This window comes from Crinia signifera, chromosome 9 (assembly GCF_055691185.1).
Source record: "Crinia signifera chromosome 9, ASM5569118v1, whole genome shotgun sequence".
Taxonomy (NCBI): domain Eukaryota; kingdom Metazoa; phylum Chordata; class Amphibia; order Anura; family Myobatrachidae; genus Crinia; species Crinia signifera.
This window is the reverse complement of record NC_139225.1, coordinates 93,553,414-93,697,592: the sequence shown is the minus strand read 5'-3', so window position 1 is coordinate 93,697,592 and position 144,179 is coordinate 93,553,414. Positions and strand designations below refer to the sequence as shown.

The window sequence follows — 144,179 nt, the reverse complement described above, 5'->3', positions numbered from 1 at the left end:
AAAGTTTTGAAGGACAACATTTTTTCAAATAAATATTATTCTAACCTTGCCAATGTCGTGACTATAGGTTCTATTCATTTTGCAACTCTTTCGATTTAAATAAGTCTGTTTTCATGTAAAAGGCTAAATTGTCTGGTTGACCCCGAAATTTTGAGTGGTAGTGTGTGTGTTTTAGTATTACAGTTTTTAAAATTTCACAATATGGAGCAGGCATTAAACTGGAATAAATACTGATGAAAAACTAATGTTATTTAAACAAGTGTTTGCAAGGTATAGGGATTTTGTAATTTGGTATGAATAAGGATTCTTGGAATGAATTGAGAGCCTCTGATACAGATGTGCAAAATATAACAAAAAAAAGGCCATATATTCGATCAAACTTTTTTAAAAATGGAAGGTTTTTTTTCCCCTTGCTTGGATAAATGCTTCTGAACCGCAAACCCTTACTACTCTCAACAGGTCATGTCTTGTGGATCTCTTCAGCCATACACAGGTGTGTGTGTCTATTTTGCAGGGTCAGTAGTAATCTCGTCTGCTTTCACAGACAAATTCTCAAAACATGGCCTGTTGAGGGTACTTGAAGACTGGATTTGAGAACAACTGTCCTAGATAATAACTAAACCTGATCCTTTAGAGGGAGTGAATGCACAGCTGTTTTTATTTTATTTTAGTGATGAACATGAGTAGGAGTTTGGATCATTGTCCTGAGAAAATAACACTGAAGATGGAACCCAGATACAATCACTTGATTCAAAAATTCCACAATAAAGTGGATGCATAATGCATTAACGTAATCACTTGGCATGCTTGGTGCATTGCGGTCTGGTAATAAATGGCTTAGCGAGAACAGTTTCCATACAAAGTTATTTATGTCCTCTAGCTATAGGCAGACTTGCCATACTATCCCTGTGTAATCCAGGATGCTCATGGATTACACAGGTTCTGTGTACGATTAACAGCAGGTGATATGCAGGCTTGAAGTCTGCCAGCCACAGAGCCTGTGTAGTTCATGCATGTCCCAGTTTGCGGGGATAGAATGCATAAAGCCTAGTTACAGGGCGCTATAATTTTTGGAACTTCTGTAATAGAGAATAATTATGATACGAGTTCTTTGACCACAAAAATGACAAAACAGTCCACAAAAGGAGCCATGAACACATCAGGGGTTCCCAATCGTTTTAGAATTGTGGCACCCTGGAGTATCAGAATTTTTCCACGGCACCCCTAGGCCCAAAAAATATATATAAAATTAAGTGGATTGTGCTAATATGTGATCCTTAGGTTCAGTTATGTGGTAAAGGGCTCTAATTGTACACATTTTATGATTGACAGCCACCAGCACGGGTTTTGTCCATAAATAATTGACCAACCCGAAGCACCCCTGCAAGTGTCCCAAGGCACCCCAGGGAGCCACGGCACAGTTTGGTAACCACTGCATTACATACAAGCTGTGTTCATGGATCTTTTTTTAAATCTATGTACGGGATTGTTTAAATTGAAATGTGTGCGTGTGCGCGCCCGCGCGTGTATGTGCCAACTGGACTTTTCTTGTGATGGTACTTTTTTCTTTTTAAAGTAACATAATTTGGCACAATACATATTAGCTATATGTACTGTATACAGGTAACATAGGAATGGTAAGTACAGAAAAGTCTGGCAATATGTTTGGGTTCTCTGTCCATTAGATCATAATGTTTTTATTCCTGAACTTTGGTTTATTTCCTATACAGAACTGTTTGCCCTGCAGGGGGTGCTATGGCAGTACCAAACGCTTTAATAATTCCTCAACAAACATAGAACACTGGTTTTCAACCTCAAGCTTTCCAAACAGGTCATGCTGTGAGGCCTTCTGTCTATGGGAGCAGATGGGATAAATTGCCACCTTGCTAAATAGTTACAATCCATGTAGGAATAAATAAATCCACAAATTTGACCTGTTTGTGTTTCTTCAGGACTGGATTTGAGAACCTCTGAAACAGAATAATTATGATATAAATTGTTTGACCACAAAAATGTACAAAAGCTTTTTTTTTTTAGAACTACACAACATGAATATATGAAGGCATACACACGCTGTGATTTCAGCCTCATTTTGAAGTGATCTGACTAGATTGCTTAGAAATGGAGCATGTATTGCTCTATGTGTATGGCCCTGGTGACTGATGCATGGTCCCCATTGCCCATGTGTACAGGTGTGTAATGTAAATTATGAATTATATAATAAAACAAAAGTCACACAGTGGGGGAACTAAACCGAGTCCCCTCACTACGGTGTCAAAGAGCCACTGATTGTATTACCACTAGAGGGGTTAGGATGTTTTCCCACTGGGGCCTATTTTTGATGGTGGAAAGTAACTGTACAATGGGGGCCTATGGACATGGGGCTTGTAAACATTTTTTTAAATAAATGTTATTTATTTAGAAGACTTAATTATTTAAATAAAATAAAAATCAATTTGACTTTTTTTTTTTTTTTTTACACAAACTTTTTTGGTTAGTTAAGGGGTTACAATGACTTGTAAGATAAGCATTGCATATTTGATTGTATATACAAATTTAGGATAAGATTTGTAATATGTAACGCTCTGGAAATATTAATTTATAACAGGGTTGCCGACTTTCTAAAAATCCTCTCCGGGAGAAGCCCGGAGAGGAATCTTGCATTACGCGTTTTGGGGGCGGGGCTTAACTGTGACGTCATTAAGCCCCGCCCCCATTATAACAAATAGTCGAAATAACAGTTATCCATGGAGGGGCGGGGCTAAAACGTCACAATTGTGCCGTTTTAGCTCCGCCGCCTCCCCTGAGACCCGCGGATTGCGGCATATAAATGCCGCGATCGGGGGGCTCAGTGGGGGTCCCCCTGATTCCGGGAGGGTTGCCCACCCTTCCGGGGGCCGGGAGGAAGGACCCGATTTTCGGGAGACTCCCGCAAATTCCGGGAGGGTCGGCAACCCTGATTTATAATAGATTTCTACTTAATTTCTTTGCAATAGACTCATGGGCAGTACAATGACACAGTGGTCAGCAGAGCCACCATAATCTCCTTAAATTCATCTGGGTTTCGAGCTTTCAACTTTGCTGCTCCAACTCTGTGGAACTCTCTTCCTTGCACAGTGCGAGAAGCCCCCACTGTAGAATCCTTTAAAAAGAGACTAAAGACGTACTCAAGCATTTCACTGACATCCACTGTTAAGCTTGTTTTGTATTTCGAGCTGTAAAGACAATGGTGAAGCACTTTGAGTCCTATTGGGAGAAAAGCGCTATATAAATATCATTATTATTATTATTATTATTATTATTATTATTATTATTATTATTATGGGAAGGGGGGTTGGTGTACATACCTTCCAATATGACCCTCTCATGTTTGGACACGATGCTCTGCTCCTGGACCTCTCTCTTAGGGCTGCATTTATCAAGCCATATTTGTGGCTAAATCCCCAAAAGCACACGTTTTCGGGGGTTAGCCACAAATATTAAGGATGACTGAAATGTACCAAAGGAGCCCTGTCCCTGCGAGCAAGGGGGTGATACATCCCAGCTCTAAAGGTGCCCATACATGTTGCGATTGTAGTGTGCTATGTGTTTTGTACTTTACAATGGTGCTGTGCGATTTTGCCACTTGTATGCGGTGCGATGCAATGCGATTTAAACTTTTTATATATATATATATATATATATATATAGACGGGGGTGACGGACCGGCACTCCTCCCTTAGAGGTATATGCTGTCGTGCCTTCCAATACAAGTAGGTACGTTTAGTGGAAGAAATGGCGGCACTGGCAGTCTTGTTTGAAGAAAATCACAGCATTTATTTTACATCACAGCAATCAATGGTGCATGGGTGTCCGACGTTTCGGGGTGGTATCCCCGTTTTCAAGGTGCAGAAAAACGACAGCATTGTACGTGTTAAGACTCTTACCTTTATGGGGTAGGAGATCAAAAGGCGGGAGCCCGTTCTCTGCGGGGGCGTCCGGCGTATGACCGGAAGTGGTCAGTGCTCACCTTCCGGCTCTTCCGCCGGGAACGCTTGACGCAGGTAACCAAGGCAACCTGCATAAACAAACAAGGAATGTGCAAGAGTGAGGCAAAGATAAAGAACGTTTGGGTGTAGACAATATTTGAATACAAAAAACATTTAAAATACTTTAAAATGTATCTTTCTGTGGCTCTATGTGGCCGTTACTAATAGCTTTGCTGCCGTTGGTATTATTTAGTAGACTTTACGTATATATCCTTGCATTTCGAACTGAAGTCGACAGCCGTGTCAACATTGCGCTCAATGGTGTTGCTGCCTGCGAGATCCGCCGTACAATGCAGCGAATGTCACAGGCAGTGGCCTAGCGATATCTATAGCAAATATAAGTAATTCTAGGTAGGAGATGTGCGCTATAGGGGTATGTCAAATTGAAAGTGGGCCAGTCATTGTGTTCTTGATGTCTTCAAATGATGTTCTTCAGTCAGAAGACATTCCATGGCATCCTTTCATTCATTCCATGCGGGAAGATGGTTTTCAATTTGAAGATCCATCGGGCTTCAGAGGGGACAGGGACACTCGGTTGCTACAATCTGAAGCCCGATGGATCTTCAAATTGAAAACCATCTTCCCGCATGGAATGAATGAAAGGATGCCATGGAATGTCTTCTGACTGAAGAACATCATTTGAAGACATCAAGAACACAATGACTGGCCCACTTTCAATTTGACATACCCCTATAGCGCACATCTCCTACCTAGAATTACTTATATTTGCTATAGATATCGCTAGGCCACTGCCTGTGACATTCGCTGCATTGTACGGCGGATCTCGCAGGCAGCAACACCATTGAGCGCAATGTTGACACGGCTGTCGACTTCAGTTCGAAATGCAATGATATATACGTACAGTCTACTAAATAATACCAACGGCAGCAAAGCTATTAGTAACGGCCACATAGAGCCACAGAAAGATACATTTTAAAGTATTTTAAATGTTTTTTGGGTACTTGTGAGTTATCCGGGCGTCCGATTTTTTGATTGTATGCCTTAAGTTAAGGCATACAATCAGATGCGATGCGATGCGATATCGCATCGCATCGCATCGCATGCGACCATCGGATGCGATGACCCGATTTTTCCATAGGAATCAATGTTAAAATGATTCCTATGGAAAAAGGGGTCCTTTTCATACCCCTACTATCCAAGTGGGCATGGAGTTGGATATAAACCTGTAGCGAGCCACCGAGCCCGAAGCGTGGCGAGCGAAGCGAGCCCCGCGAGGGGACGGTATTCCGTGTCCCCTCGCGGGGCTCGCTACGCTCGCCACGCTTCGGGCTCGGTGGCTCGCTACGCTCGCCACAGGTTTATATCCAACTCCATGCCCACTTGGATAGTAGGGGTATGAAAAGGACCCTTTTTCCCATTGAATTCCATGTTAAAATGGACTCAGTCCATTTTAACATTGATTCCTATGGAAAAATCGGGTCATCGCATCGCATCGCATCCGATGGTCGCATGCGATGCGATGCGATGTCCCGATCCGACCCGATTTCAAAATCGGACGCCCGGATAACTCACAAGTACCGTTTTTTGTATTCAAATATTGTCTACACCCAAACGTTCTTTATCTTTGCCTCACTCTTGCACATTCCTTGTTTGTTTATGCAGGTTGCCTTGGTTACCTGCGTCAAGCGTTCCCGGCGGAAGAGCCGGAAGGTGAGCACTGACCACTTCCGGTCATACGCCGGACGCCGCCGCAGAGAACGGGCTCCCGCCTTCTGATCTCCTACCCCATAAAGGTAAGAGTCTTAACACGTACAATGCTGTCGTTTTTCTGCACCTTGAAAACGGGGATACCACCCCGAAACGTCGGACACCCATGCACCATTGATTGCTGTGATGTAAAATAAATGCTGTGATTTTCTTCAAACAAGACTGCCAGTGCCGCCATTTCTTCCACTAAACGTATATATATATATATATATATTTATATAAACACTTGTTTACACATGCAGCAAACAGATATCCACTGCAGATGGAAGGACCAGCACATCCAGCATATAATGCAAAAAAACGAAGGTGTTTTAATAGTAATAAATCATGATACTCATCATAACATGGGTAGACAGCAGCCTTATAGAGTCCACATCAAACACGTGGCAGCAGCACAGTAAAAGTCCACTCCATGACAGGTGTCCTGACGGACCGTTTCGGCGTGCAAACGCCTTTCTCAAAGGGTAACCAAACAATGACAAATAAAATGATCTTAAAAAGCAGTGGAATGTACCACACTCACCAAACGCCGGGGCAGCACCATCTCACATTCCCGCCGCGCTCCCGCTATGCCCACGCCGCATCTCCCTGCCGCGCTTCCGTCCAGCTGCCAGGGACCAAAGTTCCGGAAGTGGAACTAAAAGCGTTGGCCGGATCCCCGGAGTACTGCACATGCGGGAGCACCCGCCGGAAGTGAGTAGCACTGCGTCACCGGTTGCTATGGTGACGTAGCGTCCCATAGACATAAGGAGTCCAGAATAAATATATACAAATAGGTAAGATACACATGCGTTAACTGGACATTTATAACACCAATGTCTCCAGTAACAATAGCAAAAATAAATAGAAAGAAGAAAAAAAACGAAATAAAGGAGATTTATGTAAACCGAGCAATGTGGTAAGGGGATAGCGATATATATTACTTATATTAATGCCGCACATTAACCAAACTGGTGTGCAGTTACATCAAACTAATTAGGTTTCCCACACATTGTCCAGGATCATAAAAATCCCTAGGCTGGATAACCTAAAAAAATGGGCAACAGAAGAATATATACACCAAAAGGAAAACAAGAAAGGCACAAAAAGATCAAAAAATTATCAAACAACAAGAAATATCAAAAAGTGTCGAGAAATAGGTCATTGGTCAAACCAGACCATAAAGGTCCGGTCAGGTGCACCCATAAAGCAGCTTAAATAAAAATAGACATATTTATTTCCTCATTCAGCCCTTGAGGGGCCAGGGATTGGAGGTTGTAAATCCATTGGCTCTCGCGTTGAAGTAGACGCTTGTGTCGATCTCCCCCTCTTCTGTTTTCCTTTTGGTGTATATATTCTTCTGTTGCCCATTTTTTTAGGTTATCCAGCCTAGGGATTTTTATGATCCTGGACAATGTGGGGGAAACCTAATTAGTTTGATGTAACTGCACACCAGTTTGGTTAATGTGCGGCATTAATATAAGTAATATATATCGCTATCCCCTTACCACATTGCTCGGTTTACATAAATCTCCTTTATTTCGTTTTTTTTCTTCTTTCTATTTATTTTTGCTATTGTTACTGGAGACATTGGTGTTATAAATGTCCAGTTAACGCATGTGTATCTTACCTATTTGTATATATTTATTCTGGACTCCTTATGTCTATGGGACGCTACGTCACCATAGCAACCGGTGACGCAGTGCTACTCACTTCCGGCGGGTGCTCCCGCATGTGCAGTACTCCGGGGATCCGGCCAACGCTTTTAGTTCCACTTACGGAACTTTGGTTCCTGGCAGCTGGACGGAAGCGCGGCAGGGAGATGCGGCGTGGGCATAGCGGGAGCGCGGCGGGAATGTGAGATGGTGCTGCCCCGGCGTTTGGTGAGTGTGGTACATTCCACTGCTTTTTAAGATCATGTTATTTGTCATTGTTTGGTTACCCTTTGAGAAAGGCGTTTGCACGCCGAAACGGTCCGTCAGGACACCTGTCATGGAGTGGACTTTTACTGTGCTGCTGCCACGTGTTTGATGTGGACTCTATAAGGCTGCTGTCTACCCATGTTATGATGAGTATCATGATTTATTACTATTAAAACACCTTCGGTTTTTTGCATTATATGCTGGATGTGCTGGTCCTTCCATCTGCAGTAGATATATGTTTGCTGCATGTGTAAACAAGTGTTTATATTATCACGACCTGGCACTCACCTTTGTTAAAGGTGCGGTGTGCGTTCCCTACACGCAACTTGTATATATATATATATATATATATATATATATATATATGAGTGTCCTCCAACTGGAGGTGTGGGGCACTCTCCAGGACAGCGTCACTTTAAGCTGAAGTTGTCCAATCAAAAAGACATCTTATCCATAGGATAAGATGTCTTTTTGATTGGACAACTTCAGCTTAAAGTGACGCTGTCCTGGAGAGTGCCCCACACCTCCAGTTGGAGGACACTCTATATTCTGGGTATCACTACCCTTTGTCGGGCACCCCACTGCTGTGCTTTTTGTGATAAGTGAGAGTGCGGTCTCTCCATCGAATATATATATATATATATATATATATATATATATATATATATATATATATAGTATAGAGTCACCTAATGTTTTAGGGATATTGCATCGCAATGTACTACAGAAGTGATGCGATGCGATCTACTACAAAAAGTACTTGCTGCACATACTTTTTGTACTATACAATATTGAACCGCAATACTATACAATACATCACATCACAGCCACAAAATAAACACGGTGCGATTACAACTGCATGCAATACGTTTTGAACTGAAACGTTCAAAATGCATGCAATAATCGCAATGTGTATGGGCACCTTCAGATCGCATTTCACAATGCAATAATTGATAAATGGGCCTTCTATTGTATGATTGACATCAGTTGTTTCAATAAGTTAATTGTTTCAACACAAGTGATGGTAATCATACCTTAAGAGAGAGGCCCAGGAGCAGAGCATTGTGTCCCTTCTGGAGACAGTCATGTTGGGAGATATGGTGCAGATGGACCCATCCACAAAATACTTCTTGTTCACAATCTGCATTAGAGACCTTTTGCAGCTAGGATCCTCTGTGCAGTTCATTCCAGATTTCAACAGCAGATGGAGACTCTGCTTCATCACCCTGCACTTCCCTTCTCCTTCTCCTTCCTGCCATAGTTTATAGCCATGGCATGCTGTGTAACTGCCAGATGAGAAACCCGCAACATTTCATTTAAAAGTCTCCATGGCAGCATGTGTCTTCGGACTACCCTGAGGCAGGATGACAGCACAAGGAAAGATTGTGCTATCCTAGGGCATGCATGGATGGTGCAATGGTTCACATTACTGCCTCACAGCACTGAGGTCATGGGTAGTAAAGGGGGGCAACCTTCCCACAATGCCCTCCATCTCTCGCAACCCCCCCCCCTTCCCTGATGAGGGGGTCTGCAGGTCAAATTACGAGATCAAAGCATTTTAGCCCCCTAGGCTAAAATTACATCACCACTCTAAACACACCCCTTTTTTCCCTCCCGGCGATGGCCCGCCACCCTACTTCACTGAGCTGGCTGCTCTCTCCCCTTGGGTTGGTGTTGTTGGGTTGCCTTGGGGTGGCACACCTTAACATTTATTTAGCACTATTTATTTTTCACTAATATTATACTTTTTAGCACTTTTAGTTTTATAACACTGTTTAACCCCTTGCTTTTGCTTCCTTCTTATTAACACACGGTTCGATTCCGTTTTCAATTTGATTTCTATTAGATATGGACTATTCGTCCACATACAGAGGAAAGAGCAGATCGGTGCTTGGCTGTGCAGAGTGACCTCTAACATCACACTGTGCATCATAGCAACCTGTTTCTCTGGCAGCGCCTGGGCCGAGCACTACCGATGCTCACCGCTCGACAGAAAGGTCTCAAATGAGCATGCAGATTTATTCCAATCTTGGTGTTCAAATCCTGTCCAAAAAAATCCCTGGATCCCACCAATCTAGTGGATTGGCATCCCTACGTGTGAGATCACTAATCCTGCAGCATTCCAGTTTGTAAGTAAAATTGTCTGAACCCTCCAGCCTGCAGCTTAACCCTAATGTCTACATTCTGACAATGACAACATGTTGCCTGTTGACATTTTACCAATGTCAGCATCATAACCGTAAAGATTATGTTACCGACATGACATTATAACTACATGCCATATGGGCGCGCTCCAGTTACCCGCCGTTGCTCCCGTTTTCATCCCTGTCAGCTGGTCGGATGCAGTGTGTGCCTAGCTTTATAAAGAACTGCCAGTGCCTACCTGTCATTGCCAAATGATTCTTTAATGATGCCCAGTAATTATTCATTATGGCCAATGATATATTCCAATATATGTTAATATCTTCTGCAATAAATATGTATTTTAACTTTTTTATTATTTAAAAGTCTGAGCGTTATGTATACACATTTTTTTAAGAGTCATTCTCTCTCCGAGCTCAATAGTTCAAGACTGCGACACTTTTCTATCCTTTCTATAACTTTTCACCAGGTTCTGCTTTAAGTATTTTACAGAATCGACAAATACACACATTTTTTAATAGTATAGAATATAATGTACCCTAGTGGCCAAATGTAATAGTGTCTGAGTTTGATGGCTGTGCAGGATGCCTGCTGAACTCAGAGGATTATTTAAAGGTGCAATCACTTACAAGCAGGGCTATTTTTCAGCAGGCTCCAGCTGGAACGGAGGCCCTTATTCTAGTTCACTCTTTCTGACAAAATATTTCTTAGATGGACAAAACCATGTGCTCTGCAGGTGAGGCAGGTGTAAAACCCCACCCAAATCTAATTATGTCTGCACAAGTAACACCTGCCCCACCTGCAGTGCACATGTTTTTGTCCATCTAGAGGTGCGTACACACGGGGCCGATTTTGTCCAAAATCGCGGGAAATATGGTCGCTGAGCGACCATATTGCCCGCAATGGGAGTGTGCACCGGCAATAAATCGCCGGGTGCGCGCCCCTGTGGTGATCGCTGGTCGCAGGAACATGCTCCTGCAACCAGCTGATTACCACTGCCGGGCTCCCCCGGGCAGTTTCTTTTTCATCAACGACCATCTCTGGTCGCTGATGAACAGGAGAAACTGAGCAATATATTGCTCAGCCATATATTGCTCAGCGATATATGGCTGAGCAATATATCTCCCCCGTGTGTACACAGCATTAGAAATATTTTGTCAGAAAGAGTGAACTAGAAAAAGGGCCTCAGTTCCTGCTGGAGCCTGCTGAAAAATAGCCCTGCTTACAAGGCAGTACGGCCGCCATCCTGCACAAACTCAGAGGCTATTACACTTGCCCACTGGTGTTTTTTTATGTAAAACTGTTTATTAAATCACCTCAGAAAAAGTGTAATTACAGGGGAAACATGTTTCACAATACTCCTGTGCATCATTAATAACATCTCGTCTTCTGAACATGCAGGTCAATGTTGGCTATATTACCAGCAACTCGCTAAACAGCGGGTCCCAATGACATCCCTGAATTATATCATATACCTATATCGTTCAGTGTGTACACTTCATATCGTATGACCAGCCACACCACCTATATAGTTAACTACATTGGTGGTGGTGCCCCTCGTTGTTTAGTGTGTATGGGGCTTTCAGCTGGGTACAGATTAGACAAACTCCCCAGAGCTCCAGGACGAACAGAAAAATTTCACAAAAGATATATTCGAAGATATTCTGTGGTCACATCCAAGTAGGGTGGCAAATCCCGGAATTGGCTGGAGCCCAGCATTTGGCCTCAAAATTGCTAAAATTATGGGATTAGACTGCAAATTATAACAGATATTGGCAGGGGCTGGCTGGCAACTTTCAGCCTAGGGGGCAACACAAGCAGGTGGCCCACCACCACCATCTCCATCTTTTCCCCACCTTTCCCTTCTCCCCTCTAGTATGCAGCAAGGATTAAACAATCATTCCCCCACACATACATACACGAGAAATGGGGACAGTGCGTTGCAAAAATTTACACTGTAATGCCCATTACACATAATGCCCAATAAACATAATGCCACACACCGTAATGCCCATTACACATAATGCCAACACCGTAATGCCCATTACACATAAAGCCACACACAATAATGTCCCTTACACATAATGCCACACACTGTAATGCCCATTACACATTATAATGCCTATTACATATTATACCACATAACTGCTGCTTACCTACATGCTCACTGTCAGAGGGGTGCCGGACATTCATTTACCTGACGTCGGGATCCCGACGGTTAAAACACAGACAGACTGGTTCCCGACGGCCACTGGCTATTCTCCATCGTGGGGGCCCGCAGTGTGGCGAGCGCAGCGAGCCCGCCAGGGGCTTTGTTGCGCTTGCCATGCTGTCTGAGTCCGGCCAGTCAGGATCCTGACGTTGGGCTAATAACTGTCGGGATACCAACTGTCTGAACCCTATACCACACCCCTGTCAGAGGTATATTGCTCATTGCCAGGGGTTACCTGCTTATTGCCAAGAGTTTCATTCATGTTGCCGTGGGGGATTTACATGTTAAATGCCAGGGGAGACGTTACATGCTCATTGCTAGGGGAAATGACATACTTGTTGCTATGGAGTGCTACATGCTCATTGCTGGAGGAAGGGGCATGTAGCACTCCATAGGGGGAGTGCTTGATGCCAGGGGGAGTGACAGCTGCTAATTCGCAGGCCGGACGATCGATAGACTATACATGCATATGGCCCGTAGTACGCATGGGTGAGGCCATGCTGCGATAAAAGCCTTTTTTGTTTGCATGAGACTTCTGCAAGGTGATTGACAGGAAGCCGGGGCTTGTGGGTGGTAACTGACTGTTTTCTGGGAGTGTCTGGGAAAACGGAAGCATGCCCAGGTGTTTAAAGGGAAGTCATGTGACGTCAGCTCCGGCCCCAAACAGCCTGTTACTATCACAGCTGCTGAGTAAGTCCTGGGCTACGCAGAGACTGCACACACTGGAAAAATCATTCCATGGTGAGCATCTTGCAAATGGAATTGCAGCTAATCAGAAGGCTGTGATATTTTCGCAGGCCGTGCTAAGCAATTCGGTGGTTTGCACAGGGCGGGATTTCACTCTGGTGGGGTGATATATACCCTATCGCAGGGCTCTGCAAATTAGCAGACTTGCGATCGGGTCCGAATCAGGCCCATTGTTTCTGTATAAAAGCACTTTCTCAAGCTTTGGATATTTTGTATGGTCACAGAACTCCTCACTACTACCTACTATATCTATAATTTACAGAAGTGATCATATTAACCCATGTATCTACAGCAATGATAGTAAATTAATATAGGCTTTTTTGGCCTCTGTTATACTGTATTTTCTTGCTTTAATAATGTGCCAGGGCAACAGGGACTCAGATAACAGCAGCGGAATAGTTCATGAATAAATTGGTCTAGATCAGTGCTAGGGAACCAGTGTTGTGAAACTAAAGTTCCAGCATATGCTAGTTCCACAACAGCAGAGAACCGCAGCTTTCCTAACACTGGCTTAGAGTCTCCATAATAACGGAAATCCTAATTGTTAGTTCCATATTTAGTCAAGTTTTGATCGGAAACTGAAAGGAAAGTTTGGCTTCCAAAAAAAGTTAAATGGGAAGGAAGATAGATTTTGGAACAGGATCAATTTAATGCAAAATGTAGGAACGTCTGGTCCCCTGCCAGGTTCCTCCTCTGTTTAAAATTCAGGGGAATTCCTGAAAGCAGTTGTGGATAGTTCCCTGTTTTCTTCTGTCTTGCAGCCAGGGGAATGAGAGTACTGGAGAGAATATAAGTTCTATGTCTGCTGGATAGAGCTGCCAGGAAAACTGACCAATTTCATTCTGAAAAAGATGTATTAATCCCCTGTACATGAATCTGTTTCTCCCTGGTCTATATGCATAATAAACTATATAGAATGATAACATATTACTCAGGAAATTGTAGCAGTAATTATTTTTTTAATCTCTTTATTTAGAACAGTAAGAAAACCGCGTTCTGTGATTTAATAGACCTTTATAATATCAGGTGTGGATTATTAGATAGACAGTAACTAGGTCAACAGTCATTAGGCCGACCACTATTGGTCGACAGTAAAAAGGACGACACAGGGAAAAAATGTACATGCACTAGGTCTATATGGACAAGTGGTTGACACAAGCAACAGGTCGACCGGGAAATGGTTGACATGACTTTTTCACGTTTTTGTTGTCTATGTTAAAATCTGTCGACGTGGACCCCAATTAGTGTAACCATGTGGCATGGTATCTCGCTCCACTTTGCTTGGCACATTTTTCAATTCCCAAATGTAGTCCACGTGGATTGTAAAGTATGAACAAGTTATCTGAGTGAAAAAAAATGGTGAAAAACTCATGTCAACCTTTCCAGGCATCGACCAATAGTAGGTTGACCTTTTGCTTGAGTCATCCTTTTGTCAATGTCGACCTATTGACCATGTCAACATTTTGCCTGTTGACCAACAGACTGTCAACTTACTGTCGATCTAGCTGACGTAACCAACAATATTATAATCCATGTAGAATAGGTAAGTAAATGTACAACGTAAGTCAGAATATTAGAAAAACAGAAACAATTGTGAATGTGACTGCAAGAAGCTAATGTGTATTTTCCTCAATTGCAGAGGTTCCTAAATGCGGTCCACGAGGCATCACAGCAGTCCAGTTTTTAACAATATCCATGCTTTGGCACAGGTGACATAATTAGCACCTGAGTCCGTTTTATTTTTTTCCAAAATATGTTTTATTGATCCTCACAAGTCGTTATGAGTATATACAATAGGTTAGTACAAAGGCACCAAGAGAGGAACAATTCACCATTTTCAAATTTTCTATAACATACATGAACAATGGAGAGAACATGAAATGGTAACTCTAGTGGTGATATAGTATCGGACATAATACTGGTGCAGGAATGATAATGGCATGTATGAAGCCAATGGTATCGCCAGTCGCCAGAGAAGGGGTTACCCAAAACAGTCAACGATATCAAATATAATCATAAAAAGAAAAAAAAGAAAAACAAGAACAAACAAAACAAACAAACAAAAGGACAACCTCAACAATCCGATCCCAACTCCAAGCCGATGACCCATCCACGGACCGATCCAGCCTTCCAGCAAAGAAAAGGAGAGAGGGAAAGGGATACACAAAGGAGGAAGAGAGCATGTAGGAAAGTAGCATAGGCCGAAAAGTTAGATAATTATAGGAGTTTTATTCTGAAGAAGTTAAAGATTGTACCATGAAGTGGACTGGAAGCAAGTCTGGATGGCCTCTTTGGTCCTGGGGGGCAGAGTCTGAATATATTTGTTCCATACTTGGAACAGGACTGAGGTCATGGATTCTTTATGAAGAGATGCCTCCAGCCAGTCCATGGTAAATAAGAAGAGTAATCGAGAGGTTGCCATCTCTAAGGAGGGAGCAACATCATGTATCCATTGCTGCAACTCAGCCTTCCTACCCACGGCTGATAAGAGTACAAGAAAATTTTTTATCATGTTTGGGGACGGTTGTTTGATCTGCTACATATCCAACTAAAGCCCAGGATTCACTACATTGAAAGGACAGTTTCAATGAGGAGGCAGCAAAATTATGTAGAGTGTTCCAGAATATTTGTATATGAGGGCAGGACCATAGGCAATGATATAGGTCCGCCCCGGGTGAGTGGCATTTTGGACAGTCAGAAGTATCAGCAGTGCCTATCAGATGGCGACGTTTAGGAGAGAGATAAGCCCTATGCAAGATCTTGTAGGACATTTCTTGATAAGAGCTAGCAGGGATGAGTTTCAAATTTAAGAGGAATGTGGATAAGATGACGTCAGGGTCAAGGGTCGTGGTCTGTGAGGCCCATTTTTGAAGACCCGAAAGGTCTGATTCAGGATCCAATTCAGGGCGGTGGGGTGGGGGAAATTGGTATGTGGTCCCTGAGTTGACAATGTCTATGATTATAGTCACTAGGTTGACCACTAATGGTTGACAGTGACTAGGTCGACACCTGGAAATGTCAACATACCATAGGTCAGAATTGACAGAAGGTTGGCACAGGCTTAAGGTCAACATGGGCATGTTTGACACCCACAAGTCGACACACGTTTTTTTTTGTTGTAGACCGACTTTACTATCCAAGTGGGCATAGAGTGAGAATATAATAGTGGGCTGAGCACAGAGAGGCAATGTGTGGACACGGTACACTTATACGGTACTCATGTCGACATATGTTGACATAGACACAAAAACACAAAACCTAATGTCGACGTTGTGGGTGTAGACCCTGCCCATGTCGACCTTAAGCTTGTCTCGGCCGTCTGTCAATGTTGCCCCATGGTATGTCAACCATTTTCAGGTGTCGACCTAGTCACTGTCGACCTTTCTGTCTCTTTTACCGTGATCAGGGATATTATAGACGTATTATACAGTAGAAGAGCGTAAAAGAACAGGGGAAAGGAAGATGGAGGGTGAATTGAAGAATGTGGAGAACAACTGAGTTGGGGGGGGGGCAATGATCCGTTGGAGTTTATCAAATTGTTCAGTACCTGACAATTATACCTTGTAAAGCAGGTATCCTCTGTAGCATGGAATTTATCAACTTATCAATGTGAAGGCCTGTTATATTGTCTATACATTTCTGGAGATAAACCAAGTGTGATTCACAATATCCATAATTGTAGGGGCATCAAGCCACTTCCAACCGCATGCTATATGATATTTTCTTAGAACAAAAAAATGTAAAAAAGGTAAAGTTGTTCGTCCTATGGGGCAGATAATAATAAATGGTTAGACTGCGACAAAGCTAGAAGCAAGCATAGGGGTGCGCACTTTGAGTGTTAAGGGTGCACAGGTACCCCCTAATGCTGTGCCCACCCTTATAAACACCTCCCTACCACTAGCAATACCAGCAATACCTTTTACTAAAGACTTTTTAGATTTGTATTCCATTAAAAGAAGCGCCCATCAATTATGTATTTTGCATTGTTAATTGTACTAGACCATTGTTATATCACTACATAAAGAGAGAGGAGGGTTTTGTGCTCCGCGCTATGTTATATAGACACTTGATTTTCAAATATTGGGGTACAATAGGTGCAGGGCTGTCTTAACAGCAGCGTGGGCCCCTGGGCAAAGCAATGCACTGGGGCCCTTACCCATTCTTCCCTCTTAGGGTTGGGGGGTGCTATCAGCAGCAGCTTTGATGTCCCACGGGTGGCAGGGGGTGCTCTATCTTCCACTCAACATGTAGGACCTGGAGCAATAACTTCTGCCAATTACTCCTTTACTGCACAGGTGGTGGGAGGGTGAACACTAATGTGTGGAAGGGGGCACTGAGCTGAATGAAGGGTCCCTTGTAAATGACTTCCAGGGAGGTAGGGGGTGTTTTATACACAGGGGAGGGTTGGATAATGGAGTGGGCTTAATATTCGTCATTTTCCGGTGAAAGGGCAGCTTGTTTGACTGCAGATATCGCCATTATCTGGAAATAGATTTATTAGCCTTCAATAGTATAAAAACCTAGAGTCCCTACTTTCAGGGGGTGCTGGGGACTTGGGGATCAGAGATCAGGAGCCAGAGCAATCCGTTGACAAAAAATATAAAACTGTACACCAGACGTTTGGAGCTGGAGCAGGGAACGGCTGCTGGAAGGCTGATATCTCTAATTCTGGATATGATAGAGACAAGCCGCTAGTGTTGCCAGAAAAGGGAGAGTCCCAGCTTTTGGAATATACTCTCAGAAAAACTCTAAGTCAGAGATAACCTGAGAAATATGACTGGGAAGTGCAATTAACAGGTCGGATGTGGACTGCTGCTTTGAAGTTGGATATCTCCAGTTCCCCAGGGCTGATTTTCAAAATTCTGGTATCCCTGGAAAAAGGGGATCCTCAGCTATCAGGATAGGGCCCGTATACACCTGGGGCCCCTGAGTAAGTGCCCATTAAGCCCATATGAAAAGACGGCCCTGAATAGGTGTGTGAAATACAATGAGAATTTAATAGGACAAATCAAACATTATACATAAAATATGCTAATGCAATGAAGATTATTGTTGAAAAATACAAATATAAAAATATATATATATATATAAAAAAACAGGGTAATAACTGGAGGGATATTCCATATGGTACTGTATTGAGAGTCTGCTTATTTGTCCAGAACTGTTCCTATGTTGCTTCTTGGAGGGGACCCCATTGCTTTTAATTGTAATCCAACAGCGTTGAGCAATACTAAGTGGGTGAGTATCTCCCCTTGCGGGGTCCCGATGGTGTGGGGAAATTCACCTGTGGGATAGCAGTCCCTAGCTGGTCTGTGAACTCCACTCCAATATGTTGCAGGTCACCTCTAAACAGTGCTGGAGAGGTGGAGGGGAATAATGGATGGAATGAGCAATCTGGTGCGGCTGGTCCAGTTTCTGGTGCCAATGCAGGGTCCTGTATGGCAAAGGGGCTGCATCAGGACCCCGCATTGGTACCAGAAACCGGACCAGCCTCATAAGATTGCTCATTCCATCCATTATTCCCCTCCACCTCTCCAGCACTGTTTAGAGGTGGCCTGCAACATATTGGAGTGGAGTTCACAGACCAGCTAGGGAGTGCTATCCCACAAGTGAACTTCCCCACACCATCGGGACCCCGGAAGGGGAGATACTCACCCACTCAGTATTGCTCAATGCTGTTGGATTACAATTAAAAGCAATGGATCCCCTCCAAGAGGCAACATAGGAACAGTTCTGGACAAATAAGCAGACTCTCAATACGGTACCATATGGACTATCCCTCCAGTTACTCCCCTCCAGGCAATTATCCAGTTTTTTTAAATATTATTATTTTTTCAACAATAATCTTCATTGCACCAACATCTTTTATGTATAATGTTTTACTTGTTTTATTAAATTCTCATTGTATTATTTCACGCACCTATAGTACCTTAATAGTTTAACTTATCAAATCAAGTGTCTATATAACAAAACCCTCCTTTCTCTTTATATACCTTACGGGTGTAACAACCCTACTATGTGCACCGCAGCTTGACGGAGCATCTCAATTACCTGCGCCCCTTCTTTGATAACTCATTATCAGAATCTTGTCCTATCATATCACTACATACTTGTGTCATCCATGCATGTTTTTTTACTTTATTTGCATATACTGTTACACAGAGTAATTAGAAGATTAAAACTAAAATAGGCAGGAGATTATGGTGTGGCTGAGAGACGTTATATATTTTATTTATTTATTTTATTTATTAACAGTTTCTTATATAGCGCAGCATATTCCGTTGCGCTTTACATAGGGGACAGTGATACAACAAAAATGGGTATTTACAGACAGTCAAAATGTAGGAGGGCCCTGCTCGCAAGCTTAATATATTGTAGCCAGTGCCAATAGATGATGGTAGACACGCCTGATTGGCAGTGTTAGACACACCCAATGGGCGGTGCTAGAAATGCCTTTGACGGTGCACCCCCTAATAAAATGTGCTGTGCACGCCCATAGAAGGAAGACAAGGGAGGAGATCTGCATGCGGGGCGGGGGGGGGGGGTCAACCTTCAGAAATGTCCACCAGATGTGGCAAAAAGTACCAGGAAATCCACATTGTCTCCAGCACACATTGGGGGTGACAGGGACCTCCTATGTGGCTGATCCAGGACTAGATACCATCTACTATATACCGTATAAGATTTTTAGTTGATGATAAACTATCTGGAGACTTTTTCTCTAATAATTGCCCAGGTATCTGGCTCCATAGGGGAGCCTAGAACAGATTTAATTTGTGTGGTAACAATGGAGGGGAGATTCTGGTGTTAGAATAGTATCATACATGTAAAATATCACGCCGTTGTCAGCTGGATGATAAATAGAGCAGCATTTCAGGGAAGAAGGTTGACGATGGAGGATTGTGGGGAAGGATGTGCGGATAAAGTGCCGAATTTACATGTATTGGTAAAAGTTCTTGTGAGGAATGTGTTATTTCTTGCTAAAATCTGAGAATCAGTCTCCAATATGATGCTGTCTGTCTGTGTAATGCCTGTCTGTCACTAGCAAATCTGCCATAGACTTCTGTCCTGAAGGAAAGGAATGGTGATTCCAAATCGGCTGGGTACTTCGGTAGATGGAGGGATCTATTAACAGTGTCCCAAATGGATAGTGGCAGATCTATGGAGCCAGTGAAAAGAGGGAAAGCAGGTCTGCACAAATGATGTAATTTTATTATTATTATTATTATTATTATTACCATCAATAATTTGCATTCTTTTTTAAGTAGCTCTCTTTCATGTGCTTACAGAAAAAATCTGCACCAGAGCAGACTTTTATAAATGATTAGATCTATACTCTGCCTACTCTGTGGAATGTGTGGCATGGCTGGACCCAACAATACCCCTGGTCAGAGGCTCAGAGTAAAAAGGTGTATAAGAGAACACCTAGATTTCAGGGAGAGCAGCCTAAGCTCCCAGGAAAGGGCTGACCAGCCTCCAAAGTTGGTAAGCACATGCATACCTCCCAACACTTGAGGATGTCAAGACCTCTGCATGTGCCGCAGGCCCGCAACCAAAATCTGGGGGCGTGGCCTGACAATCAGGGGGTGTGACATCAAGGCCGTGCGGCCATGCGCCCATTTTTGCTGCTATGGGGGCATGGCCAGCAGCTCTGCGAGCTGCTAGCCATACCCCTAGCCCCTATGTCTCAAGGAATAGACATTATGTGCATGAGCAGAGCAGTGGGTAGCCGTGGGGACTCCCAACTGCCCCCCCAGGCCCCTCCCTCACCGCGGGACACTACCGGACCCGGGTGGGAAGTGGGATGGTCCCCCAAAAACATGAACGGTCCTGTGAAAATTGCGACAGTTGCTGGTATGCACGTGCACAATTTGAGGACACAAATGAGACTTGCCCACCTTGTATTTTTATGTCTTGCCAATGCATCTCCTTGAGGGTTGATATAAATTGGATGCAAGAACAGAATGCGCAAGACCCAGCACATTCAAGTGTCATATTTGCTACACACATGCAACACATGCAACACAGGCCCAGTGTCCATGATACTGCAATGTTCTATTTTATTTTTGTAAAAAGTAACTTGGGAGAGAATTAACCAAACAGAAAAAGTGGGGAGGAATAATAAAATACATATTTAACTTTTGTTTAGATTTCATTTTATACAGTGTGTCGACGCTGCTTTTTCACTACGCACATTGCATGAATCATGTAAGATAAAGCTATGCATTGGTTGGAATTAGGGGTGAGCGTGTTTGGTTTTACACGGATCTCAAAACGGATTCATACTGGCTATCCAAAACATGTGACAGCCGATAACCAATCGGAAAAATCAGAAATTGCGATAATTTGTGAGCCTAAGTGCCAGCATTGACCTGGTAATATATTATAGACATGGATGGATGTTAGGACAATGAAAGAGCTGATTCCAGTAATGTATCTATCTGTCATCACTCCTAGATGGCCTGTATTGGCAGAAGTATGCATGCACATTTCCCAACGCCCTTGTCCTAAGTGCAGGGTAAAGAATGTGGACAGGATGCAAGTGGGATGGACACGCAGTATAGGAAGCCAGAGGAAACTGGTACTTTATCAAGTCACAACTAGGTATTTATGGTTATACAGAACAAAAACTATCTCATCGAGTGAAATAATTGCAGCATTATTACAGTCTACAGATAAAACCCTATTCCTTGTTTGCATTCATGACACTTTTTGTTATAGGATCAGCTTAACATATATAATTTAGATAACAACTTCAATTCTCTAGAAAACATTATAAAATGCTATTGTGTATTCTAGAAAAAAATAAATAGATGAAAGTGTTGCATAAACCGCTCACACACATACATAAGAAGGGACATATGATACACATCGGTAACCTCATTGGATCTCTGAGCAACCCTAAGCTGTCTCAGACTGAAAGACTCTACTACATACTTGCCTACTTTTGAAAACTAGTTTCAGGGAGATTATAGTTGGTAGTAGAATTTTGCACAGCGCCTTATTGAGGGGGCGTGTCATGCTCCACCCAAAGGGCGTGTCTAGTTCCAAATATGGAGAGATTGTGAAAATAGATTGTGAATGTGGCGCCTAGAAGCGTGGGTGTGCACTGCTACATCTGAGAGGAATCTTTTAAAATGACTTATATCCAAATGTAGATGAGCCCCAAAGCAGTTAGTAAGAGCTACTATACATGGTAAAGTGCTGGGAAATGGTGCTGATAATTCAATGGGGTATGGATTGTATAGTTGACCTAAAGATGGTCGACAGTCATTAGGTCGACACCACTAGGTCGACATACTGCAAGGTCAACATGGGTCTAGGTTGACATGGGACAAGGTTGACAGGTCATTAGGTCGACACAAGCATTAGGTCAACAGTCATTTTTTTTTTTTACCCAAATGTCAACACAGTTGACATGGACACAGGTTTAAGTGCACCGCGTCCCCTCGCATGGCTCACTGCACTTGCCATGCTTCGGACATGGTGCCTTGCTGCACTTTTATTCTTCCACCACACCCTTGTGGATGGTAGGGCATGAAATACCGCCTGTCGGCACATGTCGGCTACAAAAGCAGTGAAAAACCCCATGTCGACCTAGGCCATGTTGACCTAATGACTTGACGGCCTTGTCCCATGTCGACCTTGCAGTATGTCAACCTAGTAGTGGTGACCTAATGACTGTTGACCATCTTTAGGTGGACCAACCGACCATTTCCCCAAAAATGTAACAGCGTAATGTGGGTTAGGTAAAATGAGGGAGATTGCTGCTATTTCAGGGAGTCTCCTGCAGAATGCAGGAGGGTAGGCAGCTATGAGTAATTGGCCTTGCCATGTCCAGGAAATGACAAACGCTGGCCTCCTCCAATCACTCCCTCCCTGCTAAGGATCAGGCAGAGGTGGTTTGTAGTGGAACAAAGACAACTTAAACAACCTTAAAATACATATAGAAAAATAAAATGTATCATTTATATTGTCACATGCAAAAATAGCAGCAGCCTCTATACTACTTACACACTGGGCAAGGGCGTAACTACCATAGGTGCAAGGGGTGCAGCTGCTATGGTGCCCAGAGCTGAAGGGGGCCCATCTTTACTGTCCAAGTAATATGTTTTAAATACATTTATCACCATCAGTTGCTAAATAGGGGGCCCTTACAAACTTTTGCAATGGGGCCAAAGAATATCTAGGTACGCCTCTGACACTGGGACAATGCTCAGGAGGACTCTCTATCTGAAGACCAAAATGCTCTCATCAGAAACAAAGGTTAAACAGGTCCCAGACAGCCAGGTGGGAAAAGGCTGTGATCCCTTGGGGGCCCATTTACAATTCAATATTTGTGGCTAAATCCCCGAAAACACCCGGCGCCCCCCCGGCTCAGCACATCGCAGGGACAGTGCATCAGCATTATACAGTTTTTATACACAGTATTGGGCAATCATACTTGCCAACATTCCATATCATAAATTCAGATCCACCCAATCACATCCCAAATAACCTACAGCAGATCCCCAGACTGAGAAGCCACACCCCTTTCTATCTGTGACAATTATTATGTGAGCTTTTGTTTAATACTTTTCTTTCATAGTGGCCAATTTGTCAATGATCGCATTAGCAATGCGTTTTGGGTGCGATACTAGCTCTAAGGATCATATTACAGAATGAAATCACATTAGGTCAGTGGTTCCCAAACTGTGCGCCGTGGCTCCCTGGGGTGCCTCGGGACACATGCAGCGGTGCCCTTGGTTGGTGGTCCAGGACCAACTCAAATTATTAATGGTTAATTATTTATGCGCAAAACCAGTGCTGGTGGCTGTCAATCATAAAATGTGTACAAACAGAAGCAAATCCTGCCCTTTACCACATAACTGACGCTAAGAATCGCATATAAACCCAATCTAATTATGTTAATTTGGTCTAGGGGTGCCGTGAAAAAAATCTGATACTCTAGGGTGCCGTGATTAAAAAAAGATTGGGAACCCCTGCATTAGGTGAATGTATCGACTGCCACAGGTAGGTGCTGTCCGGTTCTTAAAGTGGTTCTGGAGAGGTGCCTGTGGTAGGGTTTTTGGTACTCCCCCTGCAAACTATAATGCTTCTGTGTTAGCAGTGGGGTAACTATAGCCCTGCAGCCCCAGCTGTTGCAGTATTACTAGTATTTGTCTGTGTCCCCAGGACATATCAGCAGCGCTGCCCCTCCCTCCCCCTAGCCCTCCCAAGTAATGTTAAACACCCCCTTACCCCTCCGCATGCCGCCACATTCAGGGTCCCGCAGCGCAGATCTTCTCCTTATCTGCTATTAGGGGGCAGCCATATTGTGATGGTCATTTTTCATTAGAACTGCAGGAGGAGACGGAGCCAGGGAAAGATCTGCGCTGCGGGACCCTGAATGCAGCGGCGGTGGCATGCAGAGGGGTAAGGGGGGTGTTTAACTTTACTTGGGAGAGTGGGTAGGAGGGCTAGGGGGAGGGGGGTCGGCGCTGCCAATATCGGCAGGGGGGCACAAATAATCTAGTTACACCACTGTGTGTTAGAATTACTGTGCAGGGCCCATGTGGACATTGAACTAGTTTCATCTCACCATTAGAGGTGGTGGAACTCCGTTCCACCCCGTTCCCCCCCACTTTAACTTCTGGTGCTGGGGAGGCTCTCTTTGCATTTGTACCCGTGGAGACCAACAGCTGGTAGGACGGAAAAAAGGTTTGGGACACATAGTGGACAGGGAGACGGGGCCCCAACCTTGTTCCACGAATTTACATCTTTGTGCCCAGCCCTGACCGGTCCTATACAGTCAAGTGGCTCCATCGTGGTTCTCCTGCTTTTAACGTTTTTTTAAATAAAGGATACTTGTTTTACATAAAACGTATCCATATTGCATCATTTTTCATACAACTCCAAGCTGAAGCAGAGGCGAGAGAATTTAAGGAGAAAGGAGAAAGACCCTTTATTCTATGCAATCAAAAATTCTTCTAAGTGTGAGTAACCTGGCGAGGGGGCTCACCCCGTCACATAAATAATTGAACAGAGTTTCGTTCCTGTTTACATGGTGATATGCAAGTTTAACATCTTTACCTTGTGAGTGTTCTGTAGAGGGGGTTGTGCCCGCAGAAAATCCTTTATAAGTCTAGAATAGTGTGCAAATTTGGATTATTTGTGTACCTTCCTGGTGTTGAAATGGTATCACACGAGGAGATCTGCCCTCTTTCTCTCCCTTTCTTGTTGTTTCATATACCAATGTGGAGTGGAGGAAATCGGCAAGATCCAGAGAAAAATTAAACAGGGGAGTACCAATTTTACATTTATCAAGCGCCCAAATTTTGAGGTCTTTCTTTGTATATGTTGTCAATTCGAGGGAATATAGGTGGTTCCCTTTCCTCAAAAAGAATATAGGCTGCTGAACGCGCTGATTCATTCCACCCCATCTATTTGACTATTAAACTGATATGACTTAGGTCGACACCTGAAATAGGTCTATTCTCCCTCCATGCCCTAGTGGATGGTAGGGCATCAAATACCACCTGTAGGCACATGTCGGCTCATAAAAAAAGAAGTGAAAAACCCATGTCGACCTTTTGACTGTCTACCTAATGCTTATGTCAACCTTAGGCATGTTGACCTATTTCAGATGTCGACCTAAGCCATGTTGACCTTCAGTGGTCAGCCCAATGCATCTCGAACCTTTTGTGTGTTGACCCAACAACAGTATACCTCCTGGGCTAATGCCATTCTGAGATGGTGGTAGTCCATTATAGCTATCTGTGCCCCTGTCCCTGCGTCTGCATAGTAACACATTCACTAGAAAGGATCGCCTATTGCAATGAGTTCCTGGGCGGTAAATGCCGCCCAGATCACAATGCTCATGCGATCCAATAATAAATGGGTCTCTTAATAAGAACTTTTGTGGATGAGGCTTGGCTCAATTTTTTTTTATATTTGACCTGTGCCTGGGATAAAAGAAACAAAACAGTGCGTACCCTGTAGTGCAGTGTTTTTCAACCACTGTGCCGTGGCACACTAGTGTGCCTTGAGCTGTTCCCAAGTGTGCCCCCAGATCTAGAGATGCCCAAACCAGTTTACAGCCACCACCAGTTCAACTGTTATTTACTGGTCTCTTCTTTTCATTTAAAGAGCCAATGTGTTTTATTTTTGTTACCTGTGTGATTTATTTTATATGGGGGACAATAGGTTTGTTTTTTTCCTGTGGGGGCCAATGCATTTTGCCCTGTGGGGATCTCATGGCGTGCCTTGGCAATTTTAAAATCGTATTTAGTGTGCCACCAGGTAAAAAGGTTGAAAATCACTGCTGTAGTGGCATGTTTATTGTTGGATATTTTTAGACGGCCACCATTTTGTACAGAACATTACAGAAAGTATTGTATTCCTCATCAGAGTCTGCCTTCATGAAATTCTCAGCGTAAATGTCCTAATACGTAAACAGGCTAGGCTACATTTTTGTGTGGAAGCAACTTATAAACCAGTATGTTTTTGTACTGTAGGCGGAAGCTGGAGCACCGTGAATAAACATACATGAACACAACAACATACAGTTTGGGACAAAACTGGGTCCATGGTTCCCATACTGTACCACAGGAGGGCTAACCAATGTGCCATTCTGGGCAGGATGCAGCACTTTGTAAGAGCGACATATCCAACGGCCTAAAAATCAGCATTATACAGTTTCTACTCAGTATTGGCCAATCATACTTGCCAGCATTCCAGATTAGAAAATCAGATCCTCCAAATGAGATTGCCAAATAACCTACACCACGTCTGCAGGCCGAGAACCCACACCCCTTCCCAGCTGTGACCATGTGAAACTTTCATGAAAATGTATTACAGTGAGTTTTTCTGTTATCTTTTTCTTTCAATGGGTCACATTTTTCAATGATCACATTTGCAATGGGATCCAAGAGTGCAATATTAGCGCCCGGGATCATATTACAGAATGCGATCACATCGGGTGAATGCATTACCTGGCAAAGGTAGTGTCAGGACGATCTGAAAGGAGCCTGTCCCTGAGATGTGCTAATGCGCTGCCTGGGCTTCAGTGCATGCGAGGTCACCCTGACCGCCATGCACAGCAGCCATCTCCCTCGGAACTCTGCATGTCCTTTAAACCCCACAGCACCGTGAACCTCCCTGCACGCATGCAAATGGCTGTTTAGCATAAACATCCGTTCGCAGCTTGTGTGCGGGGAGGAAATCATTCGATGGTGGTGTCTTACAACGGCCTGCTCCCTGTATGGGAAGAGGGTGCACAGCTGCCATCTGCTGCCTGCCCCCACGTCATCGCCGAATCACCCCTCACCACTGCCCTACGCCCGCACTGTCCCGTGTGAACGGATTGGCAACTATGCAAGTCGTCACCTCCATTTGCACACAGAGCCTGCACATGCACATTCGCATGTGCAGACTGAAAACATTGCTCCCCTGTGTGAAGCATGGGGGAGCGAATAATTCAGAATGACCCCCAATATCCCTGATAGGTTCTCCCCATCAATGGCAAAACTATTCTACATCAGACATAAACCATCAATGGCCATCCCTAGGATGTATGCTGCGGTCCCTCTGTGATATGTTTGGGGGATATAAATTATTTGCTGTTACCACAGGGAGTAAGCCACAACATTTTTATGATAAATGGTCCCCCTAGTCTGGCCAGGGGTGAAAAATGCCATGTGCACCCAACCATCATGTAACAAACCTATCCAGCGGGTACAAATACAAGAGGCTTCATACTGCAATCCCTGTCAGGCCATGTAATCCTTACATATAGATCTGTGCGCTGCCCATAAGAGACAGGTACATTCATCATGTCAGGAGAGAAATGCTGTATAAGCACATGCACAGCTTTTACTACGCACTTCAATTCAGCCTGTACTAAAATACACACATATTACACGTGACGCAGTGTAAACACTATTACATGCAATGTACTGTACATGTGGCATGCAGAGAACGAACGATGGATTGAGCGAACCACCCATCTAAAATCCAACATATTCCCAAAGTTGGGCTATGACATATCAGTATATGTATACAAGACTACCCTGAGCTGTGCATACTGCTTTCAGTCACAGATGTTCCATACATTTTGTAACGTGCATGTTACTCCAGCGTACTAGTAGCGGTACCCCCGCAGGACAGCGCTGCGCACACCCGCTCGCATCCAGCGCAGCACAGCACGGGTTACTAAATCTTGGCCCGAATAAACCTTTGGGAGCACAATAGACTCCTGTGTATGTGTGTGTGATCGGCAGTCCTGACACCCAATGGGATGACGGGTGGTTTATATATTGTCTAATCCCAGCGTGTGGGCGGGGCCTGAGCGGCTGCTGAGCGTTTTCCTGACCGCTGAGTCCCAGCGCAGAGCAGAGCGAGCTGGGACTGTGCCGGGGGACGGACGCTCTGCACCGGGACTGGAGCTGGGACTAAAGGAGCCCACATGGTCAGTACCAGCAATGAGTCTCCTGTTACTGCGGCTGGCAGGGCTTGTGCCGGTGTCCTGCTCTGCCTCCATCTGTCGCTTATACTGTACATAGACTTTCTGTACTTCTGCATGTGCTCCGGCCGCTCTGCTGCTGCCTGTCACTGCCTCTCCTCCTCTCTCTCGCTATGTGATCGGCCCATTGTAGACTTTTCCTCTGTCTGCTATAACTATAGTATAAGCTAGAACAATGTTACCCGAGTATTCTGTCCTTACACAGCAGTAACATGTGTTTTGTGTGTGTGTGTGTGTGTGTGTGTGTGTGTGTGTGTGTGTGTATGTATGTATGTATGTATGTATGTATATATATATATATATATATGTATATGCGTATATATATGTGTCCGGGCTACCTGGATGCATACATACTGTAGATATGTGTGTGTGTGCGTACATTATGTATGAATGTATGTATGTATGTATGTATGTATGCATGCATGCATGCATGTGCAGCATAGGTGTGAAGATGCTGGGCAGAATATAGCCCTGTTGGTAGAGGTCACCCTCCAGGTAGATCTGCCACCGACCAAATGAATATTCAGCCATCAAATCTGTGCTCCTGACGGGATACTATACTGATTCCTATTAGATACGTGATTGATAATTCATATATTAAGTACTGTGTGTCCATGGCTGATTATCCAACATTCTCCATATAATGTTGTTCTAACTTTTGACACAAAGTATGAGAAATCAATTGACATTGAAACCCCCATAGCAGCTTCATTACTATATACAGTATACACTGAGTATGAGAGGTGTTATGAACTACTTTGTCCCATCTGTCTATGTTGTCCTGAAGGTGCAGCATTGTTACATACCTGGGTGCACAGCAGAGGTGCTTAGTATGTCAGCCAGTTTATACACTTGCATGGCAAGGATGCTGGTTATTGTGAAGTACCTGTGAAATCATCCACCTGTTCTGCTAATGTCCCATAGGGTCCTGCTTGTCTGTGCCTCCCCCTGTCACTCATACCTTCCTGTCCTGGCCAGTCTTTCCAGGGAAGGGAGGAGTTGAGTTTGGCAGGGAGGGTTCCTACGTGGCTGGAGACCTGGGCTGGGAGCATGAGATTCCTGTCTCCAGGAAACCGCAGTACCACATTCTCCCCCCTCCCTGCCTTGTAAGTGTCCTGGGAGTAACACACTGATAATCCAGCTGCAATCACTAGGCAACCACATAGATGCAAGTATGGCTGCACAAAACCCTGGGTTAAAAGATCAAGTCATTATATTATCAATGTTTTGTTTTAAGCAAAACTTGTATATTTTTCCCATTTGAAGAAGTATTGTTTGGGCGCGTAGACATAATTATGTGCCGTTAAGTTTGATCAGGATCAGGATGGTATTGTCCATATTGGCACATTTTCTCACACAAACTTCTTTCAAAGCTTTTTTAGAGCAGCTGGTTCAAGAACGCAAATCTTATATTTCTTGTCTAGAGTCTTCAGAAATGTTGCTTGGATAGCTTTTTTTATTTCTAAAGTTTCAGGGTGAGTAGTAGTCGTTTGAGGCATAACTTATGCAAACATTACAGGGTTATGGCATTGTAGCACTTTACATTTTATATGCTGTCCATGCAATGGCCAGGTCTGCCTTGTAAGTCAGTGGGAGGGATCAAGATGCACTCAGCCTGTGAGAAGCGACTATTGAACGTCTCATTATCATACGCCTCCTGACACGTGCATATGTGCCATTGTTGTGGTTGTGCTATACTTGCCCAACACTTGCAAGCCTCCATCCATCCATCCCCCATACTTCCTCTCTAAAAACAAGGATTTGTAAGCACAAAATGCAACCTAATCTATATAAATTCAACTTTACATGAGTCTCTTGAGGGCCGTTTCAATTGTTTTTGTGAACCTGATCTTCTGTCTATAGTGAGGAGTGATTAGGGGTAGCAATTCAAACATATTCATGCGTTGATTTATTTATTAATTAATTAACCGTTTCTTATGTAGCTCAGCAGATTCCATTGCGCTTTACATTTGTAAACAGAGATAAAACAAACTGGGTAACAGCAGACAGATTTGGAGGTAATGGGCAAGTTGATTGCACCCAAATAGTTGGGAAATGTCACCCTTGCATTAACTGGAATTACTCCCGCCTTCCCCATAGTGGGATCCATGTAGAATAACCATTCCTTGGGGATCAAGTTGCAGGCGACATACTACTAGAAATGGTAACATTTGCAATGTACATGGATGCGATTTTAAACATGTCTGTCAATAGCCTGATTTTGCTTGGGAAAGAAGAAAACAATGCTTTTTATTGTGCCTACACCTGCAATTCTACAAGGGTTTAAGATGTTAAATGTTACCCATAGATAGGAACAGCATGGTTGTTGTGCTGCTGTTGCAGTTGTCTAACAGAGCTGCAGTTTCATCCTCTGAATGGTCCATTTGTGACAGAGATACCAAGGAATGTGAGGTTACCAGGTCAGGGGATTAAAGCCTATCAAATGTGAAAGAATCTTTGGATTAAAGGGAATATTTGACCCTTCCTGCCAGAGCTTTGTGGGATTTTTCTCACCCTCTTTTGCAACTCCAGAGCTGTGGCGGACTTATCACGGTACTTGTACATTAATGAGATGGAGATTCTATGGAAACACATAAATAAACTGTTTAACTCATTATAATTATCAGCAAAGCCCTAAAAATTGCTGTTTATGCTAGTGGTGACTGTGCCGTTATTTATTTATTTATTTGTACATTTTTTATTAGTTTATATGCTATATCCTCTTTGGTTTTTCTATTTTATTTATATATATATATATATATATATATATATATATATATATATAGTAACTTTCTCTGCTGTTCTCATGTGGTATTTGCACAGCTCTTCACCTTTTAAAATGTGTTGTGTTTCAAATTGCTCAAGAAGTGATCCTTTAAAATGATAGGGTCACTGCCAAGCTATGTTCTTATTTTCCATTGCAATAATAAAATGAATGAATTGTCAATGAGACTGTTCCCAGGGGTGAAGCCAAGTGCTGCACTTAGCATTTTTGCTGCAGATACAATGTGAATTTCTATGGAGGGAAACCTATTGTAGGAATTAATAATGTTTTTTAGGACTTTTTTTTACTGCGGTTTTTGTGCAGTCAGGGTATCAAGATGGCTGGCAGACAATGTCTAGGTCAGGCATGTCCAAACTATGGCCCTCCAGCTGTTGTGAAACTACAAGTCCCATCATGCATTGCCACAGTTCTGCTATTATGGAATGCTAAAACTATGGCAAGGCATGCTGGGATGTGTAGTTACACAACAGCTGGAGAACCGCAGTTTGGACATGCCTGGTCTAGGTCAACAAGCACAAGGTCAACTTCTCATGTCAACCTACCGATTGCTGTCGACCTAATCACTGTCATTGTAGACAAATGAAAAACCTTAGGCCACGTACCTATAACAAGCTCTTTTTAATGCAGTGTGTGTGTGAAATCAATTTAAATGCATTTTTGCAAGGTATTTGAAGTTTCTAAGTTTATACAGTATGTGTACATTATTTTATCACTGAAAATGGTTTAACATTATCGGTAGGTTTGGTAGCACTACAATATTGGTTTCCAATGGCAATACATGATTACTTATTAACCCTTTGCTTTTAAGTTTGGCATACACATATACTTGTAATGGGGCCTACGCAATTTCAGGGGTCTTAGAAAATACCTCTACATTATTCCATGCGATGCGCAGCCCTGCGCGCTATTGCCCCAGCAAATTAATATCCAACATGCTGGATAATTCTATTATCACAGGTGTCAGGACCAGTGTTCTAGCCCTGACAGATTGCTCAGCACACAGCACTTAAGCTGTATACACACGGGGTGATTTTGAGCACATATCGCTGGCAATATGGTCGCTGAGCGACCATATCGCCAGTGATTTATATATGCTGTGGGTGATAAATCGCCGTGTGCACGCTACCGTGTTCAGCCCCTAATGGGGCCAGCTTTTTGACCAGCTGTTTCCCCCGGCAGAGTCTCCTGTTCATCTGAGACCATCTCTGGTCGCTGATGAAAATGAGACACTGAGCAATATATTGCACCGTTTGTACACAGCTTTACACATCGCTGTGTGCTGAGCGATTTAGCATCGTTCAGAACGCTTCAGCATCTCCCGTGAGCAGGCCCCTGTAGTTTTGAAACCTGCAGCTTATCTAGATTTTAATCACGCTGCTCTGTATTTTGTGTTTTGATGGCTAATGTCTCATTATTGCAGCAGTTTAAGATACTTTAGAGGTTGGAGTCCAGGAGAGGTCGGTGTGTAAGTGATTACAGTTTATGCACACACAGATTCCTTCACGCTGACGGATTTCCTGCTAACTAGGATTTTTTTTGCTGATCCTTCCTTGTCTGTCCCTGGCCACTGAGTGCAGAGTTTCCGTTTCAGTGGCCCCACTCCAGAGAGCTGGGAGGCATCCTGGTTTCAGACATTTTAACCCTTTCGTTTTTGCATGACCTAAAAAAACGAGGCATACTGTTATAGCATCTCTCAAAAACAAAGTTATGCATAGGATCGACACTCCAGATTTATACAGTTATAGTCATAGTAATTTCTCTTGTTTATTGAATAATTCTGTGCAATGAGAGTGTATTGTGTACATATGCGTTTGTCTTATGCATTCCAGTTACAAAAATATTCTTGATGAAATAAAAATCCTGGGATTGGCGTGATATTTCTATTCTACTTTTTCATTATTAACCCCTTGAGTGGTGGGTTTTTCTGGGGCAGGACAGGTTTTCCTGCCCCAGAAATACCCACCACAGCCCCCCCCCCCCCCCCCCCTCACCGCCAACCAGTGCGGTCACCCCTGATTTCCATGGTCTGTGTAAAAACCCTGAGTCTAGTTCACAGCACTACAGGTGATGGTTGATAGCTTGACACTACAGTGTCGATTACAAAATGACAACATGTAAAGGTAGACGGTACAAAAGGTTGACACATGTTGATGGTTGCTAATAATTTAGGTTATATATGGTTTCACATACAAAATGTCACCCGACAAAATTGTTTGGGCCTTTTACATATCAACCTATTGGTTGACAACCATATGGTGTTGACCTATTAACTGTTGACCTTTTGACAGTCTATCTGTTAGTCAAGTGATGACTAACCTTGACACTCCAGCTGTTGTTGAACTACACATCCCAGCATGCCCTACATCAGTTTTAGCATGGCCAAATAGTAAAACTGTAGCATGGCATGCTGGGATGTGTAGTTCAACAACAGCTGGAGCGTCAAGGTTAGTCCCTTCCCCTACTCCATTACTTCTGTTATCCATATATTTATTTATTATTTATATATAGCGTACATTGGGGAGTGCCTGCATTCTAGATCACCAATTAGTTCTGTACCATACACAGTGTGTGTCACAGAATCTTCCAATCTTATTTCTGTAATAACTTATTGTGGAGGGTGCGGTATTCCTTATAATACACAATGGCTTCCTAATGAAAGTCCAGGCATTAGAACTCACTAGCTACATGGATATTATTTTCCTGGGAGATTTGCTAGTGTATTGGATCCATCAAATGCTACATTGAGGACTCACCAGGGGACCATGAAGTAGGTACACATACTGGCGATATGTCCCAGGAAAGATGTTCACATGTACATCTTGTGAATGGCCCTTTTGGCAAGTTGCTTAGTACTGCAATACATAACAATCTCTCCCTCAGTAGTTTACAAAGACCCTAATGGGGCATAAACACAGGGAGATTTGAGCAAAAGATATGTTATGAGCAATTTAGTGTGGGAGATGTCCCACAGTCTAGATCTCCCATACACACTGAAAGATTTGTGCTGAGTGATTTCGTGTAGTAGATTTGTGTAAAGCAAAACAAAACAAAAAGGTAAATAATGGATTTCTATTACAGGAGGGTAGATCACTTCTTACAACATGGGCAATTTGTAGTCTGTTGCTAAGCGATCTGACTAGATTTATACTGCCTCCCTGAATGAGCTAGACCGGGGATAGCGATAGGTGGGGCAATCGCTATGTGCCATACACACTGAGTGATATGTGCCTAATTTCTAAGCGATTTAGCCAAATTGCTTAGAAATTAAGCAGAAATCTCCCTGTGTGTTAGGCACATAAAGAATTAAAGAATACATGTGTAGGTTATTGTGGCTGGGAGTACTGATCTGAGTTTGTTTGTTTGATAGAATAGTCCTACCCCCACACTGTTCTCTTCCTGTTAGTATCTTTCTTCATTGTTTACATGTAAAAGTGTATGGATGGACCATCTGGAAATTACAGGAAAAATAAAAACACATGGTATGTCTATATTAGGTCATCTGACAATGTATCAGAAGTTGTGCATGATAATATTTATTACAGAGCAAACGCTGTCTCAAAGTACAGAGCCCCTTCAGTAAATGCACATTTATTTATAGAGTTATCAATGCCCATTATTTTCCATGTAACAGGGTTACATAAGGGGTGCACACACACGGGCTGCCGCTGGGCGATTTTTACTAAGTGATTTTTACTAAGTGATTTTTACTAAGTGATTTTTACTAAGTGATTTTTACTAAGTGATTTTTACTAAGCTTAGTCAAAATCGCCCAGTCAAAATATTCTCGCCTGCAGTGTCTATTTGGCCGGGCTATAGCGATGCTGCAGGACCGCGCATCACTATTGCCCGCTGTGCACACAGTGTTTTTGATGATGTAGTCAAAACAGCTTAGACAGTCACCCTGAAACATGCGGTATAATTTAACAGCAGATAAGAACCACTTGGCCCATCTAGTCTACCCCTGTTTTAAGCAATGACAAACTGAACCCTTAAGCTGTGTACACATGGGGGCGATATGTTGCTCAGTGTCTCCTTTTCATCAGCGACCAGAGATGGTCGCTGATGAAAGGGAACCTCTGCCGGGGGAGCCGCAGAGGTAATTAGCTGGTCGCAGGAGCTTGCTACCAGCGATTAGAACAGTGCTGAAAACGAGAGTGCGCACCTGGCGATTTATCGCCGGGGCACACTCCGATCACTGGCAATATGGTCGCCAGCGACCATATTGCCAGCGATTTCAGCCCATATCGCTGCCGTGTGTACTTGGCTTAAGTTCTTTGTAAGGATATTCATATGCCTTTTTCAAGCATGTTTAAATGGCTCTACTGATATAAGGTGCATACACACTGTGATATTACACATTATATTGCTCATTTTGACTCTTCTGAGTGATATTATTTGTAATATCATCTAGTGTGTATGCTGCAAACAGTCCCGCGGTTCATTAAAGACCCCCCCTCCCCGGTTGTCTGTACATGCAGCTCAATCTGACTATACAGGTTGAGTATCCCTGATCCAAAATGCTCTGGACTAGAATAATTTTGGATAATGGATTATTCTATAATTCAGAATATTTCTATTAGGTTTTTTCAGGTATCTTGCATTTGTTGTAAATACACATCAAACATATTAAAAATACACACAAATATTTATTATTTGTGCATGAAACAAGGTTTTAAAACATGAAAAAAGTTTGTGTACAATCTCAGACACTGAATTTGGATGCCAAGCAATCATGTCCCTGCACATATTAGTGCCAGTTACATATCATGTTCCCAGTAATGCCAGTTACAGATGTCCCCAGTAGGTTGACTGTTACAGATGACCCCCCACCCCCCCCCCCCCCTAAAAAAAAAATGTTGGGATATTTTGGATAAGCGATACCCAACCTGTAACATCAACGACTGCATGTACGGAGCAGTGATCCGATGACATCACTGAATGATGTCGTTCAGTATGTAACCACTTTATTGTTCACCCGGGAGTTCAAGGGAAATCCGTAGACCATATTGCATAGTGGTTATGCATTTTAGTCGTCACAGCTGGGAGGCTTTTCCACCTATCCACTACCCTTTCTGTGAATTATACCCCTTTCACACCAGCCTGAATTCCCGGGTTGGCCCCGGGAACAATCCGCGACTAGCGCTGGTGTGTAAGGTTCCCAGGCCAATGCCCTGGGACCAGCCCTGGAGACAGGCCGTTGTGAAAGGTACTTACCCGGCATCCCGGCTTGCTTCCATCTGGACAGCGGGGTCCAGGCGGCGGGGTCCAGGGATCCGGGCAGCGAGGTCCGGGCGGTGGGGTCCAGGGGTTCAGACTTTTGGGGATCCGGCAGAGGCGGGTGTGCGCTTGTAGTGCTTTTTGTCAGGCAGCGGGCGGGAAGCGCTGCTGGATTTGAAAAGACTGGTCAGACACTCTCAGCCAATCAGCTTTCTGCAAGTCTTTTCAAAATGCTTTCAAATTCTCCTGCCCGGCAAATAGCGCTATAAGCGCTCAGATGCTGTAATCCCGCAGTCTGGACCCCGGACCCCACCACCCGCTGCCCCCACACACCAGAAAGGGGCCAACCCAGGAATGTCCCTGCATCATCCAGGGACAATATTCATAGGAATGTCCCTACATTTTTCTGGTGTGAAAGGGGTATCATCAAATTTCCCCTGAACCCCCCCTTTAAGTCTCAGCATATATTGGTTGTACAACTAAAGGTCAATACACACTGGTTGACTATGCCCAGCGTGTATGGACAGCGATAATGACAATCACCGCTGCGGGGAAATCCGCTCCGTGCATACACACTGAGCGGCTTTCCCCCTGCCCGGTGCCGACGGATGGGGGTTGGAGGGGGGGGGGGCGGCTTTGCATAGTGCAGAGCTTTGCAATGCCGTCCTCAAAGCCGCTCATCTGCTGGTATTACCAGCAGATGAGCGGCTTTCCCGGCGATGTTGCGGGAGCGCGCAGTAGCGCTCACCGCCGGGCCATACACACTGGGTGGCTTTGAGCTGAAAGCCGCTAAAACAGGCTGTTTTGAGCATCTTTCAGCTCAAAGTCGCCCAGTGTGTATGGGCCTATACTCTGCTTTAGAATTGAACAGCTTTCACTTCTCCATATTACCCTTATCAAAGCGTCCTTAACTTTTTGCTTGGTTTGTTCCTATGGCAGCTAATTGGCTGGTTGCATAGAGGCAGCTGTATTGTTAAGATATGCTGATCTAGTGACAAATCGACTGTATCCATGTGAGTTATGTCACTTGTTTTCAGACTAGACGTTCTACTCTGTATGTTTCTCCTTCAGAATCTTGCTATGAAATAGGTTTGGCGAATAGCCACAATAAAATGGTAAATGGTGATGGTAAAAGAGGACATGGTATTGACACCTCTTAATGGACTTTTGTGTCAATAAATGACAAACGGTTTTCCAACCGTTAAGAGGAAACTGAACAATCCACTTCTTCTTTATTGACATTAATGCACTCTGCGCTTATCAGCCAGCCAATAAAAGGGAGGAGTCCGGCATTGTAAGTGAAAACTCTTGCTGAATACAATGACATCAGACCTAAGAGAAACAGACAAAAGAAATGCAACCTCTCCCAATTCCTAGCTTACTAGGGCAAAGTACAAATTGCTTTATAGATTCCATGGAGAGACAAACTGGTCCAATTATATCCTCTTAATTGGCCTGTACAGATCCTTAATTCTCATCTTGAGAACAGAATCATCCTGGAAATTGCGAATCACAGTGCTAAGATTTCTTGAGGTTTATAGGAACTTGCAGAGTGCTTGACTGGGGGACTGGATGTGCCTGAATTCCATAGTCTCACATGATTCTCATCAGTAAGGAGGCAGCCTCACGCAGCCAGTTACATCAGCATCAACCAGGGCCTCTCCCCGTGCGTCCTGGTGGGGGATGGAGTCAAAGGAATTTCTTTTCATATGTGTGTTTGACTATTATGTATGTTCATCACACATGCAGACATATAGATGTAAAATATATATGCATAACTAAGGTGAAACTTAATAGTCACAAAATGGATGCGTACAATTTTTACTGTCTATAAATACAATAAATAAAATTGTGCATAAAAATATATATGCCAAGTGTTTGCGGCACAAGGCGGTCGGGTTTATTATACTATTGTCCAGGTTATGGGTTGAAGGTTGCATGCAGGTTCGGGGGAATTGCACTCATACAGTATTAATGCAGATTGTTATACTAGGCATACACCAGAAGGATCATGATCATTAGACGATCATACGACGAGCACACGATCTGCATACGATCCAATCACGATCTGTACCCAGTTGAAGGAATCTTTTTCAAATCCTGACTGCAGCAGGTAGGATTCTGCAAAACGACCAAACGATAAGCGGGGACGCGCATCGGATCGGAATCGGATCTAAAACATAGCAAAACATGCCCAATTCACATACAATCGGTCAAGATTGTATCGAAATTGGGGGAAATGAGGCCAAATCATTCTGGAGTGTACCCAGCATTACTCTTCTGCAGAATGTCATGTATTTTTCTGCACCACGTCTGTGACTTGTGCAAGTAGCCCTCATCATCATCTGCATGCAGTCAAAAGGTCGACATGGGGTTTTTCAATTTTATTTTGTCCCGAATTTCAACACAGTCGACATGGACACTGAAACGTAGCACCGCGTCCCCTCGCATGGCTCGCTGCACTCGTCATACTTCGGGTACGGTGTCACTCTACGCTCGGCACACTATTTTTTATTCTTCCACCATGCCCTAGTGGATGGTAGGACATGAAATACTGCCTGTTGGCACATGTTGGTTCCAAAACAGAGCGAAAAAACCCCCCACGTCAATCTTTTGACTGTCGACCATCCCCGTGTCAACCTAATGCATGTGTCGACCTTCAGTCATGTCCACCTAATTCTTGTAGACCTAGTGACTATATCCCACTAGAACTCGCTAGTTGTGTACAAGAATACAAAGAAATCCGCAGCAATGTGTGAAAATCTCATGATGGATAAGAACCAAATGAAATCTTTCTATGCTTAAATCATTTCTGTCTATCTCAAGGTGTGTGAGAGGTCATTGGCCAGTGACTGCTGAATGGCAGTTTTACTGCTTGTGTGGCCTGAATGGCTACAGATCTGGAGATAGGGCTGTCTATATAAATGTGTGGCCACCTCTGCTCAGGTCCAAATTGAGAAAAGAACATATGTAACAAAGCAGAGAATCACACCTTCATAGGTTTTGGTAAGGCAGAATGTAGCTACTTTCTGTCCTCCACGCCTGCCTTACTTCATCACTACCTAAGTAAATCAATATGATCCCAAAATGATGATGCCCTTGGGCCAAAATTGTTGACTGGAATGTCCAGGCTTCATAGCAGTTCCTAAACTTCTTATGGCTTAAGTTACATTTGACTTGTTCTTAGACGAACCTCAATTTTTTGGTCATACAGAATTGATCCCTCCATGTGCCTTCGGCAGCAGGTGGGTTAACGGACGTCTTCCCGGAGTACAAAGGTAACCATGCCTTTTTGTCTTTGAGCTGAATAGCCTTACCTCTAGGAGGTTTCCTGTGGCCTTGGTAAATCCGAAGTATCAGTTGTCCTTTGATCAGTGTCCCCTTGTTAAGTGTATGCAGAGCATTGAAATGACTCAGATTACCGCCCAATTCTGGCCTTTGTTCTGCAGTCTGCGGTTTTATATTATTCTGTGTCTCGCTGGAATCTGCCAGCAAACAGATTTCCCTCCACAGTAATAATAAAGCTAAAAGGCCAGATCACTGTTTCTTACTAGGCTGTTGTATATGCATACATAACTTCTGGGTGGACTCATTCCAGCGTAACTGCTGGTGTTTGGAGTATGTTACTGTGTGCAATTCCTGCACCATTTAATGCATTCCTTCTGCTACTGCCAGGTCAGCTGGTAAGAGTCATCAGGCGGAACTACATTTCCATGCAACATCTGCATTGTAGTAGAAGCAATGCTATCAATTGATCAAGCGTCTGAGGACCGTAGAGTATTCAGTCTGGTGCCAGGTTAAAAATGATATCTAGAATTGGCAACACACACATAACAGTAGGTTTACCATACTATTCCTTCTAAACCGGGACACAGGTTCTGAGGTGACATGAAGGCTTGACGTTAGTTCCTGTTTAAAGGGACAGTATGCTAAATCTATGTAAAAGATCCATGTCTGAGGACTAAAGGTTTTTGGACGCATAGTTAAGAGTTGCCCAACATGACTTTCTCTGGATTCACAGGAGACTATTATCGGAGGCAGATGTAGGGTCGCCATAGTTTGGGTCTCTATTATATATATATATATATATAACATCGTAGGAACATAATGAAGGGTCATATGAAACACAGTGTGTCAAGGCATTACAAACTGAAACATCAGTGTAATCCCGCCTGCCTTACGATAATAGGTCTGGAACAAATTTCTAACACCTCAAGGGGGGGAGATAGATTTAATTTGTTATGTAGAAGAGAAGTTTTTTGGACTTTGAAATTTAATTCCCTTCACCCCGACGGTCTAAATGAGACCATTGAACTAAATGCGGTTCTTTGATTCATGAACTGTCATGATTTCCTTCATATGTCCTTTGCCCCTCTTTCTCTGTATTTTTAAAATTCATTAAAATTCATCTTTATCCTTTCTTACATTCTTATATACTTATGACTATCCATGTATTTGTGATGATAATATATTTCTGAAATGTTTTTCTGAGGATACGCATGTCTATTGCGGAGTGTGCCTCTTACAGGGCAACATAATGGGAGAATCTTATAATCAGTTCCCCTAAAATATATTAAATGTTTAGATGAATGTAACTAAGTAAAGAATTTTCTACACTACTACAAAGGATGAATATGATATTATAATAGTAATAATGCTATAACTATCTCTCTATAGTTGTTGACAAATGTATGATGTGATATATCCAAGAAAAATTCCGTTATATATATATATTTGTACATTTATTGTTTATTCATATTATTATATTTTTAAGTATATTGTTGGAAAACATTACAAACAACCAGAGATGCCAAATGGTTTAAATTCCCCATCCCGAATGTTGCTAGGCAACATTAGAGACGCTATCGGCGTCCTGGCCAAAACAGTATTCAAGCTCCTTCCCTCCCCTTTGGTGATGCGGAATCCATCTACCAATACTGTGAGGCCAGACACATCGATACGTCCTCTTTGTGACTGGACACGCACCTGAGCTGTGTACTATACAGCGGTGCGTGGTGACATCACACGGGCGCTATCTCCCTACCCGACGCGCCTCCGGGTCACGTGATGATGCCACGTGACCGGATAGCGTTGCCGGGCAACAGGTGAGACGCTGGCTCCGGACTACGTGGGGATGCAGCCGTTCTGTTCGCTGATACCGGCAATCGGTGACGGACGGCTAACTCCCCCGTAGCTCCGTAGCAAGCACGAGTAAAATCTTATACCCAATTCTTTATCTCTGACCAAATGTTTAGAAGTCACAACACGTATTTAATCAGCGAGAGTCATGTGACTCCCTCTAACCAATTACAATAGAGGAAGACTGAAATGTAGTTGTTTTCTCTTTAAATATACGCAATTTGATTATTTTGGTTATCTTGTATTTTATGAATTTTCATGGTAAATATAGGACTGCCTCCTTTTTAATAATATAAGATATTTTTGTGAAATATAAAGAATGCTTTTTGTTATACAAATATAGTATGATCACAAACAAAGGGCGGAACTCACACAGGTGAGAGGACTAATTAACTCCCCAGAGTGGTATAAAAACTGCTACTGTTGAGACAGTTAGCACTTGCTCCTGAGGAAGCCGGACACACAAATATACCGGAGAAACGCGTTGAGCTTACACTGAGCAGACGGGGGTATTATCCATCCAGTGGACCTACTCATCTTTCCCTACAAATTGGCACTTTCTTCACCTAATCCTTCTAACGCTGAGGCTGTGGGATTTAGCCTGGTCCCTGAATTCGGATATCACGGTGAGCCATATATAAGGGGGATTGTACTAGTGGCCACACACAGTACTGGAAAATCCTGGTCCAGCACAAATCCTTGGATTACAAAAATTCTTATTCAAAAAACAAGGAGAATCAAGGATGGTAATATAATTACAATATTATACCCCAACAGCTGCTAATTGACTTTTAAATTCATCTTTTTAGACATTTTTCTATATACCACCTATTGGTGATAAGACTGAGCCTACTCACCACCAGTCCTTTTAGTGCATTAATGTGAATTAAATTGTATTTGCATGTATTGATTATGTATTGTTTATATATATGTTTTATAGTAAAAATTTAATATTAATTTTATACCGTCCATTATTGTTTTTCTTGTTTCCAAACAACCAGCGCCAGTACAAACCAATATCTTCCTTCTTACATATATTTGGGGCTGACTACCCCAGTACCGGCTGCTGTTAATTGCGCACCATACACCACTCCTCTTTTTCATAGTTTGGGTCTCACCAGCTGTGTGCGATGCCATGCAGCTGCCGTGACCCGCAAACACTCCGGGCACTGTTTTCCAGACTGCGTCCTCCCAATGTCGCGTTGTCGTCCTCCCAATGATCTGCTGCTGCCCTCCGCCTGCCCTTGGAGTGCGGTCACATTTTCCAGAATGTGACTGTAGTTAAAGGGGTTGCGCATACGCTCATGTGCACAATAGCAGAAATGGCTGAATAATTTTTTCTATTCTGCGAGCCGTCCTGAATCAGGCCTCCGGAGCTGTATTTAGTAAGAGCTTGCTAGAAAAGACTGACCAAACCCCCTGCGGTAAGTATACCGCTCTCTGGGAGATGAGAAAGAGCTGAATGAGTACACAAAGGATTACCTAATTTTCTCTGCATCTTAAGGTGCCCATACACTAGTAAGATTTATCTTCAGATCTGGCTGGTTGGAACAAAAACATGGTTATGGATGAGTGACAGTTTGTAGTTCTCCAGCATTTCCAAGCAAATGGTCAACTGTCATCCATAACCATGTTTTTATTCCAACCAGACAGATCTGCATGTAAATCTGCATGTTTTTGGCCACCTGGGTTGAACCTGATTGTGCTTCAGTGACTCAGCCCATTGGCATGGATAGCCGGAGCTGGCTCAGCTCCATACACCTGCTTCTCACCACACCCTGCATTGCCGAAAGAATGCAGGCAACTCTGGAATATGTTGTGTTGATTCACGAAAATGTACTTAATCAATTCACCTAATGAATATTTGACCGGCAACCTGTCAATCCCGTGGGAATCAGAGGCTTGGCTAACACGCTTCATGACTTTCTCTTGAATGTTGGATCATTCCATGACCTTGCTGCCTCCACTCTTCAGTGTAACAGGTGCTGCTTGACAAGTAGTGTGCCACACGCCACTGGAATCCAGTGTAACTTTACTGAGTCGGCATCTGTGCTGCTTCTCTGCTGTCACCTCACTCTATTCTATAGCAGGGATGGACTAACACTGGTATGTATCCGGTGAGGATGTTTTGCATTGCGGATGCTTAGTACATCCCGCCTCCAGGCTTTGCCAGAGTATTGGGTCTCATGCTGTTTCATTTGGTTTAATCCTCAAAGCTGTTGTATTGTGGCCTATACACTATGGGGGTTATTCTGATTCACCTGTAAAGGCACAATCACTCTCTAATGGACAAAACCATGTGCACTGTAGGTGGGGCTGATGTAACATGCAGAGAGAGTTAGATTTGGGTGTTTTATTGTTTCTGTGCAGGATAAATACTGGCTGCTTTGTTTTTACACTGCAATATAGATCTCAGTTTGAAGTACAAACCCCACCCAAAGCTAACTCTCTCTGCACATGTTACGTCAGCCCCACCTGCAGTGCATATGGTTTTGTCCATTAGAGAGTGATTGTGCCTTTCTGAGTGAATCAGAATAACCCCATATGTGGCCCAGCACTGAAAGGAGAACCAGTTGCTAATGAAATTGTGTATTGTGAATGCCCAGAGTGCAGAATTCAGCTTTTTTAATATGGCGCTGAGTGGTTACTACATTTTAGAATGTCATTGCTTGAGAGTAATAGCACAGAATCTGTATTACCATAAGCATCCAATACGTCAATGTCTCTTTCTGATATAGGGGTCCATATATCATTTAATATGTGTGGCGAAATCCCTGATAACACATGTTTTGGGGTATTTAGCCACAAATATATAATTATCCCCCGAATGTATCAGGAGGGACCGCAGCAGGAATCTCCGATCCCTCCTGCTCCGCCGGCATCTGCGTCAACCATAGGTTTCTATGGGGCATGCAATGCTGCCCGATTTATCAATATCAGCATCGCATCGGGTCCCTGGGCTACCAGCATTCTGAGATGGCAGTAACCCATTGTAACCTGGCAGTGCAGTAAGTGGGGGTTCACCGCTAACCGTGCATGTGAAGATGCCCCCCGGCTCCTGGCATAGCACATCAGCTTTTGGAGCCCTCTCCTTGTGTGTCCATCCCAATAGAATCACGTATTACAGGAGGGTTGGGGGGAGTAAGTAAAGGTACGAAGAGAACCTCGCTGAAAAGAACCAGCGAGGTGGAGACAGGAAGTGTGCCCATTAAAACGGCAGGGCTCGCCACAAAATGCAGTGGACTCCCTGCATTTGCGGCGAACCTCACCATTTAAGGGGATCCTTGTTTTGACAGTGAGTATGACCTTTCCTCGCGAAAATAAGCCATCCTCGACGTACAAACCCCATTCGCCGCTGCATTGAATACACCCATTTGTATGTGTATGTGTGTGTGTGTTGGGTTTTACAATACTTAGCAGATGTTGGGGTTCCACACATCGGGATGCCGCTGTTGGTCTTCAGACCTCTGGCATCTCAAAAGCCCAATCGGTAAACTTGGCACTATCTTTCTATTATAATATTACATTTGATGTCCTGAAAACTCAGTCTCCGATGCACAAAATTCCGAAATATGGAATGTTCCAAAATACAGAATTTTTTTTTCCGCACAACTGAGATAGTGACACTTTTTGCTTTTTCTGATGGTTCAGTGTACGCAAAATTTGTTTAATGCAAAAATTCTAAAATAACCTGCAGGCTATGGCTGTTATTCAAATAGCTCCCAACAAAAATCAACACTGTCTGTGTGTGCGTGTACATGTGGTAGGGAATATCGATGGTAAGCTCTACTGTTGTCATTGTTAAATATTCTCTGTAAAGCGCTGCGGAATATGTGTGCGCTATATAAATAACTGGTAATAAATAGCTGCAGTAATATACCATACCATTGAGTCACCATTAGAGAGGGGTCGGGAGGTTCATGTGAGAAAGGGTGAGTAAAAAAAAAAAAATCGGCAATAATTTTCTGAAGCCTTAGCGCTATCACAGGTAATTAAGTAGCCCTCCTATGTATAGTTGTATATTATTCAGTGTTTAGAAAGAATCCATGGCCAAGATATCAGTATGAAAATCACATTTTACGCAATACGGAAAATTCTGAAACCTTTGTACGTTGTGAGTAATATTGCGAGATTATATTTTTAAATATCACCGTTGTTTAGTGCATAGCTCCCCATAGTTACAGCAATGCTGTGAGAAGTTTTTATCCTTTGACTGAAGAATGCTGTCTATAAGTGTCTAATTTATCATGGTCACCTTACAAAATGCGTAAAGGTCATTGTGATTTTATACAACACACAGTCTTGTGAAATGGAGAGGTGAGAGGTTAAACCTGATATGGTTTTTTGCTATTTTCTTGTGTAATCTGAGTAAAAGGATTTAAAAGTGTTGCTTTGAAATGATCCAGTTTGTGTCCTCTGATTGTAATTTAGCGTCAGGACACGCAACTCTGTTTGATAAAGTGATAACAGACTGGGAGTTTTTGTGGTGTCCGGAGGGTGAACTTCAAAGGAAATATGTGTCCAATACATTAATATTTACAAATCAAAGTAATCCATTGCTATCTTACTAACAAAATGAAAAACCTGTAAAATTTAATTTTCTAAGCCTGAGTACACACATATGTAGGTGACAGGTGATAAAGAAAGTGTTATGTATGAAAGCAGAATGTGATTAATGGCAAGCACAAAGCCTGAATATAATCTTTTAAACCAGATAACATCATGTGGAACTCTGGGACTACTTACACAGATATCTACATACAAAAGACTTGTATTATATTGTGTGTATGTGCGTGCAATGGTGCCCTAGATGGCATACTGCGTGAGACAGGGCACGGGAGAGTTATGTCAGGTTGCTATACAGTGTGGTTTATTTTAACCTGCCAAACTAAATCTATGAGAGGTGGGTGAGTATTCAGAGCTGATAGCGACTAATTTGCCGAGCCCTGCGATTGGCTAGCCACTGCCTCGCCAGAGTGGAGTCTCGCCCTGCGCTAGGCCTGCAAAATTATTGCAGACGGTGAATAGGTGCAAATCCATGAGCAGCTCTCTCACCATCAAATGATTTTTCCTTTGTGCAGTCAGTGCGTAGCCCAGGACTTATGGTGGCCATACACATGTGCGAGCGGATGTCCCATCGCATCCTATAGCATCTTATGGTGACTGAGCCAATGAGAGGCCCGCCCTGTCTTTTGAAAAAAAAAAATTCAAATTCTGCTGACTACAACCGCACGCCCGCCCAATCCGCTACACAGACTCCACCCTCCGATCGAATGTGCTCATGCAATTCGGTACATATTATGTGCAGCATATATCTATTGACAACATCCGACCGGCGGGCCTGCGCATCGTGTCGGTTGACGCATGCGATCCATGCAATTTGTCGCAACGACTTATCAAAATCGCATGCTATATCTCATAAGTGTATTCGCACTATAACTCGTCCAGTGCGATTGAGAGACAGGCTGATTGACGCCATAGCTGACTTCACAGACCACCCCTTAAAACGCCTGGGAACGCCTATGTTTTCCCTGACACGCTTAGTAACACTTCTGGTTACCACCACCAGACGCCTGCATCCTGTCTATCAGCTTGCAATTAAAGACGCTGGATGGCCTTGCTCTTGCACGCTGAGATCCACAGACATGCGCAGTTGATTGATAATCAGAGGGCCCTCACATTCACAGCCTAGCAATCAGGTCTGAATAACACCCTAAATCTGTCAGTATTTATTAGGGCAAATCATTTGTGGTCCTAATTATCTGCACGTGTAATTTAGTTTTCTTGTGATTTTAAAGCTGAATTATTATTATTATTATTTTTAACGTCCATGTTTTTTCCACCTCATTATTGCCATATTTTTGGGTATTTTCGCATGTTTTTGGGTACATAGCTATGGTAGAAAGTGTTAGGGCGTATATTCTAAAATGTCTGCTAAGAAATTACATTAAATGGAAAATTGGATCTGTAATCCCTTTAAGCTTTGATTGAGCTTAGGTTTTGTTACTGAACAAGATTGCCGCAATAGCTTAGATAGGCGATTTCCACCTGTTAATTATGTGCTGTAACTCTTACCTGCTTGTCACTTCCTCTCACTCCTGGTTAGCAATCTACAAAGAATGCAGACTGGGTGTTTGCTATTGTATAAAACGTGTGGCCCGCCCTGTAAACTTGCATCTTTATGGTAATACAGATCTTTAGTGGCGTTTATTTCATTATTTATATCTTGTTTCCATCAATCATACAATGTGCAATTCTTTTATCTGTTTATCATTTCTTTGGTTGCACGTTTTGTGAAAGGCCCAATGTTTAATAATTACAGGAGTCATGGGGTGAGATTTAATAGGATGAGAGATTCAGAAAGTGAGAGATTTGGTGAGAAATCTCCAGTTTTTTTAAAGCGGCAATCATTTATACTGCAAAACCAGTTTGATTTTGCAGTGTAAATGATTGCCGCTTTAAAAAAAACCTGGAGATTTCTCACCAAATCTCTCACTTTCTGAATCTCTCATCCTATTAAATCTCACCCATGGAGTATTTAGCCAGCATAGAGTACTATGATCACTTTAAGGAGGTTATTCTGGTCCACAAGCAAAGCTGCAAATTTCGCAGCGTTGTGTGTGGATTAAACAGTCGCCTGCCCACGAGTTCCCCGCACGGCTGCGAATGCATGTTTTGCATAAACATCCTTTCGCAGCCTTGGGTGTGGGGGCCAAATAATTTGATGGTAGCCGACCATTCAATCATTTGGAAGGTACATGCAAAACTAATACACACTCTGGTATCTTAGCTTTGCCTGTTGTCTGTACAGGAAGAGGGCAGGCAGCTGCGTCACTGCCTAATTTCAGTGGGAACGCCCAGCGCTTTCAGGAGAACACCCATGAAACACTGGGCGGTCCCATGGGCGCAGCCCATCATGGTGGTCCCACGCCACCCGCCCACACTGATAGGTGCTAATAAAATGGAGAACTAGCAGTTTGCTGTGTCCCCTCGCACCTAGCGTATGTACATGTGCAGAAATGCGCATAAGGAAAACATTGCAAGCAAAGCAATCAAAATAAGATATTTTAAAACCATGACATGCAGCATTTTCTGTATGTGCACCGGATCTACTGTATAAGGTCCTTATCCAGTTCTCCTAATATATTGTTGAAGCATCATCCTGAATACAGCCTGTTGGGAGAAATAAGTAGAGTAAATAATTAATTTCTAATGAAGATCTTTAAATTTGATTTTTTTTTTTCTCGCAAGAATTACATTTGTTTTTTTCCAATTTCCCCTAACCCAGTGGTTCCCAAACTGTGTGTCCAGGACCAACTCAAATTATTAATGGTTAATTATTTATGAGCAAAACCAGTGCTGGTGGCTGCCAATCATAGAATGTGTACAAACAGAAGCAAATCCTGCCCTTTACCACATAACTGCCACTAAGAATCGCATATAAACCCAATCAAATTAATTTTTTTTTGGACCTAGGGGTGCCGTGAAAAAAATTCTGATTCTCTAGGGTGCCGTGAATCAAAAAAGATTGGGAACCCCTGCCCTAACCGCTTGTTCTGTTGTAGATTTAATGACTCCTTGATGATTTTTTGTTTTAACATCACGTTTTATATATTTCATTTAATTTCCTTTTTTTTCTTTTTTTTTTTTATTCATCCCTGTGAAATTGTATATTTTGTTCTTTGAACTTCTATATGCCAATTTGTATATTTATATATATATATATATATATATATATATATATATATATATATATATATATATATATATATATATATATATATAACTGTATTTATTTACTATATTTTTAGACTAAAGAAGCGAGAAGTTTAAAAAGCATTCCTTATTGGACCACAGACACCCTCATGAGCAGAAACGCTTTGCAACACTGGTGGACAGGGACCGAGACAAATCAGAAATAGGTAATATTATTATATTTTTTGTAAAAGAAGGTAATAGCTCAAGACTAAAATATTGGTGAAATATCCCATTGTTAAACATGTTTTACGATATTTCACATAAATGTATCATTCGTTTTCCCTGCAACCGTTCCCATTATTTTCAGATGAAATAAAACATAACTTCCTTGAACAAAATCCAATTTACTTTGGCTACAAAATCTGTCCCAAATGAATGTTGCTGTTTTTGCAAAGATCTAACATTGGTTTATTGCTAATTGTTGCTTTTGATTTGCAGGTCACTCGAATTCCAATTTCGAGGCGCTGCCGTTGGAGATGAGGACTTCAGAAGAGCAAGCAGCCACCACAGTGTTGCAGAGACTGCTGCAGGAGCAGCTACGTTACGGTAATCCTAATGACAACCGTAACTTGCTGGCCTTGCATCAACAAGCCACAGGGAACGTTCCATCTTATGGTGGCGGGCAAGTGTCTCAGAACGACGGACTGAGCTCTCAGGACTCCCAGTTGGTTCCACATGCTGCCCGCCAAGAGCCTCAAGGGCAGGAGATCCAAGTGGAGAATATGATGGAGAAGCAGATACCACTGAGAGCTCAGAACAGTGAAGACCTGCCTACCTATGAGGAGGCCAAAGTTCAGTCACAGTACTTTCGTGGGCAGCCTCATGCCAGTGTTGGTGCAGCTTTCTACGTAACTGGAGTCACTAATCAGAAAATGAGGACTGAAGGTCGTCCCACAGTTCAGAGGGTTAGCCAAGGGAAAGTTCATCAGGATGATGGTCTGAAGGACCTAAAACAGGGCCATGTCCGGTCCCTTAGTGAGAGACTAATGCAGCTCTCCCTAGCTACAAGTGGTGTAAAGGCCCATGCCCCTGTCACCAGTGCCCCGCTTTCCCCACAACCAGGAGACTTCTATAAAACCTCTGGTGGATCCAATGAACTATACAAAAATCCTTCACAGAGTGGAGGACAAAAAATAATGGAACATAGGGGACCTCCGCCTGACTACCCGTTCAAACATATTTCCACTCTCCCTTTACAAGGGAAACCAAAGGACATGGGGCACCATTATGGGGATCACCGAGGCAGCCAGCAGAACCGTTCAGATGGGCCTATGGTCCGCTACCAGCCTCCTCCAGAATATGGATCATCCAGGTAGGCTGTTTTTTTAAAAATGTACTTATTTTAAAATTGCTAAGCAATAAGTTGGCTGCATTCATGTATAAATTGAGTAGTAAACACAGGAACGAAGGCAGCCACGAGCTCCTATAACGAAGGCCCTCTGCCATATTTATATGAAAATCTGGCTTGATTCTTTTGTGTGGGATGTACCAAGTGTATGAGGGTGTGTGATATTTAGTATGCCTCTATTTGTACATCTGTAAAACCTGAATTTTATAGCTGGAAAACTGCTCACAAGCCACTTTTTTTTTTAAACCAGTAGATTACAGATCACTTTGTGGAATTTTAGGTCTGGTAGCCATAGAAACAAAGCAGTGGGGTATATTCAATGCTTTTTGTGAGCTATGACAGCGAGCAGTGCTGACTGCTTGCTGTCACAGCTCGCATGGTCAGTATTCAACTGACCACCCCACTGCACACGCCGTTTCCACCTCACTGGGTTTTTACAGCGATGTGGAAATGGCATGTACGGCGGCCAAAACAGTGAGGCTCGCTGCTAAATGCAGCGGGCTCCCTGCATTAGCAACAAACCTCGCTGTTTGGGGGAATCCTCACAGTCCACTGACAGCAATGGTTCCCCCTGGAACAGTGAATATGGTGAGCGGCCGGCACGGGGGTTAAACGGCGAGGGTCGCTTGTTTTTGGTGATCCCCGCCATTTAACCTCCTCACCGGCCGCATCCAATACTGCCCAGTGACTGCTTGGAAAACATACAGGAAAATGCTAATATTTTAGATAGGATCCTAATTGCTAGATTGGTAGAATTGTATGTGTTTTGTGTAATGTTGATTTATATAAAGGAGCTTGATTTTTAAGTAGCTGTAAAAACTTTCAGAAATCAACTTTTGATTTGTACAACTTTATTTACAGCATGCAGTTAAATCCACTGATAATGTTTAACAAAAACAAAAAAAAATACTCTTTGATAGATCAAAATGAGACAGCCTGTACTGATTAAGCTATTTTTACATTCTAGCAATACAATCTAAAACACCACTGTGCCAGGGTATGCAGCCAACACCGTTTTGGCACTGTAGCAACTGAAACAATGCACTAAAAACGAAATCTAATTAAATATACAATGCTCTAGTCTGAACTTTTTATATATGCATATCTATTAATGGTAATGATCTCCTATTCTCTCATGGGAAAACCATAAACTTTTTTATTTATCTTGCTTTGCAGAGTACTTTGTGTACAAGAACAGTTACAGTACAATTTGTTTTAATGAGCTGTTTTCTTGGGAACAACCAACTCTGTTTAGATGCTGACCCTTTTAAACCTGGGGTTAAGGCCCCCACATACTAGAACGATTTTTTGTCCGATTTACGACCGATCGTCCGATATATAATCGGCTGGTTATTGCCGATTATCAATAAAAATCGTCCGATATATCGGACGATCGGTCGTAAATCGGACACTCGGACAAAAAATCCTTATAGTGTGTGGGGGCCTTAAAAAATCGTTCTAGTGTGTGGGGGCCTTAAAAAATCGTTCTAGTGTGTGGGGGCCATAACACTTAGAGGCAGTGGGGTGTATTCACTGTTGGTCGTTAGGTCCATTCTGTCTAAAACAGCATATTTTACGCCTGAAAAAAAAGGCTAGATGAATTGTAGTATTCACTATCATTTTTTCTAGACAGTCTAAAGCATTTCACCTGTCAACTCTTTTCGTTTGCCTCGCCTGTCTAAATGAGTCATTTGGACTTTTTTTTTCACTTTGTCTAAACTCAGCCATGTTAATCTGATTTAGCCTATTCAGTGTCTGATTGTCTAAATGGATTCTACAGTTTTCAGGCAGGCTTTAGACAAAGTGAACTAGACAATTTCTTCTGTCGGGACTGCTCTACAAAACATAAAATATTGTTTTATTTATGTAGTTTTTTTAAATGAATCAATGTAATTTATTGTCATTTTGCTTATAAATGCATGTTGTATGTCTATTATTGCCTATATGAATATATTTAGATTTTTTTCATTATTTTTTTTTTTTTTTTACTCTACCCATGTAGCATTGTGTTTTACCAGCATTCAGTGTTGTACCCATGTGATACTTATACGTATTCCTATTTTTGGGATTTACGATCCTGAAAATCGTATTCATGGCACATTCTTATACGTATAAATGAATGTATACGCCATTGAAAGAGTATGAATAGGAATCACCATTCAAAAGTGGTGATTCCTAATACGACCGGTAATTAGCGGGATATGGCTGCTAATTGCCATCCAAATATGTCTGGAAAATACACTTCATTTTCCAGGCGTATTTGGCTTTAGCCTGCATGGATCAGTCAGATCCGTGCAGGCTGCAGTGTAAAAAAAGAGAAAAATAAATAATTTTAAAAAACGGCGTGGGGTCCCCCCACGGGCATAACCAGCCGGTCCTGGTTTTAAAAAAAATCAGGGACCAAATTAAATAGGGTTCCCCATATTTTTTAAAACCAGCACCAGGCCCAAGGGCAGGTCCTGGTTCCCAAAATACGGGGGACAAAACGAATAGGGGTCCCCCGTATTTTCAGAACCAGCACCAGGCCCAACCAGCCAGCAGGGTAATGCCACAGCCGGGGGACACTTATTATATAAGGTCCCGCGGCCGAAGCATTAAATTACTGACCAGTCAGCCTGGGCAGGGGTCCTGGAGAAGTGGGGACCCCCCTAATGAAGGGGTCCTCCCCCTCCAGAACTTACTTACCCAAGCTGAAGCCTGGTGCTGTCCCCGGTGCCCCTGGGCTTTGGACACTGGGCTGATGTGGGTGTAAAAATAGAAAGAACCATTGGGTTCTGCTGTGGAACTACTGTATGAGTCCTAGCAAGCCTGGTACGCATACTGGGACTTGAAGAACCACAAGTCCCAGCATGTGGTCCATTAATGGGCTTGCTGGGATTCTTAGTTCCACAGCAGAACCAATAGCTAAATAAAAACACAAAGACACCTGAAAAATAAAACTTTAATGCACACAGAGCCCATTCACGCAGATACTTACCTAACTTGATAGTAGTTCGGTCCCCTCGTCCAGTAGAAATCCAGTATGGGTACCTGTGGAGGGAATCCATACTCACCTGGGTCCTCTGGCGTAGATTAAATCCTCTTAGTTCCAAAGTAGGCATCCAGGGCACTTTGCTAAATAAATAAAAAACCGCAGTACCCGATACCAGCACGGACTGAGGAGAGCCGGAGGATGTCTGTATACATCCTGCGGCTCCTCCCCCCGAATTGCGCTATTGTCCACCTATCGGCCAATCAGGAGTCGCAAGGCTGCTAGGCAGCCAATAGCGCTATTTGGCAGCAGGAGGGTGAAGGAGGGCAGCAGGAGGGTGCCAGAGGATGAAGGAGGGCAGCAGGGGAGTGCCAGAGGGTGAAGGAGGGCAGCAGGAGGGTGCCAGAGGGTCAAAGAGGGCAGCAGGGGGGTGAAGGAGAGCAGCAGGAGGGTGAAGGAGGGCAGCAGGAGGGTGAAAGAGGGTGCAGGTGTACAGCAGGAGGGTGTCACAAGGTGAAGGAGGGCAGCAGGTGGGTGCCGGAGGACAGCAGGGGGGTGATGGAGGGTGCAGGTGGACAGCAGGATGGTGCAGGTGTGCAGCTGGATGGCGCCGGAGAGTGCAGGTGGGCAGCGGGAGGGTAGCAGTGGTATGCAGGAGGGCAGCAGGGGGATGCAGGTAGGTGTAGGAGGGCACTAGGAGGGTGATGGAGGGCAGCAGGGGGTGCAGGTGGGCAGCAGGGGGATGCAGGAGAGCGCCAGGAGGGTGATTGAGGGCAGCAGGGGGATGCAAGTAGGTGCACAAGGGTGATGGAGGGCAGCAGGGGGATGCAGGTGGGTGAAGGTGGGCAGCAGAGGGTTGCAGGAGGGCAGCAGGTGGGTAAAGGTGGACACCAGGAGGGTGATGGAGGGCAGCAGGGTGATGCAGGTGGGTAAAGGTGGGCAGCAGAGGGGTGCAGGTGGGTAAAGGTGGGCACCATGAGGGTGATGGAGGGCAGCAGGAGGATGCAGGTGGTTGAAGGTGGGCAGCAGGGGTATGCTTGTGGGTAGCACAGAGGTGCAGGAGGGTAAAGGTGGGCAGCAGCGGGGTGAAGGTGGGCACAGGTGGCCAGCAGGGGGATGCAGGTAGGCAGTAGGAGGTCAGCGGGTGGGCAGCAGGGGGACATCTGGTGGTCAGCAGCAGGGGGGTCAGGCAGAGATATCCAGCCAGCACAGCGGTGTTTATTTTTTCTTTAAAAAATACTGTTGCGCTGCGCTGGAAGTGCCCCTTCTCCCCACCCCCCCTATCAGCGTCTGTGAGCCGGCTCCGGGGATCGGGTGCTGAACACCCGGAGAGAGGCTGCCCGTAATGTTAGTGACAGGAGTGTGCACTTCCGATGCTGGGCACTTGATCGGTGGCGCCGGAGCACAAACTCCTGTCACTGACATTACAGGGCTGCCTCTCTCCGGGTGTTCGGCACTCTGTCTGTCCCCGGCGCCGGAGGCAGCCCAGTGATGCGTGTTTGGGCAGCAGACGGGGGAGCACTCCATGGCGGCTCCCGGGGGGGGGGGGGACACGGACCTGGCGGCGGTACAGGGGTGCACTCCATTCTGGATTGCGGGGTATTGATGGCAGGCGGCCGGGATGGATTCGCTCCATGGCTGCTGGGGGCAGCAGGCTGCCAGCGGACGGGGGAGCAATCCATAGCGGCTCCCAGGGTGAGTATCGCTGGCGGCAGGCGGGGAGGAGGCAGCCCTGGGCAGCAGACGGGGGAGCACTCCATGGCAGCTCCCAGGGGGGATACGGCTGCAGGCGGGCGATGCAGGAGGTACAGAACTTGTGGATGAGAAGCCACAGGGTGCACCCCGGAGACCGCAAGTAGGAGAGAGGGAGGGATGGAAGGGGGACACTGGGCCAGCCAGTTTGATGGGAGAGCGGGGGGCATGGGTGTCCAGCAAACTCCCCTGCAGGCGAATTGTACATGCCCCCTCCTTTCTGCCTCATTGGTGTTTTAACGCCAGGAGGCGTTCCGCCCTGTATTCACCCTGAATACAGTAATTGGTGAAAGGGTGAAACAGAATCCGCCTGTCTAGCTGATGTAAAAGCTAGAACAGGCGGAACTGGGCTTGCTAACGACGGACCCTGAATATGCCCCAGTGTAATTTATGTTCCACCAGAAAGGGACAGTTGCAGATTACAATACATAAGAGAATTAATGTTGACTAGAGGAACGAGCTTGCCTGTGGAATGGAGATGTAGCATTAAAGCTGTTTCCTTTTGGGCCTTGGCTGTTTATGATGTGATAACAGTTGACAGGTTTCTAGTAAAAGAAAGTTATCTGCATAATGACAGCCATAGGACGTTCTAATTATGCACATACTAAATAATCCATTTATGTTGCATCATTATTGAAGAGTAGAATGTGTCTCATTTGCATTGGGATGTTGGTACCAATGTATAAAGATAACTTTAACATGAACTATCTGATGCACTCCACTTCTGAGCTGTAAATATAAGCAGGTGTGCAAGCAGATGTAGATTACTGTTCTAGACACTTCTTCTTTTCCATTTTCTTCAATAAAGCACTTTGGGCCTTAAGCTGCCCATACCGTGCTGTGCGTTCCTTGCTTTGAGGTGCGCGCTCCTGCGGCACCTCATTGCACAGTACAGTGCTTGCACATACTTTTTGTACTTAGTTCTCATCGCATTGCATGCACAACGCATGCACATGCAATGCAATGTGATGTGATCTGTGCTATTTAAGCCCACAACGCCCGCCCGTATCGGGCCGTGTATGGGCAGCTTTATTCTAGTTCACTCTTTCTGACAAAATCCTTCTTAGATGGACAAAACCATGTGCACTGCAGGTGGGGCAGATGTTACTTGTGCAGAGAGATTTAGATTTGGGTGGGGTTTTACTTCAAAGTGAAATCTATATTGCAGTGTAAAAATAAAGCAGCCAGTATTTACCCTGCACAGAAACAAAATAACTCACCCAAATCTAACTCTCTCTGCACAAGTTACATCTACCCCACCTGCAGTGCACATGGTTTTGTCTATCTAATAAGGATTTTGTCAGAAAGAGTGAACTAGAATAAGGCCCTTTGTCTGAGGGATATGCTTACCTGTTGGATATTTCCGTGGCGGATGGAGAACATTCCAGAGAGTAACTTCTGCATTCTGATGGCATAAGTCTTTCATCTGAGCAAACAAACTATAAAGTTTTTGTTTAACTGATATTCACACAAATGACTCATTTTTTACAAGATAAGCAAGCCACACTATCTGCATTGTAAAATTCCCCTTTTTCAGAATTGCTTTGCTTATACTATCGCATAGTTCACATGAATTGTATTTATATAATGACATACACAAATGGGGTAATTATCATGTATGGTTTATAATGACGCCAAATTCTCCCCCTGTCTAGCAAGATGACAGTGGTTGGAAATATAGTTTCAGAGGCACAATTCTCTGTATATACAGTGTAGATCTAAGCTTGGATCTTTTATTTAATTTATTTATTTTACCAGTGAAATAATGGTTATGTAGATAGCGCCAATATAAAACTGGTCTGATGCCTTTAATTTAGGACTTATGGGGGCATTCAATTTTATTTGTTCTTTAGGGCCAAAATGCCTCATGGACAAAAATGCCTTCAATAGCAGCCAAAACAGATGCAATTGAATAATCAGGCCTCAAATAGTTTTGCTTTTTTTGGCTATCCGAAAAACTAAACTAATACCCCTTTTACACCAAAATCCCTGTTCGGACCCTGGTCTTTAAACACGGGAGTTTCCATGGTTGGACCCAGCTTCGTACCCCATTTACCCAGCACTTAAACCTGGGTTGGACCTGGGTCTGCACCATTTACACTGAACATGGGTCTGCACCACTTATACTGAACCTGGGTCAGCCCTGCTTTTCCCTATGGATGACATTAAAAATGTCCATTTTAGGACTAATAAACTGCCAGGCAACCTTCCCTCAATGATTTAAATAAAAATGAAAAGACATGACAAGTTAGCATTGGAAAATGTTGGTTTATTTTGTAAAATATTTTTATATTCAGTGCTCAAGCAAGCATAGTTTACCACCACAAAAGTGTCTTGAAATTAAAAAGGCAAAGTTCATAGCTTTTTATATAGGGTGGAACACAGCAATTTACCTCCTTCTAAAGCCGTGTACACACGGTGCGATTTGCCCAGGCAATTTTGACTAGACAGTCAAATTTGCCTAGAAGGTTAGCCAAAATCACCATGTGTGCACATTGCTTGTAATAGGTATGCATGAACCCACGGCGACGCTATCGCCAAGCCAAATAGACAGTGCATGCAAATAGATTTTTTCGACTAAGCCAAGTCACTTTGTTAAAATCGCAGAGCCTGTGTGTGTATACCCCTTTTAGAGTATACCGGTGTCTTGTGTACACATCCAGATTGCATATGATGATCATTTTCTCAGTCACGTTTGTCATTTGAACACAGTTTCTTTTATAGCTATAGCCAATGAAATCGTTTTGTATAAGAACCTGCTCTCTTACTTTACTGTGTGTCTAGTGTTGTAAGAGGGAGGTAATGAAATTAGCCAGGGAAACCAGTCCTGTACACTCATGATGTCTGATAAATTACAGCCCTGAATGAAGAGTGTGATGGATGTGACCTACATTCCTATTAATGACATACGCAAATGAAGATCCACCTTCTTTATGTGGGCAGAAGCAGTAATACTGTGACTGGTCCCAGTGGCTCAGTAAATACATATCATCAAAGGGCTTGCTGCTATCAGGAGTTCCCATGGTGCTCCTGATTCTGTGGGAGACAAATACACGTGTTGCGAGAAGCGTTTGGAGACTACAGTAGTTGCAGTAACAGCAGATGTGCCTCTGTCAGACTTGTTGCCTGCACTCGCACTCTGGTCTGCTCCAGTGTCAGAAAATGGGGGTGCTTGGGATCGCAGTGCCTGAAAACTCAGTTCATACCTCCTAGAAGATGCCAAGAAGGGAGGGGTTGCTGCAAATATTGAAGCTGGATAACTTGTGAGATCTCCGGTGTACTGTGTGCCTGCTTTTCATGTATGTGCAGAGTGTTGTCACTCTTTATTCTTTACATACCTTTTGATTATACTGTAGTTAGGTTTTTATTATCTTTAAAATAATGTACCCAAAGTAAAAATTCTTGTTAAAGCCTCTATTTAATGTGGGTATGCGATGATACATATGTATAACAATTTTTGCAACTATGCAGTCTTTTCTACTACTATGAGTGGGGTGTTTTTTATTATTCTAATTGAAATATAGTTTTGTAATATTAGATTGCAGTTCTATACAACATCGTGCTCTGTAGTATATTCCGCAAGGACATGGATGAGTAATGTTGCGTGAATCTCAGTGTATTGTATTTTTTCTTCTTCATTGATATCAGTTATATGCTATTTTTATTATTGTATACGGGTATCCTATAGTTAGTGGCGGCAGCCATTTTATGATCTTGATGTGTCCATGGCTTATTGATGTCAATGGTTCCTAGGGAGGTGACAGGATGCCTATGAATATCAGGTATATGTATACTTTGGAAAAACCATTGTGTACTGTAGGTGATTTAGCATTGGGACACAAATGCTTAGCTTACCTGGCATTACAACATGGTTTGTCTCGTGGCAAAGTTGTGTTTGTTTGTTTTTTGCTACTCTATCTGCCTCATTGTATGCTGCTGTGTGTTTATGTTTCTGATAGGGATAACATATTTCATTTACATTTTTATATATTGAGCTATTTGCAGTAACAAAGAAAGACCCTCATCAGGACAAGGGACATGCTGGATTCTAATAGAAGTGGGGATTAGAATGTAGTCCTGTAATCACTTTCCAATCTCCATCATGTGCTTTGGAAGCATGCTCTCGCCCCAACATTTCCCATTGCTACAATGGAACAGGCATATAGATAGTGAAGTGCTTACTGGGCAGTCCTTGACTGGTGGATGAGATACTGTGGTCAGGTGTTATACCTTAAGTTCAGACAGGGAAGACCGAGAGACTGATTGGACCAACTTACTAGTGTTACTTGACGTATGGATGCTTTATGTAGGTGGAGGATGGGGACACAGGAATTATTTTAGTTTATCCTAGTGATTGGTGGAAAAATTGTAAAAATCATTTAATCAATTTTTGTCCTCAACAGGCAAAATCAAGATGTACAGCATCAACACCATCATCAAGATGTACAGCATCAACACCATCATCAAGATGTACAGCATCAACACCATCAACGATCACTGCACTATCACAGTCCCACCTCCTCTCTCACTTCCCTTGGCTCTATGAGCCTACTACAGTCCCCACCACCTTTAGCTATGTCGCCATCGCAACAGCAGCTTCCATCTCCAAGCCATGGGGAATTCTTTCCTGGAACACCCCGGCCTCAGCAAATGTCCAGCCAGTTTCATCATGGAGACTTTTATCGCTTGTCTCAGTCTTACTTTGGACAGCAGCATCAGCAACAGCAACAACAGCATCAGCAGCAACAACCACAGATGGACCCTGGTTTGTCCAGACCTCCCCCATTGCCCTCACCATATTCCCAGATGCAGGGAGACCCATTTGCTATTGTTTCCCGTGCCCAACAAATGGTCGCTGTTCTGTCAGAGGAGAATAGGTCTCTGCGCCAGGAGCTGGAAGGATGCTATGACAAAGTGGCAAGGTTTCAGAAAGTAAGTATTACAAAGTGTCGAAGGAAGAATCATTTTAAGACCATATTATTATACAGCGTCTTATGAAAGACTGCAGAACAATTACAAGAACTAAAACAATTCAACACCGTATATAACACAGGTGTCCGCTTGCCAAGTAGTAGAACAAAGGCAAACTCTAACTGATTTTTTTTTAAATTCGAAAAATATATAACATTTTGAGCAAATAGAAAAGAAAATGTACAGCTATCAGTTTATATAAAATCATAGGCAACAAAACCGTAACACCTTACTGAATATGTTAGCAGTGCACCTACATTTTTCTGTGTGGAACTACAAGTATCAGTATGGTAGTATCTGTTATTATGGGCCTTATTCAGACCTTTTCTCTAGGCTGCGTGTATTCACAGCCTAATGAGCAGGTAAACTCAGCCCGCTGAGTGCCCCACTCCCCCCTGGCCGCACAAATTCCCGTAATTAGCATTAAATTGGATGTACGCTTACACATCCACTCGCATACAGCTTTACAGAAGAAAAATCATTTGTTTGATGGTTGCTCACCATCGAATGATTCAATGCTCAGTGACCATATTGCCAGGGATAAATGCCCGTGTGTACGCACCTTAAGGCAGTGTGTAGAAACCCATCCCCACAAACCTCTGCTGGTCTGCTTCAAGTGGAATATGAAATAACTAGGTAGAGATGGAGCATTCAGACTGAGGTGTTTTTGTGCTGTGTTTGCTAAATTACAGGTCTAAAATAAAAAACCATAAACTATACACTGAACTGTATTTGTGCAGTGTATTTATACATTTTCTTAATGTATATTCTCATCCTTTTTATACAATAGTAGCTCTGATATCTCCTTATTTGGGTAGGGAAGAAACAGGTGCAGTATGTCATTATAAAGGGAGTGTGTAGTTGGCCATTCGCCTCATGATATTCATTTGGCACATTCCAGATGGAGATGGAAATCCAGAGAGTCTCTGAAGCATATGAAAACCTTGTAAAATCTTCATCCAAGAGGGAAACTTTGGAGAAAGCCATGAGAACAAAACTGGAGGGGGAGATCCGGAGGATTCATGATTTTAACAGGGACCTTAGAGGTACATAATTATGGTTAATGTATGTCTAAAGATAAAAATAAATATTAAGTCATTGATATCATGACACAGGTGTATATAGGTGTGTTTGTGTGTATGTGTGTGTATATATATATATATATATATATATATATATATATATATATATGCGCGCAAATGGAAAGGTCAATAGGTCGCCTTTGACAATAGCACTAGGTTTATTTTTGACAAAATGTCGACAAAAGCAAAAGGTTGGCTTGGAAAAAGTCAACATGAGTTTTCCCGATTTGTGTCTGCATGTTTATACCCATCGGTATGGATGCCCCCAGTTGGTGTAGCGCATACCCTCACTGCACCTCTCACACTTTACAGTTGCCAAAATTGTAGATCAGGTGGATGGTAAAGCATGAAAAAGTCCCAAAAACGGTACTTGTGAGTTATCCGGGCGCCCGATTTTAGATCGGGTACCATCGGATCGGATTGCGTCGCATCGCGTGTTAACCAAATGGCATGCGATGCGACGCGACGAGATCAGCACCCGATTTTAGCAGTGTACCCGATTTAAACATTGGAATCAATGTAAAATGGTCCCTGATACCTGTGAAGCCCGCGAAGGGCCGCTCTTACCTGTGAAGGTATCCGCATCCCCTCGCGGGGCTCGCTGCGCTCGCCACGCTTCGGGCTCGGTGGCTCGCTGCGCTCGCCACACTATTCTATTCTCAACTCCACGCCGACGTGGATAGTAGGGCATGAAAAGGTCGGAGGACGCATACCGCCGCCCCTTGCGGGCTCGCTGCGCTCGCCACGCTTTGGGTTGGCGTCAATAGTGGAGTGGCGTTAACAATGGGGATGGGATTTAAGTTTTGTCACTTTTTGGGGGCTTTGGGCATTTTTTCATTGAAATGTGTTAAAATCGCGTCGCGTCGCATCGCGTGCCATTGTATACCATACAATAGCATCCAATGCGACGCGATTACGATGCGATTTTGGATACAAGGACATTTCAAGGGAAATCGCGTCGCATCGTACTCTTATTGTACTGACATTCAATTTCAACATCGGGCGCCCGGATAACTCACAAGTACCCCAAAAACTAATAAGGAAAGAAAATGTGAAATACTCATGGCGACTTTTTACCGACTTAACCATTGCCGTGTCCACCTAGACACTGTGTAGATCTATTATTTGTATAGTATGTATATATCACACATACTGTATAAAGGTGATCAACCTGTTTATAGACTGTATGATGCTCATTGATTCTTCCTTTGGCAGTGTCTGACTAGTGAAGCAAATTCCTCCAGAATCTGGAAATCTTTTTTTTTTTTCATATTCAGAAAGAAGCATTAGAACTTTAGAACAATTGTTAAATTAGCAGTGATAGAGAGAGCGCTCTCCATTGGTGCGTTGTCTACTTCATCACAAACTGTCACATGTAGAATTAGTTATGCGAGCTGCAGGGTCGCTGTGCTCTCGTGATATGTCACACATCATTGTGTTACATACATTGACTGATTACTGCAGCAGGAGCAGGGTAACCTCACATCTCCCGAGTCCCAAGACTGATAGATAATTGTTTGATACTTTTTGCTGAAACATGCATCAATGCTGTTAAACGCACATCAAGTGTTAGACCATTTTCTACACTATGGGGTATATTCAATGCCTGATGGCGAGCAGTGCCGACAGCTTGCAGGCATAGCTTGTGGGTCAGTATTCAACTGACCCCCCTTCACTCGCCATTTCCACCTCGTCTGCTCCCTGAGGTGAGGTGGAAACGGCGAGTGCAGCTGTCAAAACTCCCTGCATTTGCCAAGAACGTCGCTGTTCCGTGGAATCCTCTCCACCCTCTGACGGCGAGGATTTCTCAGAACACAGAATAATGCAAACGGCTGGACTCGCTAAAAAAGCCATACTAGCGATAAAACCCCCCTCGCCGACACTTGCCGAGCCCATTGAATATACCCCTATGTAGACAAAAGTGATTGGACACCACCATGCAAACTAAATGGTGTGCTCCTCCAGAAGATACCTGTTTGTGAAGGTATAACACGAGAAGAGAAACACTAATTAGATCATTTGCTAATGAAGTGGCTTTGATGATAGGTGCTAATAGTGTTTGAAAGGGTGCCGGACGGGTTCCTGACAGTCGGGATCCCGACAATCATTTACCTGACGTCGGAATCCCGACTGTCAAAACGCTGACAGCCGGGTGCCCGACGGCCACCCGCTATTTTCCCTCGTGGGGGTCCACGACCCCCATAGAGGGAGAATAGAATAGGTGGCTCGCGTAGCGAGCCACGGTGCCCGCAGCGTGGCAAGCGCAGCGAGCCCGCAAGGGGCTTTTTTGCACTCGCCATGCTGTCTGACTCTAGCCAGTCGGGATCCCGACGTCGGGATAATCACTGTCGGGATCCCGACTGTCGGAGTCCCATACCACACCCGTTTGAAAAGGGGATCATGCCAGATTGGAGATAAGAAGCATTGCAGATGTTTGGAAGGTCCCTATATCCACTGTGTCTTTTGTCATTAATGTGTGGAAGAAGAATGGTCATTGCAGGAATGCACATCGCCCTGGAAGACCCCAAAACTGCAACACAGGAGCTGTGATTCATTTGTAACTGCACTGAAACATCATTTCCCCAATGAAACTCTTTATGCAGGACACTTCAACAGATCCGAACAGCTCCTGACTCTTCAATAGCTCCTGACTTCTATATTAACCCGTTGAGTGCCAACATCTGTGAGATGTGCAAAATATCCGCTAAATATGCCCGCGTCACTCACATTTGTCATATGAATTAAAATAAAGAAATGTGTTTATAAAAGATGATATATCCTATATAAGGTAAACATTTACAGGTCACGGTGATGAATAAAAATTGACTTGGCAACTCTCACACCTATTTTGCCAATTTCACTTGGCACTCAAAGGGTTAAATTGCTCATTGAAGCCTCGTGACGCACTGTTCTGCAATCTGACAGACCATGTGAATAAATTTGCTTCCTTTGCAACAATGGAACAATTGGTGAAATTGATGATTTCCATAGATTTCACTGTCCCTCAGAAAATGAAGTTACAACTTACAGCGTCCAGTTGCAGCAATAGTTTATGTGAAGCCTGACCAACCTGTGTCTCTGCCAGTCCTAGGATGCCCTGCCACAATTGTGCTAATAGGGAATGCTATAACTGTAGCAGGGCATCAAAACAGCTGGAGAGCCACAGCTTGGGCAGGACTGGTGCAGGTCATTCAGAGTGGTTACTATTTAGATTTCAGGTAAGAGTTCTTCACTTCTGTCTGATATCATGGTAGTTTATTGAGCAATTGTGAAAGGTTATGTATTCTAGCTTAAACAGAGCTAGTGTTCATAGCCCCAAACACTTCCATTAATTTAAAGGTGTGCCAAAATCTACTCCATCCATGTCCCACACATTCTATGGACCCAATATGCAGGACTTTCCATATCATATTTAATCACCCACTTGTCCTTCAACGGTCATAGTTAACTTTACATGTTGTATGCAGTGTAATGTGGATCACAGTAGCAAAGCTTGTCACCTCATCAGCTCTCAGGTGTCACCCATGCTGATTATTGCATGATTTGCTTCCGGAAGTGCTATGGAAAGGCTGTGTTCACATGACATTATAATTCAGGTATTTTGAGGCAGCATTTTGCTCTTCAAGTTGTTTGGGCGTTTCTTGAATTGGAGGCCCTCCCTTCAGCAAGATATTTTTTCCCACGTGTATTGTCGCTACATTCCAACACCCCCACAAAATGAGGACTCATCAGCCTTTTAACTTTCAGGCTCCGTCACATATGGCATTCACCTCGCCTCCAGACTCTGGTTACACAATGTTCTTTTTAGTTTTAAATACTACATAGTAATAGATAGAGCGAGCACATCCCTGTGTGCAGCATGAACTCATGTGTGTATTTATGTGAAACCCCTGCATAAAGCTTTATCACTTAATATGATAGCTGTCTGCATACTACTTAGATATGATTTATATGACGCAATGTTGTCTATTAAAAGTAGTCCGTTCATGGCATCCTTGTATCTATAGCCTATATAATAAAATACCATGGGATGGATGTACTAAGCCTTGAAAAGTGATACAATTGAGAGTGATAAACAACCAGCCAATCAGCTCCTATTTGTCATTTTTCAAACACAGCCTGTGGCATGGCACATTGGAGCTGATTGGCTGCTATTTTAACCACTCTTATTTTATCACTTGTCAAGCTTAGTACATCTGGCCCCGAAGATGGCCAGGTCGGATGGGCAGCCGGAGGCAGATGTCACATGATTTCTTAGCCTGATTCGTTGGGATTGGGTGAAATCGGCCCATATCGGACTAGTGTATGGGCACCTTAACTCTGCTCCTCACCTCTTTAGTAGAAATTCAATTGTTTTTGTGTGCCACCAACCACTGGTTGGCATCGACAGAGCAGTTTATGTGCTGCTAGGTTGTGCACAAATGCTGGGGCTGAAATTTTATAATGTTCCATCATTTTGACGGGCTGGTAACTAGATCAGTAATAAAGTGCCAGTGTAATGCATATAGGATTATTGGTGCTGAGTACGTGTTATGGCGAACTGGCAGATGTGAACCAGCCAATAGTATTCCATTGGTTGAAGCAAATACACCAGTACACTAGCCGTTCTCCATGTAACACGTACTCTGCACCAATACTCCTATACACACTACATTGCCTTTCTTTCTGTTAAGGGGAACCTTGATCCCCCCCCCCCTCTCCCTACAAGGAGCAGACAGCAGTTATATGCAACAAGGACAGTGAAGCCAGAGACCTTCTATATACATTAATAAAGTGTATCCATCGCCGGCAAGCATTCACTGGGTTCTAAGGTATTTCTCTGAAGTTTGGTTCAGTCCACAAACCCCTTGCCTTCACTGTAATGTACACTGTTACAACTCCTAACCTACCTTTACTGTGATACAAGGACGGAGTCACTTTATGGTTATGAGACCACTGTAAACGCTCTCCACCTGCAGCCTTCTTGTATTTTGTATAAGCATTTATTTTGGAACTTTGGGATTTTTCTTATATACATTTTCTGTATTTAACTTTTTTAGAGCGGATGGAAACGGCAAATAAACAGCTTGCAGAAAAGGAGTTTGAAGGATCAGAAGACAACAGAAAAACCATATCGCAACTTCTAGCACAGAGTAAGTGGTTTGTGACTGTTTTTTTCCCCATGTTGTTTGCTGAATCGTTCTTAGGCCTTTTATGTCACATTAACAAAGTAGTTTGATGCATAGCTGACTCTCAAATGTTTCCTTAATCGCTAGCTTGGAGATGTCTCTTTATTTTGTACAGATCTCTTGTTACAGTGTACAGATTAGAAAATAATTTTGTACCAATGTATGTTTACGATATTTATGAACATAATATTCACATTCTAAGCAAATGAAAACAACATAACCCTATTTGCATTGATATTTGTGCTTAGAAAAAAAAACCTATATTCCCTTTTCTGAGACATACACTGTTCATTCGCTATTTGGATTGCTGTATAACTGATCTTTTACTGTGTGCACCAATCAAAACGATCAATGATCGAGGAGCCTCAGCCGTTTAGCGCTACTAAAACTTATAGCTAACCTGTAACCATAGGCCTTGTCCCACATATGCATTTATGAACTGGCACCTCCATAGAGTCTGATTTGTTTTTTAAGGGACCATAGCATTCAGCTGTGATGATGGAAAATGTACTTAATCTATACAGTACTTGAACCTAAATTCAAAGGAACTAAGCAGTAGTTCGTGGCAGGGTTAAGTAGGAGGAGGATTGTTCTATGTGTCTTGTACAATCAGTAGGAACCAAGTGTTTTAAGATTATTGGGATTGATGTCTGATTCTGTGGTTTGATTTGTCTTTTTTTTTTATTATTTGGGCTCCTAGTGTTTGATGTTGCTGTGTTTAGTTTTTGTTGTAAGACTTTGATCTACGATTTTCCCACCCTACTAAAGGAGGGGTGATGTGATGTGGTTCCCGTGTACAGCCAAGCTTTACAAAGAAAAAAAAAAAACCTGAAAGAATTCTTGCTAATGTAAAGCAGACATTCTTGTTTTAAACCCAACTCGTTTGAGTAAATTAAAGGTGTTTACATATTTTCTGTGGGAGTTGCCAGGCCATATTTTCTATGGGAGTTGCCACATTTCTCTTTCAAAGTCACATTTCTGTAGGTGTTGCCTTTTGTAATACAAATTATACTTCATTGGATTTTAAATGTTCAGAAATGTAGCTGTGTATTGTAATTTGGCTTCACTTTCCCTATTCCTGTTGGGACACAAAAAACCTATCTTTCTCCAACACCAAGTACTATACATTGTGTGTGCAATAGCCTCTAAATTGTTTGATTGCAAATAATACTGATACTTCAGTTCTAAAGGTGCCCATATACTGCTGCGATGTCTCGCAGCAGTGTACGGACACCCGATGCGCCCCTGCCGCCAGGAAGGGCCCGGGCGTCTCGCAGCGTATTCGATCTGTCACAATTTGTTGTGACTAATCGCCTGCGTGCCTGCTCCTCGCTGCCAGGAGGGAGGTCCCTGGATTGGTGGTCGGACAGGCAGCCAGTTCGACCACCTGCTCGGGTCCGATGTGCATGGGACCGCGCATCGGACCCGACAGCATGTCAGGGACAGCCAATTTGGTCCGATTTAATGGCCAATTGGTCGCAATCGGCCGAAATCGGACCAAATCGGCTGCGTGTATGGGGGCCTTAAGACCTTTATTCTTCAGTTGTAGAATTGGACCTTTATACTGTATATCAAATGTGTCTTATGAGGTAGGTGTGGAAAAGATCTTGTTCCACCTGTGTTTTTTTCTTGCCGTATTTTTTATCTGTACATTACTGAGTAATACACTTTTACCTATTGCACTAGTTATTCCACTCTCACTACAGCAGCAATCATAATTCTAATTAACTTCAATGACAGCAATTAGCTGCTCAACTTTGCGAGTTCCGTAACTTTTTTGAATTAAGCATTTTGTAGCAACAAATTAAATAGCCATTATATTGGTGAAATTTATGGTAAATGTATACATAAGGGTATCCAGTCATTAAATCTACAGTTTCTAGGTCAACATGGTGAAAATGTCAACATCATAAAGATCGCCATGTTTTTTCATGATTTTTTTCGTATAAAAATAACTTGTTCATACTTTACCATCCATGTGGGCAAATAGTTAGATTATAATAGTGTGCCGAGCACAGCATGGCACTGTGTGTCTGAAGCATGGCGAGCCAAGTGAGCCATGCAAGGGACTGCGGTACACTTATATGGTGTCCATGTCGTGTTCATTCTAGCACCCTGCTCCTTGTGAAGTCCTTGTAGTTCCTCCTTCCTGCCTGGGGTGTCGCTGTCTGCTGCAGTACTTCAAGAACAGTCTGGTTTGTATCTCAATGTTGAGATACAATCCAGACTGTTGTGGAAACACCACAGCAGAGAGCGACACCCAGGCAGGAAGGAGGAACTGCAAGGATTTTTCATGGAGCAGGGTGCTAGAATGAAGACTATCCATGTCGACACAAACATATTAACAAGCCCATGCAAACCTTATGTTGACACTTATCGACCTTTTGACTGTCGACCAATAGTTGGCAACCTTTTGACTGTAGACCTAGACCATGTAGATCTAATATGCCATAACCACACATAAGTAACATCCTCTATTATTATTGTTACTATTATTAATATTCTTATTACTTTATAGTTATCAGTGTTGGCCATGGTCAAACAATGGCTCTCTAAAGGCCATATATATCGGGAAAATATTTGGGTAACTCCCTGTTTTAGCTGATGATGGGTCAGCTGCAATATACAACATGTCGGAAGTTGTCAATTTGCTGATGATAACCCAAAAATTATTGGAATTGCCAAGTCAGGGAAACATGTAGGGTTTTGCCATTCATTGGCAGAATTGGGAATTGACCCATAGACTTATGGCCTGCATTAGGGATTTAGTAAATAAATCTTAAATAATGGGGTGTAAAGATCAATAGTGCTGTATAATGTAATCCATGACAACATTCACTTTCTGGGGATCTGTGAATATGAATGACTGCTATAGGTAACAGCACATGTGCTCTAGTTGAGCTATTTTATGAAATAATTCCAAATACATTTTAATACATAGTAACCCATTATACCCAAAGCTATTATCATGTGGTTGCCTTTTCTTGTAGCACTGGTTCCCAAACTTTCATGCTAGAACACCTACTGACACAGATGACCTGTTTCATACTTGCATGCAACCCCTACATCGTTATTCACAAAACAGCATCATTGATATATGTGACTACTACTGACTGGTCTCATTGCATTGCACCTAGTTTGTTGAATTTGCATCTAAAATCTAGTTTCAGTACCTGGAAATTCTTTTGACACATCGTCTCGAACAGTGTGACCAATCGGTTGAGATTGGCTGTGCTATGGGTTTCAACACTCTTGGGTATTTGCTAACAAATCTGCCATCGTTTGTGTTCATTTGCATAATAAAAGAATACATTCCTTTTTTTTTATTTGCGGTTTTATTCTTTTGTGCTTCTAACATTTTACGTGTGAGCACATTAGCAGACTCATGTCAAGTGGGGAGCACTTCACCTACTATTTTGCTTCCTTGTGGATACAAAAAGATGAAAGCCTTTTTGTAATGATCATTACAAGTGGTAGGCTTTAGTTCAGTCTCGTTCACGTGTAATTCTTTGCCCTGATTCACCGCCCTCCCACTGCCTTGCTGTTGGAATGCTGATGTACCGGTCTATCTGTGCCTGGGTGTTAATGACTGCATGGACTCGTGTTATGGGTTTTTCTGTTTAGTTATTGTTGCTGTTGACTTGTCGTTGATGAAGTGATGCCTGTAATCTCACTAATCCTGTTGCTGGTCATAATACTGTTAAAGGCTGGAGCTCATTTATTAAGTGATACATTGTGGAATCCTCTTCATACTTCTGTTCTTTTTTAACTTTTTTTTTCTATCTGTATCACTTCAAACTGTCTATCTATCTATCTATCTATCTATCTATCTATCTATCTATCTATCTATCTATCTATCTGCAGGGAAGGATCTTGCCCCTGGTGCCACTCTCAGGGGCATAATGTATGTGAGGGGCTAATCAGCCCCTCACATACATTATCTACCACATGGACCATTAAAGTGTGATGTTTACCCAGTCTCCTCTTTACGTGCCCTGTGGTGTATGTATGTATGTATATATATATATATATATATATATATATATATATATTTATTTATTTATTAATTTTTTCTGTCTTGAATTTGCGTATTGCATTAGGCCATTCATATCCGTACCTACCACAGCTGAGTTTACAGATTATATTCCCTAAAGGTGCCCACAGACGCTACAATTTTACTGTGCTATGCGTTTTTGTCTGTACAATGGTTCTATACAATGTTTCTTCCAGCTTGCTATGCAATGTGCACTTTGATGCATGCGATGCGATGTGATGAACCCATGTGTGTAATGTTAATTTTCAGATGTAGTCTAAAAAGTACGTGCAGCACGTACTTTTTTAGACATACAATATCGGGCTCCCGGGAACGCGCATCGCATCGCACAAGCCCATAAACACCACCCGATAATTGTACATAAGATGCGTTTTGTACTTAAAAAGTACAAAATGCATTCGATAATTGATGCGTCTGTGGGCACCTTAACACATATACACACATTTATGCCAGTTTTATTTTTTATTTATTGGGAGCTGATTAACCTCCCAGGATATTTTGGGATTGTGGGAGGAAACAGGAGTACCCAATGCAAAACTGCACAAGCACAGGGACTCTACAAAGGGAATACCAATATTTATTTTGCCTCTGGGCAACTGGGAAGAGCTTAAGCTGGGAAGAACTGTGTGAACAACATGATACATTTCTTGTATATTACTTATAACATGACGACATTGGCTTAGTGAAACTATGCCCAGTTCATGATGCCCTGTCAAAGCTTTCACTCTCTCTCATTAGTTTATGGCGCAGAGCTACCACAGAATCCACCCATCTCTCCAACCCCACACCCAGATGTTTGGGATGTGTAGTTCAAAGTCTTTGGATGTTAAAATGATTTTGTTTATAATTACTTTTTAATTGAATGAGTCAAAGGCTTGGAACTAGCACAGAGGGATAAGCAACAATGACGGGCATTTAAAAAGAGCCGTGCCCTCTGTTGCAGAATATGGACTAGAAAGACACAAAGGGGTTTATTCTAGTTCATTCTTTCTGACAAAATCCTTCTTAGATGGACAAAACCATGTGCACTGCAGGGGGGCAGATGTAACATGTGCAGAGAGAATTAGATTTGGGTGAGTTTTTTTGTTTCTGTGCAGGGAAAATACTGACTGCATGATTTTACACTGCAATATAGATCTCACTTTGAAGAAAAACCCCACCCAAATCTAATTCTCTCTGCACAAGTTACATCTGCCCCACCCGCAGTGCACATGGTTTTGTCCATCTAAGAAGGATTTTGTCGGAAAGAATGAACTAGAATAACCCCCAAAAGGTGGACACTTTTCCGAGAACAAATCCTGATGCATACTGCTAGCTCCGGCTGTGATGAGTAGGACTCCCAATTCCAGATGGTCACTTTTATTTTTCTTGTCTTGTTTGTCTTTGCACAACGTCTTTGTCCTGATGCTGGCACATTAGTATTCTATGGCTGTTTGGCAGGCAGCATGTTCTCTGTAATGAATGTAGGGTGAAATTTAATATGATGAGAGATTCAGAAAGTGAGAGATTTGGTAAGAAATCTCCAGTTTTTTTTAAAGCGGCAATCATTTACACTACAAATCACACTGGTTTTGCAGTGCAAATGATTGCCACCGCTTACCACCCCTTTAAAAACCATATCTCTCAATTTCGGAATCTCTCAACCTATTAAATTTCACCCATGGGGGCAGATGTGTTAACCAGCGTTAAGTGCAGAAATGCACACAGCGCTGGTTAACTGGGGTGGTGAACTTCTCATCAGGGCAGGGCCGTCTTTCCCATTGGGCACGATGGGCAGTTGCCCGGGGGCCCTAGGACCTAGGGGCCCCCGGCCCAGCCCAATGGGAAAGATGGTGGCCGGGGTCCGGGAATCCGCTCACCCTCGCTGGGGGATCCGGGCAGGGGGATCAGGGCGGTGGCGGTAGCTAGAAGCCTGATTCGGCGAAGCTCTATTTGCCGGCGGGGCGGGAAGCGCTGTTGCATTTGAATAGACTGGCCGGACGCTGATTGGCTGAATTCAGAAAATCAGCATCCGGCCAGTCTTTGAAAAGGCAACAGCGCTTCCCACCCCGCCGGCAAATAGCGCTTCACCTCCTAGCTAGCAGTGAATTTAATTTCGGGGGTCCGTGTGCCGGGGTTCTGATCACCCTCACTGGGTGATCCGGCAGGGGGATCAGGGCATCGGTGGCGGTAGCTAGGAGCCCGAAGCGGCGAAGCGCTATTTGCCAGCAGGGGGGGCGAGAAGCGCTGCTGCATTTAAAATGACTGGCTGAAATAGTGCTTCGCCGCTTCGGGCTCCTAGCTACCGCCACCGCCGCCCTGATCCCCTTCCCCAGCGAGGATGGTCGGATCCCCGCCACCCGGCCACCATCTTTCTTAGCGCTATTTGCCGGTGGGGCGGGAAGCGCTGCTGCATTTGAAAAGACTGGCCGAACGCTGATTGGCTGAATTCAGCCAATCAGCGTCTGGCCAGTCTTTTTAAATGCAACAGCGCTTCCCGCCCCGCCAGTTAATAGCGCTTTGCCACTTCAGGGCAGGCTCCTAGCTACCGCCGCTGCCCTGATCCCGCTGCCCGGATCCCCCAGCGAAGATGATCGGATCCCCGGAAGCTGACTGGCTGCCGCACGGAGCCAGAGAGGTGAGGGTTGGGGAGGTGACTGTGGGCTCCTGGGCAAACTAATTGAGGGGGGGGGGGGGGTCCAGTGAACTAGGTTGCCCAGGGGCCCTTCCTAATGTTAAGACGGCCCTGCATCAGGGGGTATAAGTGATGATTTAAAAAAAAAAAATTGCGGCTCTGAGATCAGGTCTGAATCAGGCCCCAAGTTATCAATGTGTATGGCTGGGCCGGATAGGTGGTCGTGGCAAGATGAGGAAGGGGCAGATTAAGAATCTAAAGTGGAACTTTAAATATATTTTTTGAAATTCTGGCTGCATACTTCTATTGATATAGTGCTGGGCAGGACCTGTGAGGGTTGTATAGTGCTACACACAGATCTCTGCTCATACAGTTCAGTTCCTAAATAAGGCATCTTATTCCAGACATGAGAGTACCACCATTTACAAAATATGGGATGACTGAGATATGGCTGCACAGATAACTGCTCAGTACAGCATCTCCAGAACATTGGAGTACCAATTTATTGAGTGACAGTCAGAGGAGGCAAGTGGCAGTCCTCAGGTGCTGGAGTCGCATCTCATTGAGAAAGGAGCCACAGGTTGGCCACCCATGTAAAAGTGGCCCTTATTCTAGTTCACTCTTTCTGACACAATCCTTCTTAGATAGACAAAACCATGTGGGGCAGATGTAACTTTTGCAGAGAGAATTAGATTTGGGTGGGGTTTTACTTCAAAGTGAGATCTATATTGCAGTGTAAAAATAAAGCATCCAGTATTTACCCTGCACAGAAACAAAATAACTCACCCAAATCTAATTATCTCTGCACATTTTACATCTGCCCCCCTGCAGTGCACATGTTTTTTTTGTCATAAAGAGTGAACTAGAATAAGGCCCCGTGTGAGAATCAAAAAATGAGAGATTTTGGTTAGAGTTTTCCCAATTTTTTTTTTTAAAGCGGTAATACGATACATGGCAAAAATAAACTTTGTGTTTCAGTATAAATAATTGCTGCTTCAAAATAATGGGAAAACTCTCCCAAAACCTCTCACTTTCTGATTCTCACACCCTATTACATTTGGCCTCTGATTTCCTTTGGTTTTCCATCTCTATAGCTCAAACAGTGCCTAGTGCTCAAAAAAATAATAATCTATGTAAAGACACAACATTTATTGTTTTAAATGTATAGATCTACAACCAGAAAAATTAAGTTTTTTCATTTTCCTATTGATGCTATGTGGCTGAATATTAGATACGGAATAACTGTGTAAGATTTAGCAGGTTTACCTGGAAGATATTCACATACCTGGAAGATATTCACATACTAACTTACTATTTTATAGATTAATAATTCCCCACGATTTAGATGCCCATGCACTGAATACAGTGAAAGAGGAGTAGTCCTAGGGGCAGCTGGGTGTAGACAAATGAATTGTTTCACATTACCCTCCCCCTACCTGTCCACAATGACGTAGGGTTGGGAAGGGGGAGCGTCTTATCTCTATTGGGTCCCGCTGTTACCCCCTCCCCGCCTCCTGCGTTGTAGAGAGAGCAGAGACTGCTGAAGCTGCTTCTCTCCCCAGCACACACACGCTGGGGGATGGGTGGGTGGGGGGGGGTTTTGAGCGCCCCCGTCCGTCTGCACACCCTTTGCCTGCCGGTGCCCCCCTGTGCGTCAAGTGAGGTGGTTGTAAGTTCCATTAGTCACTGCCTCACCCTCTTGCCTTTCCATGTTGATGCAGTGTGGCTGGTGGGAGGAAGAGAGACTGCTGGTGGTTGTGCCAGCCAAGGCATAACGTCATGCAGCCACTTCCTGTGAGAGGCTGAGCTGTGAGCTCTGCAGTCAGGACTTTTATCCAGCTCTCCTGGTCACATGTGCTGAGGGCAGGCTGCTGATCAGTGCTGGCTGGGTCACCTAAGCACCTATGAGACCGGAAATTTTAGATTGTTAGAGGCCCTGATTATTATCCCCTACATGTTTATTAAAAACAAAGAAAATCACCCTGCTGGCTGCGTTGTTTGAGGTGACCCGGGCTGTGATGACATTCAGCTTTCTGCTCATTTACTGAAGGCAAAGGAAAAGCACCTGTAGTGTTGCTGCATGACCCCATGGCAGCCGGGGTCCAATAACAGCTGCATCCCTTGCACCTACGATAGTTAAGCCACTGGTCCTGTTTGTATATTCTCCAAATGCTTGCGTGGGTTTTCTTCTGAGTGCTCTGGTTTCCTCACACAATCCAAATATCTACTTGTAGGTTAATTGGCTCCCATAAAAAAAATTAATCCAAGTGTGTGAGTGTGTCCAAGTATGAAGCATTTGAAGAAAAATAAATAATATTTTTTTCTATATAGACAAAGAAATCCAGAGAGAGAAAGAGAAGCTGGAGATGGAACTGTCCTCTTTACGTTCTATGAATGAAGACCAAAGAAGGCATATTGAGATCCGGGACCAGGCCTTAAACAATGCACAGGCCAAAGTAGTGAAACTGGAAGAAGAGGTAAGTCCAGGCCCCTGATATAATAGATTTCAAACTTTGGTATTAGTTCAGGCAAAAAATAATAAAGTTGATTCAGTCGAACATTTGGTATTGAATTCTTGTGTTCTTATGAACAGTATACCGATATTCTGTAAGCCTAGCAGGCCAAGTAAGATGGGCGCTAATGTCAGAAGTAAAGACAGAGCGAGTTTTATTGCACCAACCAAATACATTATGTTTTATATGTTGATGATGTGGAGACTGCAAGCCTGCAACTCATGTCTTCCACATTATTGTTCCAATGAGCCCATTCTGCATGGTCCTGTGTTTTAAGAAAAGCTGTTATGTGTTGGTTACTGACGCACAAGTCAGTAGGAATCTGCATCTTCTCACCCTTCACATTTCTGGACATTTTTGCCACTCATTCGTCTTTAAGTGGCACAACATTTCCAAACCTGTCAGCTCCCATCTTGTAACGAGCCACATGCTAAATGCCAGATTTTACCTTTAACCGCTTCAATAGCAATACATTTCATAGACACATCTTAGAGCTTTCTGTCTGGTTGGAGATCAGGCTGGATATACTTCACACTTGCCCTGCTTGACGTCTGGGCAATGTCTTGGTTAAAGGAATTCTTGGTACGTGGAAATGGAACCATTTTTTTTCTTGTTTTACAGTCTGGAAAGCATCAGGCTGTTTCTAACATTCCATGGAGGAAGGAAGGTTACTGATCCGCATCAGCGAGACACTCCTGCCTCTCTCTTTTTACTATTTTAAGCATGTTTGCTGGCTGGCTAATTAGGAAAACATTTAATGTTTCAGGCTATGGGGGGGATTCAATAAGCCACGGCATTCAATTACAGCAGCTAATTGACACCCCCTTTCTCCTCCTACCTCGGAGATATTCAATTAGCATGTTAGGAAATTATATTCATTATATAGCTCTGAAATGAGATAGCTAGAAGTACCATCATTATTTAAAAAATCTATCCAAGTTGTGGAATTACAGGTTGGATGGTGGCTCATGAGTCAAAGGTTTGCAATTTTTACAGGACTACTCTTTAATAGAAAATATTAAAACTTAACTTTTAATATTAAATTAAAATTTGCACACCTTAAAAGAATAGTAGCAATAGAACAATTCACTCTGTATAAATAGTTTTATAGAAAAATATACACTTTAAAAGTCCTAGATTGGACAGTTTCTGAATATATTGCAGTTAAAGGAGCTCAGAAACTCCTTAAATGATATCTCAAGTCCTATATTGGATAATATGAAGGTATCATTAAATGGGGGAAAAACTTTTCCTAGTGTAAGATTACCCAAATAGGGGTCATGTCCTAGCTAGGTTGCTAATGCAAGTGTTGGTCAATAATGAGTTATTACACATGATCCCAAACGAGGCTGAGCTGGTTATCTGATAGCCAGTTTATGCAATAGGCTTAGATCTCATATTTGCGATGCCAGGGCTTTTAATACACAAAGGAAATGGGGCCGTTCCACATTGTGTTTCTGTATCTCGATACGTCCGGAGTTCTGGTTAATTAAATGGCAAAGTAAATACAATCCATATATTGTATGCAAAATTCACACATGACTTTGCCAAGTATGCAAGCAATATGAGGTAGAATAATTTAATTTATGTATTTATTTATTAACAGTTTCTTATATAGCGCACACATATTCCGCAGCGCTTTACAGAGAATATATAAACATTCACATCAGTCCCTGCCTGAGTGGAGCTTACAGTCTATATTCCCTACCACATGTACACGCACACACAGACATTTTAGGGGAGAAAATACAAACTCCGCACAGTTGGAGCCATTGTGGGAATCAAACCCATGATCTCAGTGCTGTGAGGCAGTCCTAGAAAACTGTCCTAGTTTAAAAAGTCGCCAGATAATATATCAATTGACTAACTATTGAGAAACATCCAGTTTGAGGACATAAATAAAACATATAATTTATATAAATATTTGTACACAAAATACGGTACTTGTTTCCTAGCACGGCGCCCATCGCCTACCATAAGGTATGCGATGCGATGTTAGCCGATGTTATACAATTTTAAATTGTATACCTTTGAATTGTATGCCATTGTATGGCATATACAATGGTATACGATTTTAAATTGTATAAGCACCCTAATGGGTGTTTTCAATGTTAAATGTGCCCCCTAGAAGATAAATAATTTTATAAGCACCATAATAGGTGCTTTCAATGTTAAAAGCACCCCCACGCCACCCATACTATCAACGCGGCGGTACGCGTCCTCCGACCTACCCTACCATACCCCCACTATCCACGTCGGCGTGGAGTTGATTTTATATAGTGTGGCGAGCGCAACAAGCCACCGAGCCCGAAGCGTGGCGAGCGCACGCGGAATACATGTGAAGTAATGCACGTCCCCTCGCAGGGCTCGCTGAGCTCGCCACGCTTCGGGCTCGGTGTCTCGCTGCGCTCGCCACACTATATAAAGTAAACTCCACGCCGACATGGATAGTGGGGGGTATGAAAAGGTCAGAGGACGCGTACCGCCGCCCCTCGCAGGCTCGCTGCGCTCGCCACGCTTCCGGTTGGCGTTGATAGTGGCGGTGGCGTGGGGGGTGCATTTAACATTGTAAGCACCTATTAAGGTGCTTATACAATTAAAAATCATATAGGGGGACCATTTAACATTGAAAAAACCCATTAGGGTGCTTATACAATTTAAAATCGCATTGCATTGTATGCCATATACAATTTTAAATTGAATACCAATGCCATACGACTGAATATTGTGGGCGCCGTGCTAGGAAACAAGTACCCAAAATACATATATATAATACCCCTTTCACACCGCACTTGTTAAACGGTATATTGCCGTTTTTTTTCCATTTTAAAACGTTTAAGCCTGCAGTGGGAAAGCACCAGAGTTCATTTACCGGTTAAAGATAACCGGTATTTCAAAACGTATAAAAAGCAGAGTCCTACACGTTTTATAGCCGTTTTTTATGCAGTGAGAATGGCTGTGAAACGGTATTTAGTAAAAACAACAGATTACAGACCTGTGATAGGCTGGCCCCTGCATTCTGCCTTGAAACGTGTTCAGGGGATTAAACGGGTTGACTGATGTGAATGGTATTTAAAACGGTAATCTACTGCAATGTGAAGGCTCAGACCCGTTTTAAATACCTTTTCAAAATACCGGTTTATAAAACGTTTATGCAGTGTGAAAGTGGTATTATATAATATTTTTCTAATTACAATTAAAAATGTAAGTATATGGAGGTTCATATGTGCATTATTACATGCCATGCGTTTAATAAAATAATATTTCCATGTTGACACACCCTTGCACAATGTACAGTAAAGCTGGCCATACACTTGTCTGATTTTGGCCACTTGTCACCGGATTCCAACTGAATGGGCCGAGAAAAGTGGCCCCGCCGCTCATTTCACATTCCCTGAAGGACCCTGCGCTGTGTGTCACTGGGGAGACTGGATCTGCCGCAGGGACCCCGCCGCTCATTTCACATTCCCCGAAGGGACCCTGTGCTGTGTGGCACTGGGGAGAATGGAGAAGTGCCTGCCCCCTGCAGCCAGTATCATCACCCCCGGATCGGGGTCTCGTCTCCCCTGCTGCAGCATCTGATCCCGGCTCCCTTGTCCACAGCGAGGCATGGACACATGTTTCCTGGATTACAGGCTGGCTGTCCAGGTACCGGGGGGGGGGAAACTGTCAAATCACTGCACCTTTCAGACCGCACAGATTACAGTTTTAAAACGGTTAAAAATCGGCAAAATACAGTTTTTTTTAGTGCGGTCTGAAAGGGGCACGAGTGTGCTGGGGCCTTAAGAGTTTGACAGGTAACACTTTTTTATTTATCAAAATTGAGTTTTAAATAAAACACAGTATTGTAAATGAACGAGATCAACAGACTGTATCCTAGGAGACCTGTAGCAGCAGCCAATACACACAGCATAACTTCAGCCTTCCTCTAACGCAACCCTGTTACTTAAGAAGCGGAATTAATTTATAACACATGCTGATTGCATAGGACTGTAACACTTTCCTTTCAGCCCCTTTGGTAACATCGAACACTGCAATGTTTGCATTTGTCTTCTCCTGGGATATCCACATTGGAAGAAGTACTGAAATGCCCAGGCGGCAAGTACTGCCAATGGTAACACAGTGGTTGCTTATTAAGAGTAGGGGCATAGTGAAAATAAATATAGTTTTGTGGTACAGCTGTCCTAAAAAAAGAATATGTAAACATTTAAAAGAATGTAAGTGAGACAAATTAAGCATTAAAAACAAAGAGTAAATGATGATTCCTCAGTTACTACAACATTACTGCAATGTCCCTCCAGCCCAGCCCTGCTACTAGTGAAGCTGCACATTTCCAGGGTTGAGATACAGTACTTGTAGAGTTTATTGGCACATTCTTGGCCCTCTCTTGTGTGTTGTTCTGCACTATGACAATTATAACTCTATGATGGACTGGCATTGCTGGCCAACCTGATACCATAAGAGGTATATTCAGCGGCCACTATAAACACAGGGGATTCCTCTCATAGCTCTGTCAAGTGCACTCTAAAAAAGTCTTTGCTTGGCAAAGAGCTTGGATGTGTTGGATTCTTTGCATACTAGGATGGTACCATAAAAGGCACGAGAATATCATGTCCGAACAGAACGACTGGTTTCCCCTCTCTGTCCTTTCGCTGTCAAAGAGCTCAGTGTTGGAAAACCTAATTGCTTTAAAATACCTTGCACAGTTAATACTTTAATCTAATAATCATGACTGCACTAGAAATGATTTCCTTTGTCTACTTCCATGGGTGAAAGGACATTTTGATGGACAACTTCATCCAAAAAGAATTTGTAGTACAATTGGGGGGCACATCTGGTAACTTTATATTTCAGTAGAACTTTACCTCGCTGATATTTTACTAAGTAAGTAAACAGCACAAAGGGATTCTGAACCATCTACTAACATTTGAACGTAAATATTTTTTTCTACTACTTTGCACCTACTCTGGGTCTGCAAGAAAACAGCTGCATTAAATAATAGAGATTATAAATAGCAAAAACCTTGCTCTAGTTATATGCTCCTAATCTTATGCTATGGTTGGTCACAGTGTGCCATGCATGCAGCTGGCAACCGGCATTGGGTATGCGTCGTGAGTGTCGACACACATTAGGCTGACCACTAAGTTCAGTGTTTAGGTCGACTCACAAAATAGGGTGACCTAATCATTAGATCGACATGAGTTTTTCACCTTTTTGTCTAAAGTTCATTGTAAATGGACATGGACATCATATCAGTCATGGCTCGCTGCACTCGGCACACTATTATATTCTCCTTCCATGCCCTAGTGGATGGTAGGGTATGGTACACTGCCTGTCGGCATAAGTCAGCTCAAAGAACATGAAAAACTCATGTCGACCTTTTGACAGTTGACCTTCCCATTGTCGACCTTCCGACCCTGTCGACTATAGTCATGTCAACCTATTTAATGTATCGACCTAAGCCCTGTCAACCTTTAGTTGTCGACCTCATGTATGTCGACATTTATAGTGTTCACATAGCAAACGCATCCCCTGACATTTCCCCTATCCCTTCACAGTGATGAAGCGCTACATCTTGCCTCATGGCCGTCCCAATGCACATGTGTGTGCTCTCATGTGCAGCCGGAACTCGGGGTGCCGTATGTACTTATACTAGCAGGTTATCCTGCCGATAAGTGCACTTTTTGTAGCTTATCGTATTTTCACATATCGTTTTTTACGTAACAGCTGTACAACATTTGTGGATATTGACAGACAGTTTAGAGAAAATATGCAGCTGACAACAGGCACATTTAAGGGGATGCAGTTATGGTCCCGGCGTTCAAAATCCCGACGCCGGAATCCCAACTGCCGAAATCCCCACACTCTACCTCTATAGTGTGCCGAGTGTAGCGAGGCACCGGGCCCGCTGTGTGGCGAGCATAGCGAGCCCGCAAGGGGGGGGGGGGGGGGGGGGGATCCACCCTGCCGAGACCCCCCCCCCCCCACCTTGTCGGGATTTCGGCTGTCGGGATTTTGAACGCCGGGATTCCGATTCCCGGGATTTCGTATCAAACCCCATTTAAGCACTAGACCAGTGGTTCCCAAACTGTGTGCCTCAGGACACTTACAAGGGTGCCTTGGGTTGGTGGCCCAGGATCATTTCATATTATTAATGGTCAATGTAACTGTATAAACACAATGCACATAATTTTATATTTTTTTCTGATCTTCTCAATAAGAAACATTCAGCCTAGGGGTGCCTTGAAAACATTTTGATGCTCTAGGGTGCCGTGATTCAAAAAGGTTTGGGAACCCCTGCACTAGACTATTTGCTCCGGGCACGATAACGTTAATGATATCATCTGAACTCCTGGGCGCATACACACTGAACGATATTGGTACCTATATTGTTCAGTGACGTCACCTGCCCACCTGCTCCTAGCATGCGTTGTTGATGATATACTGTAGTCAACATATCGCTAATAAGGGACAAAATGAGTATTTATAATATCGCTGAGTGTTTGTGGGGCTTTACTCTAACCCAAATCTGCATAGCCCATGTGTCAACGTGCCCTCATTGAACATTGGTAACATCCGGCTACAGCTGAGATATGCAGCTTCTAATCATGATGCCGCTGACATTTTGTTCGGCTGTGCAATGTGCATCCTTATTTGGGTATGGATCATATGATTGACCTAAAGATGGTCGACAGTCATTAGGTCGACACCACTAGGTTGACATACTGCAAGGTAGACATGGGTCTAGGTCGACATGGGACAAGGTCGACAGGTCTTTAGGTCGATAAAAGCATTAGGTTGACATGGTCTAGGTCAAAAGTCAAAAGATCAACATGGGGTGTTTCACTGTTTTTCACCATTGTCCTATGGGATACTGAGATGGTCTCAAGACATTGGGTATAAGAGGGTATGCGCAGGAGACAGGTTCATAAAACTTTGAACTGGGTGTACTGGCTCCTCCCCTCTGATTCCCCACCCACGAACCAGTTTCGAAAAATGTGCCCTTAGGAGAGGATGCACACTGCTGGAGCTTCAGAGAGTTTGTCTTCAGTTTACGTTCTTTTATTATTTTGGCTTTGCTGTGTTGGACTTCACAGCACTCCTGCTTCGTGGGAAGTCAGGAGAAGATTTAAGCTGCAGGCCTTTTAAGGTACCGAGCTGTCCCTGCTGCAGGACCACTGTCCTGAGAGGGTGATGTCATAGCGGGCATTGCGCTGCAGCATCACACATCCCCAGCATGCCGCACACTCCTGACTCAGTCCGAAGACGTCAGTGGTGAGTACAAACCGGGGTCCCCTCAGTGGGGCACCCAGGTTCGTTGTGTGGCAAGATGGCGGCGGTCGCAGTGTCTCTGCACAGGGACCGTGCAGCCCCCATGTCACAGATTGGATGCTAGGGGCTAGCCGCTGGACCACCAGGGCAGTTCCCCATATAAGCCAGTGCCAGTATAAACATTAGTATAAGCCCAGCGCCATTACAGGGGGCGGGGCTTGCTCAGAGCAGGACCAGAGAGCTCTGTGGGTGCCCACACTGCTTCCTGCTTCTCCCTGCGGCGCCATTACTGCCTGACATATGCTCCCCAGTGGTGAGGCAATGGAGAGGGACATCTGCAGCAGAACAGCAAGTGTTTTCAGCACTTTACAAACGCTTATTGTGTGTTACTTTGTGCACTCAATATTGTGGGCATATTACTTGATAGTATATGTGCTTATAAACCAACTCCTCATTCTGGGAGTTAAGGTTAGGGGTGTGTTGGTCCCCTTAGTATCTCTGAGTACTCCCCCACAGGCTTGTTAAAGCTACACACACACATATCAGTGGTAGAAGCTTGCACATAGTTTCTATACACCTCAAATTGATTTATTCTATATTTCATTGTGTAATCTGTGTGTTGGTGGGTCGGTTACAGTCTCCAGTATGATGAGAAAGATAACCTGTGTGATCTGCAGCAGAAAGTTTGTGCCTGGGTCCACTTCACAAATTACTTGTGAACATTGCATGTCTCCACAGCTTAGTGGAGTGTCACCCCAACTTAGTGGGACGCCGCAATCAGACTCCCAGGAGCCTGAGTGGGCCACTGGTATTAAAACTATGCTGAAAAATGTGTCCTCACAGTTGGCTGCAAATACTGTGCAGACCAAGCAGCCCCACCCCGGGTAAATCACACAAGCACGCCTCGGCCGCCATGTTGCCTGATTCTGATGCAGATTCACAGGACAACAGTGATGATGACGAGCCCTTACAGGATTCTCAGTCTTCCCTGCATGACCCTGAACCTCTCATTATTGCAATTAGAGAGGTGTTGGATCTCTCTCTGGCTGAGTTAGAGGAAAGGGACCCCTTTTTTGTTTCTCAAAGAAAAGAAAATATTGTTTTCCCTGAACAGCCTGACTTGGAGGACACGTTTAAGGAAGCCTGGAAACAACCGGAAAAGAGGTTCCAACTGTCCAAAAGTTTCAAGTCCACTTTCCCATTTGACCCGGTCAGTAGGAATGTGTGGGAGGAGCCTGCGGTTGTTGATGCTTTGGTATCCAGGTTGTCCAAAAAGGTGGTACTCCCTGTCCCAGGGTCTGCCACTCTGAAGGATAATTCAGGTAAAAAGCTGGATACCACCCTGAAAGCCATATATACGGCAAGTGGTGCGTCTCAGAGGCCAGTCCTTGCTAGCTGCTGGATGGCAAAGGCAAATCCAGGAGGGCATGTTGGCAGATATGTCAGTGGTGCAAGTGGCAGAGAGACTGCACCATATCCAAGACACAGCAAAAGTGCTTTGTGATGCTCAAAAAGAGCTAGGGGTAATTAACGCCCGCATCTTAGCCATGGCGGTGTCAGGTTGCAGGGCCCTGTGGTTACGCCAGTGGGTAGTAGATGCTGACTCCAAGCGTAGTGTGGAAAACCTTCCCTTTAAAGGGGAAAAGCTGTTCAGCAGTGAGTTAGACGACCTAATTTCCAAAGCAACGGCGGGGAAATCAACATTTCTTCCGACCTCATCCACGCAGACCAGACGTCCTTTCTCTGGGCCATCATATCAGTCCTTTCGGCCTTTAAGGCCTAAGCAGAGGGCAAGAGGGGCTTCCTCTGCTTCCAGAGGTGGCCGGGGAAAGTTCAGAAAGGCTGCAGTCCCAGCGTCACAGGACCGTACCCCTGGTACAGCCACTCCAAAGCCTTCTGCGTGACTCCGGATCCACCCAACGAGATTCTCACAAGGTGAGGGGGGGAGGGGGGGTCGGTGTCGACCTAATGACCTGTCAACCTTGTCCCATATCGACCTAGTGGTGTCGTCCATCTTTAGGTCGACCAACTGACCGTATACCCCTTGTATACAGTCTGTTCCTGAATACATCAACTCCAGAATGAGAGCAAAATCAGGTCAGAGTAGAGAGTAGGCAGTAGTGTGGCACTTCATAGCAATAGCGGACAGCCATATGTAACAATAGGGTGAAATGTAATAGGATAAGAGATTCAGAAAGAAAACTGGAGATTTCTTACCAAATCTCTCACTTTCTGAATCTCTCATCCTGTTACATTTCACCCTGGATGTTATAGTCACCTAGCATTGTGAAAAAAATGGCACTCAGCAGGCAAGGGTGATAACCAAGAATACCTTTTCTAATGGCAGATAGAAGTACAAAGGTGAATGGTGTTTTATCACGCTGAGATTTAGTCTGTTACACCTAATATGTGTCCCATTTCACACATTTCTATGGTGCATACTGCTGTTTATGTATTTTATGTGAGTTTGGAATCTAATGCTACAAGTTCTACAAACTGTCACAAAGGTATAATGGGCCAGATTTATTAAGCTTGGAGAAGAGGTAAACTGGAGATAAAGTGGAGAAAAGGTAAAAGGAGATAAAGCACCAGCCAATCAGCTGTGTTTGAAAAAGACAGTTGGGAGTTGATTGGCTGGTGATTTATCTCCTTTTACCTTTTCTCCACTTTTTCTCCAGTTTATCTCTTCTCCAAGCTTAATAAATCTGCCCCAATGAGTGGATACAATGGATCACTAAACTTGCTTTACTTTCTTGCTCCTAGCTGAAGAAGAAGCAGGTGTATGTTGACAAAGTAGAGAAGATGCAACAGGCTTTGGCCCAGCTGCAAGCTGCATGTGAGAAGCGCGAACAACTGGAACATAGATTGCGAACCAGGCTGGAAAGGGAACTGGAATCCCTACGCATGCAGCAGGTATGGCTAGTGTCCCGTCTTAGGTCATCCAATACAGCACATATCCGTTTAGCCTTATTTATATGGGATATTTATCAGTGCATATGTGTGATTTATCATTGGGATGATCAGGATCTCAGAAGAGCAGATGAAACAACTTCACTCCTAAAGTAAAGGCACAAGGATGAGATGCATCATAAATGCCCAGAGAGCACTTTTTGCATGATTGCCTTTTGTTACAGCTATTTACAAATGACCCCTTTGTGTTCAGTATACTTACACACGCATTAAATATACATTGGCCTTCTTACAAGAGTCCGGCAGACGCCCTAGAAATAGCCAGTATAAATTTAGCTCTTTCTTTGGGCTATCCAAAGTGCTGTGTGCGCACATTTTCTTATAGAGCATTTGCACAGTCAGGTCATTACAAGCCCTCAGCCTTCCAAGAGTCCTGAATCTAGAAGAGGTGAACTGTGGTCAGCAGCTCCTGCAGAGAGCCAACAAAACAATCGCCTTGTTTGTGTGTTGTTTCCAGAATGAAAACTTAATCAAGTCCCTCAAGCTGCTTCTTCAGAAGCCAGGACCAGCCTTGTCAGAGCAGCACACTGTATATTGTGTCCTTTCACATGTGGAGAGGAATTTAAACGAAGTCTATATCAATGCCGTATTGTTCCGCTCTCTAATACTTTATACTATTAACCTTTGCTGCATCCTGCGGGACCATACACTAGGATGGACTTGCCTCCTTAACCTTTTGAGGGACAAAGTCATTTGTCAAAATAGGTGTGAAAATTGCCAGGCAAACATTTATATTCATTATAATGACCTGGAATGTTTACGTTTTAAAAAGGAGATATAATCTTTTTTTACACAACATTTTTTATTTGAATTTATATAACAAATGTGAGTAACGCTGGCACTTTTTGCGGATATTTTGCACAGAGATGTTGGAGCTCAAATGGTTAAGGCGAGCACTTTAGATTTTTTCCTAAAATTAGTATCTGTTATTGTTATGTGTTGCAATGAGAAGGTTTTATTAAATAGCCATTTAGATGCTACCATCCTACTACGGTTGTTTCTACAGTCCTTTTAGAGCAGGATACATATGCGATCGCGTCGGTGGGGTTGCCGGTATTCCTTCAGCCGGTATCCTGACAACCGGGATTACAACATCCCGTTAAGGCTACCAGTGTCTGGGTTAGAGAGTCAGCTCATCAGCTCACATTTGTGCAGCTATGTTTTATGCACAATTTGCTATGGGTTCAAGGTAAAACTTACACAAACTCTCTGCCCTTATCCAGCGCCAGGGAAATTCTCAATCCAGCAATATTTCGGAGTGTAACGCTGCTACACTCATGGAGCTACTCCGAGAGAAAGAGGAGCGAGTGCTGGCCCTCGAGGCAGACATGACCAAGTGGGAGCAGAAGTACTTGGAAGAGAGCGTCATGAGACAGTTTGCATTGGACGCTGCTGCCACCGTGGCTGCACAGAGGTAGGTGGCTGTGTGTGTTATGGCGTGCCTGCACTGGTGTAACGTTATTAACTATGATTTGGTATTTAAACAATAGAGCTGTTAGTGGTGTTTCAGCTCTCTTTCATAATAACCTCTACTCGGCTGCTGCCGATATTAAGCCGGTTTGCAATCCGTCCCAAAAAACCGCAAATATTGCTGCACATGTGTCTTGATAAAATATATATGTTATATTAATTCAAGTTTCTTAACATTTACCAGTTAGAAAACAATATGAAACTTGTCTTATATTATATAAATATATATGAATACAACAGATATTATAAAAAAAATTGATAATGACTGATTTAATGCTGGAGCAAATAGAAAATAATAGTTAATAGTGAGTCCACCAGCCACTGCCCGCACAGCCCCCCCCCCCCCCACCCCCTCTCCACAGCTGCGAATGGATGTCAGCTGCCGGCACCCACGTCACTGGCCTATTACCATGGTAACCCCCAGCGCTTTCATGGGAACGCCTATAAAACACTGGGTGCTCCCATGGGCCGGATCTCCCGTCCTGCTGCCCCATGCCCGCACTATTGTGTGCGAGCGCCCAGCAAATAATCTATTTGCCGTAGCCACTTGCACACAGCGGCTGCACATAAATCACTATGCGCATTCGTAGTCTCTACGTGCGCGGGGGTGGGGGGGGACGGGGGACGATTAAATTAGAATCACCCCTTATGTGCAACACCCAACTATAATTGGCAATAAGATAGAATACAACATTATCACTTTATTATTTGTCCTATCCAGCATTGTCTTAATTTCAGAGACTTCCAAACTTCACATGATTTCATTTTGCTTGTCGCTGTGGTCCACCTTTACATAAGCAAGGTGCTGTCCTCTGGAGGCCAACTGTGTTGAGGGTTAAAGATTTGACACAATGTCGGGTGCTGAAATTCATCCCATGGTTCCCAGGCTGTGCTGATGTAGGGAAATACTGGCCAAGATGGGTGTGCATTGCATTCTCTCCTTATCTTATCTCTGCCTGCATGCTCTTCCCAGGCCTGTGTGTTGGAATTTACTAGTTATTTCAGGGACATGACTGTTTGAAGAGCTGAAAGTTGTAAAATGCATATCTGGTTTCTGGAACAGCTAGTATAAGCACATTACTTAACTACTTATTGTCCAGGTATGTGGACATTGTTACCCGCAGAATGTATGATGATTTACCTTCCAAATACCTGTCACCAAATATGGTTCTGTTCAGGTGCTTATTAGGCGTATCTAGAGACAGTGGTTAGCGGTGGATTGGGATGACAAAATCAGAGGTGTAGTCTGTGTAGGGGTGGGATTTGTCACCAAGTAACAGAATCCTAGGTGTCTCTCAGTTTAAAGACTGGGATTGCAATATAATACTTTTTATGTTGTTGAGATCATCATGCTGGATGCTAGATCGCCAGTCAGGGCCGGTGTTCTCACCGGAGCAGACTAGCCTTGACAGATCACTCGGCACACGTCGCTGACACATCTCGTGTGTAGTCCCCATTACCTGTACACCGATTGCTAAACAATAATAGGATATATGTGAGAGAGATTAATTCTAAAGTCACGGTTTGTTTTTCATTATATACCTAATCTAAATAGTATTTTATATTAAGTTATATAGAAGGGTTTCTTTTTTTTTTGTGGCCTAGCAAGAACTGTCCCATGATTTTGCTGGGCCAGTCCTCTCTTGGTGGTTACTTGTTCACATGACTAATGGGATAGTAGATGAGTGTAGAAAGCTGCAACTAGCCTCTAGTGCAGAGACTGAACCACCACCACTAAAGTGGGCATGGCCACTATGATGCCTGGAATGGAGTGTTTCCAGCCAACACACCCAATGTGCACATTTTTTATAAAAACTATTTTAATAATAGTGGTCTTCGTACTTGGAGCCAATGGTATAGTTTAAACAGGACGAATAACTTCAGTTATTTCTCCACAAAAACTTTTTAACCGATCTCAACAACAATTAGATTATAGGTAGTCAAATGCTGACAAACAAGGAATAGAAAATACGGATTCTTCATTTTCATTATTAGTAGCATTGTGTTTTGTTATATATTATGCTGAGCTTGGGTATTCTGACGTTCTCTGGCCTTGTGATCCAATTTTTTCTAATATTATAATAATAATTTTATTTAAAAAGCACTCTTTCTCCAATAACACTCAAGGCGCTTATCAGAATGATCATATTACATTACAGAAACCATGAAGTGCAGAAATCTTTGACTTCTAACGTCTGCTTCAGTGCAGATGCACAGTGGGACAGTGGTTAGGACAGCTGCCATGGAGTAATGAGCTCCATTCTGATCAGTCTCCAATCTTTTTGAAGTTTGTACATTTTCCTCGTGTTTGTGTGGGTGTCCTCTGGTTGCTTCGGTTTCCCACCTCCTTAATAGGAATAGCATAATTGGCTGTAACCATAATGTGTGGTAGAGAATATGGATTTGTAAGACTATGAAGGAGAATGAACTGATGTGAAGTACTATTCTCTGTAATGTATAATATTTAGGTGCTATGTAAGTAATAATAAGTATTTACTATGACGATTCTTATCCTAATAAAAACTACTTTAATGGTTCATTTTAGAGACACCACTTCAATAAGCCATTCTCCTTGTCCAAGTTTTGATACATCCCTAGAGGCTCGTATCCAAAAGGAAGAAGAAGAGATACTTATGGCTAATAGACGATGTGTAGACATGGAGGGGAGGTGAGTTCTAGAACAATCTAATGCCATGTGATTCATTGATGTTAACTTGGAGTAGACCTATAATATCCCTTGACCACATAGACATTGCAGAAGTTCAGATCATCACTGACATTGTCATGAGAAGAAAAGGTTCAAGAACATCTTTTTTTTCAGTACTTTTTGGGCATGTCTTTATGACTTTTGTTCTGTGATTCTTGGAATGGTTTGAACAAACTTGCCTTTAAGCCCCATACACGCTAGACGATAAAGTAAAAGATATTGCTCAGAAGGGCCAAAGTCTATTGGTTACACTCATCATCATTAACTATGCACAGCGCACCCCGCCGCTGCCAATATCTGCATCAGCCAGGATTGTGTAGGGTGTGTTGGGCTTAAAGCTGGGTACACACTAGCCTTTGTGGCTATGAAGCGATACAGGCAGAGGTGGGTCATCCAGCTGGGTGCTGGCATCGGCAAGTGCATACACACTTGCTAATGCTGGCGGGGAGAGCGACATCCCATGTCTGAACTGTTCAGACAAGGGAGGGGGGTGCATGGTTAACTAAATAAACACAGCACATCTATTTCTCTATTATTAACAAGGTCCTCCCTTGTCTTAACTGTTTAGATGAGGGAGGGACTCATTATTGATGTGCAGGAGTGTGCATCGTTAACAATGTTGAGTGTACACACTAGATGAGATAGTAAAAGATATCACTCAGAAGGGACGAAGCCGTATTTTCCTTTGGTATAAGGTCCATTGATGTAGCTCACAACCAATAGCAGGTGGTTGCCAGGCCACCTCACTGCCATGCTCCACCTGGACTGTCTTGGTGGAAGTTACGTCCTGTGCTATCCTATATGATAATTCATAGTAATATACTACTACCCCATAAACCTTCCATCAGGAATACAGTAATGAAGGTTTTGTACAATGTTGGTTATTTGCTACCACTAAAGCACATATATATATACACAGATCATCATCGGTTCTAAAATCAAATAATTATTCTCATCTTATTGTAATATTTACTAACTGAAATCTACATATTTTCTCAATTGCAGAATAAAGACTCTGCATGCCCAGATAATTGAGAAAGATGCCATGATTAAAGTGCTTCAGCAACGTTCTCGCAAAGACCCCAATAAGTCGGACCAGCCGTCTTCCATGCGCCCATCAAAGTCACTCATGTCAATTTCCAATGCCAGCTCTGGGCTGCTGTCCCACTCTTCTACGCTGAGCAGCACCCCGATTCTGGAGGATAAGCGAGAGGACAAAAGCTGGAAAGGCAGCTTGGGTAGGTCATGATGCCACAGAATCACTCTTATAGCTTAGAGCTTATCTGCATCGAAAGTGTCCATATTTTGTCTAGAGATACAAGTGAGGAATAATCTCTGTAAATACAAAAATACTTAAAGCAATATGTTTTATGTTAAACCTAGGAGTGCTCTTAGGAACTGAATATCGCTCAGAGTCTATCTCATCAACTCCATCACCTGTTCTTCCATCCACACCCCAACTCTCTGGACATTCAAAGACTGGTAGCAAAGATTGTTGTACGCAAACAGATAGAGGCAGTGAGCAGAACAAATCTCTGTCAGTGAGTGCATCTCCAGGCCCGGGGAGGCTGGCCACTCCGAGCCCCATGTACAACTCTGAGAGAACAGGTAACTTTCAGCCCCAGAGGCTGTCACTTACGGTTGTGGTTTCTTAACCGATTACACATTTGCAGCTGTCCTACTACAAGAACACCACTGTGAGAATCTGAAAATGTTATATCCAGTTGTAAAGCGCAACGGGATTTACTGCACTGTATCAAAAACTGTTAATAAACATGCAATTGACATTGGAATACAGATGTGTCTGCTCATCTTACAGGCTAATCACATCTTATGTGAGTCATTTGCCTCCATGAAGTATTCCTGATACACGGGTACTCCGTGGGTCAAAGAATGATAAATGTCCGCACAACTTTCTATCATGCCGTGTTCCGACTCCCGACACTTCACGTCTCCTTGCCCTGAGCAGTTTAGCCGGTGTTCATGCTGACATATAAATTGTCAGATTACAAACTATGCAGATCCGGTCATTTCCTAGACATCACCGCAACCTACCATTACCTTTACATACTACTATCTTATGAGTTTTGGCACTTCAGTGTGTACTTGTGAATGGTACAAGCCTTTCCACAGACCTCATATATACATATATTTTGTCTTCTTAATGCGCCACATTGTGGGCCAGATTCTCTAAGCTTCAAAAGTGATAAAATGAAGAGTGATAAACAGCCAGCCAATCAGCACCTACCTGCCATGTCACAAACTGTGTTTGAAAAATGTCAGGCAGGTGCTGATTGGCTGGCTGTTTTTCACTCTTCATTTTATCACTTTTGAAGCTTAGAGAATCTGGCCCTATGTCTCTCATACTATGGCCCTTATTCTGATCGGTGCGGAAATTCCCGCATGCGGACGGACCGCCGATGTTGATCGTCTGCGCATGTGCAGAGGTCACTCTGCGCATGTGCAGCCGATTTCGCCGCACGGATTCTTTATACGCCGCACAGGGGGCGTAGAGGGGCGTGAGGGGCTACTTAGCCTCATTACCCTATGCATACGCCCCCCGTTTCATGGGCGTTCCCATGCAAACGCGGGGCGTATGCATGGTAATGAGGCCGTGACGCGTGGGTACGGGGCGGGCATCTGACATCGCCGGATGTCAGCTGCCCGCCCCTATACATGATTTCACACGGACAAGTGTCCGTGTGGTCTTGTGTTGCGGGACCTGGTGGAGCGTGCGGCCCTGCATTCGATGTTCGGCGACCATCGAATGCAGGAGCTGCTCCCACCATGGAGGAGGCGTATCCCCGTACAATTTCATGCGGATCGCCACATATCCGCATACGGACGGCAGGTGGCGATCCGTATGGAAGGCGGGGATTCGCCTGCACGGTTGCGGCCGCATATTCTGATCGGGCCGCACCGATCAGAATAAGGGCCTATTAGAGGCCAGATGTAATGACGCTCGAGCCCAATTATTTACAAGGTATGGTTTTGCTTTGTAAGTGATTTGCCTCTTTAAAAAGAGTTCCAGGCTGGCCGGCATTCCCCACGACCGCTGAACTCAGGCATCAATAAATCTGGCACTTGTTTTGGAATATATAGTGAAGTGATCATCCCTACTGTAATGAACAGTTTTTTTGTTTGTTTTTCTATTCTGAATTGTTGCAAAACTTCCATAGTGAGTACTTTGTATACAGATGGCCCCACAATTGTTACCTGTCCACATAAGGTTTACAAATAGTGACAAGAAGGTCTATTTGCACTGCACAGTTTGGACTCAGTTGTAGTGAGTTTTGTGCCTAATTCAGACCTGTTAGCAAGGCTGCAATTTTTGAAGATGGACAAAGGGCTTGATTCTGGTTCACTTGCAAACACAAATTCTCTCTGTAATAGACAAAACCATGTGCACTGCAGGGGGGCAGATGTAACATGTGCAGAGAGCGTTAGATCTGGGTGAGTTATTTTGTTTCTGTGCAGAATAAATACTGACTGCTTTATCTTTATACTGCAATAAAGATATCAGTTTGAAGTACAAACCCCACCCAAATCTAACTTTCTCTGTACATGTTACATCTGCCCCCCCATACAGTGCACATGGTTTTGTCCATTAGAGAGAGAATTTGCTTTTGCAAGTGAACCAGAATAAGGCCCAAAACCCATGCTGCACTGCAGGTGGAGAAGATGTAACATGTGCGGAAAGTGATAGATTTGAAAGAGTTATTTTCTTTCTGTGCATGGTAAATATTGTCTGCTTTATTCTTACACTGCAATTTAGATTTCAGATTGAGCACACCTTACCCAAATCGAACTCTCTGCACGTTACATCTGCCCCACCTGCAGTGCACATGGTTTTGTCCATCTGCAAAAAAATGCCTTGCTAACGGGTCTGAATCAGGAACAGAGGAGACCAGCTGTAGATAAAGGAACTACTGGCATGAACATATGAGATGCCGTTTAAAAATAGATGCATAAGAACGTGTAAATATTCTAGCTAGGATAAGAGTTGTATTGGTAAAACTACTAATGTAGCATTTTTGTTTACTTAAATATACTCTTAGATAAATGCCCTGTTTGTATATATTTTGGTTATAGGGCAGCAAATGAGACAATGTAATCTCTAGCTGTAATACTGAAATGTACTTCTATTTTCTCCATAGATGCAGTTTTTCAGAGCAGCACATTGGATCGAAAAAATCCTGTTCCTCCCCTGGCCCAAGATCTCACAGATGGGGAATTGGTGGAATATCTCATATAAGCCAGATATTAGTTTTTATTTTAACTATTGTGATATTTATAGGACAACTTCCCCTTTATGCATATTTATACATATTTGAAAATTAAGCAGAGAAAAGTTTGGGGGGATTTTCCCCCCAACTCCTGCAAACTTAACATTTTATATTTGTAAATGAAGTTGTTGCATTTTGTACAGAAATGAAGGGACCTGAATTTGCAGGGATAACTTTGTAATTTATGGCAAAGAGTCTCAGAGCCATCCCTAAAGCGCATGGCATATCTGCTGGCAGAGGACTTGGTACCCAGTCTTGTTTGATGACAGGGCATATTTGATCTCCAGATGTGGGACATGTCAGATGACCTTAATTTTTCCTGCAGAAGATGTACTCAGGTTGCAGTTCCACTTGTTCCGAGAATGGTCACACATAACTGCTATGTAGTGTATACAGAATTACAAGAGTAGTATAATAAAAAGTGGATTAGAATAAACAAATTCTCAAATGGACCTTTTAGATAGTGGTTATTTTCTTTTTGTTTGGTAAAAAAAAATCAATGTAAAATATTGACACGAGAGCATAACAATAACTATACTAGCATGCCTGTTACTACTTCTTCATTGTATACTGTTACTTAATATCAACATTCCAATGTTCCATGTATCTACTTTTTGGATTTCAGGGTTAACACTAACTGCAGTTTTGTGTTTAGTCCTAAACCTATATTTACATGTGTTTATTTTTGTATGACAGACTTCTTCATTTGATCAGATACTAGTAAGGGTTTCCTAATGTCTTTCTATCTGTTCTCCTAACGTCAGGTAAGAGTAATCATCACACAAAAAATATATGCAGTGAAGACATTCGTAGGAATCTGGAGACACATTATTTTTTGTTTAGTATAGAGATACATTTAAAGCTGTCATATGCAACAAATAAATATTGTCCATTGCACAAAGTATTACAGTACCTCTCAACCATGTGTTATACCTTTCCGGTTAGGTTCACAATACTATAACGCAAGGGGACATGGAAAACTAAGCAAATAGCTTCACATCACTGCAGAGATTTTGACAATATTGTTGGCATGCACTGTGAGATCACAGAAGTGATGGCAAGTCTTTACACATCATCTGGCAAGACTAAGGGCTTGATTCATATTTGTAGGTAAAGCAAAAAAAAAAGCAAGTAAATTGGTGTCTGGAACAAACCATGTTGCCTTGGAAGGGTAGCAAATAGATTTCTATTTTTTTCGTGGCAGGGCAAATGCTGGCTCTTTCTGCATGTATCTAACAGATGTTAGCTTTATTTTTACACTGCAATTTAGATTTCAGTTTTACTGCTCCCCACCCAGATCTAACTCTCTGCACATGTCACATCTGCCCCACCTGGAGTGCAGCATAATTTTGTCTAGCTGCTTGTTTTTTTTTGCTTTACTTACAAAGATGAATCAGGCACTAAAGAGGTGTCATCTTACCATATAGCCTGTTATGTGTTCATAGCATTCTAGAAGTTGTAACAAGTTAACCCAACAAGCGGGGGCAGCTGCATGGAATAGCGGGCAGCGAACCTACAACTGCCTGCTCATTGATGGAGCTGGTGGAAGTGGCAAAGCGTGGTAATGGGCACTTGTGTTACCGTTACCTGTTAGTTTGCAAAAAAAGAAGTGGCGGTAGTGGGAGTGCGCAACACACAGTGGGCCAGATGCACTAAGCTTCAAAAGTTCTCAAATAGAGAGTGATAAACAACCAGCCAATCAGCTCCTTCCTGCCATGTCACAGACTGTGTGTGTCAGACAGGAGCTGATTGGCTGGTTGTTTACCACTCTCCATTTTATCACTTTTGAAGCTTAGTACCTTCGGTCCAATCGGAGAACTGAGGCTGTGCTATGGCAACAAAATCCTTGAGCTATTTAGTTAGTGCATACAGATAAGGATTGAGGCATTTCCTAGTTTTTGCACACAATACTTTTGTGACAATAGTCACCTTTTTATAGATCATCTCATGCTTCTCTTTGCCAGATAGTGTAAAACTGTTAAAATAACCGATTTTAATACTAAAGGAATTTACTCCATGTGCATTGGGATTCTAAAATGTAAAAACATTTTTTTAATTCTTAAAGTCTTAAATCTTACGGCCCCCATACATTTCACCGATTTGACCCAATTCTGACAGATCGGGCCCAGAAATCATCCCAAATTGGATGGGTTTGACACCAGATCCAATCTGATGCATGGTCCTGTGAGCATAGGATGGGATTCGGAGGTTTGACCTGCATCCTCCAACTGACCCCCCTCCCAGTGGCTGGGAATGGGGTCGCATGCAATACATCGCAGCAGTGTATGGCCAGCTTTAGTATAAGTGGAAGAGCCTAAGATATGTTTAATATATTTTGAAATGTACATGTCCAAGTTCATATGAGGCTGCTGCAACTTGTGGCTAAGCTGTGCTCACTGAAAGTTTCCAACAGGCAAGAGCTGTTGTGTTTCGCTTCAACTTTGCAGCATCACTAATATTAAACCAGTAAAGCTTCAGAATATCAATACAACATAGACTTCAAGGAATATTTTACATTTGCGCTACACAATTTCTAAGCATCATCTCTTGAGCAGCTACAAAACTCTTGAGGGTAGATTTACAAAAATTTGTTCTAAAGCATTACTCTTCATGTATCATGAATTTATAAATCTTCTTACTTATGTATTTATGCCTTCTTACCGTCATTCACATTAACTTGCTAAGACATCCATCTTTGGGAATAGGCCTCAAAATATATTGCCCAAATTTTCTTTTACTGTCCAGAGGATCATTTTAGAATTCCACCTCCACTTATGTATATACAAAGTTTATACAATATTGTATGTTTTAAGTTGATATTTTGTAGTGCCTGCATCCTGTAGGGTATATTCTTTACCCCAGGAATGTGTAAGCTTTAGCAAAGAAGAAGCTGTTGAGCCAACCTATGCTTGAGCTATAGGACAGATTTTTAAGATTCTATTAATTTACCTGTAAAGGTATGGTTGGGAGTTGTGCTTTCAGTGGACCAAGACAATATTTTAAAATTAAGGAAAGCAAGAACAATCTACAGTATTTATAGAGCTACGTGTAATCCAAACAGTGGGACAGATGTACTAAGCCTAGTGAAAAGAAAGTGGATAGAAAGTAGAAGGTGATAACGCACCAGCCAATCAGCTATGTTTAAAAAATTACAGTTAGGAGTAGATTGGCTGGTGCCTTTACTTTCACTTTATGTGTTCACCAGGCTGAACCCCTTTGCTAGCACGTCTGAGAATTTTTTGGGCTGTGCGCCAGTGCCCAGACTGGCAAACCCGGAAAATCCTCGGGAGTGCCAATGTCTGCACTCCCTTCTCCTGGGCAGCGTCTGAGATCAGCACTGCGCTTAGCTTCAGCAGCCCCGCCTCCTTCCCCCCAGCTGTGTGCGGCATGACCTTGCTAACGTCACACAGCCAGGGACAGGGCCAGGCACTGGCTGATCTACTGTGCGGCGCTGCCCAACCCCTGGAAACACCCAACCCCTGGAAACACAGTGGGCTGTTTTTTTTAGGGAACGCGCCCCCCAAAAACTTGCCCAGTAGGGAGTGCTCCCTGAAAAAATAAATAAAACCACTGAAGGGGTTAATACATCTGCCCCATTATTCCTTGAGCTGGTGTTTTACGTCTGCAGGGACAGGATGCTGTTTAAAATGATGAAATAGGGATTATACTGTAGCATCATTGAATAAAGGATTGGTTGAATTAAGTGGACATCATTTACCTGCGGAGTTCTCTTACTGCAGGTAAACATCCCTTTAGGAGGGCAGGAAGAGCATATTGTTTCATATTTCTGAAGGTGTAATTCGTTCTTTTCTTAGCCTAAGGCTATACTTTATCCCCTTTATAACACAATGTTCTCTCCGTTGATGACTTTGCACTGTCTAATGTAAGGTTGTTTAGTCTATTGCAGATCTTATCCAGCAAAAAAAAATGTAGGGTTAAATTTACTGACTTCCAAATATTATTTTTTTAAAATGCAATAGAAAAATGATAGTCAGAATCAGATATATGAATCTGAATATTAAGAAGCTTTAGTAAATGTACTTAGTATTTTGTTTCCACGACTGTCTGTGGCACACACAATATTAAAAACAAAAATCAAATCGAACTTGGTAATATGTTGAAAGTATTTTCTCTTTTGGTTTTGGGACAAAGAAGATCTGATCCAATATACGTCTGTGCAGTTTATTTCCTAGCAGATTTGTTGCTCTTCCGTTGTAAAAGTTTTTTCTCCTGAATGTGCACAGTATATCTTTTGTGACAATCCCATAGACCCTGCCAATAAGATCTTTTTCTTACTTACAATAAAATGGCCGCCTCTGGTGTTTCCCAACAGAACACATTTCAATTTGCGTTTTCTACTCCCTTTTATTTTTCTGAATAGACCCGAGCATCTTTCCTGCCTTTTCACCATCTTATTGTTGTGCTGCTTCCGCTGTTATTGTGCAGCTGACTAATTTGAAAATGAGAGAAGTATAGTTGTGCACTTGCCAAGACTGGCTTAAGCAGGAAAATGCCGGAATAGTGCCAATACATTTTTATCCTGTTGTTCTGGCTGCTGGCTTCTCTACCTGTCCTTGCTGCCAGTGCCTTGTGCTCTTAACACCAAGGGGATGGAGGCAGGAAATGCTTGCTTCCTGTATATTCGTAGAAAAATATCTGGATGTATGCATTCAGTGTCAGGCAACTGTTGCTAAGGTTCATGGGTAGTGACAGTTTGCTGTGAAGAAAAATTTCCCTAATGAATAAAAATAAATAAATGCGGACTACTATGCTGTGCAGATATCCTAGTTTTCTAAGTGGAATTGAAAACATTTTTTACGCTTATAAACGATCGATAAAGTATATTGAAAGTGGTTGACAACAAATGGAAATCTTATTTTTTTATTCTGTTATATTATTGACAAAGAAAAAAAAAACAGCACTCATGATTTACATACAGAAGAAGACCTTTTGGCTGAACCAATATTGATGAGACAGAATCAGATTTATTAAAATTGTGTGACTTCACGAGCACAACACTTTGCAAATCTCCTTACTTGGGACATAGTTTTTCCTGCAAAGTGCAGAGATTTTGGCATCAATATTTGATTCTGAGTGATGGAAGAGGTGACAGCATTGGAATGCCAGTGGCAGCACCCTTAATCCCCCCCAATTACACCCTGACCCATGTTTTTTTCATAGCCCTATAGGAGTGCAAAGTGAAACAGCCAGCCAATCTGCTCCTAACTATCATGTTACAGACTGTGTTTGAAAAATGTCAGGTAGGAGCTGATTGATGGCTGCTTCTCATTCTCCACTTTATCACTTTTTGAAGCTTGATGAATCTAGCCCTTAAAAAAGTAAAAAGATTTCAGAATTCTGTTCTAAGAGTGACTTGAAGTTTGTTCAGATTTAGTACATTCTTGTTTGTTTTTTAAACTGTGTAGGCGGTTAGTAATTAGTATATTACCTTGTGTGCTATAAGGGATATCACGGTCTGGTGGCTGCTTTATACATCACCCAAGTTATTCGCTGGATGGCCCAATATACCGTATCTAGCTACACGTCACTAGTGGGTCTAGTTCAGCATGTTATTTAATGACTTACCCTAGAAATACAGTAGGTCTCTTTTTTTTATGAAGCTTTTTAAAAAATTCTGATAAAATTGTTCCACTGCTGTTACTGGACTTGTGGTGCCAGGGGCCAGGTCATAGCCAATTTATTGAAGTACCGATTTGCCTGTCTGCCAACAACGAATGTAACAAAGCTTTCAGTTGAAAAACTTTTTATTTGAAAACACTTTCTTACCTAAACTATAACTTGTTTATGTGCCTAAATAAGTGGACAGTAAAACAGAATTATCTATTCATTTATGAGTGATCATTGTTGTAAGATGCATTTGCTGGGCAAAAGTTTGTTTTTTTCTGTGGTTTCTTTTCTTTTCTTTTTTATGTACAGTACGTTTTATAATGTTTTGTAACAGAAGAATTATTTTTGCACTATTCTGTTTTATTGTTGCTATGCTATTGAACTGGAAAATAAAAGAAAACTTCTGACCCTTACAATGTGTTTTCAATCTTGTTATTTGTGTTTTTTGTATTGTAGTATATATCTATGCGATGTATGCAACAATTAGTATCAATATCTATGTTTTTGCATCAGTAACTAAAGCTTGTTTTTGATTTTTCTATAATGTTCTATTATATAATATTTATGCAAATCTGCAACTGCACACTCCTTTCTGGTTACTTAGCATGACTAGTGGGCACAACACTTGTCTGGGTGCAGTTAGCATCCCAAGAAATGGAATGCCGGCAGTCAGAATACCGAGGAAGATGCTGACACTGGAAGACCGACTGCTGGCATCCAGATCGTAATTGTGCTAGGTATGGTAGTGTTATGTTGGGGTGGTGGGGAGGTAGGTTTAGCACTGGGGGACTTAGGGTTAGGCTGCATGGGAGAGGGGGAAGGGTTAGGCTGCGGTGAGGGAGGGTTAGGCACTTAAAATGGGCAGTTAGGGTTAGGCTGTGGGATGGGAGTATTAGGTTTATACAGCGTATACGAGTGTTAGGCACTATGGGGAGGGGGTTAGAGAGGGTTAGGCTCTGGAGGAGGAGATTAAGCTTAGGGGAAGACAGGGGAAAGGTAAGTATATTTACTGGACCTCCCTCTCTCGATGGATTACCTTAATCGGGGTACTGTTGTCAGGAATTCTTACCGCCGATCGTCCTTGTCCTATCTTGAGAAGATCAGACATTCTCTAATCTACTGGAAACCTGCTGGCAAGTTCTTCATTCAATCCATGCCTACACACGTGTCAAATATTTTAGCAGACCTCTATCTGTGTCTACTGAAATAGTCTCCTGAAAAACTGAATTTGGCTGTGGGAGAAGGGATATTTATTAGTAATAATGTGATGGGAAAGAGGAATGTAACTAATAACAGTGGGGAAGGGGGGATGTTGAGAATTATGAACATCATTAGTTAAAAGCCCATCAAAATGACATCTTCTGTAATGTACTTTCACTTTGAACTGTGACCGTTTATAGCCCTGAAACTCTCCACCCCCCAGCTGCTCCTACTTTTTGGCCACCATCCACCATGATTTGCTCCTGCATATTTAGCCTTCAAAGGCTCTTTCAAGCTCCTCCAATGCTCTTTGACCACCCTTACGGCGGCTGGCGGGGGATGGCGGCTGGCGAATCTTCCGCCATCCCCTGCAAGAGCGAGTGGCGCTCCATCTGTATAATACCATATGATTTGCATATGATGTTTATTCATTGTTGCCAAAAAGTGATTAATGCATGATATACCGAATATACAATAAAACATTTGTAAGAAAATATATATATATATTTATATTTGTAGGACATAAGTACAGTTATATAGTCAACTTAAAGATCAACTAAAAATCATGTTGCAATAATACAAATTCTTCTGTAAATATAAAAGAGAAATGAACATGATTAATTATTGTGAACAAATAACCCCATTGTTAGAAGTCTGTCTTCCCCTAAATAACATATCTAAAAAATATTGTAGCATGTAATTTCTAACTATACTAAAAACTGTTAAATCACATTAACCATAAAGGGGGAAATTTACTAAGATGGGAGTTCTATGTCACATGGGATGTTGCTCTAGGCAACCAATCAGAATCTACTTTTTTTTTTTTTTTTTTTAGCACCTTCAGAAGATAATAGATCGTATCTGATTAGTTGCCCAGAGCAACATCCCATCTGAAATAGACTAAGACAAGGGGGGACATTTACTAAGATGTGAGTTCTAAGTATTTAGATCAATACACTAATGCAGTGGTTCCCAAACTGTGTGCCGTGGCTCCCTGGGGTGCCTCGGGACACATGCAGGGGTGCCGCGGCTTGGTGGTGCTGACCAACTCAAACTATTAATGGTTAAATATTTAGGAGCAAAACCAGTGCTGGTGGCTGCCAATCATAGAATGTGTACAAACAGAAGCAAATCCTGCCCTTTACCACAAAACTGCCTCAAAGAATCGCATATAAACCCAATCTAATTAAATTTTTTTGGACCTAGGGGTGCCGTGAAAAAAATTCTGATTCTCTAGGGTGCCGTGAATCAAAAAAGATTGGGAACCTCTGCACTAATGTGTAATTTAGCTACATTCAATTTTACTTTTAAACACTCCAAGGAATGAATTTATAGCATTGCGGGTTTGGCAGGCAATTGTAACCGCGAAAACTGCTAAAGCTTCCTCACGGTACAAATGAAGGGAGGACAGTTGTGATGGACTCGTTCATACTTTACTATCCCAGTGGACGTGGAGGGGGCACCATGCCCGAAGCATGGTGTGTGCAGCGAGCCATGTACGGGGAAGCGGTACACTTATACGGTGTTCAGGATGACCTACGTCGACAGACATAAAAAAAGTAAACATGACAACGTTTTTTTTTCATGTCGACCTTTTGCTTGTGTTTACCTTTTCACCCTGTGAAAATAATGCATGTTGACCTTTTACATGTGTCAATTTTCTGCCTGTCGACCAATGGTAGTCGACCTAATGACTATCAATTTCTTTTATTGATTTAACAATTCATACCTGTTACACTTTGGGGGTTATTCAGAGCTGTTTGCAGGGGCAAGACCGCCTCGCAGGCTGTGTCCCGCCTAGCGATGTGCCTTCAAAATTTGCGGGCACCCGGAAACGCCTTCATTTACTTGGCTGCTCCCAGAAAATGCCACCCCCTACCTCCGCCACAGCGCATTGCCGCCCCTCCATCAGAACTTAAACTGCGATTGCCAGACAATGACAGTTTAATTGTCCGCACATGCGACAGTGCAAGCAGTTGTCCGAAACTCATGATCAGCAATTTTTGGAAAATTGTACCTGGGTCTGAAACAGGCCCTTTATCCTGAGAGAACATGTGTTGTGATTGGTAGGTCTGTGAGAGAGGGCGCTGCCACTTGTGCACATGGTAATGCAGTTGTGTTTTACAGGAAGGACAGGAGCGCTAGGTATACTGCCAGGTGCTGCCATGTCCCCAGCATGATGTGGCCAGCACCTTTACGCTAGTGCCTCTCCTGTCCTGAAATACTGTGTACGTTTTAGAGAAATCCCCTGAATATTAGAATAACACATTTGTGACCTTTATAAAAGGTATACAATACTTATAAGTGACAGCTCATATCTATGGAATTTCTATAGTCAATGCATTGTACAATGTATTATCAGAAATAAAGTATTATTAGGGGAGTAGTACAGTACATACTTATCAAGTGCTTAGATTTAACACATCGTGCTTGTTCCGCTCTAGTTACGTTAGGTTATCATTTTGTTATTGCAAGCAGCAATTTGTGGAGGTTTGTATTGGGCAGCAAATTAAATGAAAAAAGTTCAAAAGACAGCTGTAAAAAAACAAATAGTCACTCCCGAATTTTCTCGATTTCACTGGCAACTAAGTAGTTAAATGTGTTTTGGGCAGAAATGTCCCCAGCTGTTATTCTTTAAGAATGTGTATTTTAGTCCGAAGGCATGTGATATCTTCTAAACTCCTCCAGATTTGCTTTAAATAAACCCCACTTTAGTAAACAAGATACGCCGCTCTTCATTAACCCCTTCCTGATATCATGTGAAAAATAATTTTAATGTATTTCAAAAAGCTATTGATGTAGGGTACTAAATGTGGGGAAAGTCCTGCACTTACCTGTTTATGTGTTTGTGGATCACAGGGTCGAACATCAATGATTGAAGGGCACAAACCCGGTATGGGGAAAAAGTTTGACATTCATTAGGTCCACACAGACAAAGGGTTGACATGAGTTTTTACAGGCTTTTGTGTTAATGTTGACATCTGTATTCATGGACCCCCAATTAATGTAGCACAAACCCTTGCATAGTTCGCTTTGCTCATCATGCTTCGGGCACTTTTCCATTCCCATCTGTAGTCCACATGGATGGTAAAGCATGAATAGTCCAGATAAATAAAAATGAGTGAAAAACTCATGTCTACCATTGCCATGTCAACCTACTGTATTGTTTGTGTTGACCTTTTGTCAGTGTTAACACACAGAGACATCGGCAGCTCTCCCTCTTGTGCAGCAGCAGAAGGAAGAACCAGGCAGCCTAAAAAGCAACATAGTGTACAGTAAGACATAAGAGTATAAGATTAAATGAACTATTGATGGATCCTCCTGACCAGAGAAGAGACAAAACTGCAGGGAGACCGGATGAAGGGATCCCAGACCTTCCTCCAAACAGAGACACCATTGGTTTAAATGGAATATAAAAATCTCTGAAGCAGACTTCTGCATTTCAACTGTGCAGTCCAATAATGGGGGTGTGCAGTATGACAAGTGGACACAGCACTGACAAAATGTGGAGGGCCTCCCTTTCTTAAGGGCCCCAGGACACCTCACGACCTAATCCAGCCCTGTTGCCAATGTGTTCTAAGGGAGATGGGGTTCCCGGGAAGGTTGCGCCGTGGACTGCGACCATCCTGAGGAAGCCAGTTACCTGTCGAAACTAGTCAAAGGCACGCAAGCACCTGGAACTGCCGATTAAACCTCACAGCAAAAGAGGTCAATCGACGGGAGTCTGCCGGCAGACGCTTCCACGTTTATCTCCTATATTTGGAAGAGGTACTGTCAGCCCATAGTGGCATCCTTTTAAAAGACTATAGAAACTTATTCTACACAGACGGATCAACAGTGTGATCACACATAAGTCATACCCCCTGTGTGTTATCCCATACCCCACCCACCCCATGTTTGTGTGTACCGGTATTAGGCCTAGGTATTTTTAACCAACCAAATTGTTTAACATTGTTTAACACCTGCAATTCATAGAATTTTATCATTACCCATTTTTATTGCATCATATGTATTTTGCACTATTCAATAAATGCTATATATTTAGAAAAAACGAAAACGCTTCACTCATATATGTTGACCTCATTACTAGTCTGAAAGAGTTTTCACTGTATACTCACAAGGGTCCCCAGAGCGCAAAGGGACACCGCAAGGTGTAACCCCCCTTTTCTGTTGCCAATGTGGTTGTGGTGTAAATCGGGTCTCTGTGCATGACACAAGTAGCGGAGTTTCATGGCACCTCCCCTGTTTCAGTCACTTTGGGGGTGTGCCCAGCACTTTTAGAGATGATGGGCTGCACACAGTCTTTCTCTGCATTGTGAATAGATGCTGTGTGCAGTGCATGGCATCTATTCAACTGGTGCTCTGCTATGCTTAGTCTGCTCCTGCCACTTCTCACTGGCTGGTGATAAGCAGGAAATGCTGGGGTTAGGCACTATGAAAGGAGGAAGAGCGGGTTATGGTTCAGCAATAGGGGTAGGCTGCGGGGTTGGGGATTAGGGTAAGGCCACCAACCACCAACTGACCTCTCACCTAATCACCTCCTCCCACTCCCGTGTCCAAGACTTCTCTTGCGCTGCCCCCATTCGAACAACCTCCCGCTACCCATCAGGCTTTCTGATTCCCTTACCTTCTTCAAGCGCTCCCTCAAAACCCAATTCTTCCGACTAGCCTATCCCTCCTACTCCTAACCTCTTTTGCTCCTCCTATCCTGCCTACCCTACCCCTGTTCACCTCCGTTCCTACTTATCCTATTGTTTTTCGTTCGTCCACCCACCTCCTTTTAGTCTGTTAACTCTTATGAGTAGGGCCCTCCTTCCTCACGTACTTACCCTACCTCTTTACCTCACCAGTGCTCCTGCCCTGTTCTTCCCTTCCTCTACTTCATCTTCAGTCTCCTCGAAAATTTCGACACCTACTTCAGAACTGATTCTGATTTTAGTTCTACCAGCTATACCCCTATTTATGCTGCGGACACTTTGTGGCGCCTTATAAATAAACATACTACTACTACTAAGGCAATAAGGGAGGGGCTAGGGGGAGGCTGCAGACTGGGGGATGGGGGAGGGTTAGTATACTTACCTAGAAGGTGTTGGATCCAGACCAGCAGGATGTCCCTGTAGGTCTTTTAAATGTTGGCATCCCAAATGTCGGGGTCCCCATACCATCCCCTTAACACAAGCTTGTTTTCCTCAACAGTAAACAAGAGTCCTGCTAAAGGTCCATTATCCAATCATCTGTTATCTACTCACCCTTCCTGGACTCTTGGGGGCTACTAAAATAAGCTATTTTTCCAGGACCATATTGTTCATATAACAGCCCTCGCCCACAAAAAGGACTTCTGTGGTGCTACAGAAATGGTTGTAAGCAGGAAGAACAATTAGAAGCCACAATCAGCTTTTGATTGATAGGATTTCTCCCACACTCATGTTTTCACTTTAAAGGGGTGAACAAAAAATGTTCACCATTTGTGATAACGCAGTAAACTTTTTAATGAACCTCTCTGAGCAGTGGCATATGGCTTTGTAGATATGATATGTTATTGGGGGATGAATACTGAGATGTCCCAGCCCAGACTGGTCAGCAGCACCTTATAAAGGGCCTTATTTTGGTTCATTCTTTCTGACAAAATCCTTCTTAGATGGACAAAACCATGTGCACTGCAGGGGGGGGCAGATGTATCATGTGCAGAGAGAATTAGATTTGGGTGAGTTATTTTGTTTCTGTGCAGGGAAAATACTGACTGCTTTATTTTTACACTGCAATATAGATCTCACTTTGAAGTAAAACCCCACCCAAATCTAATTCACTCTGCACAAGTAACACCTGCCCCACCTGCAGTGCACATGGTTTTGCCCATCTAAGAAGGATTTTGTCAGAAAGAATGAACCAAAATAAGGCCCAAAGTTATAAAGGACCATTACAGTGTCCCTTCTATATAGGAATATTGCTTATGCATCCAGCTTGTTTGAGTACTCTCGATGATCACACACACACACACTCACACTGCTTTAACTTGTTATCAGCATGTAAGAGGCCTATTATTTATATATAATACATTTATAGAATGTCTCCATCTGTCCGATCTGTTATTAATGATCACAAAACAATCTGTGCCAACTAAGGAGCAAATCACCAGCTGCCAATAAAAACAAGGAGATAAAAGCTTCATTACCCAAGTTATATGAAACACTTCTCAGTGTGGTGATGGTTATTCATCTGTTATTAGAAGACAGATACAGACTTTCATGTTTTTCAGTTTTAGCACCTACATTTATTCCAAATAAAGCTGAAAATATAAATCATGTCCTTTTTTTTATCTTGTCAGCATACCTCGTATCTTTCATTGGTTGCTCAGCGGGACCTTCACGCGTGCAGGTCCGAAAAGCCGTCTGAGCCCGAAATATTGGGGGCGTGGCCTCACGGCAAGGGGGCATGGCCTTCAAATCACGTCACTCACGCAAGGCCATGCCCCGATTTTGCCCCTGTGCCTGCAGAGAATCGATTCTGAACGCATGCTGGCAAGCGGTGGCAGCGGTGACTCCCAACTGCCCCCCCCCCCCGCCGTGGGACACTGCTGGCATCGGGTGGGATGTGGGAATGTTGGGGGGTATGTGTCAGTGGTGTGTTTGCAATACGTTGGTACTGTACAAGTGTACATTATTGTCAGGGAGGGATACTGTCATTGGGTCTACAACAGGGGTGTCCAAACTTTTTGCGACGAGGGACAGTTTTGGTGAGGTGAAAATGTGGGGGAGCTGACCATTCAGCCTGACATTTTTTGAATCATTAATCGCATCAGAATGGTCCCCCACTCTGCCCCCTTTAACTTTATGTCCCTAAGCCTGCCCCTTCACTGCATATTCCCTAGACTGCCCCCCCCTTCTCTGTATTTCCTCCAGCCTGCCCCCATTCACTGTATGTCCCCCAGCCTGCTCCTCCTTCACTGTATGTCCCCCAGCCTGCTCCTCCTTCACTGTATGTCCACCATTCACTGTATGTTCTCCACTCTGCACCCATTCACTCTGTCCCCCAGCCTGTCCCCCCTTCTATGAATGTCCATCACTGCCTCCATTCGCTGTATGTCACAAAGCCTGACCCTCCATTCACTGTATGTCCCAAAGCCTGACCCTCCTTCACTGTATGTCCCCCAATCTGCCCCCATTCACTGTATGACTCCCATTCACTGTATGACCCCCATTCACTATGTCCCCTACTCTGCCCCCATTCACTCTATGTCCCACAGCCTGCCCCCCATTCTCTGAATGTCCATCACTGCCTCCATTCACTGTATGTCCCCCAGCCTGATCCTCCTTCACTGTATGTCCCCCACTCTGCCCCCATTGACTGTATGTCCCCCTGCCTGCCCCCCCCCCCCTTCTCTCTATGGCCCTTATTCTGTTTCGTGCGGTACGGCCCGCGTGCGGCCGTACCGCCGATGTTTTTACTCTGCACATGCGCAGAGGTCAATCTGCGCATGTGCAGCCCCCTTCGCCGCAGACGTATTTCGTCCGCCGCAAAGGGGGCGTATAGGGGCGTGAGAGGCTTCATGCCCTCATTTCCCTATGTGTACGCCCCGCGTTTCATGGGCGTTCCCATGCAAACGCAGGGCGTATGCATGGTAATGAGGGCATGACGCAACTCATGGGGGCGGAAAGCTGACGTCGCCGGATGTCAGCTTTCAGCCCCCATACAAGCTACCACACGGACGATTGTCCGTGTGGTCTCAGCTTGCGGGAGCTGCCGGGGCGTGCGGACCTGCCTTCGATGGTCGACGACCATCGAATGCAGGGGGCAGCTCCCACCATGGTGGAGGCGTACGCCTCCACCATTTTTATGCGGATCGCCAGCCGTCCGTGTACGGACGGCCGTGGCGATCCGTAGGGTGGGCGGGGATTGGTTTGTGCGGCCGGAGCCCCGTGTGCGGCTCTGGCCGCACCAACCAGAATAAGGGCCTATGTTTCCCAGCCCCTTGTGTGAGCTAGATGACAGAGAGGCAAAGCAGGAACTGCAAGGACAGGAGATGCTTGGGCTCCCGCTGCTGCCCTCCTCCACTCTGCATGTTATGGGAGCAAGCTTCCCCTTTGCTGCACCCCCCCCCCCCCCCACACACACACTGCTGTCACTGTGATTGCGGAGGATGGCTATATACAGTTGCAGCTGCAGGGACCCACCTTTAGTGCTGTGTGTCCCGCATCTGATGCTCCACCTGCTTCTGGCTGGAGGCTGCAGGCCACTTCAAATGACGGGCCGCAATTGGCCCCCGGGCCGGACTTTGGACATGCCTGGTCTACAACAACTAGGTCGACATGGGTCTAGGTCGACAGGTCATTAGGTTGACACAAGCATTAGGTCGACCTGGGCAAGGTCGACAGTCAAAAGGTCGACATGGGTTTTTTCATTGTTTTTTGAGCCAACGTGTGCAGACAGGCGGTATATCATGCCCTACCATCCACTAGGGGTGGAAAAATAAAATAGTGTGCCGAGAGTAGAGAGGCACCGTGTCTGAAGCATAGCGAGCGATGTGAGGGGAAGAGGTGCACTTCAAACTGTGTCCATGTCGACACAGTCGATATTCAGGTAAAAAAACTGAAAAACCCAATGTCGACCTTTTGACTGTCGACCTTGCCCATGTCGACCTAATGCTCCTGTCGACCTTGACCCATGTCAACCTACACATGTCGACCTTGCTGCCTGTTGACCTAGTGGTGTCGACCTAATGCTTGTCAACCTAGTTGTTGTAGACCAAACGATCCCAACCCATCACTGATACTACTTTCAGTCAGAATAGCCCCTAAATCACGGCTTTTACTCTGAATTGCAGTGCCCGGTTGTTTCACCAGTCCCAATCTGACCGCCCCTTTCACACAGAAAAGCAAATTACCGGGTCAAGCATTTATACCCAAAGTATGACCCGTGGTATTTGTACCTAATGTTTAAAAGGGGTATTAGAATAACATTCACAGGCAAGCTTGTCTATACAAACTGTGTGACTGGATAGAGATGGCCTAGGCTAATAATAAGACTTTCTTTTGGTATTTTTTTTTCCAATATTCCACTTTTGGGCCTAATTCTGATGTGAGAGTAATTCAAAAACAGGCAAGTAACTGTGCAACTGGATAAACCATGTTGCAATTCAAGGGCTATCCAAGTAGTTCTGATAACCTGGCATGAGCTATGGCTTCTCAGGGATTTTGTTTCACTGAACCTCTGTGTTTTCTTGTGAAAATATACTTAATTGGATAGGTTGTAAAAAAATATTGAAGAAAAATCGAATTGAATGTTTTTTTTTTTTTATTATGCCAGCAACATACAGTAATTAGAATTTGAATGGTTGCTATGGGCCATTTATCGAATTTTCTCTTTAGAAGGTTCGATATATCTCTTACTTAGGGTGGGATGTATTAATATACATCGCCGCCCATCCGCCGCGATGCCAGCGCATATGTACTAACATATGCGGCTGGCATCGCGGTGCGGTAACGGAGACCCTCCGTGATACCTGTACTGTGGTCTGCGGGGGGTCTCCGTCTCCTCCCTGCCGCCTCCTGATGCCTACACGCCGGGGACAGCTAAGCAGGCTGTCCCTGGCGCCTCCTCCTCCCCTCTGCTGCCGGAAGGACGTCCGGCTGCGTTGCTAGGGGGAGGAAGGGCTTACCTTCCGGGGTCCAGGAGGACCTGCAAGAAGGTAAGCCCAAGGGAGGCGGAGAGGCGGGGGGTCGGCGAGGCGGCGAAAAGAAGCCCATAGGCTTCTATAGGGTATCACCACCTTTGGGTGGCGATACCCTGCCCGGCAAAATCGGTGTGGCCGGGTAATAATACATAGGAAAATGCGGTAAAACAGGCGTTTTACCGCATTTTCCCTTTAGTACATCCCGCCCTTAAGAAGAGGTTTGCAGATAGTAGAGGGTTTAAGGCTCCTTCCCTAACTGTGGGTCCTGGCGCTTTAATAGATATAATCAAATGCAAAACATAAAATAATTTGGAATATAATCATCCACTGCTGCTGCAGGTGTTTAGCGAGTCTGATAGGAACTCACAATGGGAGTAGAAAAAAAAGGATTGAGGGTTAAACACTATGCTCTGATAAGTGGATGTAATGATTAGAGTGAACCCCGCTGAATAAAATCATCACTGGGCAAGATGTATTAAACTGAAAATGCGGTAAAACCCCGGTTTTACTGCATTTTCCGATGTATCAAAACCCGGCCGCACCGATACCGCATTGTAGGGTATCGCCACCTTTGGGGGGACGAGGAGGCATGCTTAGGCATGCTTAGCTGTCCCCGGCGTGAGGGGAGCAGGAGGCGGCAGTAAGGTATCGCGGGGGGCCTCCGTCACCGCACCGCGATGCCAGCCGCATATGTTAGTACATATGCGCTGGCATTGCGGCGGGGGGGGGGGCGCAAAGGGCGGCGATGTATTTTAATACATCTCGCCCTACAAATTATAGAAATTTTATATGAAAAACAAATATGTGATTATTATCTCTTACTTAAGCACTGAAAATGACATGATTGGATCCATTGATATATATTTTTGCATGTTCTTTTTTTTTTTACTGTTTTAAATAGTTTTGTAAACTATGTCAGGGCAAGCAGAATCTAATCCATGTGAAACCGTCAGTGAACGGAGGCAGAACGAATGCGGAACGGATTGCGGGTGGGGGGGAAACGAAGCAGGTACCTGGTTGTCCTGAAACCGCTTCTTTGGTATCTTGGCTGTGTGCTTAGGGTCGTTGTCCTGCTGGAAGATGAACTGTCGCCCCAGTCTGAGGTTAAGAGCGGTCTGGAGCAGGTTTTCATCCAGGATTTTTCATAGAATACTATTAAATATCCCCCTAAATATTTGAAGCTTTAAATAACTGCACAACGTGAATATGTGATGAACCTACAAACACAGTGATCTCAATACATAGTTTTATATTTTAAAGCATAGATTTTTCATCTCTTATAATTATTATTTTCCTTTATTTATATGGCGCCACAGGGGATCCACAGTGCCCATAAACGAATAAGCAGTGACCTACATTTAAAACAATAGAGGACAAGTATGGGTACATTACCATAGCTGCACCAGCAGAGGGCACTGGAATAAGTATCAGCGTGTCAGAAAACCACAGGATATGGTGCCGTCAAAGATGGTTTAAGTAAGAGAAGGAAAAGCACATGGGGTAAGAGGGCCCGGCTTGTGACAGCTGACATTATAAAGAGGAGGGCAGACAGACAGACGTGTCACAGATGGGGTAGAAGTGAGCATGTAACAGTGGGTTAGGATGAAATTTGGCTGGGCTTAGTGAAGAAGTGGGTCTTGAAAGCCGGTTTGAAATTTTGTAGACAGGTGGAGAGTAGTGTCGGCCAATCACGGGATCCCGGGATTTGACCCCCAAAAGGCCGGGATTAGACTGCGCATGTGCAGTCTAATGCCAGGCAGCATCTGAGCACCTGCTCAGACGCTGCCTGGCTTCTCCCAGCACCCAGCAGAGCATACTGCGCAGCGTGACCTCTCAGCGTGACAAGTTCACGCTGCGCAGGCAGGGCAGGCAGGTCATTCACGTCACGCCCGGCAGCACCGCGCCGCTCGCCCACCCGCCCGCCCAAACTAGCCAGCCAGCAGGAGCATACTGCGCAGTGTGACGAGGTTACGCTGCGCAGGCAGGTCACTCTCGTCACGGCCGGCAGCATGAAGAAGCAGCACCGCGCCGCTCGCCCGCCCAACTAGCCAGCCAGCCAGCAGCAGCATTAACCCGGCTCCTGGCTCCTTAAGATGACCGCCCATCCACCCACCCAGCAACCCAGCTGCCCCTGCATGTAAGTAATTGCGGGGCAGCCAGGGCGTTTTTCTATTAGGAAAGCCAATCCCTGGATCTCGGGAATCCTGGGATTGAGCATTTTTCAATCCCGAATCCCGGGATTGAAAAAATGCCACGGGATTGGCTTCCCTAGTGGAGAGTCTAAAGGGAGCGAGGTAGAGAGTTCCAGGGGTAGGGAACAGCACAAAAAAAGTCCTGGAGGCAGGAGTGGGAGCGAAGAAGACGGGCAAGAGTAATATGAGAGGAATATGAAATAAGAGATGTGAATAGAAGAGTAGTGGGTGAGAGTAAGTGAGTGTGAGAAGCTTGAATTGGACTCTACAAGGGAAGAGGAGCCAGTGAAGGGCTTATAGAAGAGGGGAGGTGGATGTACTGCGTTTGGTGAGGCTGCAGCATTGAGGATAAATTGGAGCAGAGAGACATTTGTCTCTTTGTTGGTCTTTAAAGTTTCATTAACGTATCACTTTTAGCAAACTTTATTCTCAGACTCTCACTGTTTTCCAAGAAGAAATATTCGTCTCAGCCAATGAAACCTACAGTACATTAATATGTATCATTACTGTCACTAATTTACTATTTCAGTCTAAAGTAATTAATAATACAATGTTACAGCTTTAGAATGGCACCCAGTAACGGAACCCGGTTGACAGAGGCAGAGTACAGGGAGCATCTGCAGTACAATAGTAAGCACCATTCTCTCTGAGAACAGCTTCTGTTGCCATAGCAATGCGGGGGTGAGGACACAGGATTTCTGGCTCAATATGCAACAGAGAGGAATTCATTATAATCAGTTGAAAAAGAAAAAAAAAAGACTTCCAACTGTTTACAATGAATTCACTTCCTTTCAGAGGCCCAGAGCTGGTCTGCTTTCAACATTAAAATGAATGTTCTGCATAAGCTCTTTCTAACCATTCTGCACATTTGTCTTTCCAAGAAAGATTCCATTATATTCTGAGTGTGCAGAGAACACACTTTAATTATTTCTGCACTAGTTTTGTAGCCCTTGTCTTCACTGTATCTTCATTTATATTTGTATTTATATAATGGTTTAGAGCAGAACCATTAGTGGCGGGAACATTGTGAAATAGGGGTACAGCATTAGAAATACTGCAGGGTATTTACAGGGTTTTTAGTAAGCAGTAATAGGACCGTTTATCATTCAATGGGGGAAATTTACTAAAGGAAATTTGTAAAAAAAAATAGGTGTATTTGTATCCAGAAATACACTTATTATTGACATTTACTATACCGAAAATACGGCAATATTGTATTCGTATTGATGTGCTATCAATACAAATACGAATTGCCGTATTTTCGGGATTGTAAATGTCAAAAATAAGTGTATTTCTGGATACAAATACACCTATTTTTGACAAATTTCCCCCAATATTTGCAGTTAATTCCCTGGACAAAAAAACAGTTTTCAGGCATTAGCCGCAACTATTTAGGGGTTTGTTTACTAAGGTGGGTGTTCTATTAAATATGGGATTTTGCTCATAGCAACCAATCAGAATCTACATCTTATTTTTTTGGCACGTTCTAGAAGATAGATATAATCTGATTGGTTACCCATAGCAACATCCATCTTTAATAAAACTCCCATCTTAGCAGAAAGGGTCCGCATTGGGATCCATCCATTGCTGCATGCTGCTGCCCAATTTACCAATACTAGAGCTAGCTAGAGCTGGCATAACCTCCACAGCGAAGCACCACCAGGAGGGCTTTAGTGCATTTGAAAATGCAGTAAAACCCCAGAAAACAGGGTTTTTACCACATTTTTTTTATTTAAGAACATTCCGCCCCAGGAGAGAACAGCCAGCTCTAGGAGGTAGGAGGTGGAGACGGCGACTGTGCCACATAAGGGGATAGAGCTGGGCGGGACTATTCCAATTTACATGTGTGGGGCATAGCCATTGCCACCATTTTGGAGGATTTGTCCACCTTTGTCCACATTTCCAGGGGCCGGGGAAGTGGACATAATTTTCGATGGTGAAGCATGGTCCTGTGCATCGCCATTGCCAGCTCAGATCTTTAGCCATACTTGCCTACTATTGTCAGGAGGGCAGGACGAGGCTGATGTCACTAAGTCCCACCCCCCCATGCCAGTCAAACACAGCAAATTGTGGGTCCGCGGATTGAGGGAGGGGCTACAATGATGCAAATTAATGCAATTTGCATCATTTTAGCCCCACTGAGGACCCACAAAATTTGGGAGGCTTGTCCACTTTTCTGGGGGCCACTGATTTAGGGAGCCTCCTGGTTATTCTGTGAGGGTAGGCAAACGTGGCAAGGACTGATGTGAATGTTCAAATATTCTCTGTAAAGCACTGCGGAATATGTGTGCGCTTTATAAATAGCTGGTAATAAATAATAATAAATAAATAGATTACTCTATGGGAGGTCATACTTTAAAGCAGTAAGCATTTACAAGGGATTCTACAGTATATGTGCTGACTAAAAGCTTGTCCATGCTTACCAATAGATTGTTAGAAAGGTATTTTGTTATCTCTTTTCTATCTAATATATTTAATGACTATCAGGGGAATTGAAATACAATCCAGAGCAAGAAAAGGTTAGTAATGAAAATGCAAGCTCATTACAAAAGGTCACTGTGGAAATGCCTGCTATTAGGGCTGTGATCCACAGAACAGACTGCTGTCAGGCTTTACGCTGAGTGAGACAGGGGCTCTAATTGGAAAGGAATGCTGCATTAGTATATTCCCCATTACACCAGAAATACAGATGCTGTCTCCATCGCCGTCCGCTGCCGTGTGCCAGGCACGCGTGCCCCATTCCCCCGGAAGCACTGCAGCCCTGTCCCCGCTCCCTGCCCGCCGCCTTGCTCTGCCCGCTCCCTGCCCACCATGCCACCAGCTCTGCCAGAAACATCACCATGATGAGCTGGCAGTATGGCTGAGAACATGCTAAGCTCCGTAGAAGCACAATGGTGAAATCTGGAGTTTATTCAAATAGCAATTAGTTTTGAGTTCTGGGGTCCCAAATATTTTGATTGCTGGATATTATTTCATTTTCTTATGTGTTTGATTCACAAGCTGTTATTCTCGTGTATGTGTGTGTGTAGTATTATATATATATATATATATATATATATATATATATATATATATATATATAGTTTGTAGTATACCAGACACTCATCAATCATGTGGTGGAGTGCTCCGGTGCCTTCTTTGGATATAGATGATCCCAAATAGTCAGTAGATAGAAGAGGAAATCATCAGAGTTTGTTTGTGCAAATGAAATGATGTTTATTCCAAGTAGACCCTTAGACATCCTGTGCAATTCACATTCAATGTTAGTATGGAATTGGTCTGTTTCCTGGACGTTAAGATTATGCTTAAAAATGGCATTATATCAACGGGTTTATTTGTCAAGGATACAGATCGAAATTCCGTCTTGTTGCACAGCAGCTGTAATCCGTTATCTTCACATCGAGTACTCCCCTTTCAGTAGCGCACGCAGGGGGGGTTTCTGAGTACCCAGAAACCCCCCAGAAGTCTAAGGGCTCTAGGCTGAAAGCTGAGGGTCCCCTCTTTCCATGGGTACAAGAATTTAAAAAATCGACCCTTGGGAACCGGAGATATCGGACTTCAAAGCAGTGGGCCCCATACAAGCCTGTTAATTGCTCTTCCCAGTCAGATATTTCAGGTTTCGTCTGACTTAAGGTTTTTCTGAGGGTTTATTCCAAAAGCTGGGACTATCCCCCTTTGATGGACACTAGAAGTATCTTGTCTCTACTGTGTCCAGAACCAGAGATATCAGCCTTCCTGGATCTGGTTACTGCTCCAGCTCCACAAACCTGGTATGTAGTTTTATATACTCCTTGGCAGATTGCTCTGCCTCCTGAACTCTGATCCCCTAGTCCCCAATACCATTTGGTAGGTGGGATAAAATCTAATAAATCTATTTCTGGGAACTGGAGATATCTGCAGTCAAGCAAGCTGTCCTCCCACCAGAAAATTATGAATAATAAGCCCACTCCACTATACACCTCTCCTCTGCGTATTAAACAATGGACTCTACCACCCTGGAAGTTATGTATCAGGGCCCCTTCATTCAGCCCAATGCCCCCTTCTCCCACCCCATCTCCCACCATCTGTGCAGTAAAGGGGTAATTAGTGGAAATTACTGATCCAGGCCCTACATGCTGAGCGCTTGATATAATACCCCCTACCACCCACGGGACATCAAAGCTTCCCCCACCCCTACCGCTGGAGGATCGGTAGGGGCCCCAATACATTGCTATGCCCAGGGGTCTACACTGCTGTTGACGCCCCTGTATATGTGTGTGTGTCTGTGTATATATATATATATATATATATTATATATACATACGGATTCCAAATAATGGAAGCAAGAGGCGGCACTCTCCAAATGGTGAAAAAGACTTGTATTAAAACATAGTGAAAAACGATGTCAGTCAAAAGGTGGTCTACAGTTTCGAGGCTTACGCCCCTTCCTCAGGACCACTGACAATCACAACAAGCAACTGTGTAGTGCTGTGTAGTGCACTACACAGTTGCTTGTTGTGATTGTCAGTGGTCCTGAGGAAGGGGCGTAAGCCTCGAAACTGTAGACCACCTTTTGACTGACATCGTTTTTCACTATGTTTTAATACAAGTCTTTTTCACCATTTGGAGAGTGCCGCCTCTTGCTTCCATTATTTGGAATCCGTATGTATATCATTGTTGTGGAAGGCACCCCAGCGTTACCTACCCGGATAAGCCCAGTGCCGGTCCTCATCTCCCTGTATATATTATATATATATATATATTTTTTTTTTATTATACATATCTATGATACTTTAACTGACCCGGCATATACTGGGTCACCTAATTGTTCATCTCCGTGCTTTGCTCCGCCCCTCTGGAAACCCCTTCTGAAAATCCTACGTTTGCCACTGCCTTTTCACAGATGCTCCGGGTACGCTGCATCACCAGTGACCCGGATGAGACTATCGGGGCATTGGATGCGATGATTGAGCGATTTGTGGAACGGGGATACCATAGGGGTGATTCAAATCTAAAGTTTTGAACATTTTGCGTCAACAATGCTTAACAGAGTCGACACGTGTTGGTAGAACTGACAAGTTTATCCCTAGGATCAATAAGTATTCGACTGTGAGCAGTAATGTAACAAAATATGTCAAACGAATGTGGCCTGTGGTTAATACAGATCGTGAATTACCGTCTCTTTATAACACAAGATTGATGCCTGCATTTAGTAGACCTAGAAACTTACGTGACGAATTGGTGGAACTTGATGTTACAGATCTAGCTAGACCTGCAGTTCTCTCCTTACTGGTAATCACTTTAAACATCCCTATAGTGGTAAGAAATTTTATATTAACCATATACTTACCTTTAATCTACTGCCCATGTGGCTTAGTATATGTCGGAAAGACAGAGACTACACTATGTGAAAGACTGGCCAACCATCGATCAGCTATACGTGCAGCCCTTTTGTTGGGCAATAGTGATCAACCGGTGGCCAGACATTGCGTGGTTGCTGGCCACACGATCGCCAGCCTACACACTAGAATAATTGACCACATCCCCCCCTTGAAACAAGGTGGTGATAGGGGCAGATTATTATTAAGGATGGAAAGTAAATGGATAATCAAATTGGACTCATTGGCACCAAGGGGTCTCAATGGGAAAGCGGGATTACACTAATTTTTAGAATGAAAGTTCAGTATGGTTGTAACAATTTAAACTGTTTGTTTTGAAATATAACCTGAATGGACACAATATGACTAATAGTTATTTGTGGATTTGTAAAGATATAATTATACTTATTGATATGTAACTGTATTAGAGGTTATAATATTTACTAGGGTACTTGTGTAATATCTGGGGGCCCAATTTTTTCATTGCATTGCAATATAGTGGCATACAATTCATGCGATGCGATTTTTCATTGTAAAGACCCAATTTTTTATTGTATAGTCACCCATGGGTGATTTCATACCCCCACTATCCAACTACGCATGGAGTTGATATTCTATAGTGTGGCGAGCGCAGCGAGCCACCAAGCCCGAAGCGCGGCGAGTGTAGCGAGCCCCGTGAGGGGCCGCATAATACATGTAAAGTAATCGGCGGCCCCTCACGGGGCCCGCTGCGCTCACCACGCTTCGGGATTGGTGGCTCGCTGCGCTCGCCACACTATATAAAATCAACTCCATGCGTACTTGGATAGTGGGGGTATGAAATCACCCATATACAATTAAAAATCTGGTCTTTACAATGAAAAATCGCATTGCATGCCTTAAGTAGTGGCATGCAATGATAAAATCGGGCGCCCAGATAATACATAAGTACCATTACTAGTCCTTAAAGCTTTTCGTAGCATTTTTTATGCTGTTTTTAATTGTATTTGTTGTTTGCATATTTTGGATGTAAGCAGGTGGAGACAATTAATCCACAAGTACCGGCAGTCTGAACTAAGTCCGTGATCTCATGTGATTGCGATCCGGACGCAGGTGCGGACGGGGCGGGATGTGGATGGTTGCTCCGTCTGGATTGGTGAAGGTGTGTTCCTTGTTTGAATAAAGTCACGCTGTGTTGCATTTGAAATTGTTTCCTGACGACGGGAGCATATCTCCCGAAACATGTAGGAATAAACATCATTTGATTTGCACAAACGAAAAAATAAATAAAAAATGGAATAAACATCATTTGATTTGCACAAATGAAGTTTGTCAACGAAGTTTGGTCAGCCCGCACTATCAGCGGGGACAATCGGCTGTCTCCGATGCAGCTAACAGCTTCTGTCGCGCTGTCCCAGCGCAACAGAGGCTGAGAGCGTCTTCGGCTTATGCGTCTCCATGGAGACACATAGCTCAGCCAATCAGGGCTGAGCTATGTGTCTCCATGGAGACGCATCGCCCAATCACGCTCTCAGCCTGTGTCGCGCTGGGACAGCGCGACAGAAGCTGTTAGCTGCACCGGAGACAGCCGATTGTCCCCGCTGATAGTGCGGGCTGACCAGCTCTGCAGCAGAAGGGAGACCAGCGCTGGATCCTGGATCGGTGAGTATGTGGGTGTAAAAGTGAGGTGTGTGGATGTATGTAATAAAGTTTTACTTTTCTGTGTGTGTGCTTTATTTTAACATTCTTTTTACAGGTGGACTACAAGTCCCAGCGGGCCCATTAATGCCCCGCATGCTGGGACTTGTGGTTCTCCAAGTCCCAGCATGCGGGGGAGGTCTGCTGGCACTTGTAGTTCTCCTGTATTAAGCAATGTTAGGAATGTGAATTTAACCCTATCAGGCCGGCGGGTGAAGCCTGGGGGGGACCCCTTTATTGGGGGGTCCCCACTCCTCCAGGTACCCCGTCCAAGGCTGACCAGCCACGGTGCTCATGGTACGGCCGGGGGACCTTGTGTAAAAAGTGTCCCCCGGCTGTGGCATGACACTGCGGGCTGTTGGAGCCCGGTGCTGGTTTCAAAATACGGGGGGACCCCCAGATTTTTTGTCCCCCGTATTTTTGGAACCAGGACCAGTCCAAGAGTCCGGGGCTGGTTATGTACAGGAGGGGGGACCTCACGCCAATTTTTTTTTTTACTTTTACACATATTTTACCAAAGAACCATACACAGATCACAATGATCTGTGCATGGTTCTGACAAAATCGCCATGTTTCTGACAAAATCGGCAGTCAGGATCAGGTCTATTTTTTTTTTGAACTTTAGACCATTTTTTTTTGGCGATTTCCAAATTTGCATCTCATTAAAAATGCAAATTGTATATTTTGAAACAAGGTGGTGATAGGGGCAGATTATTATTAAGGATGGAAAGTAAATGGATAATCAAATTGGACTCATTGGCACCAAGGGGTCTCAATGGGAAAGCGGGATTACACTAATTTTTAGAATGAAAGTTCAGTATGGTTGTAACAATTTAAACTGTTTGTTTTGAAATATAACCTTAATGGACACAATATGACTAATAGTTATTTGTGGATTTGTAAAGATATAATTCTACTTATTGATATGTAACTGTATTAGAGGTTATAATATTTACTAGGGTACTTGTGTAATATCTGGGGGCCCAATTTTTCATTGCATTGCAATATAGTGGCATACAATTCATGCGATGCGATTTTTCATTGTAAAGACCCAATTTTTAATTGTATAGTCACCCATGGGTGATTTCATACCCCCACTATCCAACTACGCATGGAGTTGATATTCTATAGTGTGGCGAGCGCAGCGAGCCACCAAGCCCGAAGCGCGGCGAGTGTAGCGAGCCCCGTGAGCAATGTTCCCTCTAATTTTACGAAGGCTGTGTGCGGCAAAATATTTTGGCTGTGCAACTTTGGCAGGAAATTTTTATTTTTGTTTGTCACCTATATATAACTGGAAAACGACGTTCAGCATTTGTGTTTACTTTTCTTCAAAATTATATTAAACATTCAAAACACAGCACATGATGTAGTTAATGGGTGAAACATACATTGATTTAGTCCACAACTGCAAAAAGGGACCACTGCTTCTTTGTGCGCTCTGTTGTACTGTCTGTGCGCATGCTCGGCGAGTTGTGTGCGCGCGCACACGCGCACAGCTTAGAGGGAACACTGCCCGTGAGGGGCCGCATAATACATGTAAAGTAATCGGCGGCCCCTCACGGGGCCCGCTGCGCTCACCACGCTTCGGGATTGGTGGCTCGCTGCGCTCGCCACACTATATAAAATCAACTCCATGCGTACTTGGATAGTGGGGGTATGAAATCACCCATGGATGACTATACAATTAAAAATCTGGTCTTTACAATGAAAAATCGCATCGCATGCCTTAAGTAGTGGCATGCAATAATAAAATCGGGCGCCCAGATAATACATAAGTACCATTACTAGTCCTTAAAGCTTTTCGTAGCATTTTTTATGCTGTTTTTAATTGTATTTGTTGTTTGCATATTTTGGATGTAAGCAGGTGGAGACAATTAATCCACAAGTACCGGCAGTCTGAACTAAGTCCGTGATCTCATGTGATTGCGATCCGGACGCAGGTGCGGACGGGGCGGGATGTGGATGGTTGCTCCGTCTGGATTGGTGAAGGTGTGTTCCTTGTTTGAATAAAGTCACGCTGTGTTGCATTTGAAATTGTTTCCTGACGACGGGAGCATATCTCCCGAAACATGTAGGAATAAACATCATTTGATTTGCACAAACGAAAAAATAAATAAAAAATGGAATAAACATCATTTGATTTGCACAAATGAAGTTTGTCAACAAAGTTTGGTCAGCCCGCACTATCAGCGGGGACAACCGGCTGTCTCCGATGCAGCTAACAGCTTCTGTCGCGCTGTCCCAGCGCAACAGAGGCTGAGAGCGTCTTCGGCTTATGCGTCTCCATGGAGACACATAGCTCAGCCAATCAGGGCTGAGCTATGCGTCTCCATGGAGACGCATCGCCCAATCACGCTCTCAGCCTGTGTCGCGCTGGGACAGCGCGACAGAAGCTGTTAGCTGCACCGGAGACAGCCGATTGTCCCCGCTGATAGTGCGGGCTGACCGGCTCTGCAGCAGAAGGGAGACCAGCGCTGGATCCTGGATCGGTGAGTATGTGGGTGTAAAAGTGAGGTGTGTGGATGTATGTAATAAAGTTTTACTTTTCTGTGTGTGTGCTTTATTTTAACATTCTTTTTACAGGTGGACTACAAGTCCCAGCGGGCCCATTAATGCCCCGCATGCTGGGACTTGTGGTTCTCCAAGTCCCAGCATGCGGGGGAGGTCTGCTGGCACTTGTAGTTCTCCTGTATTAAGCAATGTTAGGAATGTGAATTTAACCCTATCAGGCTGGCGGGTGAAGCCTGGGGGGGGACCCCTTTATTGGGGGGTGCCCACTCCTCCAGGTACCCCGTCCAAGGCTGACCAGCCACGGTGCTCATGGTACGGCCGGGGGACCTTGTGTAAAAAGTGTCCCCCGGCTGTGGCATGACACTGCGGGCTGTTGGAGCCCGGTGCTGGTTTCAAAATACGGGGGGACCCCCAGATTTTTTGTCCCCCGTATTTTTGGAACCAGGACCGGTCCAAGAGTCCGGGGCTGGTTATGTACAGGAGGGGGGACCTCACGCCAATTTTTTTTTTTACTTTTACACATATTTTACCAAAGAACCATACACAGATCACAATGATCTGTGCATGGTTCTGACAAAATCGCCATGTTTCTGACAAAATCGGCAGTCAGGATCAGGTCTATTTTTTTTTTGAACTTTAGACAATTTTTTTTGGCGATTTCCAAATTTGCATCTCATTAAAAATGCAAATTGTATATTTTTCAATGGGAAAACATCTGGATGCGAATTCCGGAGTTAAAAAAAATCACACTTTCAGAAAGTGCGATTTTGCGGCAAAAAGTGTGATTTATGCCGCAAATCGCCACCCATTAACCCCTTCCTGACACAGCCAGTTTTTGCCTTCCTGACAGAGCCCTTTTTTTCAAATCTGACATGTATCACTTAAGTGGGGATAACTTTTTTTTGCTTTTACTTATCCCAGTGATTTTGAGATTGTTTTCTCGTGACACATTGTACTTCAAATTAGTCGTAAATTTGGGTCGATACAGTCTGTGTTTTTTTGTGAAAAATACCAAAATGTCGTAAAAAAATGGAAAATTTAGCAATTTGCAAAATGTTAAATTTTCTGCTTGTGAGACAAATAATCATACCACTCAAAATAGTTAATAACTAACATAGACCATATGTCTACTTTATGTTTCCATCATTATTTCAACATCCTTTTAATTTTTTTGGACACTAGGAGGCTTAAAATATGAATAGCAAATTCTCAAATTTTCAAGAAAATTTCAAACACTGATTTTTTTAGGGACCAGTTCAGTTCTGATGTGACTTTGAGGGACTTGTATGTGAGACACCCCCATAAATGATGCCATTTCAAAAACTGCACCCCTCACAGTATTCAAAACAGCATTTTGGAAGTTTATTAACCCTTTAGGTGTTTCACAGGAATTTAAACAAAGTGTAGGTGAAATTTCAAAATTTCATTTTTTTTGCAGATTTGCAATTTTAATACATTTTTCTAAGGAACACAGTAGATTTTACTAGAGAAATGTGACTAAAAATTGATTCCCCCAATTCTTTTGTTTTCATAAATATCCTATATGTGGCCCTAGTGTGCACGTTGACCAAACCACAGGCTTCATAATAGAAGGAGCACCTACTTGATTTTGGAGCCTCCTTTTTATGAGATTATTTTTTAGGCACCATGTAGGTTTCTAGGCACCATAAGATGCTAAAAGTTAGGAACCCCCCCACAAGTGACCCCATTTTGCAAACTACACCCCTCAGGGAATTCATCTAGGGGTATAGTGTACATTTCAAACCCCCAGGGGTTTCACCAATTGTGGTACAACTGGGCAGTGAAAATGAAAAATTATTTTTTTTTACACAAAAATGCAGTTCTGGCTCCAAATTTTTCATTTTCACAAGGAATGAAGGAGACAAAGCACCCCAAAATCTGTGCCCCAATTTCTCCCGAGTACGGCAATGCCTCACATGTGACCAAAAAATACCATTTTGGTGCATGGCAGGACTCAGAAGGGAAGGAGTGATTTTTGGATTTTGCAGCTCAGATTCTGGTGGAATGTTGGTGGGTGCTATGTCGCATTAGCAAGACCCCCGAAGCACCAATACAGTGGAACCCCCCCACAAGTGACCCCATTTTGCAAACTACACCCCTCAGGGAATTCATCTAGGGGTATAGTGTACATTTCAAACCCCCAGGGGTTTCACCAATTTTGATACAACTGGGCTGTGCAAATGAAAAATTACATTTTTTACACAAAAATGCAGTTCTGGCTCAAAAATTTTCATTTTCACAAGGAATGAAGGAGAAAAAGCACCCCAAAATCTGTGCCCCAATTTCTCCCGAGTACGGCAATGTCTCACATGTGACCAAAAAATACCATTTGGGTGCATGGCAGGACTCAGAAGGGAAGGAGTGATTTTTGGATTTTGCAGCACAGATTCTGGTGGAATGTTGGTGGGTGCTATGTCGCATTAGCAAGACCCCCAAAGCACCAATACAGTGGAACCCCCCCACAAGTGACCCCATTTTGCAAACTACACCCCTCAGGGAACTCATCTAGGGGTATAGTGTACATTTCAAACCCCCAGGGGTTTCACCAATTTTGATACAACTGGGCTGTGCAAATGAAAAATTACATTTTTTACACAAAAATGCAGTTCTGGCTCAAAATTTTTCATTTTCACAAGGAATGAAGGAGAAAAAGCACCCCAATATCTGTGCCCCAATTTCTCCCGAGTACGGCAATGTCTCACATGTGACCAAAAAATACCATTTGGGTGCATGGCAGGACTCAGAAGGGAAGGAGTGATTTTTGGATTTTGCAGCACAGATTCTGGTGGAATGTTGGTGGGTGCTATGTCGCATTAGCAAGACCCCCAAAGCACCAATACAGTGGAACCCCCCCACAAGTGACCCCATTTTGCAAACTACACCCCTCAGGGAATTAATCTAGGGGTATAGTGTACATTTCAAACCCCCAGGGGTTTCACCAATTTTGATACAACTGGGCAGTGAAAATGAAAAATTACATTTTTTTACACAAAAATGCAGTTCTGGCTCAAAATTTTTCATTTTCATAAGGTATGAAGGAGAAAAAGCACCCCAAAATCTGTGCCCCAATTTCTCCAGAGTACGTCAATGCCTCATGTGTGACCAAAAAGTGGCAGGACTCAGAAGGGAAGGAGTGATATTTGGATTTTGCAGCACAGATTCTGGTGGAATGTTGGTGGGTGCTATGTCGCATTAGCAAGACCCCCAAAGCACCAATACAGTGGAACCCCCCCACAAGTGACCCCATTTTGCAAACTACACCCCTCAGGGAATTCATCTAGGGGTATAGTGTACATTTCAAACCCCCAGGGGTTTCACCAATTTTGATACAACTGGGCAGTGAAAATGAAAAATTACATTTTTTTACACAAAAATGCAGTTCTGGCTCAAAATTTTTCATTTTCAGAAGGTATGAAGGAGAAAAAGCACCCCAAAATCTGTGCCCCAATTTCTCCTGAGTATGGCAATGCCTCATATGTGACCAAAAAATACCAGTTGGGTGCATGGCAGGACTCAGAAGGGAAGGAGTGATTTTTGGATTTTGCAGCTCAGATTCTGGTGGAATGAATGGTGGGTGCTATGTGGCATTAGCAAGACCCCCGAAGCACGGTGAAATGATGAACCTAATAATCCATAGATGTGTGGTATATTTTAAAACACTCCTTTATACATAGGCCGGGTTTGTCGGGGCAAGTTTCACAGTGGAAAATAGTTTCCTTTCTTATTCCCTTTTTATAGCAAACTTTGCACCTTTTTTGTGTCCTGCCCTTTCTTGCAGTGGAGGGGATTTTGTTAGGAAAATGCTGCCCTGGTACAATACGGGGGCCAGTACTAGAAGTACTGGGGCCCTCTGCCTGCTGGTTCCCAAATATTAGGCCCTTTATGACTTCCTCTTGAAAGTGCATAAATGTCCCCCTCTGGCTGGTAGAACGGAATAGCACGTAAGCGTTATACAGTGCCATCTGGATGATATACACGGCCAGCTTCTTGTACCAGATTTTTGTTTTCCGCAGGGCACTGTACGGCTTCAGTACCTGATCTGAAAGATCCACTCCGCCCATGTACCTATTGTAATCTAGGATACAATTAGGTTTTGAGGTGTGGGTACTGGTACCTTGTACAGGGATGGAGGTGGTACTGTCTCCAAGAATTGTTGTCAGTATAAGGACATCCCTCTTGTCCTTATATTTGACCAACAACATATTTTCGGTGCATATTCCCCTGCTTTCACCCCTTCTCATTACTTGGGCAATGTGCGTTTTTGGGAGGCCTCTTTGGTTCTTACGCACAGTACCGCAAGCTGCTGTACCTCTTGAACCAAGGGCCTTAAACAGGGGGATGCTAGTGTAAAAGTTATCCACATAGAGGTGATAACCTTTATCCAGGAAGGGGTGCACTAAATCCCAGACAATTTTTCCACTAACACCTACGAGGGAGGGGGGGCATTCTGGCGGTTCAATTCTTGAATCCTTCCCTTCATATACCCTAAACCTGTGGGTGTACCCTGAGGTGCTTTCACACAGCTTATACATTTTTATGCCATACCTTGCCCTCTTACTGGGAAGGTACTGGCGGAATTTAACCCTTCCTTTAAAATGTATAAGGGACTCGTCTATGCAAATGAATTTATCTGGGATGTACATCTCTTCAAATTTGGCACTGAAGTGATCAATGACCGGCCTGACTTTGAATAGCCGGTCAAAGGTGGGATCATCTCTGGGTGGGCACAGTGTATTATCGGTGTAATGTAAAAATTTAAGGATTATCTCAAATCGAGCCCGAGTCATGGCCATACGGTAAAATGGGGTGCTGTACAGAACATCTGTACTCCAATATTGCCTAATTTCTGGCTTTTTTACTATGCCCATATGTAACACCAGACCCCAAAACGTCATCATCTCTACTGCATCTACAGGGGTCCACCTAGCAAATGATGACGTGGGGTTTTGAGCAATAAACTGCTGGGCATATAAATTAGTTTGGTCCACCATTAAATTTATAAAATCATCAGAGAAAAATAATTTGAAAAAGTCAATTTCTCTGAGACCTGCTGAATCAAATTGGATTCCTGGGATGGCCAAAAACTCAGGAACCTGGGGCTCAAAATTGTCTGGTGGTGGGGTCCATACGGGATCAATCATTTGGGGGGGGGGGTCTCAGCTGCTCTACGGGGGCGTCTTTGAGGGGGTCCCTCATCAGCAGAGGAGGAAGAGGAGCTTAAGGCGAATCCTTCAAATTCCCCGCTTGCATCACTGGCTGTGTCAGAGTCAGAGGCAAGCATGGCATATGCCTCCTCCGCTGAATACATTCTTCTGGATGACTGGGATGACATTTGGGATGACATTTGGAATGCCATTTTTATTTTTGTGTTTCTGGTAGTGAAATGTTTCAACACGTGTATAGTGTAGGGGGGGTACAAACTTTATTTCAACACGGGGGGTATGTAGTGTGTAGTGTGTATGTAGTGCAGAAAAAAAAATACTTTATACAGGAATTTGATCCCAATAAAAAAAAAAAAAATTGAAGGGGTTAAAAAAAAAAAAAAAAAAAGGTCCTGCGCCAAAAATTGAGCACAGATGTTGGTCAGTAACGTCCGTCACTGAACAGCGCTCAAAGGCAACAGGAATTTGATAAAAAAAAAAAAAATAGATCAACCCTGTGCCGAAAAAGCTGATCAGTGATGTACGTCACTGATCAGCGCACAGTGGCCACAGGACACCCACAAAATCACAGTGTGTGTAAAAAAAAAATTAAAAAAAGACCCCACAGCACCCTCAAAAATAAAAAAAAGGTGATCAGTGATGCGACACTGATTACCAGTGAGGGGCAGCAGGTGCACAACCTTTGGTGCAACTGACAGTGCAACTGGCAGCAACTGACAGGTATATATAAAAAAAAAAAAACCCTGCACCCCCAAAAAGTTGCTGATCAGCACAGATATACTGATCAGCACAAAAGGGGGGGGTAGCAGACACAAAATATAGCACTCTCTATCACTCTCTGTCACTATCTCTCTCTATCTCTCTCTATCTCTCACTCTCTATCACTCTCTATCACTCTCTATCACTCTCTATCACTCTCTATCACTCTCTGTCACTCTCTGTCACTATCTGTCCCTATCTCTCACGATCTGTGACTCTATGACACTGCTGCAGCAGCACACACAGAAGTCACAAGATCCAGGAAGTATCCAGCTGCTGGCAGCACGCTACCAGCGGTGATCAGCGGTGATCAGGTAAGTTTCAGGCAAGGATCAGGTATGTATCACGACAGATTGGCACGGTGACCGCTCTGCACGCAATTCCAGACCGGAATGGCGTCTGCAGCGCAGTCACCGTTAGTTTAAATCACGCGCCTTGGCTGTGATTGGTCCGTGGGTCCCACGGACCAATCACAGCCTTGGGGGCAGGTGGGGTGAGGTGTCGTCGTCACCGATGACCCCCTCATGCCCCCTGACGCCCGGCGGTGATTGACACCTGTGTTACCGAGCGTCTGATTCGCCAGTAACACAGGAAAACGCTGTGAATGGCTGTTCACACTGAACAGCCAATCACAGCGATCGCCGACGGGGGGGCGGCATCGCAGCCCCCCCTGGGCATGCAGGGACATGTCTGCTGTCAGGGACAGCAGACATCGTCCCTCTGTCACTGCGTCTCGAGACGCAGTGGCACTTTGAAGTCATGACGTATATATACGTCATGTGTCGGGAAGTACATCCCGGCCATGACGTATATATACGTCAAATGTCGGGAAGGGGTTAAGTAGTCGATTTGGGAAAAAAATGAAAAAAACGTCAGTTTTTGCGATAAAAATCGCCAAAAACCCAACATCGATCTCTAATAAATGTCACCCTATATGTCTTCAATTTTAATATCTTTTAAATGGAATGACATCCGACAAGTTCAAAATAGAAGCGTAGGCATAGGGTATATTGTTTGTAGACCAGAATCAGCAGTCTAGGTCTCATGTGTCCAATGTCTGAGTCTGGACGCATGAGACCTGGACTGCTGATTCTGGTCTACAAACAATAAACTCTATACCTACACTTCTATTTTGAAGACAAATAATCTCTTTACTATTCTTAAACCTCTAAATCGATGGTTTAGAAACTATGATGAAGTCATTTCATGACGAAACGTGTCAGGTTTATTCCATCCTGAAAGAACCGATATATTGAATCCATGTGTGATATGTATATGTCTTTTGAAATGTTTTAATAAATTTAAATTTATTTACCCACTGTGTAAAATTGCACATGAAGGTGGTGGCTATCATCTAGCGCGCTCTATATCTTTATTCCCCTTTTTCTCTGCTAACAGGGAGGAATTATAGAGTGCAGCAATTCTATATAGCGCAAACAAAAGTCTATTCTATCTTTATATATATATATATATATATATATATATATATAGACATTTTCAGTCCTTTAGACTCGAGGCACCCTCCCATTGCTCCCCCATCCCCTGTCGCTCCCCCTCAGCTATTCCCGACTTCCCACCCCGGCGCTTCCCCACAACCCTATGCAGCAGTGAGCAGGCACGGGCGGCAGGCCCTTCTTGAAAAAATTTGAGGCTGCTCAGGAGCATTTGGGAGTTCGAACGCTGAGTCCCCCCCCCCCCACCCCGGAGCTGCCCTGAACATCCCCAAACCTGGCACCTGGTCACTGCTGTGAATGGCGGCGGGTGCAGCCGGTGGGGAGCATATATTGGCTGGCTAGTGAGCAGGTAAGCGTTGTCCACGACCCCGGTGAACGCCCGGCTCATCAGCCGCATGATATAACTTACTCGCTGAGCACCAAATAAGGGGCGGGCGCTGACATCATGTAACGTCAGGTGGCCGCCCTGAGCAGAGAACCAGGGGAACGCCAGTGTCTTCATTGCTTCAAATTGCTGAGTGTTTCCCAGATGTCATACCATGCCCGCACCTCCCTCCCCTACCCGTGATACACACCGAAGGCATTCGCGCAGGGGGTCTGCACATGCACAAATACGCACATGCGCACTCCCACCATCAGAATGAGGCCAAATTCAGCCCCTTCCAATCAGGTCTGAATTAGGCCAAAAATGTGCCCTGCGATCAGGTCTGAATTAGGCCCATAGTTCTGCAGTCTTCCCCTGAGCTCTGCATCAGCGTCTGAATCCAGTGATCAGCCCTGTGCATAGTTTACAGTCTACGTAATGGAATTCACTGGACCACACCAGACCGTCCTCTGCACTTTCCTCTGTGGTTTGGGGCTTTTTTCATACACATACATGGCATGACTTACATGACAACATTTCCACTCCAGAACTTTTCTATCAGAACCTTCCACTATTTACTTAACATTTTCGCTTGCAAATAAACACAAGGACAATATTAAAGCTCTGTTCTGTCTCTAGTGATGATTACATCACCTTTCCCAATTATCTAAACACTGGGTAAAAGATCTTTTCTGTATAATACAAAAGTATTTTGTCATTTTATACAAAAAGGGGGGAAGGTTCCCCTACCACGGGCAGTTATGGGGGAGGTGACCACATTTTTGTGGCCTTTTTTTATAGTTGCGCTGCTGTTGAAAGTAAGTCAAAATTGGAAATACATGCACACAAGGTCAACAAGTTTTCACCTTTTTTTTGTGTGAATCTGTAAATTTGAGCGGGTGGACCCCCAATCGGTGTACTCCATAGCTGCCTACGCTCCTGCATTCTGCAGGAGACTCCCTGAATTAACAGCAATCTCCCTTAGTCTAGCAATCTCCCTCATTTCACCTAGCCCACATTACACTGTTACATTTTAGGGGAAAAAAGGAACGAGAGACAGCTACAGTTACATTGAATCATCAGCACCATTTCCCAGCACTTTACCAAGTATAGTAGCTCTTACTAACTGCTTTGGGCTCATCTACAGTACATTTGGCTATAAGTCATTATAAAACATTCCTCTCAGATGTACCAGCACACACCCACGCTTCTAGGGGCCACGTCCCCAATCTCTTTTCACAATCTCTCCATATATGGAACTAGACACGCCCTTTGGGTTGAACATGACATGCCCCCTCAATGGGGTGCTTTTCTAAATTCTATTACCAACTATAAATTCCCTGAAACTAGTTTTCAAAAATAGGCAAGTAAGGTGTACTCATAAAATTGGGCCAAGTGCCCAGCTCTGCTACCTCTTGTGATAATTGATCAACGTAGCCAATTATCGGATTGCGAGTTGGGCCGATGTTATCACAGCACATCTCTGCATCCTCAGATGGTGATAAAGTGACAAAAACAAGCAACACTCAGGAAGAGTAATTATAGGTACAGAACTTCATGAAAGACACAGCATAGTCTATAATAACTAGTAATAGACTACTTGTATCAGGAGCCAAGCATCAGACAACTGATCTCATAATAAATGAATACTGAAGACAAATGCTCTAGCACTAATTTTTTTCTGACAATAATGGGCCTAATTCAGACCTGGTTGCACATCTGCAAATTTGCAGGCATGTGGACAGCAGAGGTGATTCTGCATGCGTGTTGACAGTAGTACGCATGTGCAGGGCCATCCTGTGATAAAAGCCTGCTCATTTTTTGATTGCTGACCGTAGCAAGGTGATTGACATGAAGCTGGCATTTTTGGGTGCTAACCGGACGTCTTCTGGGAGCTTCAGGGAAAACACAGGCGTGCCCAGGTATTTGAGGGGAAATGGTGTGAGACGCCAGCTCCAGCCCCGATCAGCGTGTTTCTATCACAGCCGCATAGTAAGACCTGGGCTATGCACAGACTGCACACAGTGGGAAAATCATTCGATGACGAAAGTCTTGTGAACGCATTTGCAGCCAATTGCAGGCCTGTGATATTTTTGCAAGCCTTGCTAAGCAATTCGCAGGGTTGCACCGGGCTTGATTTCATTCTGGTGGTGGCAGTCGTATACCAACAAAAATTAGCAGCCTAGTGATCAGGTGTGAATTAGGCCCAATATTCAATACAAACACAGTTTAGAAATGTCCCAAGGTGCAGCCAGTCCCTGCAGCCACAGATCCAAGTGGGGGACCACTATGCAATCCTCACTTGACTATGTTCCTAAACAAAAGTTGAATCTGTTGGCGCTGAACTTTGTTTGCCTCCGAATTCAGTGAATTTTCTTGTGATATCGGAAAATAAAAAATAAAAAATGTGTGAATATCTCAATATTACTAACAAACTCAATAGTGTTACAAAAGGGACCCAGAGCTTCGTACCAAAACTCACACTGGGGTAAGTGTAAACATGAATATAAAGGTATCTTTATATCCTCATTTAAAGGATCCTTTAACATTTTTTATTTTTTATATCATGAGAAAACTCACTGAATTCGGAGGCAAACAAAGTTCAGTGCCAACAGATTCAACTTTTGTTTAGGCCCAATATTCAGTTTATGTTGCTTATGATACTGAAAAATAATGATGACCAGATTAAGAATATATTATTTATTTACTTCATATAGCACATACATATTCATCAGCGCTTTACAGAGTATATTTGGACATCAGTCCCTGAGCGTACAGTCTATATTGCCTGCATCCACATTTGCACTAGGGTTATGTTACGCCTCCAGCGGATCGGTGTAAATATGCAGGTTATATATTCTGTTTGTATGTTTTTCCCTGGATCAGTACTCTGGATTATGCTGATCCAGCTCCCTGGGTTTCATGCATACCCTGCTTCTTTGGTGTGGCTGCATGCAAGGTTATATAGTTAGGTTCTAAGCATGCAGACACTGTCTGCTGTCAGTCTTCATTTCAGATAAGTCAGGGGTCTCCTGCATCCTTATCTTTGCATTATCTTTTTGTTACCATCTCTGCATTGTTGCAGTTATCTGCACAGGAGGCTCAGGCCTTGCCTGCCCAGGGGGTTCCGATCTCCTTGTGCAGGTATACAGGGTTATTATCATTCTCTTTCTATCTGTGCATTGTTGCACCCATTGTATACTTAGGGACATTTACCTAGTTACCATCTGTGCATTGTTGCACCTGGGGGTTCTTACCTCACGTTCTGGGAGGCTGTGTGTATACGTCATCTCACCCATTCTTGCAGTGTGTTCGATCTCCTGCAAGCCACCTTGTTCAACTCAAGACCAGGCGACACCAATATTGTTTGGCCACCAACTAGGATTGTCTAGTGAGTATGGGGCTTTAGTTGCAGCATATTTAGTTGCAGTATACCCTGCGCATACAGACAGTCAGGAGATTCAGTATACGACACCTAAAGAATGTCTTTTAGTCATGGTAAATGTAATTCTCGAACTTAATCTCTAAGTGTGCTGTGGTAATCGTGGGCGGTTAGCCCACAACTCACATTGTGGAACTAGTTTTATAATTATTGGGTTTCTACTCGCTCAGGAGAGTACAATCCGAAATCCTATAGCCCCTAGTTCACAGCACATCTAATTGAATAGCTCAGTGCACTGATATTCCTGGAGCTAATTAATAGCGTGTTTAATATCCCCCCCCCCCCCACTGAATTAAATAAAACAGGTATGTGATGTGGCATCAGATACACAATGCAACTGATAAATGGTAAGTGCTGTATATACTTATTCAAAATCAAATGTCTTATTGAGAAAATATTCTTTGTCTTTACTGAGATTTGCAGCAGCAGCCATCTGATTTGAGGAGAATGTGAGGACAGAGCCTCTCTACAGTTCTAAATTAGGAATATTGATATTTTTTTTTTTTTTTTGGTTTTACCTATAACTCTTTCTCTGCAATTACATGATTAGTTGGAGTAGTGCTCTCCCGGGTGACCAAGTCATAGCGTAGGTGTAATTGTCCTTTATGACTGTAAATGGTATTATTATAAGTGCATTTCGCATTAGGACGCAAAGAGCTTTTTCTTACCATACCACAGTCCTAAGCGGGTCACAAGAGGTTGTGACGTCGTCTGTGAACTGTATCTCTTGTTAACATTTTATATTTATATTGATGATTACCCTGCAGTGTTAATCTGTTATTCTTTTTTAAGTGAAAGTAACTCAACATTTTTTATTTTATTTTTATTTAAGTTGAAAAATCCACCAAACACTATAACAACATACGGGAACTGATGTAGAGTAATGGGGCATACACATGGGGCGATGCAAGCCTGATTTCTAAGCAATCGGTCTAGATCACTTAGAAATAAAGCATGGATTGCGCAGGTTCTATGCCCCCCCCCCAACAATGGTGATGCACAGTTATGCATGTCATCATCGCCCACAGAGATAGACAGTGATATTTGTTTAACAGTTGTACTGAATAATATGCAAATAGCTATTATTGACATGATTTAACCCCTTGAGTGGTGGGTTTTCCTGGGGCAGGACAAATACTCACCACTCAAGCTGCAGCTGCTGCCTTCTTCAGGGCCGCCACTAGGAATTTTGGGGACCGTTACTGATTTCCAGTCTTGGCCCCTCCGGGCCCCTTCACTCCTTTCACTTACCGCACGACTCCTCCCGCAGGTCCCAAAGCACAGGCTTCTTCATTGTAGGACGCCGGCGGGCAATTAAAATGCAGCACCAGCTGGTGAGCCAATCAGAGCTTGTGTACTGGCAGCTGCTCTGATTGGCTAATGGTACACAAGCTCTGATTAGCTCAAAAGCCAGTGCAGCATTTTAATTGGCCACTGGTGTCCTGCATTGAAGAAGCAGGCAGCAAAATGAGCTGCCCAGGCCCTTCCAGAGGCCGGGGCCCGGGACAGCTGTACCCACAGCACCACCTGTTGGCGGCCCTGGCCTTCTTCAGCAGCCCCTGCTCCCCTGCTGCCAGATGGTGGTGCGCCAGTGGTGCTCTGCTAGGGGCATGGCTCGAAATTTTCCGGGACAGCCCACTGCGCTATACCACGGAAGTGGTTAATAGAAAAATAATCCCCATAGACATGTAAAAGTTGTAAAACTTTTGACGTACTCTATAATGTGCAGTGGCGGTTTTTACCTATGGGCTGCAGGGCTGCAGCCGTCCAGGAAAAATCAGCCACTGGAGGAGAGCGGCGGCGACAGGGGGAGGGGGCGCCTGCGGCCAGAGGCAGCCCCTCTCCCCCAAAAAGGTAGGAGCCGCCACTGATAATGTGAAACTGGTGTTTATTGCGTATAACTGGAAATAACTGGAACACATTTTGGAACATATTATGATCATATACCGAAGAGGAATTCAATTAGCCAAAAAAAGTTTTCACGGGTGATAAATGGAGGCAGCCCCTGGCTTTAATGCTCAGGGATATTCAATTTCACTCCCTTTTTCACCCAGCCGCTTTGTTAATGTCCATTAAAGTAGTTTGTTAACGTGGATATTTATCAGGTATATTTATTTGAGCTGTTGAGGCTGCTGAATTAAATCCCAAAACCTCCTTGCTTCAGAGCTAATTGGATAGCCCCGGGAGATCAATTAGTCTGCGGTAATCTACCACAGCTAATTGAATGACTTGTGTATGAAAGCGATGATAGACATAATAAAGTGCAGAGGTTTAATTCTCCTTCACAGCTGCTTCATGTCCAAGTAAGAAAAAAAAAAAGAAACCTATCTGTAAATGGGAAACTAGGAGTGATGTAATGGGGGTTATATGAGGTAGGAGCAGAGGGAAAAACTTGATGTGCATTTTGTCTGCTAAACCAATTCAGAGGACATCTCCAGAGGATGTTTACAGATGAATACAGGCTAAAGGTAATGTAAACAGGAGCTAGAGACATAAACGGTATCATGCAGTACCTGCTCACTTCTGTGTGAGTCAGGCTGTATTGTGTCTGGGAGGCAAGTGCACATATTCTAATTCCTTGCCAGACATTGCACAAGGTAACAAGCTCAGTTACATTCGGGATGGCAATTGGCCATTGATGGTTTTCATTTGATGGCTGATAAGGTGGCTATTGATTGCAGAAATACATTGGTAGTGTTTAACCCTTTGAGCGCCAATGTTGCTGTGAGAGATCCTCAAAATATCTGCTAAAATTGCCAGCGTGCAATATTTCACTAAACGTCAATTAATTTACTTGGCTGTATTTATTTATACTAAAACGACGCTGGCAATTTAAGTGGATATTTTGAGGATCTCTCACAGCAATGTTGGCACTCAAAGGGTGAAATGTGATCAAGTGGTGGCAAGGAGCAGCGCTTAGTCCTGCCCCCTTTCATGCTGCTCAGCCTTGGCCCCCTTCTCTGATTGGGCTGGGCAACACTGGCCCTCCAGATGTTGATGAACTACACATCCCAGGATGATTTGTATTAGTTTTGCTATGTGGCCATGCTGGAACTGATGAAAGGCATGCTGGGTTGTGTAGTTCATCAACATCTGGAGGGCCAGTGTTGCCCAGCCCTGGAATAGATGCATCTATTCAGCGATGCAGCGGGGTGAAAAATTGGGGGCGTGGACTGAGGACACGTCATCCCGCAAGGGCACACACCTTTCCATAGGCCACACCCCCTTTTCGGACAAGACACAGATGTTGGGAGCTATGCCTACTTACATAGCAGCATTATGCACTAAATATTCCTAAATAATGACATTTTTCTGAATCACTCAATATATATTGGGTGAATTGTAGCTACACAGAGGAAGCCTGTTAGCACCATCTTTTAAAGTGTATTTAAAATGCTTTAAGTTTTCTTAAAATGCTTTGGGCCAAATATAATAGGGTGAGAGTTTCAGAAAGTTAAAGATTTTGGGAGAGTTTTCCCATTTTTTTAAAGCAGCAATCAATTACATGGCAAAATCAACCTGGTTTTGCAGTGTAATTGATTGCTGCTTTAAAATTTTTTGGAAAACTCTGCCAAAATCTCTCACTTTCTGAAACTCTCACCCTATTACATTTGGCCCTTTAAATTATTCAGATCATTTGACTGTCTTGTTATTTGCTTCCCTCCAGTGGTATTTTTAGATAATTACAGGTCTTGTGTTCATATAACACTTTATAAGACTTTTTTAAACTGGGACAACTTAATATAAAAAAATGACCAGCAAACAGTATTTGTAGCAGGCGCTTAGATCTGGTGTACAGTTGGGTATAATGCTGTGTACACACGGTGAGATTTGACATGAGATTTTGACTATATAGTCAAAATCGCATGCGGATCTTAAGCAGATCGCACAGGTTTTTCACCTTGAGATCCCGATGCGCACTCCCGTGACAGCACTAATCGAAACCCAGATAGACAGGGCAGCAATGACTATATAGTGCAAATCTAAAGCAGATTGTATGAAGTGTATGTAAAAAGTAAAGAGATAGCAAAGATTGCATAGCACTCAAATCTTAAGTCGAATAGCAAGGGAATTTCATTGTGGGCGAAATGTAATAGGGTGCAATTTTTTTGCTTGCAAAAAAAAAAAAAATCAAATTTTTTGCTGAAAATTCACATATGTAATGAGATGCGAATTTGCGGCAAAAAAGTGCGATATGGTGCGATTTCAGGCGATTTTTAGTCATAAAAATGTGCACATTTTAAAACATGCAATTTTGTGTAAAAGAAAAAAAAAAAACAGGAAAAAAAACGGCGTGGGGTTCCCCCCTCCTGAGCATAACCAGCCCCGGGCTGAAAGAGCCGGTCCTGGTTTCATAAAATCACAGGGACAAACAAGTTGGGGTTCCCTGGATTTTATAAAACCAGCACCAGGGCCGGTCCTGGTTCCCAAAATACGGTGGACAAAATGACTAGGGGTCCCCCCCCGTAGTTCCACAGTATTAGTAATAGTTAATTCTAGTTTTTTACACCATTTAATCAGCCCGGTGGCCGCCACTCCAGGGTCACCGGGGACAGCACCAGGCTTCAGTCTGGCCAGGTAAGTCCCTGTCCTGGACAGGGGGGACCCCTTTATTAGGGGGGGTCCCCACTTCCCCAGGACCCCTGGCTAGGATGACTGGTCGGTAGGGTTAATGCTTTGGCTGGGGCACTTGTATAAAAAGTCTCCCCCCGGCTGTGGCATTACCCTGCTGGCTGGTTGCGCTTGGGGCTGGTTCTTAAAATACGGGGGACCCCTAGTTATTTTGTCCCTTGTATTTTGTCAACCAGCCCCGGCCCTGAAGCTGGTCTTAAAAAAACAGTGAAGCCCGACTTCAATGGTTTCCGGACCCCACGCCGTTTTTTAAATGTATTTATTTATTTTTCTATTTTTTTTTACATATTGCAGCCTGCACGGATCCATGCAGACTGCCTGTACGAATTTGTATTAGCGGCTGTAAATACGGCCGCTAATACTAATAAATACGACATTGGGGATTGCAAAGCAGTCGTATTTGACTGCTTTGTAAATTTCCCTCCAGAACACGAATTTACATAAGGCTGTTTCAGCTGTATGCATTGGTATTCATTCGTATTAAGAATACGAATACGAAATATCTGCCAACCCGTGTCAATTAAAATCTTCCTCAGGGATGTCAGGGAGGGGTTGGGGGGGGGGGGCATAGGGGTGGGGGTGGGGGGGGGGTGGCTAGGCGTTCGGCGTGGCATGCAGCATTTACCTGTTTGCTGGGCTGCGAACAGGTCTGAATCCCTTAATTTGTAGAAGCTTTAGTAAATTTACCCCAAAATAACCAATTGCAGTAAACAATAACTAATTTCACACAGTTTTGTATCCAATGTAAATAAAATGTTATGCACTCAATATACGTATATAGATGGTTTCAATCTACAATTTACTTTTGAATGTTTCAAGAACTGTTGCTTTTTTTTTAATCTCAAAACAACTTGTATTCTAGATTCAGTGTCCTAATAGATTTGTGACTTACAGCAAAAAAATATAATGGCGACACTGCTTGGTACATCAATAAACATTAACACAGCTAATCCTGGCTATGACTTTGAAGACGTGTCTAAATCTTCCTGCCTACCTCTCACATCTTATTAAATATTAAAAAGCTTTTTAAACGTCTCTGCAATTATGGTAATAGTCTGCATGGTGCCAAAATATATTCTGTTCCTCAGCCATTAGTTACACAATCAATATTCCAGACATAAAGTACAAAGTGTACTTGGTGCTATGAGCTGTGGATCTCATTGGTAACTCGCGGTGACACAACAGTAATCCGAGTCATTGTTTATAGTGCACTAAATGTTTAGGGGTATTTACTGTCATCTGAAGACTCCTTTGATCTTTAAACAATATGTAAGTGTTTTCTTTCTCTAAGCATCTACATGTATAAATGTTATTGTTAAGGGGGAAGATAAAGATTGTTTATAGTGTGTTTTTGTACAATAATAGCTTTAAGGAAATAACAATTAATTTGCACCATACTCAACATTTTTCGTGTGTTATTGCTGGAAAAATAGGTCATTTATTAATAATGTTGTAATTATTAACTCCAGATTTATTTTTTTCTCAGAGTTAAAGCATACCTCCCAACTGTCCCGCTAAACATGGAAACGTCCCGATTTTTGGGGACGTTCCCGCGTCCCTCCCGCGGCCGGCAGTGTCCCGCTGCGGGGGGCCAATCAGAAGCCACGCTAAGCAGCCAATAGAAACATTCTGATGAGAGGCGTGGAAGATGAAACATCTCTGCGCCTCTCAGTCCGATATGGGGAACCGATGGAGTCGCCGGCAGCTTGAAGAAGCTGGAAGAAGTCCAGGACTACGTCGGATCAAGACTTCAGATCTTCCATCAGGCCCTTTAATGTCCCGCAGGCTGGGACTTGTGGTTCTCCAAGTCCCAGCTTGCGGGGGAGGCTTGCTCGGACTCATAGTTCCACAGTTTTAGGCTGGTTGTTAAAAATCGGGGAACCCCTATTTGTCGGGTTTCCTGATTTTTAATTACCGGCCCCGGCTCTGTCAGCCTGGTGCTGGTTACAGCTGCCGTTTTTTTTTTTTATTTATTTATTTAATTTTCCAATTTTTTACACTGCAGATCTGACTGATCCGTGCAGGCTTAAAGCAAATACGACAGGTGTATTTTCCTGCCGTATTTTCGTGGCCGTTTCACGCCAATTAGCGGCCGTATTTCCAATACAGCCGCTTAATAAGTCAGGAATAACCATTCTTTTAAATGGTGATTCCTATCGATGGTGTAGACATTCGTATTTGTAAATACAAAGACGAATGTGCCATCTTTAGGAATACGAATTGCCGTATTTTCGGGATACGAATACACCTATTTTTTACGAATTCATATTAATAAATTTCCCCCTGTGTGTCTATTCATGACCGAAAACAGGGGAGTAGCTTAATTTGCATAAGCCGCACCCTCATTTACATATACCACGCCCCCTTTTCGGGTGCTCGCGTCCCTGTTCTCTTATTGATAAAGTTGGGAGGTATGGTTAAAGGCATATTTAATCACACTGGGATTTCTTTCACTGTTGGTTATGGTTACTGTAGGCGATACCCAGGGATCTCTTGCAAAGGTTTCCATAAGCATTCTTTATGTACGCTATTTACAATGTACAGTGGCGCTAGATGAGGGTCTGTACTGCAATAAGCAATATAGGGAGACTGTCTCCCTATATTGCTAATTGCATAGTGTCTTTGGTAGCACACCCTCATACTCTATACCAATTGAAGTTAATAAAAAAGAGAGGGTCCACCCTATATACATGAAAATATTACCTCAGTGCGACTGACTAAACCTTTTTTGCTCTTTGTCTGTACTGCAATATACACTGTCTTATTCAAATAGCAATTAAATAAAACATTCTTTAATTGTGTGACAATTTATTTTGCTGGTTTTTAATGTATATCTTTTTTAATGGAAATGTATGTATGTATGTATGTATATGTGTGTGTGTATATATAATATAAAATTTGGCCGATTTTCCTCATTTACGAATGAAAATCATGTGTGAAAACCCAACTTTGAATCAATATAGACCATATTCCATACTCAGCAGGACCTTACCATAGGCACAGGACACATTTGCCAGGGCCATCTTAACAGCATGAATCACCTTTCCCCTCGCTCTTCCCTGCTCTTACTTGTCTCTGTGAGGTTGAGGCTCAACTGTTAAGCCCCCGGAGCAGCACATAGGCCGTCCCATACAGGTATCACGTATAGTAACGGGCGCGTATAGTTAGGGTTAGGATTCTGGGGAGTGTATAGATAGTTAGCCTTGGGGTGTTTGAACCAGTCCTGGTTCCAAAAATACAGGAAACAGGATCAGCAGCATTTGGGATTTCCTGATATAAGGGTTTCCAGGGCAGAGTGCTCTTGCTCTTGATGCTGGATTAGCTACCCAAGCGATAGGCCAGGGGTGTTCTATGGTAGGGAGCATTGGAGCCTTTGAAGAGTCTCTTATGCTGAGTTTGCCTGTATGCTACTGCCTGTCATTATGATCACATATGGAATCAACCTGGTATGCTGTGACCTGCTGTGAAAATTAACATCAAAGTCTTCATCTGAGTCCCCATGTTTGTGATCCCTGTCACTATATATATATATATATATATATATATATGTATATGAGTATGGTTCAGCCCGGCACTCTTCCTATGGGTGGCAACTGCCCCAGTGCCCTCTCAATGAATGTGTAGCAAACAGTCCAGAGAATAAGCAGAGGCACTCGGGAGGTCATTTTTAAAAATGATTTAAATGGTGGATAAGTGAAAGCCAATGTTTCAGGGTTCCCCCGAAACGTTGGCTTTCACTTGTCCACCATTTAAAGTTTTTTTTTTAAAAGACCTCCCGAGTACCTCTGCCTATTCTCTGGACTGTTTGCTATATATATATATATATATATATATATATATATATATATATATATATATATATATATATATATATATATATATATATATATCTATATATATATATATATATATATCTATATATATATATATATATATATCTATATATATCTATATATATATATATCTATATATATATATATATATATATATATATATATATCTTTATCTATCTTTAACCCCTTCCCGACATATGACGTACATTTACGTCATATGTCGGGTGCGGGGGAATCAAGCCAGCTCACGGAGTGAGCTGGCTTGACAGAGAGCAGGTAATGGCTGTATATTACAGCCAGGTCCCTGCTCTCACGGCCACGAGCGGCGAGTTCGCCGATCGTGGCCGTTTAACCCTTTAAGCACCGCGGGCAAAGCGACCGCAGTGCTTAAATAGCTGATCGGAGGGGGGGCGCCCCCCTCCGGCGCCGATCGGGGCCCCCCGCAGCGAGATCGGAGGGTGCCGATCGGTTGCCATGGTAGCCAGGGGTCTAATGTAGACCCCTGTGCTGGCCGTGTATGCATACCTATTACATCCTGCCTCAGGCAGGATGTAATAGGAAGTGCATAAAATCACTACGTTCAGCCATAGAGCTCTATGGCTGAACCTAGTACAGGCGATCGCGCCCCCTAGTGGTCAAGTACACTAGGGGGCCTTGTAGTAAAAGTAAAAAAAAAAAAAAAATAAAGTTTAAAAATAAAAAAAAAAATAAAAAAATATTAAAAGTTCAAATCACCCCCCTTTCCCCATTTCACAAATAAAAATAAATAAAAAATAAAAAAAAAACATATTTGGTATCGCCGCGTTCCTAAAAGTCCGATCTATTAAAATATAACATTAGTTATCCCGCACGGTTAAAGGCGTAAACGGAAAATAATTCCAAACGCCAAAACTACGTTTTTTGGTCGCATCGCGTACCCAAAAAAAAATAACTAAAAGAGATCAGAAAGTCGCCCATATCCCATAATTAAATTAATTAAAAAGTACACTTCAGCCCGCAAAAAATGAGCCCTCACCCAGGTCCGTAGGTGGAAAAATAAAAAAGTTATAAGCCGCAGAACATGGCGACGCAACGCAAATTAGAAAAACCGTAAAAGTTGCGATTTTTTTTTTTAGTGGTAAAACATAACGAAAACTATATAAGTTTGGTATCACCAGAATCGTAACGACCCATAGAATAAAGATAACCCATCATTTTAAACGAACTATGAACTCCAAAAAAACCGTAACCAGCGCAAAATTGTGGAATGGCGTTTTTTTTTTTTTTTACCCCACATTGAATTATTTCCTGATTCCCCAGAATATTATACGGTATAGTAAATGGTACCATTACAAAGTACAACTTGTCCCGCAAAAAAAAAGCCCTCATGTGTCTATATAGCCGGAAAATTAAAAAAGTTACGCTTATTTGAACGCAAGGAGGAAAAAAAAAAAAAAATTAGCATAAAAGGCAATGTCGGGAAGGGGTTAACTTGAATTTTAGACCTGGGTGCCCTCCCAGGTATAACGGTGACGTTATTCAAATAATATAAGCCTATGTAGGACGGCACTCCAACTAAAAATGACAAAGACACGCACCAAGTGCTTTAAGTTGGAGTGCCGCCCTACATAGACTTATGCGCATATATATCTATATATATATATATATATGTGTATATATATATATATATATATATACACATACAGGCGTGCCATTAACCCATTCAGCTAGTGAGCCCTGGCTGGGGTCCCTAGAGAAGTGGGGACCCCCCAATAAAGAGCTCCCCCCCAGGGCACACAAAGGCCAGAGCTAAATCCTGGGGCTATCCCCAGCACCCCTTGGTGGTGGATGCCAGGTTGATAGTCCATTGTGTGTAAAGAGTATGTAGGCACTTGGATAACTACAAGTACCAGCATGCGGGACATTAAAGCACTTGTAGTTCTACAAATACTAAAATTAAA

The 144,179-nt window shown here is 43.4% G+C and overlaps 1 protein-coding gene across 1 annotated transcript; it reads left to right on the top strand.

Annotated features, from left to right (window-relative positions):
- Positions 1-28,103: 28,103 nt before the first annotated feature.
- Positions 28,104-95,238, top strand: AMOT (angiomotin). Its single transcript, XM_083159394.1, has 13 exons — positions 28,104-28,206; positions 49,213-49,323; positions 49,598-50,471; positions 59,634-60,162; positions 61,103-61,247; positions 66,323-66,415; positions 75,451-75,596; positions 85,668-85,817; positions 87,098-87,288; positions 89,890-90,012; positions 91,057-91,289; positions 91,435-91,659; positions 94,209-95,238. The coding sequence occupies exons 3-13, from the start codon at positions 49,636-49,638 to the stop codon at positions 94,304-94,306; spliced, it is 2,769 nt and encodes a 922-aa protein (XP_083015520.1). The 5' UTR covers positions 28,104-28,206; positions 49,213-49,323; positions 49,598-49,635; the 3' UTR covers positions 94,307-95,238.
- Positions 95,239-144,179: the final 48,941 nt, after the last annotated feature.

Bases quoted from the DNA above. Each gene is read 5' to 3' on its own strand.
- AMOT (XM_083159394.1), top strand. From the start codon at position 49,636: ATGAGGACTTCAGAAGAGCAAGCAGCCACCACAGTGTTGCAGAGACTG. The intron at 60,163-61,102 runs GTAAGTATTACA...GGCACATTCCAG, and splicing joins AAGTGGCAAGGTTTCAGAAA to ATGGAGATGGAAATCCAGAG. The intron at 90,013-91,056 runs GTGAGTTCTAGA...TCTCAATTGCAG, and splicing joins TGTGTAGACATGGAGGGGAG to AATAAAGACTCTGCATGCCC.